Source organism: Rhinoraja longicauda, chromosome 31 (assembly GCF_053455715.1).
Source record: "Rhinoraja longicauda isolate Sanriku21f chromosome 31, sRhiLon1.1, whole genome shotgun sequence".
Lineage (NCBI taxonomy): Eukaryota > Metazoa > Chordata > Chondrichthyes > Rajiformes > Arhynchobatidae > Rhinoraja > Rhinoraja longicauda.
The window spans coordinates 1698880-1843058 of record NC_135983.1 but is presented as its reverse complement, the minus strand read 5'-3'; the positions used below and the strand labels follow the sequence as shown (position 1 = coordinate 1843058).

At 46.9% G+C, this 144179-nt stretch overlaps 1 protein-coding gene across 1 annotated transcript; it reads right to left on the bottom strand.

The window, feature by feature from the left end:
* Positions 1-62805: 62805 nt before the first annotated feature.
* On the bottom strand, positions 62806-128571 carry phf19 (PHD finger protein 19). Its single transcript, XM_078426162.1, has 15 exons — positions 128438-128571; positions 114697-114879; positions 107759-107840; positions 104543-104638; positions 101760-101860; positions 94873-95021; positions 89419-89514; positions 88033-88101; positions 86577-86700; positions 83454-83521; positions 80750-80926; positions 79098-79200; positions 77506-77591; positions 68916-69017; positions 62806-67496 (listed from the first exon to the last, which is right to left on the bottom strand). The coding sequence occupies exons 2-15, from the start codon at positions 114862-114864 to the stop codon at positions 67166-67168; spliced, it is 1752 nt and encodes a 583-aa protein (XP_078282288.1). The 5' UTR covers positions 114865-114879; positions 128438-128571; the 3' UTR covers positions 62806-67165.
* Between the last annotated feature and the right edge of the window lie 15608 nt (positions 128572-144179).

The following is a 144179-nucleotide window of genomic DNA, read 5'->3' as shown; positions in this document are numbered from 1 at the left end:
CACGGGGAGGTCCTGGTCTAAATGGGCCGGCTTGAGACGGGACACTGAAACCAGCTCCTGACGATTTCCTACCTGCAAGGTGAAAGTCACCGTCCCTCTTTTGAGCACCTGGAACGGGCCCTGGTAAACCGGCTGCAGAGGGGGACGGTGGCAATCTTTCCGAAGAAACACGAAATCACAGCTCCGCAATTCCGAAGGAACGTGAACTGCTGTGCTTCCGTGACTAGAGGTGGGGACTGGAGCCAGAGAACCCACCCGTTCCCGGAGGGAGCCCAAGACTGACGTGACGGATGGCGGCAAGGCGGGAATGGAAGGGAGAATATCGCCCGGCACCCGCAGGGGCGAACCGTAGACGAGCTCTGCCGAAGATGTGCCCAGTTCCGCCCGCGGGGCCGTACGGATGCCGAGGAGGACCCAAGGCAGCTGGTCAGCCCAATCGTAGCCAGTCAGGCGAGCACAGAGGGACGCCTTCAGCTGCCGATGGAAACGCTCAACCATCCCGTTGGCTTGGGGATGATAGGCGGTGGTCTGCTGTAATCGAGCACCATACAGCTGCGCCAGCGCGGCCCAGAGACACGAGGTGAACTGGGCTCCCCGATCTGTGGTAATAATAGCCGGGACCCCGAAACGAGCCACCCAATGCAACGCCAGGGCCCGTGCACAGGAGGCCGCCGAGGTGTCCGACAACGGGAGCGCCTCCGGCCAACGAGTGAACCGATCAACCACCGTCAGTAGATGGGTGTAACCCCTAGAATAGGGCAATGGACCCACCAAATCCACATGGATGTGGAAAAAACGGGCGGGGGGAACCTCAAATGTCTGGTGCGGGGGCTGGACATGACGATGGACTTTGGAGGTCTGGCACGGAATGCAGGCGCGTGCCCAGGCTGCCACCTGCTTCCGCAGGCCATGCCAGACAAACCGGTCGGCCACCATGGCTGAAGTCGCCCTGATGGACGGATGTGCCAGGCCATGAATGGCCTCAAAAACCTTACGCCGCAGAGCGGCCGGCACCACCGGGCGAGGACGTGGGAGAGTAACGTCGCACCACAACTTGATACCTGTGGGGCCACACGCCACCTGTTCCAAACGCAGTCCCGAGGTTGTGGAGGCGTACACCGCGGCAGTTCCTTCCAGGCGCTGAGCCTCCGCTAGCTCCTGGAAATCCACATGGTCACCAACCACGGCTACGGAGGGAATGGCCGGCCGGGACAGGGCATCAGCAACGGCATTCAGCCTACCCGCAATATGACGGACATCGGTCGTGAACTCCGAAATGAGGGTTAGGTGCCGCTGCTGGCGAGCCGACCACGGGTCAGAAACCTTAGCAAAAGCGAATGTCAAAGGTTTGTGATCCGTGTAGGCCACGAAGGAACGGCCTTCTAAAAAGTAGCGGAAGTGCCGGACTGCTAAATACAGGGCCAGGAGCTCCCTATCGAACGCACTGTACTTGAGCTCCGCCCGAGAGAGCTGCCTGCTAAAAAACGCAAGAGGCTGCCACTCACCGTCAACCTGCTGCTCCAAAACCCCACCCACTGCCACGTCTGAGGCGTCCACCGTCAGAGCTGTGGGGGCGGAGGAGCGCGGGTGCACCAGCATGGTGGCATTGGCGAGGGCCTGTTTGACCGCAACAAAAGCCGTCTCCGCAGCTACGGACCATACCAACTCCGCGGGGTTGCCTGCGAGACACTGAAAAAGGGGACGCATAACCCGAGCTGCTGCAGGCACGAACCTATGATAAAAATTGACCATGCCCACAAATTCCTGCAAGCCCTTGATGGTAGTCGGGCGGGGAAAAGAGCGGACCGCGTCCACCTTAGCTGGTAAGGGAGTGGCACCGGCCGGAGTAACCCGATGACCCAAAAAATCCACCGCGGACAGGCCGAATTGGCACTTGTCCGGATGGAGAATCAGGCCATGGTCTTGCAGCCTCTGGAACACGGTGCGGAGGTGGACCAAGTGCTCCTGGACCGAACGGCTGGCAATCAATATATCGTCTAGATAAATAAAGACGAACGGCAACCCTCGACCCACCCGGTCCATCAGACGCTGGAATGCCTGAGCTGCATTTTTAAGGCCGAAAGGCATTCGCAACCACTCAAACAGTCCGAACGGGGTGATGGTCGCTGTTTTCGGAATATCCGGCGGGTGGACCGGGATCTGATGGTATCCCCGCACCAAATCAATTTTTGAAAATATTGTAGCCCCCTCCAGGCTAGCTGAAAAGTCCTGAATGTGTGGAATCGGGTAGCGGTCCGGCCGTGTTGCCGCGTTGAGTCGACGGAAGTCACCACATGGTCTCCACCCCCCAGATGCTTTGGAAACCATGTGCAACGGGGATGCCCACGGACTACTTGAAGGCCGAATGATTCCCAACCTCTCCAAGTTTAGAAACTCCTCTCGCGCCCTGGCCAGCTTGTCGGGTGGGAGGCGCCGTGCCCGGGCAAAAACCGGCGGCCCTTCGGTTGGAATGAAATGGACGACCCCGTGCTTCTCCGAAGGTGAATCAAAACGCTGGACGAGGAGCTGCGGGAAGTCGGCCAGGACCGCATCGAACTGACCGGAAGCCGTGTTGATGGACTGGATAACTAAGCTGGGTGGGGCGGCGCTTGTAGAAGCCTCTGGTCCAGTACCCCGAGGCCGTACATCAGCCAAGGGTTGTAGGCCCCTCCCTCGGACGTCTGCGACCAAGGAAAACGCCCATAGGAAATCTGCCCCCAATATGGCCTGGCCCACATCCGCAACGATGAATTCCCAACGGTAAGTCCTGGACTCAAAGGACAAGGACATGGTCCTTTTACCGTACGTACGGATGGAGCTACCATTCACTGCAATTAGGGGCGGGCCCTTTCCCCCCACTCGAACTTCACAGTCATAGGGGGGCACAATACTTACAACCGCTCCCGTATCCACCAGGAAAACGATCCCGGTAGTCTGATCCGTAGCGTAGAGGCGGTGGTTACGGCCAACCGAGACTGCCTCTACAGTCGATCGGCCCCGGCGTTTCCCGGAAACGAACACGGGGATCTACAGCTTCGGGCGTCGCTGCCCCACCGCCGATGGAAAGAGCACCAGCGACGCCTATCCGGCTCTGTTGGTCGAGCCCGCTGCCAATGAACAGGCGCCGCCGCCCTCTCTTGGCGGGCCGGCTGCGCAATAGCGGCCGATGCGTCGCTCTCCCGGCCGCACTCTCGACTGCCGCTGGGCCTCGAGACCCGGTTAACGGAGCCGTCTCGGGCGTTACGTTCCCTCACCAGCGTGTCTGCCTTCTGGGCGAACGCTGCCGGCTCTGCAAAAGGGACGTCCGCCAACACCAACCTGACGTCCCCAGGTAGCTTCTCCCGGAAGGCCGCCTCAAACATCATACATGGTTGATGGTCGCCCGCCAACGCCAGCATCTCGGACATCAGCTCCGACGGCAGCCGCTGCCCCAGGTCTGGCAAATGGAGGAGCTTCAGAGCCTGCTGGCTCTGGGCCCAGCCGAAGGTCCGCAGCAGGAGCTTCTTAAGCCCCACGTACTGCTCCGTTTGGGGTGGACTGGTCAGGTATTGGCTGACCCGCGCCGCCACCTCCGCCTGCAGACAGCTCACCACATGATGGTACTTCTCCTGGTCTTCCTCCACCTTCTTGAGATGGAACTGCGACTCTGCCTGAATGAACCACAGGTGCGGCTGATGGGCCCAGAACGGCGGTAGATGGACTTCGCCCGCGCTCGCTCCTGCCTGCGACATGTTGCTGCTTGCTTCTTACGTTCGGGGTCACCAATGTAGTGAGTCCAGACGAGTGGTTTATTCGGAATCCTTTATTGATAACAAAACCCGTAACAAACGCGACTAACTTCTTCCTGGACAAACACTACTTACTTAATAATCTAATCTCTAATCTAGTTTGGCGCCAAGCATTTAAATACCCCGCGCTTCCTTAACCCATGACCGTAACCCAATCCGAGGGTTCTATTACCTGGCCAATCCCTATGTCCCTACAGGGTGATCAGGGAGAAGGTAGAACCACTCAGAGATAAAGGAAGCTTGGAGTCAGAGGATGTAGGTGACATACTATATGAGTACTTTACATCTGTATTCACCGAGAAGGTCTTGGAGGACAGCAATATCAGTGTGGGGAATACAAATATGCTAGGGCAGTTTGAGATTGAAAAGGAGGTGATGTGGGGGGAAGAGAGAGGGGAAGTTTTGTTGCCTTCCATCACAGTGAGGGGGTGTTTGGACTCACTGTGATGGATGTTTGTGTTGGGGTCGTGTGTCCTGTGTACTTTTTTTCTTTTCTTGTTGTGTTTTGTGACTGCTGTAATTTCGTTCGGTATTTGTACCGAATGACAATAAAGTTATTCAAGATTCAAGATTCAAGATGCTGAGGCTCTTGAAGAACATTAAGGTGTGATATGCATGGATTTTATTAAGGCTTTAGATAAGGTCTCCCATGGAAGGCTGACCCAGAAGAGTAAGATGCATGAGGTTCACCATGACATGGTCATATGGATCCAGAACTGGCTTATTCAGAGAAGACACCAGTTTGTTGTTGTGGTGAAAGGGAGATAGTCCAGCTGCAGGTCTGTCACCAGTGGAGTTCCGCAGGGATCTGTGCTGGGACCTCTGCTATTTATGATATGTATAAATAACCTAGACATTAACGTAGAGGGGTTGGTGAGTAAGTTTGCTGATGGCACAAAAGCTGGAGGAGTTGCAGACAGTGAGGATTGCTGTGCGACTATATAGCGGGGTATAGATCAGCTGCAGAAATAGCCAGAGAAATGACGGATGGAGTTTAACCTGAGCAAGTGTGAGGTGTTGGACTTTGAGAGGTTGAATGTATTCAGTTAATGGCAAGACCCTTAACTATATTGATGTGCAGAGGGACTTTGGAGTCCAAGTTCATAGCTCACTGAAGGTGGCAGCACAGGTAAATAGGGAGGTGAAGAGGGTGTATGGTATACTTTCCTTCATTGTGAGGGGCATTGAAAGTAAGATTCAGGAAGTCATGATGCAGCTCTACAGAACTTTGGTTAGACAGCATTTGGAGTATTGCGTGCAGTTCTGGTTGTTCCATTACAGGAAGGATGTGGAGGCTTTGGAGAGGGTGCAGAGGAGGTTTACCAGGATGCTGCCTGGATTAGAAGGTTTCAGCTGCAGGGAAAGGTTTGATAACCTTGGATTGTTCTCTCTGGAACGGAGGTGGAGGGGAGACTTGATAGAAGTCATGACAGGCATAGATAGGGTAGACAATCATATCCTTTTTCCCAGAGTGGGAATGTCCCACAAGAGAGGGCATAGTTTATGGTGAGAGGGGGAAAGACTAATGGAGATGTGTGGGGCATGTTGTTTTTACATAGAGAGTAGTGGGGGCGTGGAACACATTGCGAGACGTGGCGTGGCAGCCAGATATGATAATGGCATTTAAAAGGCTGTTAGATAGGCACATGGGAGTGCAGGGAATAGAGGGATATGGATCATGTACAGGCAGATGAGTTGTTTAACCAGGCATCATGTTCAGCACAGACAGACATTGTGGGCCGAAGGGCCTGCTCCTGTGCTGTACTGTTCTGTACTCTAATTAACCTGAAGTGTTTGTTCAGGTTACTTCAGTGCTATGTGTGCAAGATACATCTTCTGGATGCACTGGGATGCATCTTCAGTGATGAGACCTGGGGTCATCAGGTGTTTCGGGTCTCACAACATCAGACCCCCTCGCCCAGGTGACCCAGCCGGGGTTGATCAGGCCCCGACTTGCGTCTCCAATTAACTTGAAGTGTTTGTTCAGGTTACTTCAGTGCTACAAATTACCTTGTACGGCATAACCATTTCTACCATACTTAAAGCAATGAACTGATGGATTTGCCTGCTTATTCTACTACATCCATTCACATTATTAAACATTCACTACCCTCCATCGTTCCCATCCTTGGCTATAAAGATGAAGCACAATCATAACGTGACCTGATCACAGACAATCCAAACCTAAATCACTCCCAAAGACTCACTACTCTTTGAAAACCAGCCGAACCCAAAGTCTCCCAGGATCATTGTGCCTCCAGTTTCCTCCAGCAACACTGCCATGCTTACTATTGACTTGACAACGGCTTTGGATGAAACCTCCTAAACTGGGAATCTCTACCTGTAGCGTTGAAAACCCACCGTCTCCGCACTCCTCTCCCAACCACTGTATACACTTCAACTGTTCAAGGGAGCAACTTCCCATGGGCAGTAACTGGTGAGCTCACAGCATGTGGGGATGGGCAATAGTGAAAGGCCTGGATAGAGTGGATGTGGAGAGGAAGTTTCCATTAGTGGGAGAATCTAGGACCAGAGGCCATAGCCTCAGAATTAAAGGATGCTCCTTTAGGAAGGAGATGAGGAGGTATTTCTTTAGTCAGAGGGTGGTGAATCTGTGGAATTCTTTGCCACAGAAAGCTGAGGAGGTCAAGTCAATGGATATTTTTAAGGCAGAGATAGATAGATTCTTGATTAGTACGGGTGTCAGGGGTATGGGGAGAAGGTAGGAGAATGGGGTTGAGAGGGAAAGATAGATGCCATGATTGAATGGTGTAGACTTGATGGGTCGAATGGCCTAATGAACTTATAACTGGTGGACGCAATGAGTGGAGACGGGTCTTTCTATGCAGTGGTCTGCTGGGCCTTTCTTCGTTCTCCTCCACGGAGCCTCCCAGGGATGGACAATAACCAGTGGATCCAATGAGCGGAGTTGGGCAATAACTGCTTCATGGTGCTTTATTGTTGCGTCTGCACTGCACGGTGAAATCCCTTCTTGCATAGATAACACACGATATGATACGATAACATATGATAACATATGATGACATATGATAGATAACATAGCTCAGCATATTCTGATGCCATTTACAATAGGTCCATGATTTGGTGGCCTCTCGGCGAGTGGGGATGGCCAGGAACTGATGGACTTGCAGCAATGCTCACACCCTGTGGATGCTGAAGTAGCATTCTACTGACAGACCTGATCATGAAACAATCAAACTGAGAATTGCACTGAAAAAGCTCCAAGGCAATGCCTGATATTTTGCTCTGATCATTTTTTTAAGGAGATTTTCTGTTCCATTGTCTTTTTAATAACAGGTTAGACATTAGTTTGTGCCGGGGATAGATAGTTATAATGCACAAACAACGACCTTTTGGCCCAACTCATCCATGCTGACCAAGATGTCCCATCTACACTGGTCCCATTTGCCCGCATTCACACATATCCCTCTAAAACCTTCCTCTCCATGCACTTGTCCAAATGTTTAAATGCTGTTGCAATACCTGCCTCAACTACCTCCTCCGGCAGCTTGTTCCATATGCCCACCACCCGCTTTGTGGAAAGGTTGTCCCTCAGGTTCCTATTAAACCTACAGTATAATAATAATAATAATAATACATTTTATTTATATAGCGCTTTTCATATACTCAAAGACGCTTTACAGAGATTTTGAGAACATAGGGAAATTAATAAATAGATAAATAAGTAAATAAATAAATGAACAGAGAAAGGAGACAGTAGGTGAGGTGACCTTCAGTGGTTGAAGGCAGTACTGAACAGGTGAGACTTCAGCGATGTTTTGAATGTGGTGAGTGTGGGGGAGTCTCTAACGGTTTGGGGTAGTGAGTTCCATAGGGTGGGAGCAGCGATGGAGAAAGCCCTGTCCCCCCAGGATCTGAGTTTAGTCCGGATGTGGGGGGATAGGAGATTGGCAGCGGCAGAGCGGAGGGTGCAGGTGGGAGTGTGCCTGTGGAGGAGGTCGGTCAGGTAGGATGGGGCCAGGTTATGGAGGGCTTTGTAGGTTATGAGGAGGATTTTGTACTGGATTCTCTGGGGGATGGGGAGCCAGTGGAGTTTATAAAGGACGGGGGTGATATGGTCACGGATCGAGGTGTGTGTGAGTAGACGGGCAGCGGAGTTTTGAATGTATTGAAGTTTATTGATGATTTTTGAGGGTGCGCCATAGAGGAGGCTGTTGCAGTAGTCCAGACGGGAGGTGATGAAGGCGTGGATGAGGGTTTCTGCAGCTGTGGAGGAGAGGGATGGACGGAGACGGGCAATGTTTTTGAGGTGGAAGAAGGCTGTCTTTGTGATGTGTTTGATGTGTTTGTCGAAGGAGAGGGTTTGATCAAGGATGATTCCAAGATTCCGGATGTGAGGTGAGGTGGATACTGGGAGACCATCAATGTTGAGGATGAAGTTTTGGGTGGATTTGGTGAGCATTTTTGGACCAATGATGATGATTTCAGATTTGTTGCAATTGAGTTTGAGGAAGTTTGATTGAAACCAAGATTTTATTTCAGTAATGCAGTTTGTCAGTGTAGAGTGTGTGGTGGAGGAGATTGACTTGGTGGAGATGAGGAGCTGGATATCATCGGCGAAGCAGTGGAAGTTGAGACCATGACGGCGGATTAATTGACCAAGGGGGAACAGGTAGAGGATGAAGAGGAGGGGGCCAAGGACTGAGCCTTGGGGGACACCTTGGGGGAGGGGAGCGGTGGGGGATTTACAGTTGTTAATGGAGATGAACTGGTGTCTGTCAGAGAGGTAAGATTTAAACCAGGATAGGGCTGTGCCGGTGATGTTAAGGGAGGTTTCAAGTCGGGTGAGGAGAATGGAGTGATTTATGGTGTCAAAGGCGGCGCTGAGGTCAAGTAGGATGAGGATGTTGAGGTTGCCAGCGTCGGAGGAGAGGAGAATGTCGTTTGTGATTTTGAGGAGCGCAGTTTCAGTACAGTGGTTTGAGCGGAATCCAGATTGGAAAGTTTCATACAGGTTATTGGTAGAGAGGTGGTATTTTAGTTGGGAAGCTACAGCACGTTCCAAAACTTTGGACAGAAAGGGTAGGTTGGAGATTGGTCTGAAGTTGTTTGGGGTGTCAGGGTTTAGACCAGGTTTTTTCAGAATGGGGGTGACAGCAGCGATTTTGAGGGATGGCGGGACGATGCCAGTGGACAGGGAGGAGTTTATTGTTGCAGTGATAAGTGGAGAGAGAGCAGGAAGGCAGGCCTTGACAAAGCTGGAGGGGATGGGGTCCAGAGAGCAGGTGGCAGTTTTTATTCCTGTGAAGAGGTCAGAGAGGTCGGTGGTGGAGATTGGGGAGAACTGAGGCAGGGGCTGACAGGATAAGGGGGGGCAGGTGGTTTGAGGGGGAGCAGGTGCGTTGGTGGTTAAGGTGCTGTAGATGTTGTCTATTTTGCTTTGGAAGAATGAAAGGAAAGTGGTGCATTTGTCAACTGTGAATGATTGGGAGATGGTGTCCAGGGGGCTGAGGAGTTTGTTTATTGTAGAGAAGAGTGTTTTGGGGTTTCCGGAGCCAGAGTGAATTATTTGAGAGTAGTAGGTGGAGTGGGCATGGGAGAGGGCATCTTTATAGTGCTGTATGTGGTCTTTGTAGGCTTGGGAGTGAATTGTGAGACCTGTTTTGTTGCGGAGTCTTTCAAGTTGACGGGCATGAGTTTTCATCACGCGGAGTTCAGGGGTAAACCAGGGAGCAGAGTGGGTGAAGGAAACTGTTTTGGTTTTTATAGGTGCAAGCTGGTCGAGGCAGGAGGAGAGAGTGCGGTTGTAGTAGTCAGTGAGGTCAGAGGGGCTGTGGAGGTCAACGAAGGGAGAGGCGGACATTATTTCAGAGAGGGAGGATGAGAGCGAGGTAGGTGAAACAGAGTTCAGCTTGCGGAAGTTTATTTTGCGTTTTTGCTTTGGAGCTGGGGTGGGAATGTTGACGGACATGGTGATGGCTAAGTGATCAGAGAGGGTGGGGTCGGAGCCAGAGAGGTGATGTAGATTTAGTCCAGTGGAGCAGACAAGGTCCAGAATGTGCCCACGGTTATGGGTGGGAAAATTTACGTGTTGAGTGAGGTTAAAGCAGTTGAGTATTTCAGTGAAGTCAGCGGTTATTGTGGAGTCAGTGGAGTCCATGTGGATGTTGAAATCACCGAGGAGGAGGATTGAGGGGGAGAGAGAACAGAACTGGGTCAGAAAGTCAGAGAAGTCAGAAAGGAATGATGGGTGTGGTTTGGGAGGGCGGTAGACAACTGCCATGACTAATTTTGTGTGGCCAGAGAGTTTGAAAGCCAGGTGTTCAAATGACGGAGCAGATGAGATGGAGATGAGGTTGATCTTGAAGTCCTGTCGGTGAATTACGGCAATCCCACCACCTCGGCCTTCCGAGCGTGGTTTATTGATGTAGGAGTATCCGTTGGGTGTAGTGAGGTTGAGTGAGAGGTAATCCAGAGGTTGTTGCCAGGTTTCTGTCAGACAGAGGAAGTCCAGTTTATTTTCCAGGATGAAGTCATTTAGAATGAGGCTTTTATTGTTGAGGGACCGGATGTTGAGCAGAGTGAGCTTCATGTTGCTTTGTGTGGTGTGGATGGACACGGGTGATTTAGCCAGGGCTTGTAGACAGGGGGCACGCTCGTGTGCGTTGTTGTGATGATGTAATGGACGAGTGGAAGTCCGATCAGCTGACCAGAGTGTAGGGATTGAGTGACCGGTCTGGGAGTAGACAAACTTGTGACCGGAGCCTCTGTGGATGTATTTGGGTCGTCGTAGAAGTCTGTGGTTGATGATGACAGAGATGCATGGCGGAGTGGAGTGGTTGTTGAGCTGGAGCAGCCTCGCAGCAAAGTACTCAGTGCCATGCCAGGCAGGAGCGAAGGAGCATAGAGCCCAGAGAGATCAAAAGGTCACAGCAGGCACAACAGGCTGATCCAGAGCAAGGCCTATGAGGATCGAGGAAGCTGAGCAGCCTGAGGGTTAATACTGAGCTGAGGATGTGCAGGCAGAGGAGGTAGCCAGGCAAGCAGGCAAGCAAGCAGGCAGCTAGGCAGCTGTTAGCGTTAGCCTTAGCGTTAGCGTTAGCGATTTGATGACGTCAGCGCTAGCTGTCAGGTAACCCACAGGGGAGCAGTCCAAGCCAGCAGAGACAGGAGCACAGACAGGAGTGAGAGGTCCAAGGGTGCGGAGTCCAAGGGTGCGGAGGCAGCAGTGGAAGAGCTGGGCAGATGATACCAGGTCAAGCAGAAGGATTAGTTTAAGTAGAGGGATGTGCTCTGGTTCTTGATTCCCCTAGTCTAGGTGAACCTGTGCATTCACTCCATCAATTACCCTCTTGATTTCACACACAAGATCAGCCTCAGCCTCAACCTGAGACAATGCTCTGGAGAAAGTAATTAGATGATAAGGAACTGCAGATGCTGATTTTTTTAAAAGACACAAAGTGCTGGAGTAACTCAACAGGATGCTGCCAAATTATAAAGAAACATACCCAGGGGATAAACACCAGGGAGACATTAATTGATCCTTGTACCAATAGTCACAATATAGTTTATTCCACTCATCCAAGTTAGTAATTCTGACGTAGAAACAAAGAATGACGGATGCATGTTTATAGCAAAGGTAGACACAAAGTGCTGGAGTAACTCAATGGGTCAGGCAGGATCTCTGGAGGAAAAGGAATAGGTGACCTTTTGGGCCGGAACCCTTCTTCAGTCTGAAAGAATGGTCCCGACCTGAAATGTTACCTATTTCCTTTCTCCAGAGATGCTGTCTGACCCGTTGAGTTACTCCAACATTTTGTGTCATAAGTGATAGGAGCAGAATTAGGCCATTCGGCTCATCAAGTCCACTCCGCCATTCAATCATGGCTGATCTATCTCTCCCTCCTAACCCCATTCTCCTGCTTTCTCCCCATAACCCTTGACACCTGTACTAATCAAGAATGTATCTATCTCTGCCTTAAAAATATCCACTGACTTGGCCTCCACAGCCTTCTGTGGCAAGGAATTCCAGTCTATCTTCAGTAATGCAGAGAACTGGATGTCACATTGCCTTTTGCATTAAATTCTCACCTTAAGTCCATTTATTTGCTTCATTGCAGCCTCTGCCTCACCAGCATCACCTGCACCAACTTCACCATGAAGGGCCCAGTGCACATTTACTTGTTGGAAAGGAGCTGTGCAAATGAATGAATGATTGAGCACTCTCCCAGTTATTGCAACATGACTGCATTTTATTGCCACTCGATTCCTGGAGATTCCGCGGCATATTTCAGTCTGTAGTTTACCATCAGTGCTCTCCACTCAAGTGCGATTAATGTATTCGCATTAAAGCACGGATCGTCGAGTAATGTTTCCATAGGAAGGTAACATCAGAATGCCCCTTCAAACCAACAGAGAGAAGGTGAGAGTGAAACTGGAGAGTTCTGCACAGGAAATGTATGTAAAGTTTGCTATTATCCAGATTGCGGGGATAAGCACAACAGGGATAAAGACATAGAAACAAGGACCTGCGGATGGTGGTTTACAAACAAACCCACACAAAGTGCAGCAGTAACTCAGCAGGCCAGGCAGCATCTCTGGAGAAATACCCTGACCCGAAAAGTCACCTATCCATGTTCTCCAGAAATGCAGCCTGACCCGCTGAGTTACTCCAGCACTTTGTGTCATTTTTTAGAGATGAAGACATGATGTGAGCAGCTACCAGTGAGTGGGTTTGAGGCATGCAGAGGAGTAAGGAGGGGAGGGGAGGAGAGGAGGGGAGAGGGTCAGAATAAACACAACAGGTATCCAAAAGGCAGGGACTGGTATCTGAAACCTCTCCGTCGGTCACCACGTCCCAGAGGATCTGCTACCGTGGCTGGGAGAAGGGGATCAGACAGCGTTCATCAGACTCTCCGCCCCATCCCACGCTGACCGGGGTGTTATGTGAAGCCTCCATTTGTGAGCACCATCATCGAGGTAAAGAATAGAAGCACCAAAAGATCAAGATAGATTTGAAAGACACACAGCAAGAGAAATGTACTAACACCTTTAAAAGATCCTTCGAACTTTCAGCACATTTATTTAAGCGTTAATGACAAAATAAACGCTTGGGTAGCTCACACCCCAGAGGCATGAATATTGATTTCTCTAACTTGCCGTAACCCTTGCTTTCCCTCTATCTCCATCCCTCCCCATCCTAGTTCTCAGACTAGTTTTGCCTCGTTGCCATCTTCCCCTCAGCTACCAATGATCCATACACTTCCATATCTTTATGTCTCCCTCTCCCCTGACTCTCAGACTGAAGAAGGGTCTCAACCCCAAATGTCACCCATTCCTTCTCTCCAGAGATGCTGCCTGTCCCGCTGAGTTACTCCAGCATTTTGTGTCTACCCTCGGTGTAACCAGCATCTGCAGTTCCTTACTACGCAGCTGACAATAAGACTGGAATGAGAAGGGTTCCTGATGGGATAAAGTAACTGAAGGACCCAATGGTAGAAAAGTGGGAAATTAGAAATAGCTGAACGGGGGATAATGTGACGATCAATGGGAATTTAAACCACATGGGTTGGACAAATTAAATTAGCAGAATATTGGGTGAAATCTAGTAGGATGAATTTGTAATGTGTAGGGGACATTTTTTCTAATCAATGCTCTGGGGGACCAACGAGAAAAAAGATGGTTTTGGACCTAATGCTGTGAAATGCGAAAGTGTTATTAAATAGTGTAGGAAAATAAATGCAGATGCTGGTACAAATCGAATGTATCACAAAATGCTGGAGTAAGTCAGCGGGTCAGGCATCATCTCAGGAGAGAGAGAACGGGTGACGTTTCGGATCGAGACTCTTCTTCAGACTCGCTAAACTCTCGTGGAAGTAGACATACCTTGAGGAGAAATCGCAGTGGAGCGGCAAGTTGTGTAGGAAAATGGCTGTTATTAAATAAAGTGTTATTAAATAATCATTGTAATGAGGACATTAGCAAAGAATTTTACATTGAGTTTGCAAATGATGTAATTCAACCTGAAACTAGAGTGCTAATGGCTCTCTATTTGCAAAGAAATAATTATGGTGCAAAAACCCAATAGGAAAACAATGTTTGTATCTGGCTGACCGGAGAAATGAAGAAGGTGCTTAGATCTGTTCCATAATTGGCAATCGGGTGATAGCAAGATGTTCAACTCAGGAACAAGTTTATAAGACACAGGAGGAGAATTTGGCCATTCGATCCATCCAGTCTACTCCAACATTCAATCATGGCTGATCTATCTTTCCCTCTCAACCTCATTCTCCTGCTTTCTAAAGGTACGCCCTTTTATTCTGAGGCTATGCTCTCTGGTCCTAGACTCCCCCACTAGTGGAAACATCCTTTCCACATCCACTCTATCCAGACCTTTCACTATTCGGTAAGTTTCAATGAGATTCCCGCCTCATCCTTCTAAACTCCAGCGAGTACAGGCCCAGAGCCATCAAATGCTCATCATACGTTAACCCAATCATCCCCATCATCTGGATACCAAGATATAGATCTGTCCAGACATCTCATTTGTCCTTGAATAACGACCAGAAATAGCTAGGCCTGGAGACTGGAACTCACGTTGGAGACCAAGGAAAGTATTTAAAAAGAGGAAGAGAGAATATGAGAGATACATACCTGTAATATTGTTATAATTGAAACGCGGGGATTTTCTTCGCCTGGCGGGGGCTTCAATGTCGGGGGCCCGACCGCAGGAGAAGACGGCAGGAGAAGATAAAAGACATTCTGGCCTTCCATCACAGTGAGGAGGTGACTGGAGGAGACTCACTGTGATGGATGTTTCTTTTTTTTGTTTTGTGTTGGTTTGTGATTGTGTGTGTTATTGCTTATTTTTATTGCTCTTATTGTTAGACTGTGGGTAACGGAATTACGTCCAAAAGACTTGTTTTTTTGGATGACAATAAAGGTTATTCTGATTCTGATTCTGATTCTGATGCAAATTAAGTGCATGACAAAGTTAAGTCATGTGATCTAAATAGTGCGAACAGTTGTAGAATGAGAAGCCTGTAGAACACTGCACTAGTAAAAGAGAACTACGACACAAAGTGCTGTCTCCGTTCTTTATCTTGAAGATAGACCTCAAAGCAACACAAAACATAACAACACCAATGGACTCTGAGAAGTTCTACAGTTCTGCCAAGAAAAGAAAGGAAATAAACACAACGTCTACCTGAAATATTAGGAAACCAGGTGTCAAATGAGAATGAGGAACCAAAGGAAATGACTACATAGAAACAAAGAAACGTAGAAAATAGGTGCAGGATGAGGCCATTCGGCCCTTCGACCCAGCACCGCCATTCATTATGATCATGGCTGATCGTCCCCTATCAATAAACCATGCCTGCCTTCTCCCCATATCCCTTGATTCCACTAGCCCCTAGAGCTCTATCTTACTCTCTCTTAAATCCATCCAGTGTTTTGGCTTCCACTGCCCTCTGTGGCAGAGAATTCCACAAATTCACAACTCTCTGGGTGAAAAAGTTTTTTCTCACCTCAGTTTTAAGAGGGATATGGACCAAACACAGGCAAATGGGACTAGTGTAGATGGGACATGTTGGTCGGTGTGGGCAAATTGGGCCACTGGGCCTGTTTCCACACTGGATGACTATGACTCTCACCCACACATCTTTAGGATGTGGGGGAATCTGGAGCACCCAAGGACATCCATGCAGTCATTGAGAGAACATGCAAACACCACACAGAGAGGATGTGAGGTCAGGAATGAACTCTTATCCTGTGAGACAACAGGTTTACTAGCTACTCCTCTGTGCTGCCCTAAGGCCTGAGTTCAAATTCACTTTGGCTATTGGGACAGCAGCCTACATCCCACCCCAGGCTGATGCTAAGCTTGGTCTTTGTGAACTACACACTCCCACCAAGGGCTACGAAAGTTGCCAACGGTAGGCAAGAGGCAAAAATAAAATTGAGAGGGAAACAGGAGAAACGAAATGACAAAGTGAGTGATGCAAATAGTGAAAGAGGTTGCTGGTTATAGTTATAGCAACCTATCTGATGGTGATAGCAATCTATAACTGATGGTTATAGTAATCTATCTGATGGTTATAGCAATAACTGATGGTTATAGCAATCTATCTGATGGTTATAGCAATCTATCTGATATAGCAATCTATCTGATGGTTATAGCAATAACTGATGGTTATCGCAATCTATCTGATGGTTATAGTAATCTATCTGATGGTTATAGCAATAACTGATGGTTATAGCAATCTTTCTGATGGTTATAGCAATCTATCTGATGGTTATAGCAATAACTGATGGTTATAGCAATAACTGATGGTTATAGCAATCTATCTGATGGTTATAGCAATCTATCTGATGGTTATAGCAATCTATCTGATGGTTATAGCAATCTATCTGATGGTTATAGTAATCTATAACTGATGGTTATAGCAATCAACTTTATTCAGTCACATGAGACACCGGATTACATTTTCAAGACACTAACTCTTCATAGTGTCATAGTAAGAGTTGTTTCCCCTTTAAACGATAACTGGGTAACAGTTGGAGATAAAATATGTGTTACGTTACAAAGGGCAGGCAAGAGGCAAAAATAAAGTGTCTGCAATTGTGAGGAAAACAGGAGAAATTAAATGACAAAGTGAGTGATACAATCAGTGAAAGGGGATGCTAATAAAAAGGGGTACCAAAAGTTCATCTGAAGGAGGTCTAAATGCTGACTAAATATCTGAAATTAGCCAAGGATATCTGAAATCACCCCAAATTATCAAGTACCTGAGGCCTTGAGTCAGGGACCTCAGTCAGGCCAACCTCAAGTGTGCGATCAAAATGTGGAGATGAGGAACGCAGAGCCAGATCTATCTTATTTGTTTGCTTGGGCCACTGGACTTTGCATGAGCTTTGCAACATTGTGTGCTAGGTTAATCACATGCTTGAGGCTACATTCAGCACATGTCCTGGCCCACCAGTGGCCCAAGCACCCTCGGCCACTGCCACACAACAATCACCACACACCATTCCATTGCCAGACCACGCTTTGGTAACTCTGACCACCTGGCGGTGCTTCTACCCCCTGCGTACGAGCAGAGGCTGAAGCAGGAGGATGCGGTACAGAAGGTTGTGCGGTGCTGGAAACAGATGAGGCCCTTCGTGACTGCGTTACGGCTGTGGGCTGGTCCGTATTCAAGGATTCTGCGGCCAACATAAACAATGTGTCATCACTGACCTCATCAGTAAGTGTGTGGAGGACTGCGTGCCATAGATGACACCACAGGTGTTTCCCAACCGTGATGTCCACTCCCAGGTCAAGCGTTCAAGTCAAATGGTTCCGAGCGGTACAAGAAATCCATCTACGACGTTTGCAAACCATCAAGGAAGCCAAGGGGAGATTCCGGACCAAAGATAACTGCATGGACACCCGTAGATTGTGGCAAGACTTGCACATGATAATGGGCTACGAAGCGAAGCCAGGCAGTATCACTGGCAACTACGATGAGCTCAATGCATTTTACACCCGCTTTGAACAGAACGATATAAAATAACATCAGCCGCCCCAGCAGTCTCGGGTGTGACTTGTAACTGTAACACTACTGTGCCGTAAAACTATATTCACCACTTTGACGTTTTCTCTTTGGACTAACTGCGTACGGTTTGATTGTACTGATGCATAACATAATTTGATTTTGATTTGACTGGGTAACGCACAAATGCTTTTCAAGGCACCTCGGTACACAAGACAACTAATACCAATAACTGCACTGAACTCCACTTTGCTGCTGTGTAGTCCGCTTTTGGATACCATGCTGGTCTAGAGATGTTCTCTAGACAACATTCAGGAACACTTGTAATTTTGACAGCTGTCAAATCTAGGGGTAGGGTTTCTCCAGTGTGTCATTGACAGCCTTGCCACCATTTGGGTCATGTCAACAGAGACTAAATGCTTCACTAACCTTCCACGCTTGGCAGAGGGAGGTTTGGGCATGGGCTGCCAAAGGAAATATTTGCTGAATTTCTGCCTGTGCTGGAAACACTTGGCACAGTCAACGTGACCGAAGGTCTGGTCAAAGATGAAACTTTAAATCAAAATCTTACAGGAGGGGGAGGTGGTGGAGCGGCTCAGGTGGGTGGTCCAGAATGTGGGCTTCTGTGGATGGACGAGTGCAGTCAGTGGTGGAGTGATGGATGGTCCAGTGCCCAGGCATATTACTGCTGGGGATCCACACACTCTGAGGATGGGACCGCACACCATCCACACACTGGATGGCACCACACTGCCATCCACACTCTCTGAGGATGGCACAGCTGGTAGAGCCGCTGCCTCATATCACTAGAGACCCCGGTTCGATCCTGATCTCGGGTGCTGTCTGTGTGGAGTTTGCACGTTCTCCCTGTGATGACGTGGGTTCCTCCGGGTGCTCCAGTTTCCTCCCACATCCCAAAAGACGTGCGGGTTTGTAGGTTAATTGGCCCTCTGTAAATTGCCCTCAGTGCGTAGGGAGTGGATGAGAAAATGGGATAACATAGAACGAGTGTGAATGGGTGATCAAGGTCGGCCTGGACTTGGTGGGCTGAAGGGCCTGTTTTCATGCTGTAGCTGTAACCTCTCTAAACACTTCCATTTTCAGGGGTTCGATGCTGATATCTGTTGCTGTCCAAAGTGGAGTTTGCACGTTCTTGCCGTGACCATTTAGATTTTTTCCCGCTTGCCAAAGACGTGCAGGTTTGTGGGATAATTTCCATGAGAAGTTGCCCTGTGGGTAGGGGGGTGAGTGGAGTATCACCTCGCACCTGATCAGCCGGGTAAAGGAAGGCATTCAGTGGGGGAAGGGATCACTCTGAGAGTCGGTGTAGACTTGACGGGCCAAGATGTTGTAAGGAAATATATAAAATGTGTGTCTTGGTGTTGAACAAGTTCAATTGCAATATGGGTTACACATTGTGTATGCGCATTCACCTATTTCTTGAGCAGATCAAACTACAAAACTACTTAAATAAAATGTTTAGTGTGGTGTATGATGTCCTTAGCCTGGCAGCCAGCAGGCTGAATAATTTATTAATCTGCCTCATTTGATCATTTCTCTGTTGTTAATGCTTTAGAAAACAGTGAGAAACTGTTAAAAGCACTTATGCATGATTGATGTTTATGTTAATATTGTTGTGCCTCAGGAGCATGTTCTTACCTGATTTATTCTTCGAAGACTGGTTAAAATACAGGGCTGCTTCATGTAGCATTTGTAAAGTAAAAAACTCACTGCCATTTAATGTTCACTGCTACCTCCGTGTTATCTGTTTAGTCATTTAAACAGCCTGCATACACTGTTATTAATTCAGTCTTGATCATGGGCATAAAATATTTCCGTTGACAAGAGTTTTGCCATGCACATGAGGTTAAAGCTCAAGGAATGTTTTGTTTTTAATTTAGAGATACAGCGTGGAAACAGGCCCTTCAGCCCACCGAGTCTGCACTGACCCTGAATCCATGTGCACTAGCACTATCCTATACACACTAGGGATAATTTACATTTATACCAAGCCTGTACGTCTTTGGAGTGTGGAAGGAAACTGAATATCTCAGGGAAAACCCACGCAGGTCAAGGGGAGAACGTACAAACTCTGTACAGACAGCACCCGTAGTCAGGAGCGAACCTGGGTCTCTGGCGCTGTAAGGCAGTAACTCTACCGCTGTGCCACCGTGTTAATGTAACAAAGCCAAGAACAAGAGTACAATCACAATGCAGCCTCTGCTGTCAGACACAACATTCACTGGCTTCATCATCATCTGTAATCCAGGCAGAGAAATGGAAAGCCATTCTGAGGGTAGCAAGAGGAAATGGATGCAGCAAATAAACGCAGGCATTGTAAGATTCGACTCACACAAACAGATTATTAGTGAGCATCAAAAGGGCGAAGATTAGAAGGAATTTATCTCAGCTAGCTAGTTGCTCCGATAATTTGAATAAAAATCATCAAAAGAGGTTGGTGCAAAGCTAATGAACAGATTTAAACATGAGACATCGGGATGAATCTGTCTTGAACCGATCCCGAGAAATTGGATGCTGCCTTTCGGTAAGTGAAACATATCCTGTGTTAAACATTAATTACCCACAATCAGATCGCCCACAAAACCGCGTGCATCTAGCGATGTTCCAGTAATTTGTGCTCAGATGGCACATCAAGATGAACAGCAAGCAGAGTATATGTGGGGCAGAGATGTCAGGAGTGGCTGCCTGCACTCAGAGTAGGGCAACTAGTCTACATAGGCTCGGGGGTATCGGTTTTGTTCATATGTGATAGGAGCAGAATTAGGCCCATCAAGTCTACTCAACCATTCAATCATGGCTGATCTACCTTCCTGTCTAAACCACATTCTCCTGCCTTCGCCCTATAACCCCTGACACCTGCACTAATCAATGACACCCACACTAATGGCACCTATACTAATCTTTTTACACTCTTATTGCTTGTTTGCTTTTAGGTGTGTGTGTTATGGTTGCCAACTTTCTCACACCCAAATAAGGGACAAAAGGTGACGTCACCGCCCCACGCCCCACGTGACCTCACCCAGCCAGCGGCCACGTGCTCCCGCTCCACCAATGGCGGCCACCCGGGCCGGGAGGCGGGTTGCTACGTCACCTCCGTTAGGCGGCTCCCGGGCCTCCGGGCCTACACTGTCCGGGCCGACAGTGTCCCGGCCTACAGCGTCCGGGCCTACAGCGTCCGGGCCTACAGTGCACCCCGGGCCTAATATGGGACAAGGGCGGTCCTGTATGGGACAAACCAATTTAGCCCAATATACGGGATGAGCAGGGAGGATAAGGAGGGTTGGGGGCGATGGAGGGGAGGGGAAGGGGGGAGGGGATGGTGGGTGGGGAGGGGGGTGGAGGGAAGGGGAGGGGATGGGAAGGGGGGAGGGAGGGGAAGGAGGGAGGGGGGAGGGAGGGGAAGGAGGGAGCGGGTGGGAGGGGGGAGAGGGGAGGGGGAGAGGGGAGGGGGAGGGGGGAGAGGGGAGGGGGGAGAGGGGAGGGGGGAGAGGGGAGGGTGCTGCACCAATGCAGGAGCGGTTTGGTCTAATATGATAATAAAACTCGAAGATAGACACAAAATGCTGGAGTAACTCAACAGGACAGACAGCATCTCTGAAGAGAAGGAATGGGTGACGTTTCAGGTTGAGAAACCTCCTTCAGACTGAGTCAGGGAGATACATAGATAAGGAAGTGTGAGGGCGTGAAAACAGGGCAAAGGGAATGAAGTCCAAGGAAAATGTAAAATAGATCATATTTTCTAAATTTTACATTTATTCTACACTTTCCTGGATCTCTTGTTTTCACACCTTACCCTTCCATATCTCTATGTCTCCCTCATCCCTGACTCTCAGTCTGAAGAAGGGCCTTTACCCGAGACATTACCCATTCCTTCTCTCGAGATGCTGCCTGTCCCGGTGAGTTTTCCCAGCATTTCTGAGTCTATCTTCGGTTTAAACCAGCATCTGCAGTTCCTTCATACACAATAAAACACTCTTGATGGCGGCCAATCCCATTGCCCAAGATGTCACCTGCTCCTCAGTGACATCGAAGGAGCTGAAACCATCTGATATTATCGGAGTCTGGGGTAGAAGTTTGACCCGAAAAGTCATCAATCCATGTTCTGCCCTATAACTCCAGCACTTGGTATCTGTTTTTTAAGCTGATCTCTGTGCAACTGCAGTTCTTCAATTATGACCTCAATAGATCTCGTGGTGAAGGGGCGGCACGGTGGCGCAGCGGTAGAGTTGCTGCCTCACAGCGCCAGAGACTCGGGTTCGATCCTGACTATGGGTGTTGTCTGTACGGAGTTTGTACGTTCTCCCTGTGATGGCGTGGGTTTTCTCTGGGTGCTCCGGTTTCCTCCCACACTCCAAAGATGTGCAGGTTTGTAGGTTAATTAGCTTTGACAAGTTTGACAATTGTTATATGAACCTTTATATATCTCTCATTTTGCTATCCCCTGACTCTCAGTCTGAAGAAGGGTCTCAACCCGAAACATGACCTATTCCTTTTCTCCAGAGATGCCACCTGACCCGTTGAGTTTCTTATTGATTAATTTCTTTAGTAAGAGGGTGGTGAATCTGTGGAATTCTTTGCCACAGAAGGCCTTGGAGGCAAAGTCAGTGGATATATTTAAGGCAGAGGTAGATAGATTCTTGATTAGTACGGGTGTCAGAGGTTATGGGGAGAAGGCAGGAGAATGGGGTTAGGAGGGAGAGATAGATCAGCCATGATTGAATGGCAGAGTAGACTTGATGGGCCGAATGGCCTAATTCTACTCCTATCACTTCTGATCTTCTGATCTTAATGAGTTACTCCAGCTTTTTGTGTCTGACACTTGCTGTTTGTTGTAGCATCCTCTGTTGGTCTTGGGAGACACCAATGTGACCTACAGGTAGATCTGAACGCTTCCAGTCAAGTCTCCCAATGTCAGCAACCTCCCTTGGAACAGTCACAACGTGACAAATACACTAATTGCATTGTGAATGCCCAATGCAGCAGATTGCACCCAAAAGCTCCACCCAAACTTAACGTTGGAACCGAAGAAAAAATTGATATCAGTAAAAGATTCAGTGCTGGAGTAACTCAGTTGGTCAGGCAGCATCTCTGGAGAACCTGAATGGGCACTGTTTCAGGTTGGGACCTTTCTTCAGACCCAGACCTGAAACACCTCTCCATGTTCTCCAGAGATGCTGCCTGACCCGCTGAGTTACTCCAGCACTTTGTGTTTTTTTTGTAAATTAGCACCTGACCTGGGAGAAGGTGATGAGCAGCACTTGGAAATGCCTGTTTCAATAACCCAATGAGTAGCAAAGTCAAATGTGGGTCCCTTGAAGGCAGACACGGGTGAAATTATTATGGGTAAAAAGGAAATGGCAGAAGAGTTGAACAGGTACTTCGGATCTGTCTTCACTAAGGAAGACACAAACAATCTCCCAGATGTACTAGAGGACAGAGGATCTAGGGGGGGTAGAGGAACTGAAATAAATTTTCATTAGGCGAGAAATAGTATTGGGAAGACTAATGGGACTGAAGGTTGTTAAATCCCCTGGGCCTGATGGTCTGCATCCCAGGGTACTCAGGGAGGTGGCTCTAGAAATAGTGGACGCATTGGTGATCATTTTCCAATGTTCAATAGATTCAGGATCAGTTCCTGTGGATTGGAGAATAGCTAATGTTATCCCACTTTTCAAGAAAGGAGTGAGAGAGAAGATGGGGAATTACAGACCAGTTAGAATGACTTCGGTGGTGGGAAAGATGCTGGAGTCAATTATTAAAGAGGTAATAACGGTGCATTTGGATAGCAGTAAAAGGATAAGTCCAAGTCAGCATGGATTTATGAAAGGGAAATCATGCTTGACTAATCTTCTGGAATTTTTTGAGGATGTGACAAGTAAAATGGGTGAAGGGGAGCCAGTGGATGTAGTGTATCTAGACTTTCAGAAAGCCTTTGATAAGGTCCCACACAGGAGATTGGTGAGCAAAATTAAAGTACATGGTATTGGGGGTAGGGTGTTATCATATCATATCATATATATACAGCCGGAAACAGGCCTTTTCGGCCCACCAAGTCCGTGCCGCCAGCGATCCCCGTACATTAACACTATCCTACACCCACTAGGGACAATTTTTACATTTATCCAGCCAATTAACCTACATACCTGTACGTCTTTGGACATGGATAGAAAATTGGTTGGCAGACAGGAAGCAAAGAGTAGAAGTAAACGGGTCCGTTTCAGAATGGCAGGCAGTGGCGAGTGGAGTGCCGCAAGGCTCGGTGTTGGGGCCGCAACTGTTTACTATATATATTAATGATTTGTAAGAGGGAATTAGAAGTAGCACCAGCAGGTTTGTGGATGACACAAAGCTGGGTGGCAGTGTAAACTGTGAAGAGGATGTTAGGGGTTGCAGGGTGACCTGGACAGGTTGAGTGAGTGGGCAAATGCATGGCAGATGCAGTATAATATAGATAAATGTGAGGTTATCCACTTTGGTGGCAAAAACAAGGAGGCAGATTATTATCTCAATGGTGTCAGGTTAGGTAAGACCTGGGTGTCCTTGTACACCAGTTACTGAAAGTTGGCGTGCAGGTACAGCAGGCAGTGAAGAAAGCTAATGGAAGTGTCTTTTAAATATTCTTGATAGAATGAGAGTTCAGATTTGCAAGACTCAGAACCAAAATACTTGTTGATAGTGTGCTGATTTTAAACCAAAACCCAGTCACTGTGTTCACGACACAGTTTAGGCTTCACTTGTCTTTATAGACATAAAGGGCTGATTTAGATTTACACGTTGACAGTGAATTCTATCCAGTGGAGAGGATATAACACCAACTGTTTCATTCTGTTATAACAGACATAAACATAGATGGGTTGGATGGTAAGTTTGCAGATGACACCTAGATTGCTGGGATCGTGGACTGTGTGAAAGGCTGTCAAGGTACACAGCAGAATATAGTTGAGCGACAGAAATGGGCAGAGAAATGGCTAAGGAGTTTAACCTGAATCAAATAAACTGTAGAAGCCATTTATGCTTAAATTACTTAGTTATAATATTCTGGCCATGTTTAATATTGCTAGTTTCTATCTGTCTGTACTTTACGTAGAGGGGTGTGTCTACATCTGAGGAGGCTAGCTTAGCCACAGAGATTGGTGGTCAGTTTAGTCTCGGAGGATGGAGAGAAAACAGTTTATTACCACACGCACACGACCACACCGTAACCACCGCACGCACACGCCCACACAGTAACCACCGCACGCACACGGCCACATCGTAACCACCGCACGGCCACACCGTAACCACCGCACGGCCACACCGTAACCACCGCACGCACACGCCCACACCGTAACCACCGCACGTACACGGCCACACAGTAACCACCGCACGCACACGCCCACACCGTAACCACCGCCCGGACACGACACACCGTAACCACCGCACGCATACGCCCACACGGTAACCACTGCACGCACACGACCACACCGTAACCACCGCTCGTACACGGCCACACCGTAACCACCGCACGCACACGCCCACACCGTAACCACCGCCCGGACACGACACACCGTAACCACCGCACGCATACGCCCACACGGTAACCACTGCACGCACACGACCACACCGTAACCACCGCACGCACACGCCCACACCGTAACCACCGCACGCACACGCCCACACCGTAACCACCACACGCACACGCCCACACCGTAACCACCGCTCGTACACGGCCACACCGTAACCATCACACGCACACGACCACACCGTAACCACCGCCCGGACACGACACACCGTAACCACCGCACGCATACGCCCATACGGTAACCACTGCACGCACACGACCAGACTGTAACCACCGACCGGACACGACACACCGTAACCACCGCACGGCCACACCGTAACCACCGCACGGCCACACCGTAACCACCGCACGGCCACACCGTAACCACCGCACGGCCACACCGTAACCACCGCCCGGACACGACACACCGTAACCACCGCACGGACACGGCCACACCGTAACCACCGCACGCATACGCCCACACGGTAACCACTGCACGCACACGACCACACCGTAACCACCGCCCGGACACGGCCACACCGTAACCACCGCACGCACACGCCCACACCGTAACCACCGCACGCACACGCCCACACCGTAACCACCGCACGCACACGACCACACCGTAACCACTGCCCGGACACCACACACCGTGACCACCACACGGCTGTGTTGTTTGAAGAAGAAACAGTTGATAAGAACGATAAGTTATGAATTATTCATTTGATTTGTGCTACTTTAATAAAGACCAATTAATCAAGAAACAGCGTTTGGAAGATGCGTTGTTGCAATCTCAGAGTGCGGCGTAAGCTATACCTCCACCACATCCTCCAGCAGTGGGTATCAAAGTTGGACTTTGAGAAGTATAGAACCTGCCATTACAACAGCTTTTTGCATATCTTTCATTCAGTTGTTCCATATCTCACTACATTATCGTCTATATCTCTCGTCCCCCGGCCGCAGGGGGGAAATATGACTCGCAGATCAGCTGCGGAAGTCCCGATGAGGTTGAGATCAGCAGCCCGGGCGGGGGGGGGGGAGGATTCCAAGTGTGCTCTCGTAATTTTGTCATAATCAGGAAGCAAAGGTCAAGAGAAGCAGGAAGACACTTTGACTTTACTGGAGAGTAGTCACAGAAATGTTGACGTGGAAATCCGCCAGGTCCAACCACTTCACCTGTCCAGCATCCACCACTCTGCAAGGATCTTGATTAGAAACACAGAAACATAGAAAATAGGTGCAGGAGGAGGCCATTTGGCCCTTCAGCCAGCACCGCCATTCATTGTGATAATGGCTGATCATCCACAATCAGTAACCCGTGCCTGCCTTCTCCCCATATCCCTTGATTCCACTAGCCCCTAGAGCTCTATCTAACTCTCTCTTAAATCCATCCAGTGATTTGGCCTCCACTGCCCTCTGTGGCAGAGAATTCCACAAATTCACAACTCTGGGTGAAAAAGTTCCTTTTCACCTCAGTTTTAAATGGCCTCCCCTTTATTCTAAGACTGTGGCCCCTGGTTCTGGACTCGCCCAACATTGGGGACATTTTTCCTGCATCTAGCTTGTCCAGTCCTTTTATAATTTTATATGTCTCTATAAGATCCCCTCTTATCCTTCTAAACTCCAGTAAATACAAGCCTAGTCTTTTCAATCTTTCCTCATATGACAGTCCCGCCATCCCAGGGATCAATCTCGTGAACCTACGCTGCATTGCCTCAATTCCTCAAATTAGGCGACCAACACTGTACATAATACTCCAGATGTGATCTTACCAGGGCCCTATACAACTGCAGAAGAACCTCTTTACTCCTATACTGAAATCCTCTTGTTATGAAGGCCAACATGCCAATATCTTTCTTCACTGCCTGCTGTACCTGCACGCCAACTTTCAGTAACTGGTGTACAAGGACACCCAGGTCTCGCTGCACTTTCCCCTTACCTAACCTAACTCCATTGAGATAATAATCTGCCTCCCTGTTTTTGCCGCCAAAGTGGATAACCTCATATTTATCTATATTATACTGCATCTGCCCACTCACTCAACATGTCCAGGTCACCCTGCAACCTCCTAACATCCTCTTCACAGTTCACACTGCCACCCAGCTTTGTGTCATCTGCAAACTTACTAGTGTTGCTTCTAATTCCCTCTTCTAATTCATTAATATATATGGTTAATAGTTGCGGCCCCAACACCGAGCCTTGCGGCACTCCACTCGCCACTTCCTGCCATTCTGAAAAGGACCCATTTACTCCTACTCTTTGCTTCCTGTCTACCAACCAATTCTCTATCCATGTCAACACCCTACCCCCAATACCATGTGCTCTAATTTTGCTCACCAATCTCCCGTGTGGGACCTTATCATAGGCTTTCTGAAAGTCTAGATACACTACATCCACTGGCTCCCCTTCATCCATTTTACTTGTCACATCCTCAAAAAATTTAGTAAAGGTGTCAAAGGTTACGGGAAGAAGGCAGGAGAATGGGGTTTAGAGGAAAGATGGATCAGCCATGAATGAATGGCAGAGTAGACGTGATGGGTAAAATGGCCTAATTCTGCTCCTATAAAGGGAACTTCTTCAAAGGAAGGGTCTTGACCTGAAACGTCACCTATCCATGTTCTCCAGGGATGCTGCCTGACCCGCTGAGTTACTCCAGCACTTATCTGCACTCCCATTATTCATTCTTGTATCTTTCCACTTTAACCTGATCCATTGATTCCTTTATCATTTAACATCTCCTGCCTTCCACCCTCTCACAAACCCTCCATTTTCTTTTACTCTGTCCACTCATTCTTTGAATCTTAATTTTTCCCACAGAAAGTGCATCAACCTGAACTGCTGCCTCCATTCCTCTTTGACCTATTGAACATTCTCATCGTGTGGTTTTCTGCTTCAGAGTTCCTGTGTTTTAGTTCAGGATGTACAAATTACCCATTACTTGCATTATCCAATGGCTTCAATTCATTAATTTGAGATCAATAAAGTTATTTTAATTAAATGAAACTACAAGTACTAGATCTAAAATAATAAATGTTCAGAAGGCTTATTAGTTCAGTTTAGTTTAGAGATACAGCGCTGAAACAGGCCCTTTGGCACACTGAGCCTGCAACGACCAGCGATCCCCACACATTAACCCTATCCCACACACACTAGGGACAATTTACATTTATACCATGCCAATGAACAACAAACCCATATGTCTTTGGAGGGTGGGAGGAAACCGAAGATCTCAAAACTTTTTCCCAAAGTAGAAAATACAAAAACTGAAGGGGATAGCTATGAAGTGAGAGAGGCTGAGTTTAAAGGAGATGTGTGAGGCAAGTTGTTTTACACAGAGAGTGGGGAGTGTCTGGAATGTGTGGCCAGGGCTGGTGGTGCAGGCAGATATGAGAGACCTTTGGATAGGCACATGTAGAGGCAGGGGATTTAGGAATATTATCATATCATCATCATATCATATATATACAGCCGGAAACAGGCCTTTTCGGCCCTCCAAGTCCGTGCCGCCCAGCGATCCCCGTACATTAACACTATCCTACACCCACTAGGGACAATTTTTTACATTTACCCAGCCAATTAACCTACATACCTGTACGTCTTTGGAGTGTGGGAGGAAACCGAAGATCTCGGAGAAAACCCACGCAGGTCACGGGGAGAACGTACAAACTCCTTACAGTGCAGCACCCGTAGTCAGGATCGAACCTGAGTCTCCGGCGCTGCATTCGCTGTAAAGCAGCAACTCTACCGCTGCGCTACCGTGCCGCCAATATTGATTATGTGCAGGCAGATAAGAGTTGGTCTTGGTATCTTAATGGGCACAGACATTGTCCATGTACCCAAAAAGTCAAGGATTACGGGTCTTAATGACTACAGGCCTGTCGCACTGACCTCTGTAGTCATGAAGACCTTTGAAAGACTTGTGCTGGCCCAGCTGAAAAACATTACAGACCTCTGGACCTCCTGCAGTTTGCATACAGGACCAATAGATCGGTGGATGACGCAGTCAATCTAGGCCTGCACTTCATCCTCCAGCACCTAGACCGCAAGGGGACCTATGCCAGGATTCTGTTTGTGGACTTTAGCTCTGCATTTAACACCATTGTGCCAGAGCTACTACACTCCAAACTCTCCCAGTTGACTGTGCCTGAACCCCTCTGTCAGTGGATCATCAACTTCCTGACGGACAGGAAGCAGCATGTGAGGCTGGGAAAGCACATCTCGGCCCTGCAGACCCTCAGCATAGGAGCACCGCAAGGCTGCGTACTCTCCCCTCTCCTTTACTCTCTCTACACCAACGACTGCACCTCCACAGACTCCTCTGTCAAGCTCCTCAAGTTTGCGGATGACACTACCCTGATTGGACCGATCCAGGATGGGGAGGAATCTGTCTACAGACAGGAAGTGACACAGCTGGCGTCCTGGTGCCATCGCAACAACCTGGAGCTCAATGTTCTTAAGATGGTGGAACTAATTGTAGACTTTCGAAGAGCTCCCCCTCCCCTCCCCCCACTCACCATCAACAACACCACAGTCACATCTGTGGAGTCATTTAAGTTCCTTGGAACCATCATCTCCAGGGACCTTAAATGGGGGGGGCCACCATCGACTCCACAGTCAAAAAGGCCCAACAGAGGATGTACTTCCTGCGGCAACTGAGGAAACACAATCTGCCACAGGCAATGATGGTCCAATTCTATACTGTTATCATTGAGTCCGTCCTCACCTTCTCCATCATGGTCTGGTTTGGCTCAGCCACCAAGCACGACATCCGGAGGCTGCAACGGATCGTTCGCACAACTGAGAAGGTTGTTGGCTGCAACCTTCCCCCCATTTACGAACTGTACACTGCAAGGGCCAGGAAGCGAGCGGGCAAGATCATCTCTGACCCCTCTCACCCTGGCCACAAACTCTTTGAAGCACTTCCCTCTGGTAGGTGACTCCAGCCTGTCAAAGCAGCCACAGCTAGACATAAAAACAGCTTTTTTCCCACGAGTGATTGTTCTACTCAATAACCAAAGTCTGTAGTCTCTTTTTTTGCTCTGGTTTATTTTCAACCACATGTTTAGATCGTAATGTTGTCTCCTTATTGTTTTGATGTGGTTATGCTTTATTCTTATTTGTTAACTGTATGTTTGTGTTGTCATTTGTGAGCGGAGCACCAAGGCACATTCCTTGTATATGCACATACTTGGCCAATAAACTTATTCATTCATTCATTCATTCATTCATTCATTCATTCATTGTGGGCCGAAGGGCCTGTTCCTATGCTGTATTGTTCCATGTTCTACGTATAAAGAGAAAAGCGTGATTAATGTTTGGGGTGGGGATGGTGATCATCCTGCTTCAATCATCAGTTAAGGAGCGGTTTACTAATCATATGCCAAAGTAATCATACTCTAATTCAAATTATTTCAGAATTATGATTTGAGGAGAGTCTCTTTAGTTGCTACTTTATTTATTTTGTTTTCTTTCAGATTTATTTTTTAAATGAAAGCTGGAACAAGAGCAGCTGATGTTATTTAACATGTATTTCCCCACAGATAAGCAAATTAGGAGCCTGGGCAGTAAAAGATGCTTTCATCTGGGGAAGGATTCCGAGGATCCAGCTGTGTTTGCAAACATCTGGTTTGAGGAAGATTGAAAACAGATTGACATTTCTGATTGTTGATGATCCTTAATAATGTTTTAGTTTTCAGTTTTAGTTTTATTAAAGATACAGCGCGGAAACAGGCCCTTCGGCACACCGAGTCCACACCGACCAGCAATCCCCGCACATTAACATTACACACCTAGGGACAATTTACACATGTGCCAAGCCAATTAACCTACATACCTGTACGTCTTTGGAGTGTGGGAGGAAACTGAAGATCTCGGAGAAAACCCACGCGGTCACGGGGATAACATGCAAACTCCGTACAGCCAGCGCCCGTAGTCGGGATGGAACCCGGGTCTCCGGCGCTGCAATTCTACCACCGCGCCAGCGTGGCTGACCAAATGTCCCAAACGTGTCTCAAATGATTCTTCCAATGGGTCAGAAATATTAAAAAATCATTTGAATCTTCCCTGGCATTTGATGTTTTTCCATTGTGTCCACATAACAGAGACAAAATCAAATGTTCTTCCCTCTGCTTCCCTCTTCTGGAGGTTTAATACCTAGCGAGGTCCTGGAATTCTGCACAACTCTTTCAATCCAGTGGCTGTGGTTTTAAAATAACAAAACGACACAAAGTGCTGGAGTAACTCGGCGGGTCAGGCAGCATCTCTGGAGAACACGGATAGGTGACGTTTCGGCTTGAGACCCTTCTTCAGACTGATTGTAGTGGGGGTGGGGAGGGGGGATTGAAAGGTAGATGAGGGAAGAGGCAGGACAAAGTGTGGCAGCTAATAGGTGAACGCAGGCAAGGGGAGGTTTTTGATAGGCAGATGGTTGGAACCAAGGTCAGAGATAAGAGCAGAAGGTGTGAGACAGGGTTGAAGAGGGAGGTAAGTAGTAGGGGGGGGGGGGGTGGAGGGGGGGGGGGGCGTGGGTGGTGGAAAAGGAATTTGAATGGTTTCAAAGGTGCTTTTATTGTAACATGTGCAAAGTGCAAATGCACAGTGAAATTCTTTCCTTCCAACCTGTCCAGTAGAATATTGCCTAACCCAAGCACATCCCCGATTAGCAGGTGTACAGAAATAGTCCACTGATCCCGCATGCAAGGGATGCCATGCCTTGGCGCCATTTTCAAAGTCAGATTCCACGTCGACCATCGATCACCCATTCACACTACTTCAATGTTATCCCACATCCTCAACTGCTTCCTACATACTTCAGCGAATGCAGCGCCGGAGACCTGGGTTCAATCCCAACTACAGGCACTGTCTGTACGCAGTTTGTACGTTCTCCCCGTGACCTGCGTGGGTTTTCTCCGAGATCCGTTTCCTCCCACACTCCAAAGACGTACAGGTACGTAGGTTAATTGGCTTGGTAAATGTAAAAATTGTCGCTAGTGGGTATAGGATAGTGTTAATGTGCGGGGATCGCTGGTCGGCGCAGACCCGTTGGGCCGAAAGGGCCTGTTTCCGCGCTGTATCTCTAAACACTGAGTCTAGGAGCAATGTACAGAGGCCAATTAACCTACAAACCCGCATGTCTTCGGAGTGTGGAAGGAAACCGGAGCACCCGAAGGAAACCCACGCGGTCACAGGGAGAACGTGCAAACTCCTTACAGACAGCTCCCGAGGTCAGAATTGAACCCGGGCCTCTGGCGCTGTGAGGCAGCAGCTCTACCTGCTGCACCACTGTGCCGTCTCAATTTGTGTTTTGGAAATATCTGCAATTTAGGGGGCAAGAAAGAGCTGAGAATTTAGAAGTTGTGGACAGGTAAGAGTTGGTGTTGTAAAGTGCATGAACGTTCTCTGTCTCTGCTGCAGAGTAATACACTGACGAAGCACGCAGCTGACAAATAATACCCAGTGAAGAAGCTGTTACATTACATACAGATTGGCAACAAAAAGACCTTTGCTGTGAGCCACACAAAGAGTATAACGGTTAATAGAGTCATACAGTGTGGAAACAGGCCCTTCGGTCCAACTTTCCCATACCGACCAACATGTCCATCTACATATGTCCCACCTGCCTGTGTTTGGCCCATATCCCTCTGAACCTGTCCTATCCATGCACCTGTGGAAAAGTTTCTTAAACATTGGGACAGTCCCTGCCTCAACTACGTCCTCTGACAGCTCGTTCCATACACCCACCACCCTTTGTGTGAAAACATTATTCCTCAGGTTCCTAGTAAATTTTCCCCCCTCACATTCAACCTATGTCCTCTGATCCTCGATTCACCTATACTGGGAAAGAGACTCTGTGCGTCTACCCAATCTATTCCTCTAGTGATTTTATACACCTCGATAAGATCACCCTTCATCCTCCTGCGCTCTAAGGAATAGAGTCCCAGCCTACTCAACTTCTCCCGAGAGCTCACAACCTCGAGTCCTGTGAATATACTTGTAAATCTTCTTTGTACCCTTTCCAATTTGACACTATCTATCCTATAACATGGTGCCCAGAACTGAACACAATACTCGAAATGCGGTCCCACCAACGTCTTATGCAGCTGCAACTTTCAATCTTTATCTTAATCATCATATCATATCATATCATCATATCATATCATCATATCATATATATACAGCCGGAAACAGGCCTTTTCGGCCCTCCAAGTCCGTGCCGCCCAGCGATCCCCGTACATTAACACTATCCTACACCCACTAGGGACAATTTTTACATTTACCCAGCCAATTAACCTACATACCTGTACGTCTTTGGAGTGTGGGAGGAAACCGAAGATCTCGGAGAAAACCCACGCAGGTCACGGGGAGAACGTACAAACTCCTTACAGTGCAGCACCCGTAGTCAGGATCGAACCTGAGTCTCCGGCGCTGCATTCGCTGTAAAGCAGCAACTCTACCGCTGCGCTTTAAACATTATTGATTCCACAGTTTACAATGACTGATGGTTGCTGGCAGCTGAATTAAAAAACCCTTTACAGAAAATGATCCAAACCTGCTTTAAATTTATCACATATTTCAGTCTCTTCAGTGTCAAAGCGCTCGGTTACAGGTCCAGCTGTTTGCTAATCTCTATCGGTGCTTTTGAGTGAGCTACTGAAATCCCACCTGCCATCCCATCCACACACCATCCCTCTGGCTCTACGTTTCCCACTCCACCTTCCCTCCTTATCGGATTCCACCATCTGCACTCTGTTGTCTTCCCCACTGATCACCTCCAGCCTTGGTTACTATTTCCACCCACCTCTCCTGACTCTTTGCTAATCAACCTCTCCACCTGGATCCACCTATCACTCATCAGCTCTTGCCCCACCCCCTCGCCTCTCTCTGCCAGCTAGTTCCCCTCTACTTCAATCTGAAGAAGGGTCCTGACCTGAAATGCCGTCCGTCCAATTTCCTCCACGCTTGCTGCCTGACCTGTTGAGTTATTCCAGCAGTCTGCTTTTTGCTCAGGATTCTTAGAGTCAAAGAGTCATACAGTGTGGAAACAGGCCTCTCGGCCCAACTTGCCCGCACTGACCAACATGTCCCAGCTACACTAGTCCCACCTGCGTGTGTTTGGCCCATATCCCTCTAAACCAGTCCTATCCATATGTCCCAAAATTACACCCATCTTGGTATTATGAGTCTTTCGGATAACATCAGCCCAGCATTAACTCTCGATTATCAGTGAGGTTAACAGCAGTGTTATTTACACACAAAATGCACAAATCTAGTTAAAGGCAAAGGTCCAGCAGCTCCTCTCCGAGGTGTTCCACTCCACTCCATAAACTGCACAAAAATTATGTCTTGCTCTCTGATTTGCCCCTGAAATGTATTGAAGGAAGTTCATGTACTTAGTTCAGTTCAGTTCAGGGATACAGTGCGACAACAGGCCCTTCGGCCCGCCCACCAGAGGGGCGACACCGTGGCGCAGCGGTAGAGTTGCTGCCTGACAGTGAATGCAGCCCCGGAGACTCGGGTTTGATCCTGACTACGGGTGCCGTCTGTATGGAGTTTGTACGTTCTCCCCGTGATCTGCGTGGGTTTTCTCCGAGAACTTCGGTTTCCTCCCACACTCCAAAGACGTACAGGTTTATAGGTTAATTGGCTTGGTAAATGTAAACATTGCCCCTAGTGGGTGTAGGATAGTGTTAATATGCGGGGATCGCTGGGCGGCACGGACCCGGTGGGCTGAAAGGGCCTGTTTCCGCGCTGTATCTCTAAACACTGAGTCTGCGTCGCCAAGCAATACCCACACACTAACACTATCCTACACACACACACACTAGGGACAATTTACATTTATACCAAGCCAATTAACCCACACACCTGTACGTCTTTGGAGTATGGGAGGAAACCGGAGATCCTGGAGAAAGTCACGAGGAGAACGTACGATCTCTCTACAGACAGCACCCGCAGTCAGGATGGAACCCGGGTCTCTGGCGCTGTGAGGCAGCAACTCTACCACTGCGCCACCGTGCCAACAGTTAGACTACAGTTATATTGTCACCATGGAGGATAGAAAGCACACATGTAACCTAAAAGAGTCGACGACCTAACGCACTGATTTCAAAACAAATGACATACAAATGTCTAGGATGAAGAAACTCCAAAGTGATAAAATCAGCAAACACCGCCAGAGGTACAAGTCCAGCTGGTAATTTACTCAAAGGAAAACAGTGACGGGCATGACAGAAATAAGATGAGAATACAGCTACACTGGGGAGAGAGGCAAAGCAAAGCTACTCGATAATACCATTTCTCAATATGCTGCGTGCAGCCACCGAGGAAGTAACTGGATTTAGTTCCCACAGTTTATTCCTACTTTGCAAGTCATAAGATTGAGAAAATGCTGCATCTCAAAAATTAATAATGTTGAAACTGAATTTGAAAATAAAATAAAGATTTCATGCTGGGATGATTTAATTCATACACAGAGCAGCGTATCTCAAACAACAGCCGCCAGTGAGACTTTGTGTTTCATGCAGGTGTTTCATTTCGTTTAGAGATGCAGCGTGGAAACAGGCCCTTTGGCACAACGTGTACGCGCCAACCAGCAATCACTCGTACTATCCTACACACATTAGACACAAGTAGACATTGTGGGAAACTAGAGAGCTAAATTGCGGGAGCCCTGGTTGAAATTTACGAGTCGTCCTTAAATACAGGAGAGGTGCTGGAAGACTGGAGGGTGGCAAATGTTGTGTCTCTTTTTAAGTAGGGCTGCAGAAAATTGCTGGGAACTATAGGCCGGTGAGCTTAACATCTGTAGTTGGTAAGTTAATGGAGAGTATTTTGAGGGATAGGTTATACAGGCATTGGGATGAGCAAGGGCTGATTAGGGATAGTCAGCATGGTTTTGTACGTGGGAGGTCGTGTCTCACAAATCTGATTGATTTTTTTGAAGATGTGACCAAAAAGGTTGATGAGGGCAGAGCTGTAGATGTTATGTACATGGACTTCAGTAAGGCGTTCGACAAGGTTCCGCATGGTAAGCTGCTCTGGAAGGTTAGATCGCATGGGATCCAAGGACAGACAGCTGAATGGAGTGCAAATTGGCTCCATGGAAGGAAGCAGAGGGTAGAAACATAGCCCCTAGAGCTCTATCTAACTCTCTTTAAATTTGTCCAGTGAATTGGCCTCCACTGCCTTCAGTGACAGAGAATTCCACAAATTCACAACTCTGGGTGAAAAAGTTACTTCTCACCTCAGTTTTAAATGGCCTCCCCTTTATTCTTAGACTGTGGCCCCTGGTTCTGGACTCCCCCAACATTGGGAACATTTTTCCTGCATCTAGCTTGTCCAGTCCATTTATACGTCTCTAGAAGATCCCCTCTCATGCCAGTGAATACAAGCCCAGTCTTTCCATTCTTTCCTCATATGACAGTCCCGCCATCCCAGGGATTAACGTCGTGAACCTACGCTGCACTGCCTCAATAGCAAGGACGTCCTTCCTCAAATTAGGAGACCAAAACTGCACACAATACTCCGGATGTGGTCTCACCAGGGCCCTATACAACTGCAGAAGGACCTCTTTGCTCCAATACTCAAATCCTCTCGTTATGAAGGCCAACATGCCATTAGCTTTCTTCACTGCCTGCTGTACCTGCACGCTTACTTTCAGTGACTGGTGTACAAGGACATCCAGGTCTCGTTGCACTTCCCCTTTACCTAATCTGACACCATTGAGATAATAATCTGCCTCCCTGTTTTTGCCGCCAAAGTGGATAACCTCACATTTATCTACATTATACTGCATCTGCCCACTCACTCAACCTGTCCAAGTCACCCTGCAACCTCCTAACATCTTCTTGCAGTTCACACTGCCACCCAGCTTTGTGTCATCTGCAAACTTGCTAGTGTTGCTTCTATAATAGCATTTATAGGACATCTAAACAGGTACATGCAAAGGAAAGGTTTAGAGGGATATGGGCCAAACATGGACAAATGGGACTAGCTTAGATGGGGCAACATAGTCAGCATGCTGCGTTGGGCCGAAGGGCCTGTTTCCATGACTTTGTGAATCTATAACTCTCTTTGGATGGGATGTTGCTTGTTACTTCACAGATAACAAACTCAATCACAGTTTTCCAATTTCTTCCCCGTGAACCAGTGATAATATCAAACTATTCAAAATAAACAGTTTCGTTTCGTTTATGATCACATGTACCGAGGTACAATGAAAAGCTTTTGTTGCGTGCTAACCAGTCAGCAGAAAGACAATGCACGATTACAATCGATCCATTCACAGTGTATGGATAAGGGGATAATGTTTAGTGCAAGGTAAAGCCGGCAAAGTCATAAGGTCATAAAGCCATAAGTGACAGCAGTAGAATGAGGCCATTCAGCCCATCAAGTCTACTCCACCATTCAAGCATGGCTGATCTATCTCTCCCTCCTAACCCCATTCTCCTCCCCATAATCCCTGACACCTGTACTAATCCAGGATCTATCTATATCTCCTTAAAAATATCCACTGACTTGGCCTCCACAGCTTTCTGTGCCAAATAATTCCACAGATTCACCACCCTCTGACTAAATGAATTCAATAGACAATAGACAATAGACAATAGGTGCAGGAGTAGGCCATTCAGCCCTTCGAGCAAGCACCGCCATTCAATGCAATCATGGCTGATCACTCTCAATCAGTACCCCGTTCCTGCCTTCTCCCCATACCCCCTCACTCCGCTATCCTTAAGAGCTCTATCCAGCTCTCTCTTGAAAGCATCTTGAATTCCTCCTCATCTCCTTCCTAAAGGAACATCCTTTAATTCTGAGGCTATGACCTCTAGTCCTAGACTCTCCCACTAGTGGAAACACCCTTAGATGATCTGATCTATTTATCTGGGCTACACCTCCTCCTGCCCTGCCTTTTGTAAAGGCATTATCCTTTACCCTCAGTTTCTCCGTCCCTGCAGCATGGTCCAAAGATGAGGCTTTCCAATCTAGGACGTCCCAGATGCCCCTTTTCATTAGTAAAATGTCGATCCCCCCTCCGCTGTCATAACTGGATCCATCACTGCTGTCCCTTTCATATCTCACAGTCTGCTCTCCATTCCGCCTCCTGCCAGACAGAACCAGGACAGAGTTCCCCTGGTCCTCACCTTTCACCCCAGCAGACTCCGCATCCAGCACACCATCCTCCCTCATTTCCGTCACCTCCAACGTGATCCCACCGCCAGTCACATCTTCCCATCAACACCTCCTTTCGCCTTCGACCTCCTTGGTTCACTCATCCTTTCCCCCCCCAAAATTAGCGACCGGGAGATCCAGTCGGCCTTGGTGGACCGAGCGCAAGTGTCAGGGAAACTGAGGCAGAGTCTACGCTTGGCCTCACTGATGTACAGGAGGCCACATCAGCAACACCACGTGCAGTAGATTCCCTCCCCAGGTACTTTCCCCAGCAACCACAGGAGGTGCCACACCTGTCCCTGTACCTCCCCCCTCACCTCCATCCAGGGATCCCAGCAGCCCTTCCTGGTGAGACAGAGGTTCACATGCACCTCATCTAACCTCATCTACTGCACCTGGTGTTTCGCCAAACACTTGCACTCAAACACTGGTTGCCAACCATTTTAACTCCTCTTCCCATTCCCATTCCCATGCTGACCTTTCTGACCTGGGCCTGCTCCATTGCCAGATTGAGGCCGGACATAGACTGGGCAGCACCTCGTATTCTGTTCGGGCAGCTTACAACCCAACAATACAAATGTTGAATTCTCCAATTTTGGGTAACTATCCACCCCCCCTTTATTTCCCACTCCCTCTCTCCCCAGTGCTACACCCCAACTTGCAGCAATATCTTCCCTTTCCTTCATTCCTCTAGCTTCACAATTCGCAACTTTCAATCCTTTTGTCTCACATTTTCCGCCTTTCAACCTTGTGCTTTGTCCAACCATTTGTCTATCAAAACCCTCCTCACTATACCTGTTTCCACCCATTACTTGGCAGACTTGGTCCTGCCTCTCCTCTCATCCAGTTTTCTTCACCCCTCCAGTCCCACCACCACAGTCATTCTGAAGAAGGGTCCCAACCCAAATCGTCACCTATCCTTGTTCTCCAGAGATGCTGTCTGACTTGCTGAGTTACTCCAGCACTTTTTGTCTTTCTGCAGTTTCTTGTTTCTTCTCTAGAGTATTCCGTCCTTTGAATTATATGTTTCCTATTTCCCTTTTTATTACCATCTTAAGACACAGGAAACATTTACATCAACACAGAGGTCAGAGTGGATCACAGTCTCTTGAGCTTGCACCTGTTCCATTTGCCCACCGGTTTCCCCTTGCCTTGACTCAGTGACACGTCATAGTGGCACAGCGGTAGAGTTGCTGCCTCACAGCGGCAGGGACCCGGGTTCCATCCTGACTACGGGTGCTGTCTGTGCGGAGTTTGTATGTTCGCCCCGTAAACTTGTGGATTTTCCCCGGGTGCTCCGGTTTCCTCCAACACTCCAAAGATGCTTAGGTTTGCCTTCGGTAAAAATTGTAAATTGTTCCTAGTGTGTAGGATAGTGCCAGCGTACGGGAATCGCTGGTCGGCGTGGACTCGGTGAGCCGAAGGGCCTGTTTTCGCAGTGTATCTCTAAACTAAATCTAAACTAAACCAACGGAGGAGGGAACTGCAGATGCTGGTTTAAACCGAACGTAGACACAAAGAGCTGGACTAACTCAGCGGGTCAGGCAGCATCTCTGGAGAGAAGGAATAGGTGCCGTTTTGGGTCACCTATTCATAAACTATAGTGAGCACCAGAGCTCTCCACAACCAAGACATCTGAAGATACACAACCCTCTGAACTTCACTGCTCAGTTTGAAATGTTCACCTTCACATCCTGGAGGATGTCCCCAGTTCATGTCAGACATCTTCTGACTAGGAGACGGGACTCTCACCCCTCCTACCCTTGCCCCCTGCTTTAGTCCTCACCAGCTCAGTAATATTAATATTCAGCTAGCGAATAGTTTTGTTGAAATACTGTTCTGCAAAGTGCAGTTTTAATCTGTCTGAAACATCGCTTGTTGAGGGACACCATTTTGCAACAGTGAAACAGGTGATTGTGAACACGTGGCCTCAGGCACTGAGTCAATGCAAGGGGAAACGGGTGGGCAAATGGAACAGGTGCAAGACTCTGGCCTCCTTGTTTATGGAAATATTCACTGTGTCTAGATCGAAATGAAAATAAAACTCAGGAATGTATGTCTCCAAAGACGTACAGGTATGTAGGGATAATTGGCTTGGTAAATGTAAAAAAATTGTCCCTAGTGTGTGTAGGATAGTGTTAATGTGCGGGGATCGCTGGTCGGCGCGGACACGGTGGGCAAATGGGTCTGTTTCTGCGCTGTATCCCTAAACTAAACTAAAATGGAATATGAATATGATTGAAAGCGTGGGTTTTCTCCGGGAGCTCTGGTTTCTTCCCACACTCAATGACATACAGGTTTGTAGATAATCGGCTTCGGTAAATTTGTAAATTGCCCCCAGTGTGTGTAGGATAGTGCTAGTGTACGGGGTGAGCACTGGTAGGCACAGACAGGGTGGGCCGAAGGGCCTGATACCAAGCTGTATCTCTAAACTGAACGAACAAAAAACAAAGGAAATGCACCAAGGAAATGTCTGAAGAAGGGTCTCGACACAAAACATCACCCATTCCCTCTCTCCTGAGATGCTGCCTGACCTGCTGAGTTACTCCAGCATTTTGTGATATCTTCGATTTGTACCAGCATCTGCAGTTATTTTCCTACACAAGGAAATGCAGATGTCGGTTTACAAAGAAAAGACACGTGCTGGAGTAACTCAGCAGATCAGGCAGCATCTCTGGAAAACATGGATAGGTGACGTTTCAGGTTGGAACCATGAACCTTCACCTGTTTGTTTGTCTGGTCTTTGAAGTGCACCAATTAGCTGCTTCATTTCCCCCATCATCTGGCTTACAAGTGAGAGATGTAAACACAAGATTCTCCTCTCAAATGCCGCATTCAGTCAGGTTTAGGTTTCAGCCAGAGGTCAGTGTGTACCTGGAGCTGCCTGTGTATGAGCAAACTTTATCCTGTGCACCAATTCCAGGTAGCAAGGTGGCCAGACATGTCACAGGTGATTCGAGAGAAGGACTCCAATCGTTTGCCACCACCTTTTGATATGCAATAGGCGAAAAGCAGGAGTAACATCAAAACAGCATTTTGAATTTAGCAAAATACATAGAAACATAGAAAATAGGTGCAGGGGGAGGCCATTCGGCCCTTCGAGCCAGCACCGCCATTCCTTGTGATCATGGCGGATCATCCACAATCAGTAACCTGTGCCCAACTTCTCCCCATATCCCTTGATTCTGGATCACTGGAGTTTAGAAGGAATTTACTGGAGTTTAGAAGGATGAAAGGGGATCTTATAAAAACATATAAAATTATAAAAGGACTGGACAAGCTAGATGCAGGAAAAATGTTCCCAATGTTGGGCGAGTCCAGAACCAGGGGCCACAGTCTTAGAATAAAAGGGAGGCCAATTAAAACTGAGGTGAGAAAAAACTTTTTCACCCAGAGAGTTGTGAATTTGTGGAATTCTCTGCCACAGAGGGCAGTGCAAGCCAAATCACTGGATGGATTTAACAGAGAGTTAGATAGAGCTCGAGGGGCTTTGGATCTGTCTTCACTGAGGAAGATACACACAATCTCCCAAATGTTCTAGGGGCCGGAGAACCTAGGGTGATGGAGGAACTGAAGGAAATCCACATTAGGCAGGAAATGGTTTTGGGTAGACTGATGGGACTGAAGGCTGATAAATCCCCAGGGCCTGATGGTCTGCATCCCAGGGTACTTAAGGAGGTGGCTCTAGAAATAGTGGAAGCATTGGAGATCATTTTTCAATGTTCTATAGATTCAGGATCAGTTCCTGTGGATTGGAGGATAGCAAATGTTATCCCACTTTTTAAGAAAGGAGGGAGAGAGAAAACGGGTAATTATAGACCAGTTAGTCTGACATCAGTGGTGGGGAAGATGCTGGAGTCAATTATAAAAGACGAAATTGCTGAGCATTTGGATAGCGGTAACAGGATCGTTCCGAGTCAGCATGGATTTACGATGGGGAAATCATGCTTGACAAATCTACTGGAATTTTTTGAGGATGTAACTAGGAAAATTGACAGGGGAGAGTCAGTGGATGTGGTGTACCTCGACTTTCAGAAAGCCTTCGACAAGGTCCCACATAGGAGATTAGTGGGCAAAATTAGGGCACATGGTATTGGGGGTAGGGTACTGACATGGATAGAAAATTGGTTGACAGACAGAAAGCAAAGAGTGAGGATAAATGGGTCCCTTTCGGAATGGCAGGCAGTGACCAGTGGGGTACCGCAAGGTTCGGTGCTGGGACCCCAGCTATTTACGATATACATTAATGACTTAGACGAAGGGATTAAAAGTACCATTAGCAAATTTGCAGATGATACTAAGCTGGAGGGTGGTGTGAATTGTGAGGAAGATGCCATAAGGCTGCAGGGTGACTTGGACAGGTTGTGTGAGTGGGCGGATACATGGCAGATGCAGTTTAATGTAGATAAGTGTGAGGTTATTCACTTTGGAAGTAAGAATAGAAAGGCAGATTATTATCTGAATGGTGTCAAGTTAGGAGGAGGGGGAGTTCAACGAGATCTGGGTGTCCTAGTGCATCAGTCAATGAAAGGAAGCATGCAGGTACAGCAGGGAGTGAAGAAAGCCAATGGAATGTTGGCCTTCGTAACAAGAGGAGTTGAGTATAGGAGCAAAGAGGTCCTTCTACAGTTATACCGGGCCCTGGTGAGACCGCACCTGGAGTACTGTGTGCAGTTTTGGTCTCCAAATTTGAGGAAGGATATTCTTGCTATGGAGGGCGTGCAGCGTAGGTTCACTAGGTTAATTCCCGGAATGGCGGGACTGTCGTATGTTGAAAGGCTGGAGCGATTGGGCTTGTATACACTGGAATTTAGAAGGATGAGGGGGGATCTTATTGAAACATATAAGATAATTAGGGGATTGGACACATTAGAGGCAGGAAACATGTTCCCAATGTTGGGGGAGTCCAGAACAAGGGGCCACAGTTTAAGAATAAGGGGTAGGCCATTTAGAACGGAGATGAGGAAGAACTTTTTCAGTCAGAGAGTGGTGAAGGTGTGGAATTCTCTGCCTCAGAAGGCAGTGGAGGCCAGTTCGTTTGGATGCTTTCAAGAGAGAGCTGGATAGAGCTCTTAAGGATAGCGGAGTGAGGGGATATGGGGAGAAGGCAGGAACTGGGTACTGATTGAGAGTGATCAGCCATGATCGCATTGAATGGCGGTTCTGGCTCGAAGGGCTGAATGGCCTACTCCTGCACCTATTGTCTATTGTCTATTGTCTATTGAGGGGCTAGTGGAATCAAGGGATATGGGGAGAAGGCAGGCACGGGGTATTGATTAGGGACAATCAACCATGGTCACAATGAATGGCGGTGCTGGTTGGAAGGGCTGAATGGCCTTCTCCTGCACCTATCTCCTAAGTTTATGTTTCTATGTTTCTATGATTCCACTAGCCCCCAGAGCTCTATCTAACTCTCTCTTAAATTCATCCAGTGATTTGGCCTTCACTCCACTCGCCACTGCCCGCCATTCCAAAAAGGACCCGTTTACTCCTACTCTTTGCTTCCTGTCTGTCAACCAATTCTCTATCCATGTCAGCACCCTACCCCCAATACCATGTGCTCTAATTTTGCTCACCAATCTCCCGTGTGGGACCTGATCAAAGGCTTTCTGAAAGTCTAGATACACTACATCCACTGGCTCCCCTTCATCCATTTTACTTGTCACATCCTCAAAGAATTCCAGAGGATTAGTCAAGCATGATTTCCCTTTCATAAATCCATGCTGACTTGGACTTATCCTTTTACTGCTATCCAAATGCACTGTTATTACCTCTTTAATAATTGACTCCAGCATCTTTCCCACCACCGATGTCAGGCTAACTGGTCTGTAATTCCCCGTTTTTCTCTCTCGCTCCTTTCTTGAAAAGTGGGATAACATTAGCTATCCTCCAATCCACAGGAACTGATCTTGAATCTATTGAACATTGGAAAATGATCACCAATGCGTCCACTATTTATACAGCCACCTCCCTGAGTACCCTGGGATGCAGACCACCAGGCCCAGGGGATTTATCAACCTTCAGTCCCATTAGTCTACCCAATACTATTTCTCGCCTAATGCAAATTTCTTTCAGTTCCTCTATCCCCCTAGATCCTCTGTCCTCCAGTACATCTGGGAGATTGTTTGTCTTCCTTGGTGAAGACAGATCCAAAGTACCTGTTCAACTCTTCTGCCATTTCCTTGTTACCCATAATAATTTCACCCGTGTCTGCCTTCAAGGGACCCACATTTGTCTTTGCTAATCTTTTTCTCTTACCATATCTAAAGAAGCTTTTACTGTCCTTCTTTATATTCTTGGCCAGCTTCCCTTCGTACTTCATCTTTTCAGCCGGTATTGCCCGTTTTGTTACCTTCTGTTGTCCATTGAAAGTTTCCCAATCCTCTGGTTTCCCGCTACTCTTTGCTGTGTTATACATCTTTTCTTTTAGTTTTATTCCATCCCTAACTTCCCTTGTCAGCCACGGTTGCCTCCTACTCCCCTTAGAATCTTTCTTTCGCTTTAGAATGAAATGATCCTGCGTCTTCCGGATTATGCCCAGAAATTCCTGCCATTGCTGTTCCACTGTCATTCCTGCTAGGATCCCTTTCCAGTCGACCTTGGCCTGCTCCTCTCTCATGCCTTCATGGTTCCCTTTGTTCAACTGCAACTCTGACATTTCCGATTTAACCTTCTCCCTCTCAAATTGCAGATTACAACTAATCTGATCACTACCTCCAAGCGGTTCCTTTACCTCGAGTTCTCTTATCACATCTGGTTCATTGGACAACACTAATTCCAGAATTGCCTTCTCTCTGGTAGGCTCCATTACAAGCTGCTCTAAGAATCCATCTCGGAGGCACTCTACAATCTCTTTCTTGGGGTCCAGAACCAACCTGATTTTCCCAGTCTACCTGCATATTGAAATCCCCCATCACCACAGTGGCATTACCTTTGTTACATGCCAGTTTTAACTCCTGCTGCAACTCACACCCTACATCCGGGCTACTATTTGGGGGTCTGTAGATAACACCAATTAGTGTCTTCTTACCTTTACAATTCCCCAACTCTATCCACAGTGACTCGACCTTGTCAGTCCCTATGTCACCCCTCGCAAGGGACTGAATTTTGTTCGTCACCACCACCAATACCAAAGACAAATATTGGTTTTGAGCCCAATTAATACCGGGAAATATATAAACAATAACTGTTAGATCAGGAACAGCTTTCTCCCTGGATAATAGAGCATCAATTCAGAAATCATTCACGAGAGAGGACTAAAAGAGATGGATGTAAGTACCTTGAGGTGTGCACTGATGACAGAGGAAGTGGCATCATCTCATCTCTGTCAAGGACGTGTTTTAATTAACGCTGCAGACAGATGCCCTGTCTGAACGGATCTTTACTATTTAATCATTGTAATTACTTCCAATTGTACAACAGACTGCCTCTTGGTTTTCCTGCTATAATTCACCCGATTCCAATAAGTGGAAAAGTGAAGCATCTTGTCTTTGCTTTCTGTAAATCTTATTAGGGCTTCACTAATCTATTCTGCACACTTCCGTGAATTACTGATCGGGTTAAATGACATCCATTTACTAATGAATTCTCCATGGAAACACACCAACACCACAGGGCTTCAGCATTACACTGGCAGCTGTGTTCATGGGACATGGGCAGCACAGTGGCACAGCGGTAGAGTTGCTGCCGTACAGCGCCAGAGAAAATTGTAAATTATCCCCAGTGTGTGTAGGATAGTGTTAGTGTGCGAGGGTCACTGGTTGGCACAGACTTGATGGGCCTGTTTCCCCGCTATATCTCTAAACCAAACCAAAAACATGGCGGCACGGTAGCGCAGCGGTAGAGTTGCTGCCTTACAGCGAATGCAGCGCCGGAGACTCAGGTGTGATCCTGACTACGGGCGCCGTCTGTACGGAGTTTGTACGTTCTCCCCGTGACCTGCGTGGGTTTTCTCCGAGATCTTCGGTTTCCTCCCACACTCCAAAGACGTACAGGTTTGTAGGTTAATTGACTGGGTAAATGTAAAAATTGTCCCTAGTGTGTGTAAGATAGTGTTAATGTGCGGGGATCGCTGGGCGGCGCGGACTCGGTGGGCCGAGGGGCCTGTTTCCACGCTGTATCTCTAAATCTAAATCTAAAAATCAAACTAAACTAAACCAAACCATAGGCTGAGAGTTAGACTGCTCAACAAAGCAGAAGAAGGGTCCTGGGCCGAAACGTCACCTATCCTTGTTCTCCTGAGATGCTGCCTGACCCGCTGAGTTACTCCAGCACTGTGTAAAACGTCACCTATCCTTGTTCTCCTGAGATGCTGCCTGACCCGCTGAGTTACTCCAGCACTGTGTAAAACGTCACCTATCCTTGTTCTCCTGAGATGCTGCCTGACCCGCTGAGTTACTCCAGCACTGTGTAAAACGTCACCTATCCTTGTTCTCCTGAGATGCTGCCTGACCTGCTGAGTTACTCCAGCACTGTGTCTTCTCAAACTGTAAATGGATCACTTTGTCAGTTTGTATATCTAGAAATCACTGCGACATATTGATTGATTGTATCTTTCTAGATACAGCATGTAAACAAGCCCTTTGGCCCAGCGTCCATGCCGACCATCGATCACCCATTCATACTAGTTCTATGTTGTCCACTTTCTTATTCACTCCCTACTTGGGCCTGTGCTGGGTGGCGGAGGTCAGTCGAGGTTGCGCTACCGAGAGAATAATGAGGGACCTGGCGTGGGAGGGGCCACCAACAACATAGAGGGATAATCGGGGACTCCATTGAACACTTTATAACTTTGTTGTCGACTCTTTGCATACTTTGTGTACGGTGTGCAAAACAAAGAATCTTACTGTGACACGTCACGTGCGATAATAAAGTCTCAACAATCAATACAAACCAGGGGCAATTTACAGGGGCCAATTAACCTACAAACCTGTTTCGCTCGCTGTTCACAGACTCGCCAACCACCTGCCACTTTTGCGGGTTGGAAGAGTCTGCGTCAGACTCACACGTGTATATGGAGTGTGTGAGTCTGTGTACCACGTGTACATGGAGTGTGTGAGTCTGTGTACCACGTGTACATGGAGTGTGTGAGTCTGTGTACCACGTGTACATGGAGTGTGTGAGGTTGCAGCCCCTGTTTCAATATCTAAAGGGGCTGCTCCCTTGCCTTCTGGCTGCACTTCTCACCCACCTTCCTCATCTTTGGACACCTAGTGCGTAGGGGAGAGGGTGGGGGCGGGGGGCGCTGAAGATGTCCTGGTTGGGTTGCTCCTGGGCCTGGCCAAGCTGGCCATCCGCGAGTCACGGCGCCAGGCAGAAGAGGGCTCTGCCCGAGCCAGCTGCCTGCCCCTTTTCCGGGGTTACGTCCACACCCGGGTGGTTTTGAGGAGGAACTAAGCGCTGCCCACGGGCTCCATGGGGGATATCTGGGACCACTGGGCACTGCGTGGATTGGAGGGTGTCCTCAGTAGAATCTGTGGAATTCTCTGCCTCAGAAGGCAGTGGAGGCCAATTCTCTGAATGCATTTAAGAGAGAGCTGGATAGAGCTCTTAAGGATAGCGGAGTCAGGGGGTATGGGGAGAAGGCAGGAACGGGGTACTGATTGAGAATGATCAGCCATGATCACATTGAATGGTGGTGCTAGCTCGAAGGGCCGAATGGCCTCCTCCTGCACCTAATGTCTATTGTCTCAGTAAGGATGGGGAATAGTGATATAATATTTAAGAATATTTGTTTATTTTGTATAATCGTGTAATCGTATAATGGATAATTATTTTGTATAATTTGTTTGTATTTCTATGTATATTTTTTTGTAAATAGTTAAATAAAATTATTTTTTGGTTAAAAAAACTGCGCCGCCCAAGAAAGTTTATCATGCATATCAATCCTCAAACAATAGTAACTTAAATTACGTGGAGGAAAGAACTGCAGATAAACCAGGAATTAATTCACCCCACTGCCCTATTGTCCCAGCCAATCTGAATGGATGCAATCAAAATCCACACAGTGGAGCAAACATTTTAAGATAAGATGATTAAAAAATTGTTATATTTTTGGTTTCTGTGACCAAAATGACAATTGGGAATGACATAGCCAAAATCAAAATTTGTGCAAATTCTGAAGTTAATATTGCCAGAAAATATTTAAACATCTGCCCTCTGAAACATCTGATTTTGTGCCCGGGTCAGTTCATCTTTCTGAACTTCCTGAAGTTGTAAGTGTCTCAGTGGACCAGGACATCCCATTGCATTGAAATGGATAAAACCTGTTCCAATCTGAACAAGAATGGGATGATCACCTTGATGGGGGTGTATTACAGACCCCCAAATAGTCAATGGGAATTAGACGAACAAATGTGCCAGCAGATTGCAAACAGCTGCAGGTCAAATAAGGTTGTTATAGTGGGGGATTTTACCTTTCCCAATATTGACTGGGAAAATCATAGTGTGAAAGATTTAGATGCGGTGCAGTTTCTCAAAGGAGTTCAGATGAGTTTTCTCCAACACATGTAGAGGCCCCCACACCTGAGAAGGCAACACTTGATCTAGTCTGGGGAAATTGGGAAGGGCAAGTGAACGGAAGTGTTTGTGGAGGAGCCTTTTTGGGATCAGTGGCCGCTGTTCTATTAGGTATAAGATAGTTATGGATTGGGACAGAAAGGGCTCACATGTTAAAATGCAAAATTGGGGTAAGGCCAACTTTCAGGTATGAGAGAAAGTCTCGCTCAAGTTGATTGGAGCAGCTCGTTTGAGGGGAAAGGAAGTGGGATGTTTTTAAAAGTGTGCTGACAAAAGCTCAATATATGCAAGTCCCTGTTAGAGTGAAGGGCAAGGCAGGCAAGCTTGGCTGACAAGAGAAACAGAGGCATTGGTTAAGAATAAAAAAGATGCATGGGACAGGTATAGGCAGCTGGGATCAAGTGTATCCCTGGAGGAGTTTCAGGAACTAAGGAGCAAAGTAAAAAAGGAAATCAGAAGAGCAAAAAGGGGCCAGGAGATACAGTAGCTCTGGCAGATAGCATTAAGGACAATCGCAAGCGATTTTATAAATACATAAGGGGGAAAAGGGTAACAAGAGAGAGAGTGAGACCTCTCAGGAATCAAAGTGGTCAACTCTGTGTGGAGCCACAGGAGATGGGCAAGGTCCCCAATGAGTATTTCTCCTCTGTATTTACCAAGGGGAAAGACAGGATGGAGGAACTTGGGGCAGTCAATGGAAGTATCTTGAGAGCAGTCAATGTTACGGTCAAAGAAGTGCTGAAGGTAGACAAATCTCCAGGGCCTAATCAGATATATCCAAGGACATTGTGGGAAATCAGAGAGGAAATTGCGGGAGCCCTGGTTAAAATTACAAGTCATCTTTAAATACAGGAGACTGGATGGTGGCAAATGTTGTGCCTCTATTCAAGAAGGGCTGCAGGGAAAATGCTGGGAACTGTAGGCCGGTGAGCTTAACATCTGTAGTTGGTAAGTTACTGCAGAGTATTCTGAGGGATAGGATATACAGGCATTTAGACAGACAAGGGCTGATTCGGGATAGTCAGCATGGTTTTGTACGTGGGAGGTCGTGTCTACAAATCTGATTGAGTTTTTTGAAGACGTGACCAGAAAGGTTGATGAGGGCAGAGCTGTAGATGTTATGTACATGGATTTCAGTAAGGCGTTCGACAAGGTTCCGCATGGTAGGCTGCTCTGGAAGGTTAAATCACATTGGATCCAAGGAGAGATAGCTGAATGAATAGAAAATTGGTTTAATGGAGGGAAGCAGAGGGTGATGTTGGAAGGTTGCTTCTCGGACTGGAGGCCTGTGACTAGTGGTGTGCCTCAGGGTTTGGTGCTGGGTCCGTTACTGTTTGTCATCTACATCAATGATTTGAATGAGAACATACAAGGCAAGATTAGCAAGTTTACAGATGATACAAAAGTGGGCGGTTTTGCAGATAGTGAAGATGGTTGTGAAAAATTGCAGCAGCATCTTGATCAATAATTGGCAAAGTGGGCTGAGGAATGGTTGATGGAATTTAATGCAGAAAAATGTGAGGTGTTGCACTTTGGGACGTCTAACACAATGAATATAACATATAACAACTACAGCATGGAAACAGGCCTGTCCGGCCCTACCAGTCCACGCCGACCATTCTCCCTGACCTAGTCTCATCTACCTGCACTCAGACCATAACCCTCCAATCCCCTCCTATCCATATACCTATCCAATTTACTCTTAAATAATAAAATCGAGCCAGCCTCCACCACTTCCACCGGAAGTCCATTCCATACAGCCACAACCCTCTGAGTAAAGAAGTTCCCCCTCATGTTACCCCTAAACCTTTGTCCCTCAATTCTGAAGCTATGTCCCCTTGTTGGAATCTTCCCCACTCTCAAAGGGAAAAGCCTACCCACGTCAACTCTGTCCGTCCCTCTCAAAATTTTAAAAACCTCTATCAAGTCCCCCCTCAACCTTCTACGCTCCAAAGAATAAAGACCCAACCTGTTCAACCTCTCTCTGTAGCCTAAGTGCTGAAACCCAGGCAACATTCTAGTAAATCTCCTCTGTACCCTCTCCATTTTGTCGACATCCTTCCTATAATTTGGCGACCAGAACTGCACACCATACTCCAGATTCGGCCTCACCAATGCCCTGTACAATTTCAACATTACATCCCAACTTCTATACTCGATGCTCTGATTTATAAAGGCAAGCATACCAAACGCCTTCTTCACCACCCTATCCACATGAGATTCCACCTTCAGGGAACAATGCACAGTTATTCCCAGATCCCTCTGTTCCACTGCATTCCTCAATTCCCTACCATTTACCCTGTACGTCCTATTTTGATTTGTCCTACCAAAATGCAGCACCTCACACTTATCAGCATTAAACTCCATCTGCCATCTTTCAGCCCACCCTTCCAAAAGGCCCAAGTCTCTCTGTAGACTTTGAAAATCTACCTCACTATCAACTACTCCACCTATCTTAGTATCATCTGCATATTTACTAATCCAATTTGCCACACCATCATCCAGATCATTAATGTAAATGACAAACAACAGTGGACCCAACACAGATCCTTGGGGCACTCCACTAGACACTGGCCTCCAACCTGACATACAATTGTCAACCGTTACCCTCTGGTATCTCCCATTCAGCCATTGTTGAATCCATCTTGCAACCTCACTATTAATACCCAACGATTTAACCTTCTTAATCAACCTTCCATGTGGAACCTTGTCAAATGCCTTACTGAAGTCCATATAGACAACATCCACAGCCTTGCCCTTATCAATTTCCCTGGTAACCTCTTCAAAAAATTCAAGAAGATTAGTCAAACATGACCTTCCAGGCACAAATCCATGTTGACTGTTTCTAATCAGGCCTTGATTATCCAAATAATTATATATATTGTCCCTAAGTATCTTTTCCATTAATTTTCCCACCACAGACGTCAAACTAATAGGTCTATAATTGCTAGGTTTACTTTTAGAACCTTTTTTAAACAACGGCACAACATGCGCAATGCGCCAATCTTCCGGCACCATCCCTGTTTCTAATGACGTTTGAAATATTTCCGTCATAGCCCCTGCTATTTCTGCACTAACTTCCCTCAATGTCCTAGGGAATATCCTATCAGGACCTGGAGACTTATCCACTTTTATATTCTTCAAAAGTGTCCGTACCTCCTCTTCTTTAATCCTCCTAATTTCCATCACTACTCTACTTGTTTCGCTTACCTCACATAATTCAATATCCTTCTCCTCGGTAAATACCGAAGAAAAGAAATTGTTTAATATCTCCCCCATTTCTTCCGGCTCAGCACATAGCTGTCCACTCTGACTCTCTAATGGACCAATTTTATCCCTCACTATCCTTTTGCTATTGACATATCTGTAGAACCCCTTGGGGTTTACTTTTACATTACTTGCCAAAGCAGCCTCATATCTTTTTTTCGCTTTTCTAATTTCCTTCTTAAGATTCCTTTTACATTCTTTATATTCCTCAAGAACCTCATTTACTCCCTGCCGCTTATATTTATTGTATATCTCCCTCTTTTTCCGAACCAAGTGTCCAATTTCCCTGGAAAACCACGGCTCTTTCAAATTATTATTCTTTCCTTTCCACCGAACAGGGACATAAAGACTCTGTACTCTCAAAATTTCACCTTTAAATATCCTCCATTTCTCTATTATATCCTTTTCATAAAACAACAATTTCCATTTCACTCCTTTTAAATCCTTTCTCATCTCCTCAAAATTAGCCTTTCTCCAATCCAAAATCTCAACCCTTGGTCCAGATTTGACCTTCTCCATAATGATATTGAAACTAATGGCATTATGATCACTAGACCCAAAGTGCTCCTCAACACATACCTCCGTCACCTGACCCATCTCATTTCCTAACAGGAGGTCCAACACTGCCCCTTCTCTGGTAGGCACCTCTACGTATTGCTGCAAAAAACTATCCTGCCTCTGGGGAGGTTGTAGAGCATAGGGATCTAGGAGTGCCGGTACATGATTCCTTGAAGGTCGAGACACAGGTAGATCGGGAGGTCAAAAATGTTTTTGGCACATTGGGCTCCATCAGCCAGAGTATTGAGCATAGAAGTTGGGAGGTCATGTTGCAGTTGTATAAGACGTTGGTGAGGCCACATTTAGAGTATCAGTTCTGGGCACCGTGTTATAGGAAAGATGTTGTCAAGCTGGAAAGGGCACAGAGAAGATTTACGAGGATGTTGCCAGGACTAGAGGGTGTGAGCTATAAGGAGAGGTTGAACAGGCTGGGACTCTATTCCTTGGAGCACAGGAGGCGGAGGGGTGATCTTATAGAGGTGTATAAAATCATGAGAGGAATAGATCGGGTAGATGCACAGAGTCTCTTGCCCAGAGTAGGTGAATTGAGGAGAGGACATAGGTTTAAGGTAAAGGGGAAAACATTTAACAGGAATCTGAGGGGTAACTTTTTCACACAAATGGTGGTGGGTGTATGGAACGAGCTGCTAGAGGAGGTAGTTGAGGCAGGAACTATCCCAATATTTAAGAATAGGTCTGAAGAAGTGTCTCGACCCGAAACGTCACCCATTCCTTCCCTCTTGGATGCTGCCTGACCGGCTGAGTTACTCCAGCATTTTGTGATACCTTTAAGAACAGGTACATGGGTAGGACAGGTTTGGAGGGAAATAGAGCAGGTGGGACTAGTGTAGCTGGGTCACGTTAGCCCGTGTGGGCAGGTTGAGCCGAGGGGCCTGTTTCCACACTGTATCACTCTATGACATTAGAATGACGTAACCATGGTTTTGTTTCCTTAAGATTGTATCGAGTTTAGTTTTCTTAACCGAGACTGTTAATTAAAAGTTTGCATGAATGACCAACATGATGTTAGGAAAACAACTAGCTGCAGCCATATCTTCAGGAGAATGCGTGGTTCTCCAGGGACTACTGCATCTTTGTGAAATACAGCGCATGTCCCTGCTATTAACTTGAGGAAAACAGAGTCTAAAATTGTGCTTTAAACCCTACCCTTTTACCAATGGTCATAACCAACTGACATTTCTTTTCCTTTCAAAAATCTTTATATCCATCGTAAATTGCAAGATTGGTTCATCTTCAATAGTTATACAAAATAAAAACAGGCCCTTCGGCCCAACAGGTCCATGGTGACCAAGATGCCCCATCTACACCAATGCCATTTGCCCGCATTTGGCCCATATCCCTCTAAAGCGTTCTTGTTAATATTTCTGTCCAAAGGTCATTTAAATGTTGTTATGGTAAGTGCTTCAACTACCTCCTCTGGTGACACGTTCCATATCCCTACCATCCTCTGAGTGAAAAAGTTGCCCCTCAGGTTCCTTTTTAAATCTTTCCCCTCCCACCTTAAACCTATGTCAGGTTCTTGATTCCCCTACCCTGGGGAAAATACTCTGTGCAGTTACCTTATCTATTCCCCTCATTATTTTATACACCTCTATAAGATCAGCCCTCATCCTCCTGCTCTCCAAAGAAGAGAGTCCTAGCCTGCCCAACCTCTCCCTATAACTCAGGCCCTCGAATCCTCATGAATTTTCTCTGCACTCTTTCCAGCTTAACGACATCCTTCTGGATTTTGGGAATAACAAAATCAAAATACTTGGGAATTTTCATTGTCAAGTATTGTGAAGATAAATATGGACAATTTATTTGGTCCCAAAGGAGAGAGGGAAAGTTTGTGAGGTTTTGAAATTGAGAAAATCTATCTTGGTTTTGCATATTTTTTTCAATCCCATTTCATATCAGAGGAAAGTAATGAAATGTTACTTATCTTTGGTTAATCGTAATTGTAAAAATGTTTATGCTCATACATCTTAAAACTAAAATTGCAATGAAATAAAGTTTTGCAACAGATCATTTATCAGAGTTCTCCCAGTGACCTGCGTGGGTTTTCTCCGGTTTCCTCCCACACTCCAAAGACGTACAGGTTTGTAGGCTAATTAGCTTGGTGAAATTGTAAATTGTCCCTAGTGTGTAGTGTTAGTGTGTGGGGATCGCTGGTTGGCGTGGACTTGAAGGGCCTGTATCTCTAAACAAATTAAAAATTAAGTTCAACCAAAATAAGAATATTTCTGCAGTTCTAAATGCAGAAATATTAGGTCTTAAACTGAGAGAAAATGCTGGAATATTTACAACATTTTTCCACAGCAGGATCATTTTAATAACAACCTATTAATCATGAGTTTCTTTAAACTTTTTAGCCAGTGTCCTCTTAAGCAAGGTGATAATCTGATTTACTAGGACAAGCCTTTATATACTACTACTAGACCAAGTGGACCCGTTGGGCCCAAACCTCTCCTGCATTGGTGCAGCACCCTCTCCTCCCCCCCTCCTTCCTCCCTCCCTAGAAGATAGATTTAAATTTTTTAATGTGAATAACTTAAAAAATATAACTCCAATTTCAATGAAACTTCTTCCATTAGCAAGGTGGGCCTAAAATTGAGTAAGGTGGGCCTAAAATTGTCGCACTATCGTGTACCGTTTTGGCTGTAGTTCAGGAACAACCAAACAAGTTTTAGTATATAGATGGATGCTCATCTACTGTTCCCTTTTGTAACTGGTCTGATCTAGAAAATATTCAATTAAATAGAAGTTTTTCTAAGTTTCTTTAAAAGCCACATGAAATAGCTGGTCTTTTCTATATTCTTTTAAAATAATAGTTGTTGAACAATGAATAGAAGATTAGTTTTAGTTTAGAGATGCAGCTTGGTCAGAAATGCTGCCTGACCCGCTGAGTTACTCCAGCATTTTGTGTCCATCTTCAGTGTAAACCAGCATCTGCAGTTCCTGCCAAACATGGGTCCAGTCCCCTTGACCTACCGAGTCCATGAGGGAGGGAGTACAGAGAAGGTTCACCAGATTGATTCCTGGGATGGCAGGACTTTCATATGAAGACTGGATAGACTTGGCTTGTACTCGCTGGAATTTAGAAGATTGAGGGGGGATCTTATAGAAACTTACAAAATTCTTAAGGGGTTGGACAGGCTAGATGCAGGAAGATTGTTCCCGATGTTGGGGAAGTCCAGAACAAGGGGTCACAGTTAAGGATAAGTCTTTTAGGACCGAGATGAGAAAGTTTTTTTTCACACAGAGTAGTTCATTCCACAGTCGTCTGTGGCAATGAATTCCACAGATTCACCACCCTCTGACTAAAGAAATTCCTCCTCATCTCCTTTCTAAAGGTACATCCTTTTATTCTGAGGCTGTGGCCTCTGGTCCTAGGCTCTCCCACCAGTGGAAACCTCCTCCCAACATTCACTGTATGCAGGCCTTTCACTGTTCAGTAAGTTTCAGCGAGTACAGGCCCAGTGCCGGCAAACGCTCATCATATGTTAACCTACTCATTCCTGGGAATCTTGTAAACCTCCTCTGCACCCTCTCCAACACCAGCAGATCCTTCAAATATGGGGCCCAAAATGTATCTTTCCCACCACCATGCTGGGATCTGAACACAGGTATCTGCACCATCAGTGTCGATCTCCAGATCAGTAATCCAGGATCTCAACCAGAATACAAGTACACGTTGAGGCATTTTGTCGCTACTTTCACAACAGCAGAGCCTTGAAGAGTTTGGAGAGCAGTGGCTTCAAGGTGCATTGCAGAAAGAAATTTAGCAACTGGGAAGAAAACAGCAGATGGGAATCCTCAGCAGACAAAATGTGTAGGAAGGAACTGCAGATGTTGGTTTAAACCGAAGATAGACACAAAGTGCTGGAGTAACTCAGCGGGACAGGTAGTTTCTATGGATAGAAGGAATGGGTGACATTTCGGGTTGAGACCCTGAAGACTGACACAAAACGTCACCCATTCCTTCTATCCAGAGTTGCTGCCTGTTGGCTCCTGAGGGAAGTTGGAGTCAGAGGGCAGGTCCAAAGGAGGGCAACCAAAGAACTTGCCAATGCCTCCGAATGGAGCAGTCACTGGCTGTGGCTGAAAAGAGGAGATGCTGTCTGGGCTGCCACGTGACCACCTTGAGGCTAACCATAAGACACACACCCAGGTCTGATCACCCTGCCTCGACTGAGGGTGCCTTGTGATAAAAGGCCGAAACACCCAGTGACGTTGAGGTACACAACCGAAGAGGTGTCTGAATGGTAGCAACATCACCTAGTGGTCACCCCCAAGAACAACACCATGCAAGTCAATTGTAGTGCAAACCTTCAGGGATTGTAAGAGCCAGTCCTACTAATCAAACCGCTGAGTTACTCCAGCATCTGTGAAGGAACATTGATATTTCAGATCAACCTGAGCTCTGATGATAGGTCACACGTTTTCATGGTCATCTCCACTTCCCTCTCCACAGATGCTGCCTGGTTTGCTGAGGATTTCAAGTGTCAACTCTCCTGCTCTCTGGGCACCAGGCAGTTCCAATACTACAGTGACAAACTTTACACGCGCATCCCAGAGAAACACAGGCATTGCTTAAAGTATAGTTCCTGTGAGAAGTAATTTCAGGAGATCATCTATCATCAAATGCCTCAATTTTAACTAAAGACACACAATAAAATATATATATTTATATAAATGGAGAAAAGGAATGGGTGACGTTTCGTTTCGAGATCCTTCTTCAGACTGAGAGTCAGGGGAAAGGGAAACGAGAGATATAGACAGTGATAGAATCTGAAGAAGGGTCTCAACCCGAAACGTCACCTTTGCCCCAGAGATGCTGCCTGACCCGTTGAGTTACTCCAGCTATTTGCGTCTATCTTCGGTTTAAAGCACTGCACTTCCTTCCTATGCAAGAATATATATTGGTTTTAAATTCCAGAATTAATTCTAACTTCTTCCCAATCCATTCTGTGGAAATGGGCCAAAAATTCTAAAGGTGAAAAGAACACAGAAAGCAGCTGAGCCCTAGAATTTATTGCCAATTGCTTTGCATAGCTGAGTGATACAGGAAAGAATACTGCAATGTATAATAAAGAATACAAGTTTTGTTACACGAGTCATTACATAGGGTACTTGCACGTAATTGTACAAAGTTAAAGTAACACTGTTAACCTCTAGTGGTTATGCAGTTCACATTGTGCAGGTAACGTTTGTACAAAGATTGTCTTTGTGGTTTTCTAACTTCAAGGTTGAACACTGAGCGAGGGTGTGAGAGTATCAAACATTGTACGCACCACATTGTTACAGTACACCTCCAGTCAACCTTCACCCAAATCAAGGGCGATCAAGGTGGGTGTGTGTGTGTGTGTGTGTGTGTGTGTGTGGGGGTCCTTCGATAACCTTGAACACAAATCTCAGGCTGACCCTCGGTCCTGAGGTGCCTGTGGTGTCATCTTTTGGATGAGAGAGTAAACTAAAGCCTTCTCCGTTAGGTGTTTGCGAGAAGTCTTTGAAGCAGGGCAGGAGAGACTCCTCAGTGTTTGGGCTACACAACCTTGTGAAAGAGAAGCACTTATTTGGTTATGAACACGTTGCTGTTTGTAGAGTTTGCTGTGTGCAAAGTGGCCGCTGTGTTTCGCACCTTACTACAGGCACCACCCGACAAAGTTACTTCATTGGTTGCAAAGAGCTTTAAAACATACTGAAAGACACGTGAAAGGCTATATATTTAAAATGCAGGTCTTTCTGTCTTGAATAAACAATTTTCAAAATCAGGTTATCGCACTTGTGCAATAATTCAGAATAAAATGTAAAAAGAATCTGTAAATATTCAGTAAACTTAACAAAAGCATGATGTGTCTTTGCACACTGCCACCTCAAGTATGGTTTGTCAGATAATGGTGCTGCCAGCAATTTGGATTATTCTCACTAAAACCCACTTGTGCAGCACAGTGGTGCAGGGGGTAGAGCTGCTGCCACTGTGCCTCCGGCCTGGGTTCGATCCTGACCTTGGGTGCTGTCTGTGTGGAGTTTGCATGTTCTCCCTGTGACCACGTGGGTTTAGTCCGGGTGCTCCGGTTTCCTCTCACATCCCAATGACATGTGGGTTTGTAGGTTAATTGCCATCAGTAAATTGCCCCTAGTGTGTAGGGAGTGGATGAGAAAGTGGATAACATAGAATTAATGTGAACAGGCGATCGGTGGTTGGCATGGAGGGCCGAAGGGCCTGTTTCCATGCTGTATCTCTGAACTATGCTAGCAAGTCAATGGAACTAAGTTTGGGACAGGCGAGTTGGCTGCAAGGTTGGGGTCATTGAGTGTTTAGTGCTTGCCACCAATGGTCACTTTCCAGCTCAATGTATTCATATGGGTTGGCCTGTTCCCCTGTGAATCCAGCAGCAGTGGGCAGGGTAGGTGGTCACCACAACATGGCCCGTTACACATTGGGGCACTGGGCCGGTTTACATAACATGGCAGCACAGTGGCTCAGCGGTAGAGTTGCTGACTTACACCAGATAGCCAGGTTCCATCCTGACGGTGGACCTAAGGGTCTGTTTCTGTGCTGTATCTCTAAACTAAACTAAGGAAATACTATAGCATAGAAACAAGGAAGTGCAGATGTTGGTTTACAACAAAAAAATCACAAAGTGCTGGAGTAACTCAGCAAGTCAGGCAACATTTCTGGATGAACATGGATATATGTTTCAGGTCAGAACCATGAAGATTTATCTTTTTGTTTGTTTTTTCTGCTCTGCTGGCATTCTTCAGCAGACGGATCATTGGTTCTAGACGGATGGAGGGGTTGCTTCCTGGTCAGCTCCTCCCGGGGGTAAGTTGGGGGCAGTGTGGGTGGGGGTTGGCAGAGGAGGAGGGGTGGGTGAGGAGTGATCGGGGAGACCCTGGACTCTCGCCACCCTGGCCATGCCCAGTGACAATGGGGCCAGCTCCAGACAACGAGTTCAATGGGAAAATGGAATAAAATAGAACTAGTGTGAACGGGCAATCGATGGTCAGCATGGACTCAGTGGGCTGAAGGGCCTCATTCCATGTGGTATCTTTAAAGTAAAAGATATTCTGACTGCCGCAGCTATTAGAACAGCCAGAGAGGACAAACGTCCAATTTTAGACACAAAATGCTGGAGTAACTCAGCGGGACAGGCAGCATCTCTGGAGAAAAGGAATGGGTGATGTTTTGGGTCAAGACATTGGACTTTTACAGGAGGGGATAAAAGTTAATGTTCAGAGGTTCTAGGAGCAAGGATAAGCCCATTAGACACAACGTCTGATTTTGGACGGGTGTCATGGAAGAGGCCCACTCAGCAGAGACTGTACGCAGGTCGGGGGTGATCGATAAGCATCCTCACTTTGAACCCAGGGTTCCTGCCCCGTGTGCCTGCAGGATGCTTGGCTACCTATAGGCTGGGTGAAGCAAGATCCAAAAGCAAGGTGTCAGGGCTTATGGGGAGAAGGCAGGAGGATGATGTTGAGAGGGAAAGATAGATCAGCCATGATCAAATGGCGGAGTAGACTTGATGGGCCGAATGGCTTAATTCTGCTCCTGGACCTATGAACGTGAACTTTTACCCCCCTCCTGTGAAAGTCCAATGGTAAACATCATACAACCTTCAGTGTCGAGTAAACACTTTGAGAATGGAATTAGTTCTCGCCTGTAGTGTGACTCAGGCACTGGTCCCTGTTGGAAGCTTCCCTGTACTGGTGGCCTGGCTCAGTGTGTGAGCACTGGGCTCGGAATGGGACCATTCAGCCCCAGAGATGGGCATAGAGCCTGCTGGGGATGGCCAGAGGATCTGTGACTTGGATCCCATGGAGACTTCAGGATGGAGAGCTGGTGGGATGGATGGGACGAGGGGAGGTGGAGGAAAGCAAGTGACTGAAGAGCCTTGCGTGGAGACAAGATTTTAAACGGTTGAGGGCGGCAGACCGAGTGGATTAACAGGAGGCCCACAGGAGATGGGACGATCTCTGATCGGACTTCACTGGCGTTATCTTGCACTAAACATTATTCACGTTATTCCCTTTATCGTGTATCTGTACACTGTGGGTGGTGTGATCGTACGCATGTTTGTCTTTCCACTGATCGAATAGCCCGCAACAAGAAGCCTTACACTGTACCTCGGTACATGTGACAGTAAACCAGTGTGTAAACTCCGCCCTGAGCAGTGACCATGGCAACCTGTACACCATGCTCCAGCAATGGGCGGAGTCACCCCGAGGCCAATTCACCTACAAAGTTATCCCACTCTGTCATCCACTCCCTACACACTAGGGGGCAATTTACAGACCAGTGAACCTGCAAACCCGCACGCCTTTGGGATGTGGGAGGGAAACCGGAGCGCCCGGAGGAAACAGCAGCACGAGGTCAGTATCAAACCTCCTCTCTAGCGCTGTGAGGTAGCAGCTCCACCTGCTGCGCCACCGTGCCGCCCCACTATATTCCGAAGTCTGAGGAAGATAGCCCGTGTTCACCAGAGTTTAGGGGAATAAAGGGGGAGCTTAAAACTCCACACAGACAGCACACTGGACAAGGAGCAGGGTCAGACTGGGCCCGAAACGTCACCCATTCCTTCTCTCCAGAGATGCTGCCTGTCCCGCTGAGTTACTCCAGCTTTTGGTGACTATCTTCGGTTTAAATCAGCATCAGCAGTTCCTTCCTACACAGCCATGGTCCAGTCAGGTTTAACTCCCCATCCAAGCAGATTAACTACACTGATGAATTAGTTGACAGCGTCACACTGCAACCAACTTAAACAGAAGCAAATTAGACAGAGCTGCCCAAAATGGTCTCCTGTTTTATTGCACAAAAGCCCAAGACTAATTTCTCTCCCTTCGTTTCCATTGCAGGAACTGGCACTTTAGTAAAACCCTCCCTGCAGAGAACTGAAACAGTAACCCTTTAGTTTAAAGATTAAAGTCATTGTCATGTAGGGAAATAACTGCAGATGCTGGTACAAATCGAAGGTATCACAAAATGCTGGAGTAACTCAGCAGATCAGGCAGCATCTTGGAGAGAAGGAATGGGTGTCGTTTCGGGTCAAAACCCTTCTTCAGACTGATATCAGGATGTCCCTCCCCCCCTGACATCAGTTCGAAGGAAAGTCATTGTCATGGTAAGATACCTGTGGGTCCACCTTTCCTTGATCATCGTCGCTAGCTTTGTTCTGTTATTTTGCTTATCTTTCATTCATTTGTTCTATGTACCTTTTCATGCATCTATTTTCCCTCTCCCCTGTCTGTCAGACTGAAGAATGGTCTCGACTCGAAACGTCACAATAGACAATAGGTGCAGGAGGAGGCCATTCGGCCCTTCGAGCCAGCACCACCATTCAATGTGATCATGGCTGATCATTCCCAATCAGTACCCCGTTCCTGCCTTCTCCCCATACCCCCTGACTATACTTAAGAACTCTTATCTAGCTCTCTCGAGTGCATTCAGAGAATTGGCCTCCACTGCCTTCTGAGGCAGAGAATTCCACAGATTTACAACTCTCTGACTGAAAAAGTTTTTCCTCATCTCCGTTCTAAATGGCCTACCCATTCTTACACTGTAGCCCCTGGTTCTGGACTCCCCCAACATTGGGAACATGTTTCCTGCCTCTAACGTGTCCAACCCCTTAATAATCTTATATGTTTCGATAAGATCCCCTCTCATCCTTCTAAATTCCAGTGTATACAAGCCTAGTCACTCCAGTCTTTCAACATATGACAGTCCCGCCATTCCGGGAATTAACCTAGTAAACCTACGCTGCACGCCCTCAATAGCAATAATATCCTTCTTCAAATTTGGAGACCAAAACTGCACATAGTACTCCAGGTGTGGTCTCACTAAGGCCCTGTACAACTGCAGAAGGACCTCTTTGCTCCTATACTCAACTCCTCTTGTTATGAAGGCCAACATTCCATTGGCTTTCTTCACTGCCTGCTGTACCTGCATGCTTCCTTTCAGTGGCTGATGCACCAGGACACCCAGATCTCGTTGTACGTCCCCTTTTCCTAACTTGACACCATTCAGATAATAATCTGCCTTCTTATTCTTATCACACACTTATTCACATTAAACTGCATCTGCCATGCATCCGCCCACTCACACAACCTGTCCAAGTCACCCTGCAACCTCATAGCATCTTCCTCACAATTCACACTACCACCCAGCTTTGTATCATCTGCAAATTTGCTAACGTACTTTTAATCCCTTCATCCAAGTCACCTATTCCTTTTCTCCGGAGATGCTGCCTGACTCGCTGAGTTACTCCAGCATTTTGTGTCTATCTTTGGTGTAAACCAGCGCCTGCAGTTTCTTCCTGCACCCCCAAAATACCTTGCAGGGTTGGTCTGAAGCAAACCTCATGGGGGGGGGGGGGGGGGGGCGGTGAAGGTTGAATGCTTGGCTGAAGGGTTTGGCTTTCTGGAGCAATGTGCAGGAGGAGCCAGGGATGAGGCAGGCTATGGAGGGACTTTAAGGATTTGGCACAACTGCCAATGGTACAGCAGTTTAGTTTAGTTTAGTTTAGAGATACAGCGCGGAAACAGGCCCTTCGGCCCACCCAGTCCGCACCGTCCAGCGATCCCCGCACATTAACACTATCCTACACACACTAGGGACAATTTTTACATTTACCCAGTTAATTAACCTACATACCTGTACGTCTTTGGAGTGTGGAAGGAAACCAAAGTTCTCGGATAAAACCCACGTAGGTCACAAGGAGAACATACAAACTCCGTACAGACAAGCACCCATAGCCAGGATCGATCCCGTGTCTCTGGCACTGTAAGCACTATAAGGCAGCAACTCTACCGCTGTGCCACCATGCAACTCTACCACTGTGCCACCGTGCTGCCCAGTTAACACAGAGAGGGTCAAGAGGCAAGGGTTGGAGGGAAGGCTGTACCCCAGAGGGGCGTTGGAGATTGCAGGAAGAGGAAGGCTAACCAGGGCTCAGAGATGACAAACACAGGGTGGCACAGCGGGTTGAGCCACTACCTCACAGCACCAGAGACCCGGGTTTGATTATACACCTCAGATGCTGTCTGTGTGGAGTTTGCATGTTCTTGTCGCCACGTGGGTTTCCTCCAGATGCTCCGGTTTTCCTCCCACATCCTAAACATGCAGGTTTGTAGGTTAATTGGCCCCTGTAAATTGCCCCTGATGTGTAAGGAGTGGATGAGAAAGTGGGATAACATGGAACTAGTGTGAATGGATGATCGATGGTCGGTGTGGACCCGGTGGTGTATCAATCAATCAATCAAAACAAAATCAAGGCATTGCTTAAATCAATTACTGGGAGGGCTACAGGTGATGGTGAAACTGGACACATCTGGCACTAGGTTTATGGGTGGGGCTTTAAAGGGTGTGTTGTGGAGATGACAGAAGCACTGGTTAGTAGTTCAGGAGCAGCTGAGTTGAGGGGGGTGTAATAAAAGACAACAATCTTTGGCCAAGTGGGCTTGAAGGGCCAACATTCACAATCATCTCTGTACGCCACACGTGAAAATGCCACTTGCAATATTGAGCCACTTTTTTGTTCACCAAGAAAGGTGATCTTTCTCCATTAAATATTTAATATAGGGCATCTTCAAGAACAGCTGGATCTGATACGATATAAAATATGTATACAATCATGAGAGGAACAGATCGGGTAGACCAGAATAGGGGAATCAAGAAACAGAGGACATAGGTTTAAGGTGAGGGGGTAGGAATCTGAGGGGGGAACGTTTCCGTACAAAGGGTGGTGGGTGAATGGAACGAGCTGCCGGAGGAGGTAGTTGAGGCTGGGACTATTGTAATGTTTATAAAACAATTAGACAGATGCATGGATAGGACAGGTTTGGAGGGATATGGGCCAAACGCAGGCAGGTGGGGCTAGTGTAGATGGAGCATGTTGGTCTGTGAGGGCAAGTTGGGCTGAAGGGCCTGTTTTAAACACTGTATCACTCTATAACTCTCTATGATCTGATCAGCTAAAGTCTCCAGTATTTTTGGAAACAAGGTCCTTGCACAAGGGACACATCAGAGAATGACACATCCCTCCGGAACAATAACAAACAATTTGGTACATTGACAGCTATCTGCTGTTATCATTGAAAGGGCTGAGTGGCATCTCGAAGAATTTGTAGAACTACCTTCACTTTTGCATTAAAAACATTTAACTGTGTCAATATAAATCATACATTTTGATTATCAATAAGTACTAAAGCAGCCGATGTCCCTTCGCATCTCATTGGTGACACCAGGTAGGCACATACAAATATATTAAAGCTTAACCCTTTGAGAACAAACGGCATTTCTGCAGCTTTGCTGCAAAAGTGAACCAGTGACGTTTCAGGTCCTTTAGTGCGTAACTCGTGAGCCTGGCTCTGGACTCTCCAGACTGAACCTCTGCTCCACCTCAGTCTCACACACCCAGTGGAATCACAGTTGGTGCTTGAAGTCAGCTCGGCGAGCAACACGACAGCAGTGGCCAGAGGAGATGGCTGTTCCAGGACTGCCAGCCTCTGCCCTGGTACCAACACTGGCACAGTGACCCGTCATGCCGCCCACAGGACAAGTGCCCGGCAACACTCAGTCACTCATGTGACTCTTCAGTGTAGCAAGGAACTGCAGGTGCTGGTTTGTACCGAAGATAGACACAGAGTGCTGGAGTAATTCAGCAGGTTAGGCTGCATCTCTGGAGAAGTCTGACAAGGGTCTTGACCCAAAACGTCATCCGTCCGTTTTCTCCTGAGGTTGACTCTCCTGCTCACTCCCCAAGGGTAGGATTGGTGAAGACTCTGGCCAGATTCATGCTATATTTAAAAAGACACAAAGTGCTGCAGTAGCTCAGCGGGTCAGGCGGCATCTCTGGATGGGTGATGTTTCGGGTCGGGACCCTTCTTCATAAGTGATAGGAGCAGAATTAGACCATTCGGCCCATCAAATCTACTCTGCCATTCTATCACGGCTGATCCATCTCTCTCTCCAAACCCCAATCTCCTGCCTTCTCCCCATAACCTCTGACACCTGTACTAATCAAGAATTTACCTATCTCTGCCTTGAAAATATTCACTGACTTGACCTCCACAGCCTTCGGTGGCAAAGAATTACACAGATTCACCACCTCTGACTAAATAAATTCCTCCTCATCTCCTTCCTAATGAAACGTCCTGTAATTCTGAGGCTGTGACCTCTGGTCCTAGACTCTCCCACTAGTGGAAGCATCCTCTCCACATCCACTCTGTCCAGGCCTTCAAGTGTCCTGCCCATGAAACGTCAGCCATCCACGAGCAGCAGAGATGCTGCCCGGTCTGCTGAGTTACTCCAGCGCCTGGTGTCCATTGTGTATTAACCAGCATCTGTAGTTCCTTGTTTCTACACGTCATACTTCATTTAGATTGGGGTGCTCTCTTTTCAGTTGAAGGATTCTTTCCAGCATCCCATGCTCTTCTCTTCCCCTGGGTTACCAAGAGGCAAAGGTGCAAATCACCAGGTGAAAGGCAGGATAGTGCAAATCTGCCAGAGCTCCCCAGAATGAATGGGAGCAGCATAAAATCATTCAAGCAGCAAACAGACAGGTGAGAGGACAGGCCTGGCAACAACCGTGTGACCAGCACATGGGGCCGGTGCCGCGGAAAGAGACGGGCACAGCGGTGTTACAGCGGCCATCAGCGCAGGTGGGCCCAGCCGGTTCTCAAAGGGTATAAATTGCAAGGTGTGAAATCGGCCTGGTCAGATCCACACAGGGAGAGCAGCACTGTGAAAACATGTCCATTCACATTGTGTCAGAGCATTGTGTGCGTAGCCTGGCTTCACGCACGGCACGGGTCACGCTGGAGCCCCTGGGGAGAGGCGTTCAGGAGCAGCAACCGGGAAACCACAACTCTCACCTTCCCGACACACATCAACGAACAAGGCCAGTGACTTTAGCCACAGTCTAAATCTTTCCATAAAGCCGGCAAGTAGTAGATTCAAGCAGCTGAGACCGGTCTCTCCAAAGTTAGGTGCACTTTGATCAGTCACAAGTGGCCACATGACATCTGGTGTGATTGTACATCTAAAGCAGAGCTGTGGGTGGAAATAGATTAAATAAAAGCAGTGTTAAACGTGCAGCAGATACAGTAGCGGCTCCAAGATCAACTTTGTGAGGCCTGTTCCCACTCTACAGAGAAACATTCTCCCTATACAACATCCATTTCCAATCACCGCTCTCTGGGCTGCACTGCTCAAATCTGCAACTACAACAAAAATCACATTCCATTTACATCCACAACTTTCACGTGTCCACTTGGTCAATAAAACCAATAAAACCTTGGTCTTCCTTCCCTAAAGCACCAGACCATCTTTGTATAGGGGTTGCAAATCAACTGGAGCCAGTGACTGGCTTCAATCAGACAGGACCAGGAGGTGTGAGCAGAGGCTGGTGAATGGTGGGGTCAGTGGAGACAGACACTGCCTACTCTCCACATCAGTTCCCCCTCCACTGCCCTCGTGACTGGGTAAAGCCAGTCCAGTATTCATTCAGGATAAATACATCTCAGGATTGCACTGTAAATGCTCCTCGGTCGAGTATTAACTAACACTAGCGACTACTAGCAGCAGAAAGCCTATGCTGTACCCACGCTGTCTTAAACAAGTTAGCACAGCGAGTGCCTAAGATCTCAAGTCTTCAATTAAAAGTCTCTTTCTGATTGGTATCCACGAGGCTGCGCAGTGGGTGGCTGTCCTTACACCTTACACCAGGCACGGGCGATGGTTTCAGGCCCTGCAGCTGCCGAGTGGGGGTCCCAGCTGTGGCTCAGTACGGAGTGGAGCCTTCCCACTGAACGAGGTACTGGACGCTACCGTCCAGCGTCATCCTGCGGGCCAGGACGTGGAGCCTCTCTCCGCAGGCCAGCCTGCCTGCCGCGCCAAAGTAGCTGCTGATGGACGACTTGAGGTTGGAGATGGAGGTCTCATCATCACTCATGCTGTCAAAGGTGGGCACACTGTGGTAGTTATTATCCATCACTTGCTCCGCCCGGCCCACTCCGTTGGCTGTGCGTGTGTAGACGGCTTCCTTACGACTGTCTTTGGCGTTCAACAAGTATTCCATCGGCGCCTTTCTCTTTTGGCTCCCTGCCATCCTTCTGTGGGGCAGGAACACAGACCATCAGCGGAGTCAAAGTAACGCAGTGCAGGAACACACAGAGAGTTCCCAGGCTCCTCGATAATTGCCCAACACAGTGGAACCAGTGTAGGAAGGGACTGCAGATGCTGGACTACACCGAAGATAGACATAAAATGCTGGAGTAACTCAGCAGGACAGGTAGCATCTCTAGGGAAAACGAATAGGTGACGTTTCGGTAAGAAGAGTTTCGACCTATTCCTCCAGCATTTTGTGTCTATCTGCAGTGAGAACCTGCTTTCTGTGGGTTTCAACAACCTGAGACAAAAACAACAAACATTGGCAATGGGACATGGACAAATATGGATGATAAATTGGCTTCATGGAAGGAAGCAGAGGGTGATGGTGGAAGGTTGCTTCTCAGACGACAGTGACTACAGTGGTGTGCCTCAGGGTTCGGTGCTGGGCCCATTACTGTTTGTCACCTATATCGATGAGTTGGATGAGAATGTACAAGACATGGTTGGTCAATTTGCAGATGACACAAAAGTGGGTGGGATTGTAGATAGTGAAGATTGTTGTCAAAAAATGCAGCAGGATCTTGATCAGTTGGGGAGGTGGGCTGAGCAACAGCTGATGGAATTTAACACAGAGAAATGTGAGGTGTTGCATTTTGGGATCACTAACATGGGCAGAACTACACAGTGAATGGTAGGGCAATGGGGAGTGTTGTAGAGCAGGGGGGTCTAGGAGTGCAGGTGCATGGTTCCTTGAAGGTGGAGATAGTGTGGTCAAAAAAGCTTTTGGCACATTGGCCTTCATCAGTCACAGAAGTTGGGAGGTCATGTTGCAGTTGTATAAGACTTTGGTGAGGCCGCATTCAGAGTATTGTGTTCAGTTTTGGGCAAATACGTTATAGGAAAGATCTTGTGAAGCTAGAAAGGGTACAGAGAAGATTTACGAGGATGTTGCCAGGACTCGAACGTCTGAGCTACAGGGAGAGGTTGAGCAGGCTCGGGCTCTATACGTTGGAGCACAGGAGGATGAGGGGTGATCTTATGGAGGTGTATAAAATCATGAGAGGAATAGATCGGGTAAATGCACAGTCTCTTGCCCAGAGTGGGGGAATCAAGAACCAGAGGTTTAGGGTGAGGGGGGAAAGATGTAATATGTCTGAGGGGTAACGTTTTCACATAGAGGGTGGTGGATGTATGGAACGAGCTGCCAGGGAGATAATTGACACATACTATTGCAACGTTTAAGAAACAGTTAGACAGGTACATGGAAAGGACAGGTTTAGAGGGGAATGGGGCAAACGCAAGCAGGTGGGACTAGTGAAGATGGGACATGTTGTTCGGTGTGGGCAAGTTGGGTTGAAGAGCCTGTTTCCACGCTGTATCACTCTATGACTCTAAGTTAGCAGAAACGCTTTAGCTCTCACCGGGAGTCTCCAGGGGAACTTGTTGAGGCAGATCCAGATGTGCTTGCGGCATCTGTCGAATCCAGGTCCACACTGAAGCTCTCCTCCGAGTGATCGCTGAAACTGGGACGGAAAGTAGTCTTTAGCTTTAGAAAGTAGCCCGGATGTAGGGTATAAGTTGCAGCAGGAGTTAAAACTGGCATGTAACAAAGGTAATGCCACTGTGGTGATGGGGATTTCAATATGCAGGTAGACTGGGAAAATCATGTTGGTTCTGGACCCCAAGAAAGAGAGTTTGTAGAGTGCCTCCGAGATAGATTCTTAGAGCAGCTTGTAATGGAGCCTACCAGAGAAAAGGCAATTCTGGATTTAGTGTTGTCCAATGAACCAGATTTGATAAGAGAACTTGAGGTAAAGGAACAGCTTGGAGGTAGTGATCATAATATGATTAGTTTTAATCTGCAATTTGAGAAGGAGAAGGTTAAATCGTCAGTGTTGCAGTTGAACAAAGGGGACCATGAAGACATGAGAGAGGAGCTGGCCAAGGTCGACTGGAAGGGGATCTTAGCAGGAATGATGGTGAAACAGCAATGGCAGGAATTTCTGGGCATAATCCGGAAGACGCAGGATCATTTCATTCCAAAGCGGAAGAAAGATTGTAAGGGGAGTAGGAGGCAACTGTGGCTGACAAGGGAAGTTAGGGATAGAATAAAACTAAAAGAAAAGATGTATAACACAGCAAAGAGCATCAGGAAGCCAGAAGATTTGGAAAATTTCAAAGGACAACTGAAGGTAACAAAACGGGCAATACGGGCTGAAATGACGAAGTACGAGGGGAAGCTGGCCAAGAATATAAAGAAGGACAGTAAAAGCTTCTTTAGATATGTTGAGAAAAAAGAGTAGCAAAGACAAATGTGAGTCCCTTGAAGGCAGACACGGGTGAAATTATTATGGGTAACAAGGAAATGGCAGAAGAGTTGAACAGGTACTTCGGATCTGTCTTAACTAAGGAAGACACAAACAATCTCCCAGATGTACTGGAGGACAGAGGATCTAGGAGGATAGGGGAACTGAAAGAAATTTTCATTAGGCGAGAAATAGTATTGCGTAGACTAATGGGACTGAAGGTTGATAAATCCCCAGGGCCTGATGGTCTGCATCCCAGGGTACTCAGAGAGGTGGCTCTAGAAACAGTGGATGCATTGGTGATAATTTTCCAATGTTCAATAGATTCAGGATCAGTTCCTGTGGATTGGAGGATAACTAATAGACAATAGACAATAGATAATAGATGCAGGAGTAGGCCATTCGGCCCTTCGAGCCAGCACCACCATTCAATGTGATCATGGCTGATCATTCTCAATCAGTTCCTGCCTTCTCCCCATACCCCTGACTCCGCTATCCTTAAGAGCTCTATCTAGCTCTCTCTTGAATGCATTCCGAGAACTAGCCTCCACTGCCTTCTGAGGCAGTGAATTCCACAGATTTACAACTCTCTGACTGAAAATGTTTTTCCTCATCTCCGTTCTAAATGGCCTACCCCTTATTCTTAAACTGTGGCCCCTGGTTCTGGACTCCCCCAACATTGGGAACATGTTTCCTGCCTCTAACGTGTCCAACCCCTTAATAATCTTGCATGTTTCGATAAGATCCCCTCTCATCCTTCTAAATTCCAGTGTATACAAGTCTAGTCGCTCCAGTCTTTCAACATATGACAGTCCCGCCATTCCGGGAATTAACCTAGTAAACCTACGCTGCATGCCCTCAATAGCAAGAATATCCTTCCTCAAATTTGGAGACCAAAACTGCACACAGTACTCCAGGTGCGGTCTCACTAGGGCCCTGTACAACTGCAGAAGGACCTCTTTGCTCCTATACTCAACTCCTCGTTATGAAAGCCAACATTCCATTGGCTTTCTTCACTGCCTGCTGTACCTGCATGCTTCCTTTCAGTGACTGATGCACTAGGTCACACAGATCTCGTTGTACGTCCCCTTTTCCTAACTTGACACCATTCAGATAATAATCTGCCTTCCTATTCTTACCACCAAAGTGGATAACCTCCCACTTACCCACATTAAACTGCATCTGCCATGCATCTGCCCACTCAATCAACCTGTCCAGGTCACCCTGCAACCTCCTAGCATCCTATTCGCAGTTCACACTGCCACCCAGCTTTGTGTCATCTGCAAACTTGCTAGTGTTACTTCTAATTCCTTCATCCAAATCATGAATATAAATGGCAAATAGTTGCGGCCCCAACACCAAGCCTTGCGGCACTCCACTCGCCACTGCCTGCCATTCTGAAAAGGACCCGTTTACTCCTACTCTCTGCTTCCTGTCTGCCAACCAATTCTCTATCCATGTCAACACCCTACCCCCTATACCACATGCTCTAATTTTTCACCCAGAGAGTTGTGAATTTGTGGAATTCTCTGCCACAGAGAGCAGTGGAGGCCAAATCACTGGATGAATTTAAGAGTTATATAGAGCGCTTAGATTGAGTAGGATCGAGAGATTTAGGGAGAAATTGGGCACAGGTTACTGATTGTGGATGATCAGCCATGATCACAATGAATGGCTGTGCTGACTCGAAGGGCTGAATGGCCTCTTCCTGCACCTATTTTCTATGTTTAGTCAGAGGGTGGTGAATATGCAGAATTCATTGCCACAGAAGGCTGTGGAGGCCATCAATGGATATTTTTAGAGCAGAGATAGATAGATTCTTGATTAGTACAGATGTCAACGGATATGGGGAGAAGGCAGGAGAATGGGGTTAGGAGGGAGAGATAGATCAGCCATGATTGAATGGTGAAGTACTCTTGATGGGCTGAATGGCCTAATTCTGCTCCTAAATCTCATGAACTGATGATGGTCTTTGTTTCAAGGGATGTAAGTGATATCCAACCAGTGTGGTATACCATAACAACTGCACCTTTTGGATTTGATTGCTGGCCCTCCTGCTCTGGAATGTTTCTGGGACATGTTACGACCTCTGGGATTCTGCTCATATCACTTATGAACTTTTGACAAGAAGGAGCTGAAGTCTGGGAGGGGAGGTAGCCAATGGGCTTTGTGGTCGGCAGTGGTGACAGTGGGCGTCAGGACCCAGTGTCACTGGATGCTTTGCAGCACTGGCAATGCCAATGTCTATTGCCCACCCCTGTTACACCAAGCGGCCTAATCAACGGGTGGCACAGAGGGTGGGCCTGGCCTCAACTACACACTGGACCCACACTGCTAACGGTGGCAGAAATGGGCGAGAAATGGGTGGTAGAGTTGCTGCCTTACAGCGCCAAAGACCCGGGTTCAATCCTGACTACGAGTGCTGTTTGTACGGAGTTTGTACGTTCTCCCTGTACGACATAAATTAATGTACAGGGATCACTGGTCGGCATAGACTTGGTGGGCCGAAGGGCCTGTTCTCCTGCTGTATCTCTAAACCAAACAATGTTTTCCTGCATGGCGAGTGAGCCAGCACAGGTTTTCTTTGTGCTCATCCTCACTCCCCTGACTGGTCGCATCATGTCCTGACACGGCAACTCTCCAACACACACAAAGGCAAGAGGCTGCAGACAGTAGTGGACTCGGCCCGGTCCATCAAGGCCACAGCCCCTCCCCACCATTGACAGCGTCTACACCAGGTGCTGCCTCAAGGGGGCGGCATCTGTCATCAATGATCCCCACCATCCAGGCCGTGCCCTCTTCTCACTGCCACCCTCCCTCGGGCAGGAGGTACACAAGCCTGAAGTGCCACGCCACCAGGCTCAGGAACAGACACTTGCAGAGGTCCTTGACCTGCACAACCCGAACCCTGCCTCAGCAACAGAAAATCACAGCTCTCCTCTTGCACTACCCGAGACTTCTTATCTAATCATGCTTTTCCAATGAAGATAGACACAAAGTGCTGGAATAACTCAGCAGGTCAGGCAGCATCTCTGGAGAAAAAGGATGGGTAACGTTTTGGGTCGGAACCCTTCTTCTGAAAATCTTCGACCAGTCCTTTTTCTCCAGAGATACTGCCTGTCCCGCTGAGTTACTCCAGCACTTTGTGTCCATCTTCGGTATAAACCAGCAGCTGCAGTTTCTTCGTATACGTGCCTTTCCACTAATGTCTTGTGTCTTCTTTTAGAGCTTTATGTGTAATTTATAAATAATTTGTTTATGTGTGTGTTTGGAAGTCATTGAATGGAGCTAAAGAGACAGACAGCACGGAAACAGGCCCTTCGGCCCAACTCGCCCATGTTGACCAGGATACCCCATCTAAGCAAGTTCTGTTTGCTTGTGTTAGGCCCACATCCCTTTGTGCGTGTTGTCCGAGTGTATGTGCCTATGGTGCTGCTGCCAGCAGGATTTTTCATTGTACCTGCACCTTACTGTACTTGTGCTTATGACAATAAACCTGAGCTTGAAACTTAAGACGAGCAATCCTTATTTCAAATTACTAAGGGAATTTAAATTCCACTCCTGCCCTGCTGGGATTTGAACTCAGGTCTCTAGACTGTTGGTCCATTCCTCTGCTGTACTCTACAGGGAGGTGAAGCCCTGTGTCGCCACCATGGCAGTGGCCATCAATAGACAATAGACAATAGGTGCAGGAGTAGGCCATTCAGCCCTTCGAGGCCAGCACCGCCATTCAATGCGATCATGGCTGATCACTCTCAATCAGTACCCCGTTCCTGCCTTCTCCCCATACCCCCTCACTCCGCTATCCTTAAGAGCTCTATCCAGCTCTCTCTTGAAAGCATCCAACGAACTGGCCTCCACTGCCTTCTGAGGCAGAGAATTCCACACCTTCACCACTCTCTGACTGAAAAAGTTCTTCCTCATCTCCATTCTAAATGGCCTACCCCTTATTCTTAAACTGTGGCCTCTTGTTCTGGACTCCCCCAACATTGGGAACATGTTTCCTGCCTCTAATGTGTCCAATCCCCTAATTATCTTATATGTTTCAATAAGATCCCCCCTCATCCTTCTAAATTCCAGTGTATACAAGCCCAATCGCTCCAGCCTTTCAATAGACAATAGACAATAGACAATAGGTGCAGGAGTAGGCCATTCAGCCCTTCGAGCCAGCACCGCCATTCAATGCGATCATGGCTGATCACTCTCAATCAGTACCCCGTTCCTGCCTTCTCCCCATACCCCCTCACTCCGCTATCCTTAAGAGCTCTATCCAGCTCTCTCTTGAAAGCATCCAACGAACTGGCCTCCACTGCCCTCTGAGGCAGAGAATTCCACACCTTCACCACTCTCTGACTGAAAAAGTTCTTCCTCATCTCCGTTCTAAATGGCCTACCCCTTATTCTCAAACTGTGGCCCCTTGTTCTGGACTCCCCCAACATGGCTGATCACTCTCAATCAGTACCCCGTTCCTGCCTTCTCCCCATACCCCCTCACTCCGCTATCCTTAAGAGCTCTATCCAGCTCTCTCTTGAAAGCATCCAACGAACTGGCCTCCACTGCCCTCTGAGGCAGAGAATTCCACACCTTCACCACTCTCTGACTGAAAAAGTTCTTCCTCATCTCCGTTCTAAATGGCCTACCCCTTATTCTCAAACTGTGGCCCCTTGTTCTGGACTCCCCCAACATTGGGAACATGTTATCTGCCTCTAATGTGTCCAATCCCCTAATTATCTTATATGTTTCAATAAGATCCCCCCTCATCCTTCTAAATTCCAGTGTATACAAGCCCAATCGCTCCAGCCTTTCAACATACGACAGTCCCGCCATTCCGGGAATTAACCTAGTGAACCTACGCTGCACGCCCTCCATAGCAAGAACATCCTTCCTCAAATTTGGAGACCAAAACTGCACACAGTACTCCAGGTGCGGTCTCACCAGGGCCCGGTACAACTGTAGAAGGACCTCTTTGCTCCTATACTCAACCCCTCTTGTTACGAAGGCCAACATTCCATTGGCTTTCTTCACTGCCTGCTGAACCTGCATGCTTCCTTTCATTGACTGATGCACTAGGACACCCAGATCTCGTTGAACTCCCCCTCCTCCTAACTTGACACCATTCAGATAATAATCTGCCTTTCTATTCTTACTTCCAAAGTGAATAACCTCACACTTATCTACATTAAACTGCATCTGCCATGTATCCGCCCACTCACACAACCTGTCCAAGTCACCCTGCAGCCTTATTGCATCTTCCTCACAATTCACACTACCCCCCAACTTAGTATCATCTGCAAATTTGCTAATGGTACTTTTAATCCCTTCGTCTAAGTCATTAATGTATATCGTAAATAGCTGGGGTCCCAGCACCGAACCTTGCGGTACCCCACTGGTCACTGCCTGCCATTCCGAAAGGGACCCATTTATCCCCACTCTTTGCTTTCTGTCTGTCAACCAATTTTCTATCCATGTCAGTACCCTACCCCCAATACCATGTGCCCTAATTTTGCCCACTAATCTCCTATGTGGGACCTTGTCGAAGGCTTTCTGAAAGTCGAGGTACACCACATCCACTGACTCTCCCTTGTCAATTTTCCTAGTTACATCCTCAAAAAATTCCAGTAGATTTGTCAAGCATGATTTCCCCTTCGTAAATCCATGCTGACTCGGAATGATCCCGTTACTGCTATCCAAATGCTCAGCAATTTCGTCTTTTATAATTGACTCCAGCATCTTCCCCACCACTGATGTCAGACTAACTGGTCTATAATTACCCGTTTTCTCTCTCCCTCCTTTCTTAAAAAGTGGGATAACATTTGCTATCCTCCAATCCACAGGAACTGATCCTGAATCTATAGAACATTGAAAAATGATCTCCAATGCTTCCACTATTTCTAGAGCCACCTCCTTAAGTACTCTGGGATGCAGACCATCAGGCCCTGGGGATTTATCAGCCTTCAGTCCCATCAGTCTACCCAAAACCATTTCCTGCCTAATGTGGATTTCCTTCAGTTCCTCCATCACCCTAGGTTCTCCGGCCCCTAGAACATTTGGGAGATTGTGTGTATCTTCCTCAGTGAAGACAGATCCAAAGTAACGGTTTAACTCGTCTGCCATTTCTTTGTTCCCCATAATAAATTCCCCTGCTTCAACTTACGACAGTCCCGCCATTCCGGGAATTAACCTAGTGAACCTACGCTGCACGCCCTCCATAGCAAGAATATCCTTCCTCAAATTTGGAGACCAAAACTGCACACAGTACTCCAGGTGCGGTCTCACCAGGGCCCGGTACAACTGTAGAAGGACCTCTTTGCTCCTATACTCAACTCCTCTTGTTACGAAGGCCAACATTCCATTGGCATTCTTCACTGCCTGCTGTACCTGCATGCTTCCTTTCATTGACTGATGCACTAGGACACCCAGATCTCGTTGAACTCCCCCTCTTCCTAACTTGACACCATTCAGATAATAATCTGCCTTTCTATTCTTACTTCCAAAGTGAATAACCTCACACTTATCTACATTAAACTGCATCTGCCATGTATCCGCCCACTCACACAACCTGTCCAAGTCACCCTGCAGCCTTATTGCATCTTCCTCACAATTCACACTACCCCCCAGCTTAGTATCATCTGCAAATTTGCTAATGGTACTTTTAATCCCTTCGTCTAAGTCATTAATGTATATCGTAAATAGCTGGGGTCCCAGCACCGAACCTTGTGGTACCCCACTGGTCACTGCCTGCCATTCCGAAAGGGACCCATTTATCCCCACTCTTTGCTTTCTGTCTGTCAACCAATTTTCTATCCATGTCAGTACCCTACCCCCAATACCATGTGCCCTAATTTTGCCCACTAATCTCCTATGTGGGACCTTGTCGAAGGCTTTCTGAAAGTCGAGGTACACCACATCCACTGACTCTCCCCTGTCAATTTTCCTAGTTACATCCTCAAAAAATTCCAGTAGATTTGTCAAGCATGATTTCCCCTTCGTAAATCCATGCTGACTCGGAATGATCCCGTTACTGCTATCCAAATGCTCAGCAATTTCGTCTTTTATAATTGATTCCAGCATCTTCCCCACCACTGATGTCAGACTAACTGGTCGATAATTACCCGTTTTCTCTCTCCCTCCTTTCACCGCCCTCCCTGTGAGGTACTGCAAGGATGAAGCCGCAGGGTTTGTGTGTGTACCTGCTGCCGTGGCATCAATCACTTGTCCTCGGCCTCAATGCGGACCCGTGCCATCAATGGGCTCCGGGAAGTCCTGGTCCAAGGTGGTACGGTGGCGCAGCGGTAGAGTTGCTGCCTTCCAGCGCCAGAGACCCCGGTTCAATCCTGACTACGGGTGCTGTCTGTAGGGAGTTTGTACGTTCTCCCCGTAACCGCGTGGGATTTCTCTGGGAGCTCCGGTTTCCTCCCATACTCCAAAGACCGAGAGCTTTGTAGGTTAATTGGCTTCTGTAAATAGTCCCTCGTGTGGAGGATAGTGCTAGTGCACAGAGTGGTCGCTGGTAACGTAAAATATAAATTGTCCCGAGTGTATATCATAGTGCTAGTGTACGGGGTGATCGCTAGTCAGCATGGACCTACTGGGCTGAAGGGCCTGTTCCCGCGCTGTATCTCTGCAGTCTAATGACAGAGCAGTCAGTAGCAGGAGATGCCTGTACCTGCTTAGGGTGGCAACTCTACAGTTGGAACTTACTCACCTTTTCAAACTCTGGATGTCGTCCATTGTAAAGTCAAATATGTTGGCCAAGTGGTAGCTCGTGCTCTCAGCTGTTGAGAAATCGCTCTGCGATGGAACAAATGAACCATAAGCAACAATTAATGTGTTACTTGCAAATTAACATTATAACACTCAGAATTCTAAAACGCGTCACCAATGTGCAATCTCAGCTTCCTTCAATGCACAGTGACCATCACTTTTTGTTAACAACATCATGCAAGCACAGTGGTGCAGTGGTAAAGCTTCTGCCTCAGCGGTTTGATCCTGACCTCGGGTGCTGTCTGTGTGGAGTTTGCGCGTTCTCCCTGTGACCGCGTGGGTTTCCCCAGTGCTCCGATTTCCTCCCACATTCCAAAGTCGTGTGGATTTGTAGGTTAATTGGCCCTCGGAAAAATTGCGCCCAAGTGTGTAGGGAGTGGATGAGAAAATGGGATAATATAGAACGAGTGGGAATGGGTAATGGATGGATAGCAAGGGCCCAAGAGCCTGTTTCCATGCTGTATCTCTAAACTCAACTAAATCTGGCAATGGGACTAAAGTCTTTACTTTTGGGATACATCGCAGAAACAGTCCCTTCAGCCCACCGAGTCCACGCCAACCAGTGATCGCCTCGTACACTAACACTATCCTACACTGGAGACTATTTACAATGTTATCAAAGCCAATTAACCCACAAACCTGTCATTTTTTGGAGTGTGGGAGGGAACTGGAGCCACAGGGAGAACGTACAAACTTCGTACAGACAACCATGGTGAGGATTGAACCTGGGTCTCTGGCGCTGTGAGGCAGCAACTCTACTGCTGCACCACCGTGCCACCCGTTGTCCCTGGAATAACTCTGGGTAATCACTGCATCTGAGGGATTGTTGATAGAAATGACAGAGATTGTCACCAGTTCCTGTCACCTCTGGAGTCTGTGATTCAGGAGGGGAGCACTCGCGCGCACGCACGCACACACCTGGAGTAACTCAATGGGTCAGGCAGCATCTCTAGAGAACAAGGACAGGTGACATTTCGGGTCAAGCCCCATCTTCAGGATTGTCCCAGGAAGCAGGACCGGCTCGGCAACACAGACCAACGACGGAGGACCAGGCCGGTGGGCCCGGCACACCTGCCATGGGCTCAAACTCAGCCCTGAGCCACCTGAGGGCGAGGAGGGGCCATTGACAGCGAGGAGGGGCCGAAGGGACCCAAGGGCGAGGAGGGACCTGAGAGGGGGTGGACCGTCAAGAACGAGGAGGAACCCACAAGCTTTGGGGACCATCGAGAACAAGGTGGACCCTGGAGAACAATGGGGGGACTGGGTGGAGGGGCCGGTGAGAATGAAGGGAGACCCCCCCGGCTGGGGGGGTTGCAGGTACAGGCAGAGGATGGGACTGTTCGGGGAACTTTTGTAACTCTGTCTGTGCCAGAAGCGTGGCAACATGTGTGTACTGCTCGTCGAGGTCTGCTGCATGATTTCACCGGGTTGTGTGCAAACCAAACCCAGGTACATGAGACAATACGGTATCATCGAGGCATCGATCGTCAGTGCACAGTGCCTAGGGTTCATGACCCCAGGTGAGTGACTGACCTTTGGCACAGCATCCTGCAGAAACCAGCTCGACTTCCTGTTCCTCCGGCCCCACTTCAGCGGCAGCTGTGGCCGGCGAGGCTGCGGGACATCTGGCAGCGGCCTGTGGAACAACGCACAGAGCATCGGCATGTACACACGCAACACTACAACACAAAGCATGCGCCAAATGCACAGCAGGTCAGTCAGCATCTGTGGAGGGAGGAATGGAGTCAATGCTTTAGGACAACAACCCCGGCAGAACTAGAAACGCGATTTAATCAGGGAGTGAGATTTGGTCAATGCTCGAACTGACTAAAGAAGGGAATCAGAAAACATTAAGGGTAAGCAAAGTGGAAGAGACAAACTCACATTGGAGACTGGAACACAGCTTCAAGGTGCTCTTTGCTTGAGACAAGTGACAGGCAGGTAAAAGCAGAAAACAAGTTCAGAAGAGCAGAATTAGGCCATTCAGTCCATCAAGTCTACAACACCATTCAATCATAGCTGATCTATCTTTCCTTCTCAACCCCATTCTCCTGCCTTTGCCCCATCACCCCCGACACCCTTATTAATCAGGAATCTGTCAATCTGCGCCTTAAAAATACCCAATGACTGTGGCAATTAATTCCACAGATTCATCACCCTCTGACTAAAGAAATTCCTCATCATCTCCTTTCTAAAGATACATCCGTTCATTCTGTGGCCTCTGGTCCTAGACTCTCCCACTAGTGGAAACATCCTCGCCACATCCACTCTATCCAGGCCTTTCACTATTTGGTAATTTTCAATGAGGTTCTCCCAGTTGCAATGAGGTCCTCCTCATTTTTGTGTGTGAGAACAGTTTAGCAAAACTCTCTGAATCTCGTCAGATGTTATAAGGACATGTGGCAGGAGTAGAATTAGGCCATTCGGCCCATCAAGTCTACTCCACCATTCAATCATGGCTGATCTATCTCTCCCTCCTAACCCTATTCTCCTGCCTTCTCCCCATAACCTCTGACACCTGTACTAATTCAGAATCTATCTATCTCTGCCTTAAAAATACCCACTGACAGCCTCCACTGCCTACTGTGGCAATGAATTCCACAGATTCACCCCCCTCTGACTAAAGACATTTCCCATCATCCTAAAAGAACGTCCTGTAATTCTGAGGCTATCTCTAGTCCGGGACTCTCCCACTAGTGGAAACATCCTCTCCACATCCACTCTATCCAGGCCTTTCACTATTCTATACATTTCAATGAGGTCCCACCCTCATCCTTCTAAACTCCAGCGAGTACAGGCCCAGTGCTGACAAACGCTGATCATATGTTAATCCACTCATTCCTGGGGTCATTCTTGTAAACCTCCTCTGGATCCTCTCCAGAGCCAGCACATCCTTCCTCAGACATGGTGCCCAAAATTGCGCAATATTCCAAATGCGTCCTTACTTGCACCTTAGAGCCTCAACATTACACCTGTTACACCTCCCAAGCTGTGAGATGGCTGGATGGAACGCCAAGATTTCCACCGTTAACGGTACACGAGCTGAAACAGTTCTTGATGCAATAACAACAAACGATGAATGGTTTCACCATCAATGCAGCTGCCAAACGCAGCCTGGGTTTTCCCTGATCAGACGTGTTCCCTGGATTAGCAGTTCATGCAGCATAAACGTACACAGTACTCACCCATATTTCGGTGCGAACACCAAGACGTTTTTTCCTCGTCTCTTGATCTCGTTGGAAGTGTGATGGGTCAGCTGGCCGATGTTGTCGGGCAGAATCACATTGGGCGGGACTGGCGGCACTCGAGTACGGAGACGGAAAATACATTTCTTCTTCTTAATTTCTTTACCACAGATAAATCTGCAACACGACAGATAAGGACGTTGAACACATCTTTATCAGCATTATCTGGTTCCCTATCATTGGGTTCAAGTCTACAGCACTAATTAAATCGCAGTCTTTGAAAGCAAAACCCTCGAGTCTTTGGATCCTACAAAATCCCATCAAAAACCATCCCTGACACAGGGGAAACATGCCCACATACATCACAGCGTGCTCGACATTCTTCTCACATAATCATGTAGACAGGGGTTTCAAGAAGGCTTTCTGTACATTGTCCTTCATCACTCAGGTACCGAGTACAGAATGTGCAGAAAGGAACTGCAGATGCTGGTTTCTACTGATGATGGACAAAAAGTGCTGCAGTAACTCAGCGGGTCAGGCAGCATCTCAGGAGAGAAGGAATGGGTGACACTTTCAATCCTTCGTCAGATTGAAAGATAGGGGTGAGTGAGGTGGGCAGGCAAGGAAAGGTCAGAACAATAGATGACCTCAGGAAGGGTGGAGCCCAGACTGATAAATGTCACCTATTCCTTTTCTCCAGAGATGCTGCCTGACGCGCAGGGTTATTCCAGCACTTTGTGTCTTTCTTAGGTATAAACCGGCATCTGCAGTTCCTTCCTACTCATGTAGATTACAGCTGCTACAGACAGGTGCCACAGGAGATTTAGTTTAGTTTAGAGAGACAGGGCCAAAACAGGCCTTTCGATCAACCGAGTTTGTGCCAACCAGCGACCCGTGCGCACTAACACTATCCTATACACACTAGGGACAATGTGCTTTTCCCAAGGTAGACACAAAATGCTGGAGTAACTCAGCAGGTCAGGCAGCATCTCAGGAGAGAAGGAATGTGTGACGTTTCGGGTCGAGACCCTTCTTCAGACTGATGTCAGGGGAGGGGGCGGGACAAAGATAGGATGTCGTTGGAGACAGGAAGACAGTGGGAGAACTGGGAAGGGGGAGGGGAAAGAGAGGGACATTTTCCTACTCCAGAGACCCTGACCTCGGGTGCTGTCTGTGTGGCATTTGCATGTTCTCCCTGTAACCACGTGGGTTTCCTCTGGATGCTCTCATCCTAAAGACATGTGGATATGTACGTTAATTGGCCTCTGTAAAATTGCCCCGAATGTGTAGGGACTGGATGGAAAAGTAGATGAGACAGTATATTGGATGAGAAAGTGGAATAACATGGAACTAGTGTGAATGTGTTGGCATGGTTGGCAAATCAAAATAAAAGGACACAAACACTCCATTCTCAATTTTGCATTTAACCCTTGGCTTGGGACCAAACAATAATCCCTGGTCTCCACCACAGTCCAGAGTAACAGTTCCAATTCCACAACACCCATCCTTATGACTTCTGCAAAAACAGCTGCAGATTGAATCTAGCGTTGATCACAGGAGACATTGCATAGTGCCAATGCAGATAGATTCAGAACCAGCTAGCTGCTGCTGACAGGACAGATGCTGGCAACTTTTACAGGAGGAATTCCTGCTGGATTGATGTTATTGAATTGTCTAATGTCACTGTAAAAAGCAGATCCTAAAGGGAGAGGTGCTCCTTGAGTGGGCGGCAGGGTGGTGCAGTGGGTAGAGCTGCTGCCTTACAGCACCAGAGACGCGGGTTCCATCCTGACTACGGGTGCAGTCTGCACGGAGTTTGTACATTCTCTCCGTGACCGTGTGGGTTTTCTCCGGGTGCTCCAGTTTCCTCCCAAGATGTACAAGTTTGAAGGTTTATTGGCTTTGGTGAAAATTGTAAATTGTCCCTAGTGTGCAGGATAGTGTTAGTGTATGGGGTGATTGCTGCTCGGTGTGGACTCGGTGGTCTGAAGGATCCGTTTCCACACTGCATCTCTAAACTAAACTGATCTATGCTACACACTTGGAGTACAGTTTCCCCATGGGTTTTACACGCTGAATTCAAGCCCCTTAAGAAACATCCAAACTCAATTTTATTGACAACGTTTTCATGTGCAATGGGGTGGCATGTAAGAAACTTTTGGATAGTAACATGGATTTGCAGGGAATGGAGGAATATGGATTTTGTGGTTAAGAATAAGGGGTAGGCCATTTAGAGCGGAGATGAGGAATAACTTTTTCAGTCAGAGTTGTAAATCTGTGGAATTCTCTGCTTCAGAAGGCAGTGGAGGCCAATTCTCTGAATGCTTTCAAGAGAGAGCTAAGTAGAGCTCTTAAAGATAGCAGAGTTAGGGGGTATGGGGAGAAGGCAGGAACGGGGTACTGATTGTGAATGATCAGCCATGATCACATTGAATGGCGGTGCTGGCTCGAAGGGCCGAATGGCCTACTCCTGCACCCCTATTGTCTATTGTGTAGAGAGATAAGAGTTGGTCTTGACATTGTGGGCTGAAGGGCCTGTTCCTGTGTTGTTGCTGCTCACAGCAACAGTGAGAAGACAAAACACCAGGATGTAATAGATGCTGCACTTGGGCTACGTTCATCAGAATGTTCTCACAAAACCAGCGTCATGAAATGCAGGTTTTTCCCACTTGACTGAATTGTAAAACACAAGACAGGATCTCACCGGCTTTTATAGCTGTTTAACGCATTCAGGAGATGCTGCTTCCGTTCTAGCATGGCGGTCTCAGTCAGCTGGAGAGAAATAAGACCAATTATTCATTCCAGAACACTGGACATCTCTGTAACAGTATCTCCTCTGCCTAAATTGGAAAAAGGGTTGAGCTCTACTTTAACATCTGCCGATCAACCACTCACCACTAAATATCAATTATAACTCTGGTATGGTAGAGTCAGAGTCATACAGCACAGAAACAGGCCCAACTCGACCATGCCGACCAAGATCACCCATCTAAGCTAGTTCCAGTTGCCCACATTTGGCTCATATCCAACTGAAACATCCTACCACCAACTAGGGAGCAGTCCTGAGCTAGCATCTACCTTATTGGAGACCCTTGGACTATCTTTGATCGGACTTTACTGGACTTTTATCTTGCACTAAACGTTATTCACATTATTGTCTTTACTGTGTATCTGGATGGCCTGATTGCAATCATGTATTGTCTTTCTGCTGACTGGTTCGCATGCACCTAAAACTTGTAATCAATTTTCTTTTGAGCCTGAAAGTAAAAAGAAAGGTTCCTGATAGAGACAGACAGTGTGGGCTATTCTTACTGTTCTATGTTCTGTGATCATGAACAGAGGCTGTTCCTCAAACATTTGTTGGAGTTGTCACACAGTGAAGATCCATTGTCTTCCTTGATGGATGGGAATTGATACACTGTAAACGGCTCGATTGTAATCATGTATTGTCTTTCTGCTGACTGGTTAGCACGCAATAAAAGCTTTTCACTGTACCTCGGCACACGTATTATAATCTAAACTCATATCCCTCTAAACCTTTCCTATTCATGGTCTTCCTATTTTCTCCACTCGGTTAAGGAAGTGAATACTTTACTGCCACCCAATGTGTTGACTTTGCAAACTTGAAACCAAATGGGGAAAATTTGTCTCAGTAGTTGACTTTAAAATCTGATTATAGCTGGGAATTTGTGCTGTGAAAACCTCTACAAAAGGTCCATGGGGCCAGACATTCTCAATGGCCATTCCTTTTACATTTAAGATCATTGCTGTGGCATTTCCCGGTGTGCAAGAGACCCGGGTTTGATCTTGAATACGATGTAGTCCGTACGGAGTTTGTAGATTCTCCTGTGACTACATGGGTTTTCACCGGGTGCTCCCACACTCCAGAGGTTTGTAGGTTAATTGGCTTCAAACCAATTAAAAACCAAAAACTATATATAAATTGTCCCTGGTGCGTAGGGTAGTGTTCGTGTAAGGGGTGGTCGCTGGTTGGTGCAGACTGGATAAGCCAAAGGGCCCATTTCTGTACTGTATCTCTGAAGTCTATCCAAGATTACCACAATAACCTAAGCAAAGATTGTTCCAAAACGTTGACTCTATTTCCCTCTCTTCAAGCATTTTGTTTTCATTTCAGATCTCCAGCATGTGACATTCTGAAGGCTGCACTCCATGATAAATGGGATTAATATGTACAGGTACTAGATGACTGGCATGGACATGATGAGCCAAACGACTTATTTCTCTGCTGTATGACTCTGCGACTTTATTCAGTACCCAAGTCTTTTCTGCAGTGCACTCAGCTTGGTTCTGAACCTATCTGCAGTAGATATCTGGTATACAGCGGATGTACATCTCCCTCTCCCACTAATTGTGTCTGCAGGGAAAGAAGTTAAAATCTGACTTATCTCTTGCGTCTCAATCATGGTTATCATGTGCAGTGGTTCCAAATGCGAAAGGTAGAACAAGGAACTGCAGATGCTGGTTTACAAAAGAAGGCACAAAGTGCTGGAGTAACTCAGTGGGTCAGGCAGCAGCTCTTGGAGAACATGAATTTTGCATTTGGGACCTTCTTCAGACTGATTGTGATTGTGGTGGAGAGGAGTAAGACAGAAGATGCGAGACAGCAGGGAAACAGGCCCTTCTGCCCCGAGTCCACGGCAATTATCAATCGCCCGTTCACACTAGTTCCATGTATCTACCCCCTACACACTAGGGCCAATTAACCTACAAACTTGCACGTCTTTGGGATGTGGGAGGAAACCGGAGGACCCGGAGGAAACCCACACAGTCACAGGGAGAACGGGCAAATTCCACACAGACAGTACCCGAGGTCAGGATGGAATCCGAGTCTGTGGTGCTGTGAGGCAGCAGCTCGACCCGCCCATGCCTAATGGCATCTTTAAACTCTCGGCATCACAAGTGAGGAAGTTAAATTAAATTAGAATAAAAAGTTGTTTCATGGGACACCATGAAACCACTAAAATGTAAACAAACATCTGGTTTACGCATAGCTTTCATGTACACCCTTCAGAAGACTCCAAGCCCAAAGTGTCTGAGCAACCCTCTGTCCTGAACTTGCAAGTTTAGGATTAATCACAAATGTAAGTCTCCCAAAAAAACAACATCTTGTGATCCATAAAAAAACAATTGATTGTGCTTAAACTAAGAGGGCAAGCAGATTTGCTTTTCCAGGCTGCTACTGAGTCGTCTCGAGCATAGTGCCACTAAGTTAACCCAGTCATTCATAGTGGTGCAGTTTGTAGAGATTGGACTGCACATACCACAGACTGAAGTCCGATTAAAGCTGGTGGGTACACAAAAAGCAGCTGCCCTTTTATACTACACATCTATCTCCCTTCTCCAGAGACCCGGGTTCAATCCTGGACTCAGCCGCTATCTGTGTGGAGTTTGCACGTTCTCCCTGCGACCTCGTGGGTTTCCTCCGGGTGTTCCAGCTTCCTCCCACATCCCAAAGATGTGCAGATTTATAGGTTAATTGGCCTCTATAAATCTCCCCTAGTGTGCAGGGAACGCATGAAACAGTAGGATAACACAGAGCTAGTGTGAACGGGTGATCGATGGTTGGCGTGGACTCGGTGGGTCGAAGGGCCTGTTTCCATGCTGTGTCTCTAAACTACTGTTAGTTTTAAATGAGAGAATCAGGCATGAGGGAACTGTCCTGAACAATGATCAAACTAGCCTCATCTCAACCTCTGCCCTAAATAATGCTTTCAATGTTACACAAGGTCTCTGATGTAGAATTCTAGTTGCATTTCATTCAGAATGGGAGAGCATTCACTAAACAACTCCACAGTAAAGCACCTACCTTTCCAATTTGGAGACTCAACCAGTTTTGATTAATAAATATTAATATTTCCTCTTCAAAGTCAAAGTATTTCTTTTTACCACGGACTCCTAAATTGTACAGGACGAGGTGCACAACGTCTACCCTGGAAGCAAATGGACAAGTTGTTCATTAAAGGCTCAACGAGCTTCCACCAATCCTGCAACACTGAGGCAGAAATAAAGAACTGCAGGTGCCGATTATGCCAAAGATAGACACAAAGTGCTGGAGTTACTCAGCACATCAGGCAGCATCTCTGGAGAAGGAGGATGAGTGACGTTTCTAAACTAAAATTAAACAAAGTAAGCTGGTTTTAAGCCAGCACCCGAGGTCAGGATCAAACTGGGTTTCTGGAGAAGGAGGTAAGTTGATTTTAAATGAGAGAATCAGGCACCATCACTCACCCTTTTTCTCCAGCAGGTACAATTGCAATGTCTAAGAAACATGTAGGCAGGTAGAGTGGAAAGGAACTGCAGAGGCTGGTTTAAAATGAAGATAGACACAAAAAGCTGGAGCAACTCAGCGGGTCAGAAAGCAAGTCTAGAAAAAAGGAACAGGTACATATCGGCCCGAGACCCTTCTTCAGACAGGTACATGGATAGGAAAGAACTGCAGATGCTGGTATAAATCGAAGGTAGACACAAAATGCTGGAGTAACTCAAGAGGGTCAGGCAGCATCCGAGATGCTGACTTACTCCAGCATTTTGTGTCTACCTTCGGTACATGGATAGGAGGGTTTAGAAGGATATGGGCCAAATGCAGGCAGGTATGACTGGTATAGATGTTGGTTGGTGTGGGCGGTTGGGCCGAAGTGCCTGTTTCCATGCTGTGTGACTCTCTGACTCTAAATGCTGTCTGAGCCGCTCGTTGGCAGGGCTGGAGTTCCACAACCCCGACGGCCGGGGGCAAACGCGACTCGCCCACGAGGTCGATATCAGCCGCCTCACCCGGCCTAGGCACCACATTTGTTTTGGGGGGGGGGGTGGGGTTACTTCAGCTGGGGGGATTTCAAATGCTCGCTCGTAATTTTGTCCAGATTAAAGGAGGTGCCGGAATAATCGGTGCAGATTATAGTTCTCAGCATTGCAGCGCATCAGTTCCATAGATAAAGTCCAATGTCCACAATGGGGAGAGGGAAACTTGCTTTGCCTTCACTTCCAATCACACAATGTAGACATTGCCCGGAGCTTTGCTGCCAGTTCCAACCCAGCGATAACTCCTTGCTCATACCGTCTGCCAAAGGGTGGCTCACCTACAACTTCCACTGCCACTAAACTATGTGAGGATCATTTTTCATATATTGACTGGGTTTTTGAGCGCCGTGTTCAGAGCAAGAGTAAAGAGCACAGCGTGATATATTGGCTGTAAATTTACAAAGGGTGAATATGTGCTGCAAACACATGAAGCTATGCTTTTACACATTCTTTGCATTTCTTACCATCTGAGGGGCAGGCGTTTGATATATTCCGGTCCTTTATTGCACACTGAACAAACAAACAAATAGAACCTGAAACAAAAGCAGAACAGAGAATGGAGTCATGGCAGGTTCTGTTCTGAATGAATATCTTATTTATGGGAGATTCTGGCTGAAGGAAATTTTGGAGAATAACTGACGGCGTGTGAAGACCTTACACAGATGGGTCGTGCGAGCTGGGAGGATTGAGCAGAATTAGGGGATTATAGGAAGATTGACCTCCATTCAGTTGAGTGCAATGTAGTTCTGGTTGCCCATTGCAGGAAGATGTGCAGGCTCCAGAGGAGGTTGACCAGCATGTTGCCTGGATTAGAGGTTTCAGCTACAGGGTGAGGTTGGACAGACTTGGATGGTGTTCTCAGGAACATTGGTAGCTAAGGGGAGACCTGATAGAAGTATATAAGTTCATTAGTTATAGGGGCAGAATTAGGCCATTCGGCCCATCAAGTCTACTCCGCCATTCAATCATGGCTGATCTATCTTTCCCTCTCAACCCCATTCTCCTGCCTTCTCCCCATAACCCCTAACACCCGTACTAATCAAGAATCTGTCAATCTCCGACAAAAATATCCAGACGGCCTCCACAGCCTTCTGTGGCAATGAATTCCACAGATTCACCACCCTCTGACTAAAGAAATTCTTCCTCATCTCCTTTCTAAAGGAACGTCCTTTTATTCTGAGGCTGTGGCCTCTGGTCCTAGACTCTCCCACTAGTAGAAACATCCTCTCCACATCCACTCTATCCAGGCCTTTCACTATTCTGTACGTTTCAATGAGGTCCCCCTATGCTATCGCGGAGTGGTCCCATCCTTCCACTTATATTTTCCTGTAACCATTTCCTCCCACATTACCATCCCATATTTTACCACTAACCTACATATTAGGGCCAATTTACTGACTAACTTGCATGCTTTTGGCATGTGGGAGAACATGCAGGCAGTCAGGGGGAGAAACATGCAAATTCCACGCAGAGGGCAGCCAAGGTCAGGACTGAACCCTGGACACAGGAGCTGTGAGCTGCACCACTGGTCACTGGTTACAGTCCATCGAGCAGCCAGTGAAGGCAGAGCACTCCTTCCACACCCCCCCCGCACGAGCCTGTGTATGTGTGAGTGTGAGAGTGTGTGTGAGTGTGTGTGAGAGTGAGTGTGAGTGAGTGTGCGAGCGAGAGTGAGTGAGTGTGCGAGCTAGAGTGAGCTAGAGCGAGTGAGTGTGCGAGCGAGAGCGAGAGCAAGTGAGCGAGCGAGCGAGTGTGAGTGAGAGAGCGAGCGTGTGTGAAAGAGTGAGAGAGTGTGTGTGTGAGTGAGCGTGTGAGTCTTTACTCCACGACCGTGCTGAGTGTGACCAGACCTGTCTCCAAACAGCATGGCTTCATTCAGGCATTGAGTGCAGGCTTCATGAAACCACTGCCTACATCGGCAGCACTGCAGCATCTTCAGATACCACCTGGTGTTGGAAGAGAAGAGAGATGATGGTCAGCTTTGGGAGGCAGCGTCACCTTTACTATTACAGCAGCAGATTCCAACCTGCCCAGCCTGACACGACGTGTGCTAGAGTCACAGGGTCATGCAGTGTGGAAACAGGCCCTTTGGCCACACCGACCAATGTCCCATCTACACAAGGCCCACATCTCTCTAAACCTGTCCTATTCATGTACCTGTCCAAATGTTTCTTAAACGTTGTAATAGTACCTGCCTCAACGATCTCCTCCAGCAGCTCGTTCCATACACCCACCACCGCTTGGATGAAAAAGTTACCCCTCAGGTTTAAGGTGAGGGGAGAAAGATTTAAGAAGAACCTATGTCCTCTGGTGCTCGATTCCCCTACTCTGGGCAAGAGACTTTGTGCGTTGACCCTATCTTTTCCTCCCATGATTTTGTACACCTCCATAAGATCACCCCTCATCCTCCTGCTCAACCTCTCCCTATATCTCAGGCCCTCAGGTCCTGCCAACATCCTCATTAATCGTCTCTGCACCCTTTCCCGCTTGACAACATCTTTCCTATAATATGATGTCCAGAACTAAACACAATACTCTAAATGTGGTCTCACCAATGTTTTATGCAACTGCAACATGACTTCCCAACTTCCATACTCAAGAGTACTGGTGAAGACCAATGTACCAAAAGCCTTTTTGACCATCCTATCTACCTGTGGTGCCACTTCCAAGTAACTATGTACCTGCACTCCTAGATCTCTCTGCACGACAACACTTCCCAGAGCCCTACCTCTAAATGTGGCCTCACCAACGTCTTATATAAGTGTGATCTGCGGTCAACAACCCCAACAAAAAATCTCCTCCGGGCAAGACAATAAGAGCTCGTGATTTAAAAGATTCATCGTGCAGAAAAAATTGCTCGGCAATTCTGTGCATTTAAAATTTAATTACAATGCAATTTTCAGGAATATATCACCTGATAGTTTGGAAACCTGGATGGTTTTCTCTGGAGCATCAGAGGTAGTGGGGAGACTTGATAGAACTATATAAAATTATAAGTGGCATTGATAGGGTAGACAGTCAGAGTCTTTTCCCCAGGTGGAAAGGAAGCTTTAACGCCTCAGAATTAAAGGACGTACCTTTTGGAAGGAGATGAGGAGAAATTTCTTTAGTGAGAGGGTGGTGAATCTGTGGAATTCATTGCCACAGAAGGCAGTGGAGGCCAAGTCAGTGGATATTTTTTAAAGCAGAGATAGATTCTTGATTAGTACAGGTGTCCGAGGTTATGGGGAGAAGGCTGGAGAATGGGGTTGAGAGGAAAAGATAGATCAGCCACGATTGAATGGTGGAGTAGACTTGTTGGGCCGAATGGCCTAATTCTACTCCTATCACTTATGACCGTAAAGTTAGCGGGAGAAATTTGAAGGGAGAAGTTTTCTTCGGTCTGAAGGGCTCCGATCTAAAACATTGCCCATTCCCTCCAGCGAAGCCGAGATCCACCAGCAACCTGCCACCTGCCCTTTATTTCCATGGGCATTGCCAACTGCCTGGTACCAACTAGTTATGCATTGCACTTGAATCCAGATTAGTGCAGGCAGAGTAATTTATTAACTATTCAAAATTAATAAATGTAATTTAAATTTAATTTACAGGCCCTTTGGCCCAACTTCCCCATGCCAACCAAGATGCCCCATCTAAGCAAGTCATGTGTTTCCACATATCATTCTCACCCCCCCCCAAATATCCTTCACAACCTTTCTTATCCATGTACTTATCCAAGTGTCAAAGGTGTTATAGTACCTGCTTCAACTGCCTCCTCTGGCAGCTCGTACCATATACCCACCACCCTCTGAGTGAAAAAAGTTCCCTCAATGTCCTTTTGTCCGCAATTGCTCTCTCACTTTAAACATGTGTACTCTGGGTCTTGAATCCCCTACCCTGGGTAGAAGACAGTGCATTACTCCTGTCTATTCCCCTCATGATCTTATACACCTTTATAAGATCACCACTCAACCTCCTGCGCTCTATGGAATAAAGTCCTAGCTTGCTCAACCTCTCCCCAAAGCTCAGGCTTGCATGTACTGGCAACATTTTTCAATGTTCAATAGATTCAGGATCAGTTCCTGTGGATTGGAGGATAGCTAATGTTATCCCACTTTTCAAGAAAGGAGTGAGAGAGAAAAGGGGGAATTACAGACCAGTTAGCCTGACATCGGTGGTGGGGAAGATGCTGGAGTCAATTATTAAAGAGGTAATAACAGTGCACTTGGATAGCAGTAAAAGGATAAGTCCAAGTCAGCATGGATTTATGAAAGGGAAATATCATGCTTGACTAATCCTCTGGAATTTTGAGGATGTGACAAGTAAAATGGATGAAGGGGAGCCAGTGGATGTAGTGTATCTAGACTTTCAGAAAGCCATTGATAAGGTCCCACACGGGAGATTGGTGAGCAAAATTAGAGCACATGGTATTGGGGGTAGGGTGTTGACATGGATAGAAAATTGGTTGGCAGACAGGAAGCAAAGAGTAGGAATAAACAGGTCCTTTTCAGAATGGCAGGCAGTGGTGAGTGGAGTGCCGCAAGGCTCGGTGTTGGGGCCGCAACTATTTACCATATATATTAATGATTTGGATAAGAAATTAGAAGTAACACCAGCAAGTTTGCAGATGACACAAAGCTGGGTGGCAGTGTGAACTGCCAATAGGATGTTAGGAAGTTGCAGGGTGACCTGGACAGGTTGAGTGAGTGGACAGATGCAGTATAATGTAGATAAATGTGAGGTTATCCACTTTGGTGGCAAAAACAAGGAGGCAGATTATTATCTCAATGGTGTTAGGTTAGGCAAGGGGGAGGTGCAGAGAGACAAGGGTGTCCTTGTACACCAGTCACTGAAAGTTGGCGTGCAGGTACAGCAGGCAGTGAAGAAAGCTAATGGCATGTTGGCCTTCATAACAAGAGGATTTCAGTATAGGAGTAAAGAGCTTCTTCTGCAGTTGTATAGGGCCCTGGTAAGACCACATCTGGAGTATTGTGTACAGTTTTGGTCTCCTAATTTGAGGAAGGACATCCTTGTAATTGAGGCAGTGCAGCGTAGGTTCACGAGATTAATCCCTGGGATGGCGGGAGTGTCATATGAGGAAAGATTGAAAAGACTAGGCTTGTATTCACTGGAGTTTAGAAGGATGAGAGGGGATCTTATCGGGACACATAAAATTATAAAAGGACTGGACAAGTTAGATGCAGGAAAAAATTTCCCATGCTTGTGGGAGTCCAGAACCAGGGGCCACAGTCTTAGAATAAAGGGGAGGCCATTTAAAACTGAGGCGAGAAGGAAGTTTTTCACCCAGAGAGTAGTGAATTTGTGGAATTCTCTGCCACAGAGGGCAGTGGAGGCCAAATAACTGGATGAATTTAAGAGAGAGTTAGATAGAGCTCTGGGGGCTAGTGGAATCAAGGAATATGGGGAGAAGTTGGGCACAGGTTACTGATTGTGGATGATCAGCTATGATCACAATGAATGGTGGTGCTGGCTCGAAGGGCCAAATGGCCTCCTCCTGCACCTATTTTCTATGTAACATCCTCATAGGTCTGCTCTGCACTCTTTCCAGCTTAACAACATCCTTCCTATAGCAGGGTGATGAAAACTGGACACAATGCTCCAAATGTGGCCTCACCAAACTCTTGCAAAACTGTAACATAGCATCCCATCTTCTATACACAACACCCTGACTGATGAAGGCCAATGTACCGAAAGTCTTCTCTACCACCCTATGTAGCTGTGATGCTTTACCACTTGTGACTGGATGGGATTTATTGTATGCTATCATCCACCATGACAGACATCAAAGGTGGGACAACCATGCTCTCTCCCCCAGCAGGTCTCTGCACCACAGGCGGGAATGTGGCTCCAACTTGGAAGTTCTCCCTCTCTAGGGCAGTAGAGTTGCTGCCTTTCAGCACCAGAGACCCGGGTTCGATCCTGACTACGGGTGCTATCTGTGCGGAGTTTGTACGTTCTCCACGTGACCACGTGGGTTTTCTCCGAGATCTTTGATTTTCTCCCACTCCAATGACGCACAGATTTGTAGTTTAGAATTGTCCTTAGTGTGTGTGTAGGGTAGTGTTAATGTGCAGAGATCGCTGGTCGGCATGGGCTCGGTGGGCCGAAGGGCCTGTTTCTGTGCTGTCTCTCTAAAGCCACAGTCACCAGCAGAAATCTGGCATCTCTGCCAATACACATTATTAACCAAAAGCCCAGTCGCCATTCAAGTGAGAGGGTGGGAGACGGAGCATGGCTAACACTGTGGGTCTACACTCACTGCATCTGACTGGTCTGGTGGGTTGCCACTGTAGGGCAGCAGCCTACAACTCAATGAGAGCACCTTTGACATTCCTCCCACCCAATCATGTAGGTAGGGTTTTCAAGGAGGCTTTCGGTACATTGTCCTTCATCAGTCAGGGTACTGAGTATAGAATGTTTTGAATGCCACTGCAGATGCTTGTTTATACTGAAGATAGACACAAAGTGCTGGAGTAACTCAGTAGGTCAGGCAGCATCTCTGGAGAAAAAGGATGGGTGCCGGTGGAGACGGGGTCAACACTGGGTGGTGAGGTCTCTCTCCTTCCTGCCTGAAGGGTTCCGACCCAAAATGTCACCCATTTTGAGGCTTGTGAGGCCACATTTGGAGCATTGTGTTCAGTTTTGGTCACCCTGTTATTAAGTTTGGAATGCCGAGAAGATTTCCAAGGATGCAGCCTGCACTTGAGGGTCTGAGCTATAGGGAGAGGTTGGGCAGACTAGGACGTTGGAACGCAGGGGGATGAGGGGTGATTGGATACAGGTGTATAAAATCATGAGGGGGAGAGCTAGGGTGAATGCACAGTCTTTTACCCAGTGTAGGGGAATCAAGAACTAGAGGACACAGGTTTAAGGTGAGAGTGGAAAGAGTGGAAACCTGAGAGGAAACCTTTTCCTCACAGAGGGTGGTGGGTACAAGGAACGAGCTGCCAGAGGAGGTAGTTGAGCAGGTACCGTAACATTGAAAAGGCATTTGGACAGGTACACAGATTGGAAAGGTTGAGAGGGAAATGGGCCAAACACGGGCTGGTGGGACTAGAGTAGAAGGGGCAGTTGGACTGACAGACCTGTTGCCATGTGGAATGACTCTGTAATCATCTGGGGAACAGTCTGAGTTTTGCAAATTAGTGCGGCAGGCATAGAAACTGTTGCAACATTCCACGTGCTGTTCTGAATAAAGCTGAAAGGTAATCAAACGATGGCTGGCAAAGCCCACCTCTGTCACGTCAGCAGAGACCTCCCTCAATAACCAACAAGGGAAGAGTAAATGAAGCTGCAAATCTTACTCTCCAGGTCCGCCACAGTAGCAGTAACACTGCTGTAGGTTAGTCCTGTGCAGAGAATCCCAGTTCAGCTGTTGCATGTGGTAGGGCAAAGCCTGTTTAACGCTCTGCAAGGCTTTCGCGAGGGGTCCCTTTTTCAAAGCACCTCCTTTCTGTTAAAAAGACACAGAAAACAAATACAGCTCATCAACATCTCATTACACAAAGAAATCACTAAATCTCCAGTAAAAGCCTCGCACAATGACTTTGTGATCAGGACATTGTTCAGTTTAGTTTACAGACACAGCATGGAAACAGGCCCTTCGGCCCACCAAGTCCACACCGACCATCGATCACCCATTCACACTAGTTCTATGTTACCTCAGTTTCTCATCCAGTCCCTACACATTAGGAGCAACTTACAGAGGCCAATTAACTCACAAACCTGCACGTCCATGTGTGGCAGGGCTCTGGGGATTGTTGTAAAGCAGAGGGATCTAGGAGTGCTGGTACTTAGCTCCTTACAAGTGGCATCACCGGTAGATAGAGTGGTCATGAAGGCTTTCGGCACATTGACCTTCATCAGTCGGGGTGCTTAGTATCGAGGTTGGAATGTTATGTTACAGTTGTACAAGACGTTGGTGAGGCCACATTTGGAGTATTGTGTTCAATTTTAATCACCCTGCCATCAGAAGTATATCATTAAGCTGGAAAGAGTGCTGAGAAGATTCACAAGTATGTTGCCAGTATTTGAGGGCCTGAGCTGTAGGGAGAGACTGAGCAGGCTTTACTCCTTGGAACACAGGAGGATGAGGGATGATCTTACAGAGGTCTCTGGGGCTGTGAGGCTACCTGTCGCGCCACCGTGTGTCCCAATGTGGATTTTTAATTTAGTTTAGTTTTAGAGATACAGCACGGAAACAGGCCCCCATTGACCAGTGATCCCTGCACACAAAGCTATCCTACACACACTAGGGACAATTAACATTTTATACCAAGCCAATTAACTTACACACCTGTACGTCTTTGGAGTGTGGAGAAAACCCAAAGATCTTGGAGAAAACTCACGCAGGTCACGGGGAGAACGTACAAACTCCTTACAGACAGCACCCGTAGTCAATGTTGAACCCGGGTCTCTGGCGCTGTAAGGCAGCAACTCTACCGCTGCGCCATCGTGGTTTGCTCAAAGCCAAAATACAGACCAGCACTTGTAGAGTCAAATCCAAGTAGAGACTTATCCTCTGTCCTTGAAAGCAGCTCTTCAATCTCATAACTGGCGCTACACGCCACCTCCCCATCGGGCACGCGTGGCACACTAGGGTTCCTAGTCAATAATCTCTCTCAGAAGGCTTGAGGTCTGAGACGAAGATAAACACAAAATGCTGGAGTAACTCTGCGGGACAGGCAGCATCTCTGGAGAGAAGGAATGGGTGAAGTTTCAGGTCGAGACCCTTCTTCAGACAGACTCAGGCCAGTCTGAAGAAGCGTTTCAACCCAAAACGTCACCTATTCCTTCTCTCCACAGATGCTGCCTGTCCCGCTGAGTTACTCCAGCTTTTTGTGTCGATCTTCGATTTAAACCACATCTGCAGTTCCTTCGTACACGTTGAGGTCTGTGTCTTTGGTTATGTTCTGGATCGTATTTTAGTTATTTTTTGTGTGCAAACTCAGGTACTTAAAATAAACCAGTCAATTTCTGGTTTATTTGATCATTGACAATGCCAGTAAATAATATTTGTACTTTCAAAGTTGTTGTTGGCCACCTGCGCCCTGCCACACGTGGTCTCCCTCCACCCCATGTTCCCCACCACATCTCCACCCATTGCAGGGGTGTCATGCAGGGACTCTGAGGCGCAGGTCAGGCCACATATGGAATACTGTGAGCAGTTTTGGGCCCCATATCTGAGGAAGGATGTGCTGGCATTGGAGAGGGTCCTGAGGAGGTTTACGAGAATGATCCCAAGAACGATTGTGTTAACATATGATGAGAGTTGGCTGGAGTTTAGAAGGATGAGGGAGGACCTCACTGAAATATACCGAAGAGTGAAAGGCCTGGATAGAGTGGATTGGAGAGGACGTTTCACTGGTGGGAGAGTCTGGAACGAGAGGGCATAGTCTTAGAATTGAAGGACCTTCTTTTAGGAAGGAGAGGAGGAGAAACTTATTTAGTCAGAGGGTGGTGACTCTGTGCAATTCTTTGCTACAGAAGGCTGTAGAGGCCGTCAGTGAAAATTTATAAGGCAGAGAATGACAGATTGGTAAGGGTGTCAAGGGTTATGGGGAGAAGGCATGAGAATGGGGTAGAGAGGGAGAGATGGATCAGCTATGAATGAATGGCTGAGTAGACTCGATGGGTCGAATGACCTACTTCTCCTTTGACTTATGAACTTAGGAAGTTTCTACGTGTCCACCATAGCATACTGTTTATTAACAGCTCATGCATGATCCCCCTACTTTTCAAAATCATTCGTAACAGTATGACACTGTAAAATTGGCTAGGTTCATCAGTGCTCAAAAGATAAACAATTTTTTTTTTTTAAACCACAAAATGCAGGAGTAACTCAGCGGGTCAGGCAGCATGCCTGGAGAACATGGATAGGTGACGTTTTGGGTTGTGACTGTTTAGTTTTTACTTTTAGTTTTAGAGATACAGCGTGGAAACAGGCCCTTCAGCCCACCGAGTCCACACCGACCAGTGATCCACGCACACTAAGGATATACTACACATACTAGGGACAATTTACATTTATACCAAGCCAATTAACCTGCAAACCTGCATGTCTTTGGAGTGTGGGAGGAAACTAAAGATCCCGGAGAAAACCCACGCAGTCATGGGGAGAACGTACAAACTCCGTACTGACAGCACCCGTAGTCGGGATTGAACCCGGATCTCTGGTGTTGTGGAGAGGAGGGGCAGAACAAAGCCTGGCACATGATAGGTTGATACGGGTTTTTGATAGGCAGATGGTTGGACAAAGGCCAGAGATGAAAAGAGAAGGTGTGAAACAAAAGGATTGAAGAGTTGTGAATTGTGAAGCTAGAGGAAGGAATGTAGGTGGAAGTGGAGGGGAGAAATAGGTGCGAGTCCAGGTGGGGCACAGGGGAGAGAGGGGGAGAAAAGAACGGGGAGGGTCCGGGGGAAGAACGCGGAGGCTTAGGTTATCCAAAACCATTGGGTTCCTCCAGTTTGCATGTGGCCACACTCAGGCCCAGCTCAGTAAGGCCAGTATGGGAATGGGAAGAGGAGTTAAAATGGTTAGCAACCAAGCGATCCAAGAGGCTTTGGCGGACTGAGTGCAAGTGTTTGGTGAAACAGTCGCAGAGTCTACGCTTGGTCTCGCCGATTTACAGGAGGCCACATCGGGAACACCAGGTGCAGGTTAGAAGAGGTGCATGTGAACCTCTGTCTCACCAGGAAGGGCTACTGGGATCCCTGGATGGAGGTGAGGGGGTAGGTATAGGGACAGGTGTTGCATCTCCTGTGGTTGCAGGGGAAAGTACCTGGGGAGGGGGGAGTTTGGGTGGGAAGGGAGAGTGAATCAAGGAGTTACTGAGGGAATCAAGGAGTTACTGGTGGGCCGAAGGGCCTATTCCTGTGCTGTACTCTTTTATGTTCTATGTAATGGAAATATCGGAGAATCGTGTTGGATGCGGAAGCTGGTGGGATGAAAGGTGAAAGGTGAGCACCAGGGGAACTCTATTCTTGTTCCTTCTGGGGGAAGGGCGAGCAAGAGCAAAAGATCTTCTGATCAGAAGTAGCAATAGAGATTAATAGTAACAGAAGCACAGGACAGAGGAAGCATGGGTGAACGACCCATCTGTGACAGAGGTGGGGAAGAACAAGGTCATCCCAGATGTCCTAGAATGGAAAGTCTCATCTTGGGAGCAGATGTGGCAGAGACGGAGAGATTGAGAATAAGGGATAGCAACTTTGGAAGAGGCAGGGCGGGAGGAAGTGTAGTCTAGATAACTGTGAGAGTCCCAGGGTTTGTAGTTGACGTCAGTCGATAGTCTGTCCTCTGTGATGGAGGCAGGTAGATCAAGAAAGGGGAAAGAGGTGTCAGGAATAGTCCAGGTGTATTTGAGGGCAGGGTAGAAGTTAGTGGTGAAGTTAATGCAATCAACGTGCTCTGCATGGAGGCATCACGATGCAGTTGTCAACGTAGTGGAGGAAGAGTTGTGGGATGGGGCCAGTGTACGCCTGGAACAAGGACGGTTCAATGTAACACACATCGGCACGGGTGGGGCCCCGGGCCGGGCAGGCACTGGTGGGGCCCCGGGCAGGCACGGGTGGGGCCCCGGGCAGGCACGGGTGGGGCCCCGGGCAGGCACGGGTGGGGCCCCGGGCAGGCACGGGTGGGGCCCCGGGCAGGCACGGGTGGGGTCCCAGGCAGGCACAGGTGGGGCCCCAGGCAGGCACAGGTGGGGCCCCAGGCAGGCACAGGTGGGGCCCCAGGCAGGCACAGGTGGGCCCCAGGCAGGCACCGGTAGGGCCCCAGGCAGGCACAGGTAGGGCCCAGGCGGGGCACAGGTAGGGCCCAGGCAGGCACAGGTAGGGCCCAGGCAGGCACAGGTGGGGCCCCAGGCAGGCACAGGTGGGGCCCCAGGCAGGCACAGGTAGGGCCCAGGCAGGCACAGGTAGGGCCCAGGCAGGCACAGGTAGGGCCCAGGCAGGCATAGGTGGGGCCCATGCGAGAGTCTATGGCTACACCTTTAACAAAGAAGTGAGAGGAGTCAAAAGAGAAGTTGTTGGAGATGAGGACACGTTCTGCTACGCGGAGCGGTTCAGTTCAGTTTCGTTTATCCGCATCGCATGTACCGTTACCAGGGAACGAGGAGGAGATCACACGACTTTCCTGGAACAAGATTTCAAAGTATGTTTTGGGTGTGTGTTTTTGGTTGTTATCATTAAAACCAAGATCTGAGCATGAGCAGGTTTCCAGTAGTTGCCGATACTTTGACAGGGCTTGTAGAGGAGAGGAGTGTAGGAAAATAACTGCAGATGCTGGTACAAATCAAAGGTATCACAAAATGCTGGAGTAACGCAGCAAGTCAGGTAGCATCTCTGGAGAGATGGAATGGGAGAGGTGTGTTGATGTTGAGCTTCCTTTCAACAATTTGCACCATGTTCTGGGAATTATCAAATGTTTCCTTTTCTTTCACCAATTGAGTGGCAGTAAAAAATAAAGTCCACACACATTCCACAAGTTACAAACATACATTTGAAAATGTAGACCGCAAATGCTGGTTTACAAACTAAAAATGCCTTGTCAGGCAGCGTCTCTGGAGGACATGGATAGGCAACATTGAGTCTGGACTCTTCTTCAGTACGGGAGGGAAAGTTGGAAAAGAGGTGGGGGCGGGACAAAGCCTGGTAAGTGATAGGTAGATAGACACAAAGTGCTGGAGTAACTTAGCGGGTCAGGCAGCATCTCTGGAGAAAAAAGAATATGTGACGTTTCAGGTCAAGACTCTTCTTTAAACCATGAAGAAGGGTCCCGACCCAAAACGTCACCTATCCTTTTACTCTATAAGTGCTGCCTGTCCCGCTGAGTTACTCCTGCACTTGGTGTCTATATACAGTAAAAACCAGCATCCATAGTTCCTTTCTACACAAGTGATAGGTGGATACAGGTGAGAGGGGTTTTGATTGGGAGATGTTTAGACAAAGGCCAGAGATGAAAAGGCAGAAGATCGTGAGATAAGGGGAAAGGAGAGAAGATGCATGAAATGTGAAGCCAGAGGAAGGGATATAGGTGGAATGGGTCAGGGGGTGAAGGGAAAAGTGGGGTGGGATTTTGGGAGAAATGGGTTCACATCCAGGCAGGGCACAGGGAGAGGGGGGGAAGAAAAAGAGGGTGGTTAGTAATCCAGAGATGTTCCTGACGCACTGAGTTATTCCAGCACTTTGTGGCCTAACAGGAAAAATGGTAAACACTGCTGGATGGCATCCCTGCAGCCGGCAGTTAACAAACTAGAAATCAGATATTGCTTGTGTAGAAAGGAACTGCAGATGCTGGTATATACCGAAGACAGACACAAAGTGCTGGAGTAACTCCGAATTTTTCTCCAGAGATGCTGCCTGACCCGCTGAGTTACTCCAGCGCTTTGTGTCTATCTGCTGCCTGACCCGCTGAGTTACTCCAGCACTTTGTGTCTACCTGCTGCCTGACCCGCTGAGTTACTCCAGCGCTTTGTGTCTATCTGCTGCCTGACCCGCTGAGTTACTCCAGCACTTTGTGTCTATCTGCTGCCTGACCCGCTGAGTTACTCCAGCACTTTGTGTCTATCTGCAGACATTGCTTGACTCTTATTAAGCCCAGATGGCGCCCAGCCCAGGCGACTCTCCGCGTGCTGGTCGCAGAAGTGGATCTGCAATAACTCATTACTATCACCCCACACTTTTAAACCTCTACTCCAACAACATCATTCCCTTTATTCTGTACCTGTACACTGTGGATGGCTCAATTGTCAACATGTATAGTCTTTTCGCTGATCGGTTAGCACGCAACAAAAAGCTCTTTACTGTACCACCCTACATATGACAATAAACTGAAATGAAAAAAACCGATTGAGTGGAGTTTAGTTTATTGTCATGTGTACTGAGGTGCAGTGAAAAGCTTTTACTGCGTGGTATCCAGTCAGTGGAAAGATTATACATGATTACAATTGATCTATCCACAGTGTACACGTACATGATAATGGGAATAATGTGAATGTGAATAATGTTTAGTGCAAGATCAACAAGTAAAATCCAATCAAAGATTGTCCAAGAGTCTCCAATGAGGAACATTTTATCTTTGCACAGATGGCAGTTGAATTCTATGTTCCTTTATATTCCAAACCAAACACGATAGTTAAGATAGTAAAAAGGTGAAGATAATGGGCACTTCAACAAGTGCAGTCCTTACCCTGACAGCCAATGCAAATATACACTGTCGACAGAACCAGGGCCCGGTGGATACATGGGTTGGCCGATCTACATTGGGATTGTGGCACAACTGATGATAACCTGGAGAGAAACATTGTTTAAACATTCAAATTGTGATCACATTTCTTTTGGCAGCATTGTTTTGATTGTGCACACATTATTTTCATTCTGCCATTGCCAATGAGTATGAAGTTAACAATCTCTGTGAGAATACAAGGGGACAAGTGAACCAGTTACTGTCAATGTTCTGCTGATCAAACACCACTGCTGGAACTGGAATACTTCCCATTACAGGAATCAGTCACCCCTGGAACACAGGGATCTAACTGGGCATGCCAGTGTTTATTACACACCCATAAATGCCCCAGAATGGTCAACCTCATGACTGACACAGCATGGAAGCAAGACCTTCAGCCCACCGAGTCCACGCTGACCATCGATCACCCGTACGCACTAGTTCTATGTTCATCCATTCCCTGCACTAGGGGCAATTTACAGAGGGCCAATTAAGCTACAGATCCGCATGTCCTTGGGATGTGGGAGGAAACCGGAGCACCCGGAGGAAACCCATGTGGTCACAGGGAGAACGTGCAAACTCCACAGAGACAACTGGTGAGGTCAGGATCGAACCAGGGTCTCTGGCGCTGTGAGGCAGCGGCTCTACCAGCTGTGCCACCCTATCACAATGGCAGCTCTGGACTCAAAGTAATGACCTGAAGGACATGAATACAACAAAGATGATGTCATGACAATTCCATAGATTTTTTAGATTTAGATTTAGAGATACAGCGCGGAAACAGGCCCTTCGGCCCACCGGGTCCGCTCCGCCCAGCGATCCCCGCACATTAACACTATCCTACACACACTAGGGACAATTTTTACATTTGCCCAGCCAATTAACCTACAAACCTGTACGTCTTTGGAGTGTGGGAGGAAACCGAAGATCTCGGAGAAAACCCACGCAGGTCACTGGGAGAACGTACAATCTCCGTACAGACGGCGCCCGTAGTCGGGATCGAACCCGAGTCTCCGGCGCTGCATTCGCTGTAAGGCAGCAACTCTACCACTGCGCCACCGTGCTGCCCATAGTTTTATCACCATATTTATCGCCATATCGACGATTGTTAACACCATAGTTTTATCGATAGGCAGATTGGCATTTTAAAACTAATTACAAATGTATCTATTTACTTCAGTTTTATTTCCTTGACTGCCAGGATGGATTTGAACTTATGATTGTGGATGAATAGTCCAAAGTTCTAGGTGTGACCCCAGCAACAACTAAGCCATCATATTCTATTACCATAGTCTAGGTGAGACTGCTGTATGATTTTACTGGGTTGGACGCATAACAAAGCATTTCACTGTACTTAATTCATTAGAATTTAGAAGGATGAGAGGGGATCTTAGAGAAAAGTATAAAATTAGAAAAAGGACTGGACAAGCTAGATGTTCCTTATGTTGGGGGAGTCCAGAACCAGGGGCCACAGTCTTAGAATAAAGAGGAGGCCATTTAAATCTGAGGTAAGAAGCTTTTTTCACCTAGAGTTGTGAATTTGTGGAATTCTCTGCCACTGAAGGCAGTGGAGGACAATTCACTGGATGAAGCACCAATTGCCACGTTTGATTGGTGTAGTTGACATACGAAAGAAGAAGAATTGGCCAGCAATGACATTCAAGGATGACAATTGTTTCATTCTACCAGGTTTGGGGGGGCTGGGCATTATGAAGCACTGGGTGCAGTCAAACGGCAAATTTCAAGCCTTCCGATAATATGGTAAAATCATCACAACCGTTTCTATGTCAAAATGCATGCATGGAAACTTGTTGTTAAACAAGCAATGGCCTCTGTCAAACAGCAGTGATCACGTTACATTTCCACTCGGTCCCAAGACCGACCAGAATCTTACACCAACAACCAGCCTCCTCAACAAGGCAACGACAACCATACATCCTCCATAGTGTTAGGTGGGGAGGAATTTCATGTATCGAATATCATGTATCGAATAACAGCTGGTTCAAACATTAACAAATGTTGTTTTCTCTGGGTCCGTTTAGATGATTTTCAAAAATAGAATCATGAGCTAACCTGACAGATTCAGTTTCATTCCACTAATTACACTGTGTCCCTTCACCTAAGTCAGCTACATTCTTGGGACTTGTTGAGAATGAGACTACTGCTGTTTGACTGAGGCCTGTGCTTGTTTAACAATAGTTTTTCATGCGTGCATTTTGATACAGGCAGGGCAGCTCTGTACACGTAGCCATCCATGCAGTGCACCTCACATCTGCCTCGCACTGAAACCTGCCCACAGTTCCTCTGATACAGGACCTGGAGAGTTGTGTTGGAGTTCCAGACCAGGTGTGCTCCCAGCGAGAGACTCGACAGCCCATGGGAGAGAGTGGATGCGGAGAGGATGTTTCCACTAGTGGGAGAGTCTAGGTCCAGTGGTCATACCTCCAGAATTAAAGGATGTTCCTTTAGGAAGGAGATCAGAAAGAATTTCTTTAGTCAGAGGGTAGTGAATCTAGAATTCATAGCCACAGAAGGCTGTGGAGGCCAAGGCAGTGGATATTTTTAAAGCAGAGGTAGATAGATTCTTGATCAGTACGGGTGCCAGGGGTTATGGGGAGAAGTCAGGAGAATGGGGTTAGGAGGGAGAGATAGATCAGCCATGATTGAATGGCGTAGGCTTGATGGGCTGAATGGCCTAATTCTGCTCCAATCACTTATGAATTTATGATTCCAACAGCATCTCTTACCCAGGCCACACTTGCCACAAATCAAGATTTCGTTGGGCAGAGCAGAGTTTTTCTCCAAGCAGATTTCACATTTCGGCTCTTCGCCCGGAACTCCAGCTGTTAGGGATTAAAATATACGGTAAATCACGGAAATCTTAGACGGAGAGTCAAACGGTCAAGAAAAGAGAATCACGGGCAAGAACAAATTGCTAATATTTTAACGAGGGAGTTTTGAATCAGCAAATACCCATATAGCCACAAAATGCTGGAGTAATTCAGCGGGACAGGCAGCATCTCTGGATAGGTAGAGTGAGAGGTAGTCTGAAGAAGGGTCTCCACCTGAAAAGTCACCCATTTCTTACATCCAGAGATGCTGCCTGTCCCGCTGAGTTACTCGAGCATTTCTGTGCACTTCATAGTATCGAGGCTATCCTGTGAGCATTTCTGGATAGAAGGAATGGGTGGTGTTTCGGGTCGAGACCCTTCTTCAGATTACCTCTCAGAAATACCTGAAACATCATCCATTCATTCTATTCAGAGATGCTGCCTGTCCCACCGAGTTACTCCAGCATTCTGTATGTATCTTCAGTCTAAACCAGCATCTGCAGTTCCTTCCTACACATAACCCATGATGACAGTAGGGAAGAAACAGATCTAGACTGCAATATCATTTACATCACTTCAGAAGTTCATTTATACTCAATGGAAATGGAAATGAGAAAAGTTCACGAATGAACTGGTAAAAATGTGGTAAAGAAGACATATGTAAACTTGCCTTCATAAGTCGGGGCATTGAGTGCAAGAGTCCAAAATTCATGGTGCAGCTCTCTAAGATTTTGGTTTGGCCACGTTTAGAGTTGTGTGCGCAGTTCTGGTTGCCCCATTACAGGAAGGATGTGGAGGCTTTGGAAAAGGTGCAGAGGAATTTACCAGAATGATGCCTGGATTAGCTACAGGGAGAGGTTGGGTATCACAAAGGGTGGTGGGTATATGGAATGAACTAGAGGGCAGGTAGTTGAGGAAGTACTATAACAGTTTAAAGACACTTGGACAGGTACATGGATAGGACACGCTTAGAGGGACATGGGCCAAACACTGGCAAATGGAACATGCGTAGACACTGCATCTTGGTCAGTATGGGATGAGTTGGGCCGAAGGGCCTATTTCTTTGCTTACTGACTCTACACTTTACTGGAGAATTAGGCTCCTGTATCTCAGCAACTGCATCACTGCAACACCCTGGGTGAGAATACATGACACAAATTCATGAATTCATGCAGCTCTTGCCGTTGTGATGTTGTTCTATATTAAGGCTGTGGGATATTCTAATACCGTACTATCACTGAAGTGTTGGCTGTGGCCGAGACAGCTGTAACATTGTCTTTACGTTAGAAGGTTGCTTAATCAACACCAATCCCATAGAGTTTAGCACAGAAATGAAGATTGATACAGGTAGTTCTGCTATAATGTGATAGTCACGTCCCTAAGAAACTTTATGTTCTAGAAAACCCTGTTGTTAAAATAGAGGGAAGTGGATCATGTACAGGCAGATGAGATCAGTTTAGAATGGTATCTGAAGCAGGGTCCCGACACAAAACATCACCCATCCTTTTTCTCCAGAGATGCTGGCTGACCCACTGAGTTATTCCAGCACTTTACGTCTAACTTGGCATCATGTTCAGCACAAACATTGTGGGCCGAAGGGCCTGTTCCTGTGCTGTACTGTTCTATGTTCCATGTTCTAATGAGGAAAAGCTTCAGACTTGCAATAACAAGGTTATTTTTCCTGCAGGATTTTCAAAATAAAGAAATAAAGACCTCTTCAATAGTTTAGTTTAGTGATACAGCATGCAAACAGGCCCATCAGCCCACCGAGTCCGCACCGACCAGCGATCCCCGCACATTAACACTACCCAACACACACACTAGGGACAATTTTACATTTATACCAAGCCAATTAACCTACAAACCTGTATGCGTTTGGAGTGTGGGAGGAAACCGAAGATCTCAGAGAAAACCCACGCGGTCACGGGGAGAACGTACAAACTCCGTACAGACAGCGCCCGTAGTCAGGATCGAACACGGGTCTCTGGCGCTGTAAGGCAGTAGCTCTACTGCTGCGCCACCGTGAGTTAATTTTTTTAAACTGCAAAGGCTGTTTGTTGCACTGTTTAGCAGAGTATCATTGCACAAGTGTCAATAGCAGTGATTGCCTGCCAATTTCACTGGTATCCACAGTGAAGAGCCAACACTATCACCACTGTGGGGAGGGAACTTGCAAACAGGACAGATGTTTTTCCTAATTGGCAATTTCCAAAGTAGCTTTTAAGGGATTCTTTAGCTCCCAATAAAAATCAGGTCATAGCCAGTTTAGCCCATGTAATATCAATAGTGTTGGCTAATTTATGGAGCACATTATATGTATGTGATGGAGAGGGGCGTCACAGTGGAACTCCCTGTATGTGTGCAGAGTGGAGGCAATGTAGCACCATGGGAGGTGCTGCCTCTCACGTCAGACCTTCGAGGGAAGTCAGACTGAAGCTTTCGGAAGGACTTAGTGCCAATATTTAACCAGCCCTCAGACTACATCACAGAGCCAGGTTATCTCAGCGTGATCACAACACCTGTTAGTGGGACACGAAGAACTGCAGATGCCGGTTTACAAAATAAAAAGACACAAAGTGCTGGAGTAACTCTTGTCAGACTGATTGGAGTACGAGGGAGAAAACTGGAAGAGAGCTGGGGGTAGGACAAAGTCTGGCAAGTGATAGGTGGATACGGATGAGGGGGGTTTTGATTCGGAGATGGGTGGACAAAGACCAGAGTTGGAAGACAAAAGTGGGTGAGATAAGGAGAGAAGAGGCATGATATGTGAAGCCAGAGGAAGGGATAGAGATGGAAGGGGACGAGGGAAAATGAATAGGGAGAGCAGGATTGAGAGAGAAATGGGTGCAAGTAGTTATCGTGGGGTCTTGCTGTGTAGATAACTGGCTCGTTTCCCACATCTCCAAAGGCCACATCTCAAGAGTTTTTTTTTACCATAATGAGCTTGGCAACGACCTCAGGATCAGAAAAACACATAAATACATGCTTTATATCAGTGAAAGAAAAGCCCATCAATGATCAATCCGACAGCATTTTAAACATTTAAGCTGTGGATAGATCCTGTAATGATGGTGAAAATGATTATGTTGCATCAAGGTAGAACGTTCACTTGGGACTGAACAATATACTCACCGTGCTGAATATCTTTCCAAAGAATCCAAAACTCAGAGTTATCTTCAAACACCAAAAGACAATTTTGCTTATGTTTGTTCACCTGAAGAATGGAAACAAAATTAGTCCAGTAACTGGAGCAGCAAAGATGAGATTAATATTTGAATAATAAAAGGTGCATATTCTGAATATTTTATCCAAATCGCATTAGTGCAATCTATTACAAGCTGCAACATTATGTAGGAGGCATAGCCTCACAGATGTAACAGTAGAATAATGCTAACAGTTTGAGTTTAGTTTTAGACATGCAGTGCGGAAACAGGCCCTTCGGCCCACCTAGTCCGCACTGACCAGCGATTCCCGCACACAGACCCTACACACACTAGGGACAATTTGAAAGTATCACAAAATGCTGGAGTAACTCAGTGGGTCAGGCAGCATCTCAGGAGAGAAGGAATGGGTGATGTTTCGGGTCGAGACCCTTCTTCAGACTGATGTCAGGGGCGGGGGCGGGACAAAGATAGGATGTAGTTGGAGACAGGAAGACAGTGGGAGAACTGGGAAGAGGGAGGGGAAAGAGGGACAGAGGAACTATCTGAAGTTGGAGAAATCAATGTTCATACCGCTGGGGTGTAAGCTGCTCAAGCAAAAAATAGGTTTACATTTATACCAAACCAATTAACCTACTAACTTGCATGTCTTCAGAGCGTGGGAGGAAAGCAAAGATCTCGGAGAAAACCCATGCAGGTGATGGGGTGAAGGAACAAACACCGTACAGACAAGCACCCATACTCGGGATCGAACCACCATCTCTAGCACTGAAAGGCAGTAGCTCTACCGCTGCACCACCATGCTGCCCCAAAGAATCTCAGTTCCCATGGCATTATTAAAACATGGAACAATACAGCACAAGAACAGGCCCTTCGGCCCGCAATGTCTGTTCTGAACATGATGCCAAGCCCAACACTTATCTGCACCACGTAACCCACACCCCATCATTCCTTTGCAAAAAGGGATCGGAGAGGAAATAACATATAACAATATAACATATAACAACTACAGCATGGAAACAGGCCTGTCCGGCCCTACCAGTCCACGCCGACCATTCTCCCTGACCTAGTCTCATCTACCTGCACTCAGACCATAACCCTCCAATCCCCTCCTATCCATATACCTATCCAATTTACTCTTAAATAATAAAATCGAGCCAGCCTCCACCACTTCCACCGGAAGCCCATTCCATACAGCCACAACCCTCTGAGTAAAGAAGTTCCCCCTCATGTTACCCCTAAACCTTTGTCCCTCAATTCTGAAGCTATGTCCCCTTGTTGGAATCTTCCCCACTCTCAAAGGGAAAAGCCTACCCACGTCAACTCTGTCCGTCCCTCTCAAAATTTTAAAAACCTCTATCAAGTCCCCCCTCAACCTTCTACGCTCCAAAGAATAAAGACCCAACCTGTTCAACCTCTCTCTGTAGCCTAAGTGCTGAAACCCAGGCAACATTCTAGTAAATCTCCTCTGTACCCTCTCCATTTTGTCGACATCCTTCCTATAATTTGGCGACCAGAACTGCACACCATACTCCAGATTTGGCCTCACCAATGCCCTGTACAATTTCAACATTACATCCCAACTTCTATACTCGATGCCCTGATCTATAAAGGCAAGCATACCAAACGCCTTCTTCACCACCCTATCCACATGAGATTCCACCTTCAGGGAACAATGCACAGTTATTCCCAGATCCCTCTGTTCCACTGCATTCCTCAATTCCCTACCATTTACCCTGAACGTCCTATTTTGATTTGTCCTACCAAAATGCAGCACCTCACACTTATCAGCATTAAACTCCATCTGCCATCTTTCAGCCCACCCTTCCAAAAGGCCCAAGTCTCTCCGTAGACTTTGAAAATCTACCTCACTATCAACTACTCCACCTATCTTAGTATCATCTGCATATTTACTAATCCAATTTGCCACACCATCATCCAGATCATTAATGTAAATGACAAACAACAGTGGACCCAACACAGATCCTTGGGGCACTCCACTAGACACTGGCCTCCAACCTGACATACAATTGTCAACCGTTACCCTCTGGTATCTCCCATTCAGCCATTGTTGAATCCATCTTGCAACCTCACTATTAATACCCAACGATTTAACCTTCTTAATCAACCTTCCATGTGGAACCTTGTCAAATGCCTTACTGAAGTCCATATAGACAACATCCACAGCCTTGCCCTTATCAATTTCCCTGGTAACCTCTTCAAAAAATTCAAGAAGATTAGTCAAACATGACCTTCCAGGCACAAATCCATGTTGACTGTTTCTAATCAGGCCTTGATTATCCAAATAATTATATATATTGTCCCTAAGTATCTTTTCCATTAATTTTCCCACCACAGACGTCAAACTAATAGGTCTATAATTGCTAGGTTTACTTTTAGAACCTTTTTTAAACAAAGGCACAACATGCGCAATGCGCCAATCTTCCGGCACCATCCCTATTTCTAATGACGTTTGAAATATTTCCGTCATAGCCCCTGCTATTTCTGCACTAACTTCCCTCAATGTCCTAGGGAATATCCTATCAGGACCCGGAGACTTATCCACTTTTATATTCTTCAAAAGTGTCCGTACCTCCTCTTCTTTAATCCTCCTAATTTCCATCACTACTCTACTTGTTTCGCTTACCTCACATAATTCAATATCCTTCTCCTCGGTAAATACCGAAGAAAAGAAATTGTTTAATATCTCCCCCATTTCTTCCGGCTCAGCACATAGCTGTCCACTCTGACTCTCTAATGGACCAATTTTATCCCTCACTATCCCTTTGCTATTGACATATCTGTAGAACCCCTTGGGGTTTACTTTTACATTGATGAAATGGTTCTAAAAAGCAGGAACACAGGGTCGTAAGATTCATGTACATGCATCTGATAAAGATGACAGGGCAGTTAGCTAAACATGACATCTCAGACCATAAACAGGTAACTTCAATGGTGCAACAGTTATAGAGTCATAGAGCTCTAAAGCATGGAAACAGGCCCTTTGATCCACCTTGTCCATACCAAGTTCCCATATTGGGTTAGACCCATTTGCCTATTTTTGGCCAATGAACCCTTCATATCATTCAAATGTCTTTTACAAGTTGTGTTTATATTCGTTTCTACAACTTCCTCTGGCATTTCATTCCAAATGCGGACTACCCTGAGTGAAAAAGTTGCCTCTGAGGTCCCCCTTAATTCTCTCCCCTCTCACCTTAAGCCTATGTCCTCTAGCTTTAGAATCCTCTACCCTGGGAAAAGGGCTGTGAGCAATCACTTGACCTATGCCAGCAGATATGTTCCGGTGAGCCCACAACTGGAGGGCCGTTGCTTTGTTAACCCAGGGGAGAGGACAGCGTGGGATGCTGGAATTGTTTCATTGAAAAGTGAGCACCCCAATCTAAATAAAGTATGACGTGTAGAAACAAGGAACTACAGATGCTTGTTTACAAAAACTGACACAAAGTGTTGGAGTAAATCATCGGGTCAGGCAGCATCTCTGGAGAACATAGATAGGTGATGTTTCAGGTTGGGACTCTTATTCAGATGGTTACCCTACCTCAAAAGGACACTACTAGAGGACAGTGTCCATTTCTGGTCACTACACTGCAGGAAGGATGTGCCAGGTACAGAGAAGATTTAGCAGAATAGTTCCAGGGATGGGGAACTTTAGCTCCAAGGTTAAATTGGAAGTTTTGTTGATGGAGGAGAGGTTTATAAAGATGAACAAGGTCCTGACCCAAAAGGACACCCATGCTTTTTCTCCAGAGATGCTGTCTGACCCGATGAGTTACTCCAGCACTTTGTGTCTAACTTTGGTACAAACCAGCAACATTTGCAGTACTTTGTTTCTGCATAAAATTATGCCAGGTAGTCAAGGGCAAGCTGCTCTCATTAGCTGGTGGGGATAAGTCAAGGGAGCACAGATTTAAAGTACTGACCACTATCCTAGAAATCAGAGCACATCACTTCCATGCCAACCTTTCAACCTCTCCACCTCATCAGTCAGAGTATTGAGTATAGATGTTGGGAGGTTATGTTGCAGTTGTACAACACATTGGAGGCGCCACATTTAGAGTATTGTGGTCACCATCTTATGGGAATGATGTTGTCAAGCTGGAAAGGGTGCAGAGGCAATTTACAAGGATGTTGCCAGGACTTGAGGGCCTGAGCTATAGGGAGAGGTTGAGCAGGCTCGGATTGTATTCCTTGGAGCACAGGCGGTGATGGGTGATCTTACGGAGTACAAAATCACAGCCTTTTGCCCAGAGTAAGTGAATCGAGAACCAGAGGACTTGGTTTAAGGTGAGGGGGGAAAGATTTAATAGGAACCCGAGGAGGTTTTTTTGTTGTTTTTTTACACAAAATGTGGTGAGTGTATGGAACGAGCTGCTGGCGGAGGTAGCTGAGGCAGGGACTATCGCAACATTTAAGAAACATTTAGACAGGGACATGGATAGGACAGGTTTAGAGGGATATCGGCCAGACCAAGCAGGTGGGACTAGCGTAGATGGGGCATGTTGGTCGGTGTGGGCAAGTGCACGCTGCAGCACTCTATCACTAACCATATTTGCCTCTTTTAAGTCCCTAACCCTCCAAGGCTTCCTTATTTAAGTGACTTCTAACTGTCTCTGAAAATTATATTATTTCTCAAATCCCCTTTAAAACTCTTTCCTCTTATCTTAAACCTATGCCCTCTTCTTTTTGATAATCCTACAATGGGAAAATGATACTGATTATCTAACATACATATGCATAGTCATAGAGTACAGCAGGGAACAGCACTTTGGCCCATTTCGTCCATGCTGCCCAGATGCCCCATCTAAGCTAGACCCACGTGCCCGTGTTTGGCCCATAGCTCTCTAAACCATCCTTATCTATGTCCCCGTCCAAGTGTCCTTTAAATGGTGCTGTAGTTCCTGCCTCAACTACCTCCTCTGGCAGCTCGTTCCAGATGCCCACCACCCTCTGCGTGAAAAGGTTGCCCCTCAGGTTCCTATTAAATCTTTGTCCTCTCACATGGGCAAGTGCCACTGTGAAATCAAGTAACTCAACGATGACCCTGGAGCTCAGCCCCTTTGTCCATGTTTGGACCACGGCTGAAATGAGACTTGGGTTCAATGATCATGGTGGAACCTCACCTGATGACCGGTGCTAAGGTCATCTGCCAGGTGATGGCACTTCCCACATTACATGCCATTACTTCCCTAATGGTTGAGAGCATTGATCAGAAAGTAGCGAATTGTGAACACAGGTCAGACCATCACACCAACCCACTTCCCTTCCATTGACTCCATCTAGACGAAGGGATTAAAAGTACCATTAGCAAATTTGCAGATGATACTAAGCTGGGGGGTAGTGTGAATTGTGAGGAAGATGCAATAAGGCTGCAGGGTGACTTGGACAGGTTGTGTGAGTGGGCGGATACATGGCAGATGCAGTTTAATGTAGATAAGTGTGAGGTTATTCACTTTGGAAGTAAGAATAGAAAGGCAGATTATTATCTGAATGGTGTCAAGTTAGGAGGAGGGGGAGTTCAACGAGATCTGGGTGTCCTAGTGCATCAGTCAATGAAAGGAAGCATGCAGGTACAGCCGGCAGTGAAGAAAGCCAATGGAATGTTGGCCTTCGTAACAAGAGGAGTTGAGTATAGGAGCAAAGAGGTCCTTCTACAGTTGTACCGGGCCCTGGTGAGACCGCACCTGGAGTACTGTGTGCAGTTTTGGTCTCCAAATTTGAGGAAGGATATTCTTGCTATGGAGGGCGTGCAGCGTAGGTTCACTAGGTTCATTCCCGGAATGGCGGGACTGTCGTATGTTGAAAGGCTGGAGCGATTGGGCTTGTATACACAGGAATTTAGAAGGATGAGGGGGGATCTTATTGAAACATATAAGATAATTAGGGGATTGGACACATTAGAGGCAGGAAACATGTTCCCAATGTTGGGGGAGTCCAGAACAAGGGGCCACAGTTTAAGAATAAGGGGTAGGCCATTTAGAACGGAGATGAGGAAGAACTTTTTCAGTCAGAGAGTGGTGAAGGTGTGGAATTCTCTGCCTCAGAAAGCAGTGGAGGCCAGTTCGTTGGATGCTTTCAAGAGAGAGCTGGATAGAGCTCTTAAGGATAGCGGAGTGAGGGGGTATGGGGAGAAGGCAGGAACGGGGTACTGATTGAGAGTGATCAGCCATGATCGCATTGAATGGCGGTGCTGGCTCGAAGGGCTGAATGGCCTACTCCTGCACCTATTGTCTATTATTGTCTATACTTCACGCTGCTTCGGCAAGGCCAGCAGCATAATCCAGGACGTATCACACCGTGGCCACTCCCCCTTCTCCCCTCTCCCATCGGGCAAACGGTACAGAAGTGTGAAAACGCACACCTCCAGATTCAGGGACAGTTTCTTCCCGGCTGTTACTGAACCATCCTACCACAACCAGAGAGCAGTCCTGACCTACTATCTACCTCATCAGGGACCCTCGAGCTATCTTTGACCGGACTTTCCTGGCTTTATCTTGCACTAAAAACTGTACCTGTACACTATGGATAGCATGATTGTAATCATGTATTGTCTTTCTGCTGACTGGTTAGCATGCAGCAAAAGCTTTTCACTGTACCTCAGTGCACGTGACAATAAACTAAAGTGTACTGAAGTAGTTAGCATCAGATGTCTCCTCCCTCTGGGGGCAGAGGATAAGGGGCAATGTTACATCCTGCTGGCTAAGCGTGAGTGAAGGGACGCACTGGAATAACTTGACTTGACGGCACGGCTAGTTTGGAGCATAAACCCTCAGTGCTGCAGCCAGTTTATTGTCTAGGCCCAGGCATTTAGAAACAGGAAATGCTAATTTAGAGGCATTTTATAAAAACCAACATTTGCTATTTTACTGTTTTAGTCAGGAATATTCATGCCTTCTTGATTTTTCCAAGGTAGACCAACCCATCTGTCCATCGTGACAAGACATACTGCCCCTCTGTGAATGCACATTCCTGTTGCACATGCACCGATCCGTTTTGCAGAGGTTTGACGGCGATTGCCTCGATCCCAACATCACACAGTTCCAATGTGCCGTTCTCCATCAGCTCCTCCTCTCACTGCGGATAAAAATCACACATTGATAACATTATTAGTGTTAGCTAAACAGCAGTTCGACACACTCGATGTACTGAAAACCTTATGGTAGCGGCACGGTGGCGCAGCGGTAGAGTTGCTGCCTTACAGCGTCAGAGACCTGGGTTCCATCCAGACTACGGGTGCTGTCTGTACGGAGTTTGCACGTTCTCCCTTTGACCGCGTGGGTTTCTCCGGGTGCTCCGGTTTCCTCCCCTATTCCAGGCGTACAGGATTGTAGGTTAACTGGCCTGGTAAAACCGCAACTTATCCCCAGTGTGTGTAGGATAGTGTTAGTGTGTGGAGATGGCTGGTCAGAGGCGCAGTGGTAGTGTTGCTGCCTTACAGCGCCAGGGACCAGAGTTCCATCTCGCTTATGGGTGCTGTCTCTAGAGTTTGCACATTCTCCCTGTGACCACGTGGGTTTCCCCCGGGTGCTCAGGTCTCCTTCCACACTCCTGGCTTCAGTAAAGATTGTAAATTGTCCCTCGTGTGTAGGATAGTGCTGGTGTATGGGGATCGCTGGTCAGCATGGACTCAATGGGCCGAATGGCCTGTTTTTTGCACTGTATCTCCACACTAAAACATTTCCAAAGAATAAGTGGTCTCTTTATTCCAAATAAACTCTTTACTCAAATAAACCATCTGATAAATGGATAACCTGGAATCCATGATCCTTAGGGAACTGCCGTTGCACAATCCCCTTCCCAATCTAGACAATAGACAATACGTGCAGGAGTAGGCCATTCGGCCCTTCGAACCAGCACCGCCATTCAATGTGATCATGGCTGATCATTTTCAATCAGTACCCCGTTCCTGCCTTCTCCCCATACCCCCTGACTCCGCTATCCTTAAGAGCCGTATCTAGTTCTCTGTTGAATGCATTCAGAGAATTGGCCTCCACTGCCTTCTGAGGCAGTGAATTCCACAGATTTACAACTCTCGGACTGAAAAAGATTTTCCTCATCTCCGTTCTAAATGGCCCACCCCTTATTCTTAAACTGTGGCCCCTGGTTCTGGACTCCCCCAACATTGGGAACATGTTTCCTGCCTCTAACGTGTCCTAGTATCTAGTTATCTCATATAGAGACAACTAGATATGGGGTGGTGGAGGACAGTCGTGCCGCCAAGAACAAAGGGCGGCACGGTAGCACAGCAGTAGAGTTGCTGCTTTACAGCGAATGCAACGCCGGAGACTCAGGTTCGATCCTGACTACGGGTGCTGCACTGTAAGGAGTTTGTACGTTCTCCCCGTGACCTGCGTGGGTTTTCTCCGAGATCTTCGGTTTCCTCCCACACTCCAAAGACGTACAGGTATGTAGGTTAATTGACTGGGTAAATGTAAAAATTGTCCCTAGTGGGTGTAGGATAGTGTTAATGTACGGGGATCGCTGGGCGGCACGGACTTGGTGGGCCGAAAAGGCCTGTTTCCGTGCTGTATATATATGATATGATATGATATGAAAGGTGGACCCCGCGTGGGGGAACTGCCATGAAGGAATGGGGGGGGGGGGTGGGGGAGAACAAAGGTGGACCCGGCGGGGGTTACTTTGTCGGCGCCCTTTGGCTGGTGACTCTTTGTATATCTTGGGTATGCAAAACAAAGAATATCATTATGGCCTGTCACATGTGACAATAAAGTATCATTCATTCATTCATTCATTCACACTTGCTCAGATTAAACATCATCCATTTCTTCATCCATTTCTGTAGACTGATTTATATCCCGCTGGAAATTTTGACGGGTTTCTTTACAGTTCACAACACCCAGCAGACTTGGAGCCATCTGCAAATTTATTAACCAACCCATCTACATTTATGCCCAAGTCATGTTTATATATCACACAAAAAAACAGAGGTCACAGCACAGACCCTACAGAGCTCCACAGATCTCCAGCCTTGCACCACAACCCTCTGTCTTCCATCAGTAAGCCAGTTATGAATCCAAACGACCAAATTACTGTTAATCCAGTGTACTTTTATTCAATTTATTATGGGGAATTTTATGAAAAGGCCTTAATAAAATCCATGTAGACAACACCCACCCTACCCTCACCAATCACCTTTGACACCTCCCCAAAAAACCCAAACAAGTCAAACTAGACCATGACCTGCCATGCTGACTGGCCCGAATTAACCCATTCTCTTCCAAATAGCAGTAATTCCAATCCCAAAACATTCTCTCAAAGGCTTCCCAATATAATGTCACGTCGTAACCTCCATGTGGCAACAAGTTCCACATTTCCAACCACAGTCCAGATAAAAAGGCTTATCCTGAATTCCGCCTTGGTTAAAAAAAGACTATCTTCTCACAGTTTTAGATGGTTCTAAAATGAAAAGCTTTTCCCTACCTCGACCTATTAAGAACATTCATAATTTCATAGAATGCTAATTGAATCATTCGGTGTTTCATTTTCTAGCCTTTTGAATCTTGCATGAACCTAGTGCTATTGCTTATATTATTCATATATATCGCTGTGCATCTTCCACAGTTTTGAATACAGCCTCAGACTATTACAATATGGTTCTATATACAGTGCCCTCCATAATTTTGGGGACAAAGACCCATCATTTATTTATTTGCCTCTGTACTCCACAATTTGAGATTTGTAATAGAAACAATCACATGTGGTTAAAGTGCACATTGTCAGATTTTATTAAAGGGTATTCTTATACATTTTAGTATCACCATGTAGAAATTACAGCCGTGTTCATACATAGTCCCCCCATTTCAGGGCACCATAATGTTTGGGAAACATGGCTTCACAGGTGTTTGTAATTGCTCAGGTGTGTTTAATTGCCTCCTTGATGCAGGTATAAGAGAGCTCTCAGCACCTAGTCTCTCCTCCAGTCTTTCCATCACCTTTGCAAACTTGTATTGCTGTTTATCAACACGAGGACCAAAGTTGTGCCAATGAAGGTCAAAGAAGCCATTATGAGGCTGAGAAACACGAATAAAACTGTTAGAGACATCAGCCAAACTTTAGGCTTACCAAAATCAACTGTTTGGAACATCATTAAGAAGAAAGAGAGCACTGGTGAGCTTACTAATCGCAAAGGGACTGGCAGGCCAAGGAAAACCTCCACAGCTGATGACTGAAGAATTCTCTATATAATAAAGAAAAATCCCCAAACACCTGTCCGACAGATCAGATACACTCTTCAGGAATCAGGTGAGGATTTGTCAATGACCACTGTCTGCAGAAGACTTCATGAACAGAAATATAGAGGCTACACTGCAAGATGCAAACCACTGGTTAGCCGCAAAAATAGGATGGCCAGGTTACAGTTTGTCAAGAAGTACTTAAAAGGGCAACCACAGTTCTGGAAAAAGGTCTTGTGGACAGATGAGACAAAGATTAACTTATATCAGAGTGATGGCAAGAGCAAAGTATGAAGGAAAAAAGGAACTGCCCAAGATCCAAAGCATACCACCTCATCTGTGAAACACGGTGGTGGGGGTGTTATGGCCTGGGCATGTATGGCTGCTGAAAGTACTGGCTCACTTATCTTCATTGATGATACAACTGCTGATGATAGTAGCATAATGAATTCTGAAGTGTATAGACGCATCCTATCTGCTCAAGTTCAAACAAATGCCTCAAAACTCATTGGCCGGTGGTTTATTCTACAGCAAGACAATGATCCCAAACATACTGCTAAGGCAACAAAGGAGTCTTTCAAAGCTAAAAAATGGTCAATTCTTGGGTGGCCAAGTCAATCACCCGATCTGAACCCAATTGAGCATGCCTTTTATATGCTGAAGAGAAAACTGAAGGGGACTATCCCCCAAAACAAGCATAAGCTAAAGATGGCTGTAATACAGGCATCATCAGGGAAGACACCCAGCAACTGGTGATGTCCATGAATCGCAGACTTCAAGCAGTCATTGCAAGCAAAGGATGCAACAAAATACTAAACATGACTACTTTCATTTACATGACATTGCTGTGTCCCAAACATTATGGTGCCCTGAAACATGGTGAAACCAAAATGTATAAAAATGGCCTTTATTAAAATCTGTCAATGTGCAGTTTAACCACATGTGATTTTTTCTGTTACAAATCTCAAATTGTGGAGTATAGAGGCAAATAAATAAATGATGGGTCTTTGTCCCAAACATTATGGAGGGCACTGTATCAACACGGATTTCTGAATTTTTTTCATTTAGAAATTAAGTCAATGCTGAGTTTTCCATTGTTATTCTGCATTATTTTAAAAAATGATTTGTGAACGTCCATCTTATTTACTAGTGAATTTAATTTGTAATTTATATCTCCAATTTGAACGTTTGTTAATATGTTGTATTTTGGCTACCATAATCGTCCCACTACTTAGAGACACAAGAAAACACAAGAAAATAGGAGCAGGAGTAGGCCAACCGGCCCCTCGAGCCCGCTCCGCCATTCATTACGATCATGGCTGATCCTACCCCAACCCCCTTTCCACTATCGCCCTTCTTCCCACCCAAAAGAACCGTGTGATCTCCTGGGAGAGGCGAAAAACCGGATAAAAACCCAGGCCAATTTGGGGGAAAAATCCGGGAAATTCCTCTCCGACCCCAAGCTAGGCGATCGAAACTTGTCCAGGAGATTACTCAGGTCTTACTATACTAACCATAGCTCATGTCCACTTCCCTGCCCGCTCCCCGTAACCCCTAATTCCCTTGTCTATTAAAAAACAATCTATTTCTGTTTTAAATTTATTTAACGTTCCTGCATCCACAGCTCCCTGAGGCAGCGAATTCCACAGACTAACCACCCTCTGAGTGAAGAAGTTTCTCCTCATCTCAGTATTAAAAGAGCTCCCTCTTATTCTAAGACTATGCCCCCTAGTTCTGGTCTCCCCGATCATCGGAAACATCTTTAGCGCATCCACCCGATCAAGGCCCCTCACCATCTTATATGTTTCAATAAGATCGCCTCTCATTCTTCTGAAACACAAAAATGCTCCATTCCCCTCAAATAACCTGTTCCTGTCAACTTGAGCGAGACCTTCTCTCATACCCTCAAAGTTAGGTGATGATCGGACATTTTATATTCACTCATTAAATTCACGTCCAAATTTTGGTGGTCATTTTGAACACCCAGAGAGTTGTGATTTTAATATCAATCACAAAGGCCAAAGTGCAAAAATAATACTGTTCAATAGCAAGTTCTTTATGCATCACATATTGAAACGGCATCTCTCTAATTATCAGTGGAGTCTTTTTGGTTCTAGATAAAGACTTTATGAAAAGCATTAAGAACTATCAGAACTATTTATTAAGGTGATTCGATATTATCTTGATCACCTTAGTCTTATAGGGACACATTTATATCTGTAAAATTACATAAGAATCATTATTATTTCCCAAAAATATATAGTTACATTTTATGGTTAATAAGTGTATCATGTTAGGTACGATGCTGCTACCTTTTATACTTGAATAACAATGTTTCAGCGTTGTAGATGTAACCCCGATCAGTTCCTCAGATTACTTTTCTGCTAAGGTTTAACGCAATACAGTTTAATTCATTCTACTCCACCTCACATGTGCAGTTCAGCCTTAAACTGTCAGCTTGTTGCCTCAGAGTCAAAAGATCCTGGGTTCAAACTGCACTCGAATCAAGAGCACAAAATTCTGATGAGCACCAGTCATCTGAGTCTGAGACTCTGCTTTCAGACCCTAGGTTATCAGTCGGGCTGCCGAGAACAAAGAGGGACCCAGCAGAGTGGGGGGGGGGGGGGGGAGATTAAAGAGGGACCACCGGGACTATAATGAGTAACGTAGAAACATCGAAAATAGGTGCAGGAGGAGGCCATTTGGCCCTTCGAGCCAGCACCGCCATTCATTGTGATCATGGCTGATCATCCACAATCAGTAACCTGAATTGAATAAAATTGTGAGAAATTTTCTTTGGAAAGGTAAAATGCCAAGAGTGTCTATGGAAAAATTAACATGGAAATTTGAATTAGGTGGACTGCAATTACCAAATTTTAAAAATTACTATCTGGCAGCACAAATGAGTTTTATTTCATCCTTTTATCAAGAGGGTGGAAAAACAGCATGGGTTAAAATTGAAATGGATAAAATAAAAGAACTATGCCCAGAAGAATTTATCTATAAATGGGAAGCGAAGCTATTAGTTAAGGATCAAGAGTCACCTTTGCTAAAACATTTAATTAATATATTGTTGAAAACAGTTAAAGCTAATGATAAAAGATTTTTCTAACAGCTAAAACTCCATTAGTAAAAAATAGATTACTGCCGTTTGCTTGGAATAATCAAATATTACAAGTCTGGGAACAGAAGGGTATTAAACATATGGGAGATTGCTACGAAGGAAATAATTTTTTGACATTTTCTCAATTGAGAAACAAATATCAAATTCCAGGGAATAGTATTTTTTTCTATTATCAATTACAATCTTATTTAAGGGAAAAGTTAGGTAATTCAATGTTTTTATTTCAAATTAAAGGAATTGAATCCCTGATTCAGGGCAAGGGAACTAAAAAAATTATATCTTCAATGTATAAATCGTTACAAAAGTCTAGTCCAAAGACAGGAATTCAAAAATCAAGACAAAGATGGGAAACAGATCTGAATATTAGCATTGATGAACCAAGTTGGGAAAGATTGTATGAAAAATACTATTAATGTGAGATATAGTTTAGTACAATACAATTTTTTACATCAACTATATTACGGAACAATACAGGTATAATCGAATTTAAATGTATAATCGAATTTATAATGTAGGTACCATCGCGTACTATGAGTTCATACATGTATTTGTTTTGTTAAAATTTAAATTAAATAAAAAAAATTAAAAAATCAGTAACCTGTGCATGCCTTCTCCCCATATCCTTTGATAAATAACTAGCCCCAAGAGCTCTATCTAACTCTCTTTTAAATTCATCCAGTGAATTAGCCTCCACTGTCCTCTGTGGCAGAGAATTCCACAAATTCACAACTCTGCGTGAATTCTTTTTTTCTCATCTCAGTTTTAAATGGCCTCCCCTTTATTCTTAGACTGTGGCCCCTGGTTCTGGACTCCCCCCAACATTGGGAACATTTTTCCTGCATCTAGCTTGTCCAGTCCTTTTATAATTTTACTAGACGAAAGCATTCTATCAGGATGTATCACAGCTTAGTTTGGGAACAACTCCATCCAAGACCGCAAATTGTGGACACAACCCAGACCATCACACAAACCAACCTTTCTATTGACTCCATTTATATATCACACTGCCTCGGCAAGGCCAGCAACATAATCAAGGAGGAGTCGCACCCTGGCCACTCCCCTCCCCCATCAGGCAAAAGGTAAAGAAATGTGAAAACGCTCACCTCCAGATTCAGGGACAGTTTCTTCCCAGCTGTTCTCAGTCAACTGAACTGTCCCACCACAACTAGGGAGGAGTCCTGAACTATTATCTACCTCATTGGTGACCATCGGACTATGTTTGATCGGATTTTACTGACTTTACTTTACACTAAACGTTATTCCCTTCTCCTGTATCTATACACTGTAAATGGATCGATTGTAATCATGCATTGTCTTTCTGCTGTCCGGCTAGCACGTGACAAAAACAAGAGCTTTTCACTGCACTTCGGCGCACGTGACAATAAACAAAACTAAACGAGTCAGCGGGAGATGGAGGATCAGATATGTAGACAGATTACGGGAGGATGCAAGTTGTTGTAGTGGCGACTTTAACTTCCTCAATATGACGGGGACTTTCTCAGGGAAAGAGGACTAGTCAGGGCAGAATTTGCTAGGTGGATCCATGAAGGATTCCTTAAGCAGTGTGTGGCTAATCCAACTCAAGGAGGGGTCACACTGGACCTTATATTGGTAACGAGCCTAGCCAAGTGACTGGTATTATGGTGTTAAGGGACAAAAGGGGCCATGAAATGGAATTAGCAAGTCGGATTAAGGAAAATCCCAAGGCTTTTTATACGTACATTAAAAATACCAGGGTGACTTTGTAGACTTTCGAAGAGATCCCCCTCCCCTCCCCCCACTCACCATCAACAACACCATAGTCACATCTGTGGAGTCATTTAAGTTCCTTGGAACCATCATCTCCAGGGACCTTAAATGGGGGGCCACCATCGACTCCACAGTCAAAAAGGCCAACAGAGGATGTACTTCGTGCGGCAACTGAGGAAACACAATCTGCCACAGGCAATGATGGTCCAATTCTATACTGCCATCGTTAAGAGTGTCCTCACCTTCTCCATCATGGTCTGGTTTGGTTCAGCCACCATGCACGACATCCGGAGACTGCAACGGATCGTTCGCACAGCTGAGAAGGTTGTTGGCTGCAACCTTCCCCCCATTGACAAACTGTACACTGCAAGGGCCAGGAAGCGAGCAGGCAAGATCATCTCTGACCCCTCTCACCCTGGCCACAAACTCTTTGAAGCACTTCCCTCTGGAAGGCGACTCCAGCCTGTCAAAGCAGCCACAGCTAGACATAAAAACAGCTTTTTTTCCCACGAGTGATAGTTCTATTCAATAACCAAAGTCTGTATTCTCTTTTTTGCTCTGGTTTATTTTCACCCACGTGTTTAGACCGTAATGGTGTATCCTTATTGTTTTGATGTGTTTATTGTTTTGATGCGTTTATTGTTTTGATGTGGTTATGCTTTATTCTTAATTGTTAACTGTATGTTTGTGTTGTCATTTGTGAGCGGAGCACCAAGGCACATTCCTTGTATATGCATACTTGGCCAATAAACTTATTCATTCATTCATTCAGTGAGCAGGGAGAAGGTAAGAGTGCTCAGAGATAAAGGAGGGAATTAATGTTTGGATTTAGAGGATGTAAGCGAGGTATTAAACATATACATTGGATCTGTAAGAAAATAACTGCAGATGCTGGTACAAATCGAAGGTATTTATTCACAAAACGCTGGAGTAACTCAGAACTTTGGATCTGTATTCACCGAGAAGGATTTGGAAGAGAGTGAGATCAGTGTAGGGAATACAAATAGGCTAGGATGGTTTGAGATTGAAAAAGAGCAGGTGCTGAGGCTCTTAAAGAATATTAAGGTGGATGTCCCCAGGGCCTGATGGGATCTATCCCAGGTTATTGAGGGAGACAAGAGAGGAGTTTGTGGGGACTTGACGAGGATCTTGGTTTATTCTCTAGCCACAGGTGAGGTCCCGGAGGACTGAAGAGTGGCCAATGTTGTTCCTTTGTTTAAGAAGGGAAATGGTGAGAATCCAGGGAACTATAGGCTGGTGAGCATCACGTCTGTGGTAGGGGAACTATTGGAGAGAATTCGTTAATATTGGATTTACTCCCATTTGGAAGTGAAAGGGCTAATTAGGGACAGTCAGCATGGTTTTGTATGGTCTGAAGAAGGGTCTCAACCCAAAACGTTACCCATTCCTTCACTCCCGAGATGCTGCCTGACCTGCTGAGTTACTCCAGCATTTTGTGTCTACCTACGGCTTTGTATGTGGCAGGTCGTGGCTTACTAACTTGATTTGAGTTTTTTTGAAGGAGGTGACAAAGGAGATTGATGATGTAGTAAATATTGTATACATGGATTTTAGTAAGGCTTTTGATAAGATCCCTCTTGGTCGGCTGGTCCAGAAGATCAAGATGTATGGGATCTGCGATAATTGGTGGAGTAACTCAGCTGAATTACTCACAAAAAGCTGGAGTAACTCAGCGGGTCAGGCAACATCTCTGGAGAGAAGGGATAGGTGATGTTTCGGGTCGAGACCCTTCTTCAGACTGAGAATCTGGGGAAAGGGAAACGAGAGATGCAGACGGTGATGCAGAGATATATAGAACAAATGACTGAAGCTATGCAAAAACGTAATGATGATAAAGGAAACAGGCCATTGTTAGCTGTTTGTTAGGCAAGAACGAGTCACAGTCATGAGACTCAACCAGATGACTTTAAAGCTGGTACGACATGGGTGGGGGAGGGATGGAGAGAGGGAATGCAGGGATTACTTGAAGTTAGAGAAATCAATATTAATACCCCTGCCAAGCGAAATACGAGATGCTGTTCCTCCAATTTCCGTTTGGCCTCACTCGGACAATGGAGGAGGCCTAGGACAGAAAGGTCAGTGTGGGAATGGGAAGGGGAATTAAAGTGTTGGCAAGCTGGCAACAGCCAATTTCGCTGCACTGACACTCTCCTCCGCCTAGTGGAGCTAGCCTTCACTCTTAACAACTTCTCCTTCGACTCCTCCCATTTCCACCAAATCAAAGGGGTAGCCATGGCACTTGCATGGGCCCCAGCTATGCCTGCCTCTTTATAGGGTACGTCAAACAATCCTTGCGTACAATGGCCCTACCCCTGAACTCTCCGTTACATTGATGACTGCATTGGTGCTACCTCCTGCAATCATGCAGAACTCAGCGGGTCAGGCAGCATTTCTGGAGAGAAGGAATGGGTGACGTTTTGGGTCGAGACCCTTCTCCAGACGCCACCCATTCCTTCTCTCCAGAGATGCTGCCTGACCCGCTGAGTTACTCCAGAAATTTGTGTCTACCTTCATCTGCATCTGCAGTTCTTTCCTACCCATGCAGAATTCATGGACTTCATTAACTTCACCACCAATTTTCATCCTGCACTCAAATTCATTTGGACCATCTCCAACACCGCCCTCCCCCTTCTTGATCTCACCATCTCCATCACAGGAGATAGACTATTGCCTGGTGTCTATTATAAACCGTATAAGAAAATAACTGCAGATGCTGGTACAAATCGATTTATTCACAAAATGCTGGAGTAACTCAGCAGGTCAGGCAGCATCTCGGGAGAGAAGGAATGGGTGACGTTTCGGGTCGAGACCCTTCTTCAGTCTATTATAAACCTACTGACTCCCACAACTATCTCAACAACACTTCTTCCCACCCTGTTTCTGGTAAAGGCTCTATCTCCTATTCCCAATTCCTCCATCTAAGCCGCATCTGTGCCCAAGATGAGGTGTTCCATACCAGGACATCTGAGATACAAAACATAGAAACAGAAAATAGGTGCAGGAGGAGGCCATTTGGCCCTTTGAGCCAGCACCGCCATTCATTGTGATCATGGCTGATCATCCACAATCAGTAACCTGTGCCCAACTTCTCCCCATATCCCTTGATTCCACTAGCCCCCAGAGCTCTACCTAACATTCTTATTCTTTAGAGAACAGGGGTTCCCCTCTTCCATCATAGATGGATCCAGGAGACAAGGGGTGAATTGGCAAATGAGTTAGATGGGTTGGAGAATGGCAGAGATAGCAACTGGAGGTAATCAGTGGTGAAGTCAAAAGGATGCAAATGGCGAGGAAGAAAAATGTAAAACCGGAGGGAGGGAGGATGGGTCGAAAGGAAGGGGGTGGGGGGGAAGAGAGATGGTGGATCTGAGTGGGAAGGGGTTGATGAGCAAATGGAGGAAGAGACAGGAACTGGATAAGTGGGGAGTGCAAGGAAGGGTGTGCATGGGGAGAGGGGAAAGAAGCTGGATAGATGCAAAGAACAGTTAACTGATCTTGGAGAATTTAATATTCATCCTCAAGACACAAAGTGCTGGAGGAACTCACTGGGTCAGGCAGCATCTGTGGAGGACATGGATAGGTGGTTTCGGGTCCAGACCCTTCTTCAGACTGACCTAACCCGAAACATTGTTCATGTATGCCGTCTGACCTGCTGAGTATCCTCCAGCACTTTGTGTTTTGCCGAAGATTTCAGCAACTGCAGTTTCTTTTGATTCGTCTTAATGTTGATGCAAGAAAAGGTACAACGATACAGAGATATAGCATCTCTACAGGACAGGACAGGACAGGACAGGACCCTTCTTAATGCCATGTCCATGCAATTGTGTTGTAGGATAACCCCAAAAAATATGAGATGCTGTTTCTTCCAGCTTCCTCGTGGCCTCTCTGGCAATTATTTTATTTTAGACTTTAGAGAAACAACACGGAAACAGACCCTTTGGCCCACTGAGTCCGTGCTGACCAGTGATCCCTCCCAGTACATTAGCACTATCCTACACACACTAGGGACATTTTACAAAAAAAATTAACATACAAACCTGTATGTCTTTGGAGTGTGGGAAGAAACCTGAGCACCCGGGGAAACCCCACATGGTGAGGGGGCAAGGGTACAAACTCTCTACAGACAGCACCCGAGGTCAGGATCGAACCCGGGTCTGGTCGCTGGCGCTGGAAGCGCTGCAAGGCAGCAACTCTACCGCTGCACCACCGTGGTCAGGGGTGGAGCAGTTAGTGTCCGGGAGCTGCAGTGGTCCAGGCGGGCAGAGCCGAGCAGGCACCCACCCACACACCCACCCAGACAGACACCCACCCAGACCGACACCCAGACACCTACCCAGACAGACACCCACCCAGACAGACACCCACCCAGACAGACACCCACCCAGACAGACACCCACCCACCCACCCAGACAGACAACCACCCACCCAGACAGACACCCACCCACCCAGACAGACACCCACCCAGACAGACAGACACCCACCCACCCAGACAGACACCCAGACAGACAGACACCCACCCAGACAGACACCCACCCAGACAGACAGCCAGCCACCCACCCAGACAGACAGACACCCACCCAGACAGACAGCCACCCACCCAGACAGACAGCCAGCCACCCAGACAGACAGCCACCCACCCAGCCAGCCTGCCTGCGCTCAGTCTCGGCGGGAGCGAGCAGGCGCTCACACGGAGAGGGTGTGCAGTTTGTGAGTGGCCTGATCCTCCGTCAATCAGCCAGGCAGCTCCTCCACCAGCCCCAGCCCCAGCCCCAGCCCCTGTGTCGGTGTGGGCTGCTGCTACTCGCACTAACTCGCCGCGCCGGCTCCTCTCTGCTCTGCTCTGTCACTGAACTTGGTTACACTCCCCGCAACGTTACTACTGGAAGAGCGACCCAGTTTATTCATAACATGAACTTTGTACCAAAACGAGGGATGACACCGGATGAAATAATAAACCCCCGAACTGGGTGAGAGTCACCGTCAGGAATAACTGCAGAACTAACTCGTGCACAGAATACCAGGCAACTTCGACCAACTTTAACACACGGGCTTTATATTAGACACGACTAGATAGAAACACATAACTTCATACGTATTTTAACCTTTTTTTCCTTAGATTTGTTCCATTTACTTAGGAACATTATTACACATTATTTATTTTTTAAATTAAAAACTAACTGAGCAGGTAGCAGTCAGTCAGTCAGTCAGTCAGGGCCCAGAACTGAAGGGAACGCAGCTGGTCAGAGTCACAGATGCCGGCAATATCCATATTGTTAATCCTGGACAATTATACCGTTTAAAATTCAGATGGCATTGCATAAACTCAGAATAATCTGCAACTTCATAAATGGCAAAGTGGCATTAACAAATTCTGAAGCAAATTGCATGAGTTTGTTACAGGGGAAAAAATAACGATTAGCAACTTAATGCACATTTAATACAGAAGTATTTCAGAACATGGTTAATCTTATAATCGACATTAAGAGCACATCTTTGGGAGCTGGCAGACTCCCACAGCCGCCCTCCACTGTGTCACTGCACTAACCTGCTCCAGTTCCTGTATCTCCCGCTGTGTGTGAGTGAGTGTGTGAGTGAGTGTGTGAGTGTGAGTGTGTGAGTGTGTGTCCGCCGCTGCCAGCGCTGTCTCTGCTGTCACAGCCTCTCCGCCCGGCTCGGCTCGGCTCGGTCCCCGGCGGGGCAATGCAATGCAGGGCAGGGCTGGGCAGTGCTGGGAGTGTCAGTCCGCCCACTTGCTCCTCACAGCTCCTTGCCCCCACAAGTCGCCATTTTTTTCCTCTTTCCCGCGATTTATTTGCGTGTGCTTATGCAATTAACACATCATCAAGGAAGTTAGCGGCGTGTGTGTGTGAGTGTGAGTGTGCGGGCAATCACATGGTGAAATGTCACAGCGCTACATGAGATACTCTCTCTCTCACTCTCTCCTACACCCAGACCCGAGCCTGCACCGGGTCGCACACCCTTCACAAGACATATTTGTTAAGGAAACAGTTTTATCCGTGCAAGATAATTGCAATTCCTGGGGCAACAGCAAAGTTAAAAAAAGCGTATTTAAAGTTTGCTCGTGAGTTTGTGTGTTTGTGATCAGTGTTTGCAAGTGTAAGAAAATAACTGCAGATGCTGGTACAAATGGAAGGTATTTATTTCACAAAATGCTGGAGTAACTCAGCAGGTCAGGCAGCATCTCAGGAGAGAAGGAATGGGTGATGTTTCGGGTCGAGACCCTTCTACAGACTGGACGCGAGGTGTCTGTCATTCGCTTCTTTGCACGGTTGAGATGTACCGCAGATTTGAGCTCAGCCCAAACTCACACATAGTCTAACGACTACACCGATTTCACAAATAAACCCTGTAAAAGATGATCTCATTATGAGTCAACGTTCTTGCTGCATTTTTGGCAGGAAACTCGCGGAGAGGAGAGTTTCATACAAACGGTTACAACAAAAACCAACTCCTCCAGAAGCCGGTGATTTGATTCCCCATAGAATACACTGCATTTCCACAGAGGGGAACGAGGTTAGCAGTTGGTCTGAAAGATGAGCTGAATGAAGGAAGGGAGGGATGGATGGATGGATGGGTGGATGGATGGATGCTCTCTCCACAGATGCTGACCGACCAGCCTTTCTAATTTAATGCCATTTCTATGCTGCCGCGGGGGGCAGGAGAATCTGCCAGGGGCCATGAAGGTATTTATTCACAAAATGCTGGAGTAACTCAGCAGGTCAGGCAGCATCTTAGGAGAGAAGGAATGGGGACGTTTCGGGTCGAGACTCCTTTTTGAAGTGAGGTGGTTTAGATTAGAGACACAGCACGGAAACAGGCAATTCGGCCCATCGACCTGAGACCCACGTACACTAACACTGTCCTACAAACTACGTACAATTTTACCCAAACCACTTCACCTACAAACCTGTCAGTGTTTGGAGTGCGGGGTGAAACTGGAGCACCCGGAGAACACCCCCCCCCCCCCCCCCCCCCCGCGGAGAGCGTACAAACTCCGTACAGGCAGCAGCCGTAGTCAGGGTGGAACCCAGGTCGCTGGAGATGGAAGGCAGTAACTCCACCGCTGCGCCTCCCTGCTTGACTTGCTTGTTTGTGAAACTTTGCAATCACCTGACCTAGAGATCCTTCAGGCAGCAGGGGGAGCTCAGGTGACACACAGGTGAGGTGCATGTGAGGATTACCAGGTGACATGAGAACATCAGGCGCACATGCAGTACCCATGTGAGAAGATCGAGGGCACACACATGACATATGAGGACAACAGGTTCATGACACACATGCAGACATTAAGTGCATGTACATGCAGGAAAACATTTGAGTCAGAGGGTGGTGAATCTGTGGAATGTGGAGGCCAAGTCAATGGATATCTTTAAGGCAGGGATAGATAGATTCTTAATTAGTACAGGCGTCAGGGGTTACGGGGAGAAGGCAGGAGAATGGGGTTGAGAGGGAAATGATAGATCAGCTATGATTGATTGGTGGAATTCTGCTCCTATAACTTATGAACACGAGGTACACAAATGTCAGCCATGACAAAGGCTGAGAATATCAGATGTGCACACCAATGTAGAAATAAAGAACTGCAGATGCTGGTTAATACACAAAAGGACACAAACTGCTGGAGTAACTCAGCAGGTCAGGCAGCATCTCTGGAAAATGTGGATAAGTGACATTTTGGGTTGAGACCCTTCATAGTTTCATTTAGTTCAGTTTATTGTCACATGTACCGAGGTACAGTGAAAAGCTTTTGTTGCATGCTAAGCAGTCAGCGGAAAGTACAATCGATCCATTTACACATATAGATACACGATAAGGGAATAACGCACAGTGCAAGGTAAAACCAGCAAAGTCCAATCAGGTATAGTCTGAGGGACATCAATAAGGTAGATGGTAGTTCAGCACTGCTCTCTGGTTGTAGTAGGATGATTCAGTTGCCGGATAACAGCTGGGAAGACACTGTCCCTGAATCTGGAGGTGTGCGTTTTCACATTTCTATAACTTTTGCCTGATGGGAGAGGGGAGCAGAGGGAGTGGCCAGGTTGCGACTGGTCCTTGATTGTGCTGCTGGCCTTGCCGAGGCAGCGTGAGGTATAAAAGGAGTCAATGGAAAGGAGGTTGGTTTGTGCGATGGTCTGGGCAGCGTTCACAATTTGCTGTGGAATTCAGAATGAGGTGACCATGGCTGAAAAAGGAAGTCAAAGACAGCATAAAAGACGTCAAAGAGAAGGCCTATATCTAAAGAGTAAAGGAAAGGTAAGAGTGGACATTGGACATCTGAAAAATGACATTGGAGAAGTAGTGATGGGGAATAAAGAAGTGGCAGATGAATTGAATACGTTTTTTTGCATCAATCTTCATAGTGAATGACACCAGCAATGTGCCAGAAATTCAAGAGAGTCAGGGGGTGGAAGTTAGTGGAGTGGCTGTGAATAAGGAAAAGGTGCTTGGGAAGCTGATTGGGCTGACGGTGGATAAGTCACCTGGACTAGGGTTCTGAAAGAAGTGGCTTTAGACATTGTGGATTAGTCAGTTGTCCCAGAGGGCTGGAAAATTGCAAATATTACTCTGCTGTTTTAGTTTAGAGATACAGCGCGGAAACAGGCCCTTCGGCCCACCGGGTCCGCGCCGACCAGCGATCCCTGCACAGTAACACTATCCTATACCCACTAGGGACAATTTTTACATTTACCAAGCCAATTAACCTACAAACCTGTACGTCTTTGAAGTGTGGGAGGAAACCGAAGATCTCGGAGAAAAACCCACGCAGGTCACGGGGAGAACGTACAAACTCCATACTGACAGCACCTGTGGTTGGGATCGAACCTGAGTCTCCGGTGCTGCATTCGCTGTAAGGCAGCAACTTTACCGCTGCGCCACCGTTCAAGAAGGGAGAGAGGCAAAAGAAGGGAAACTATAACCTGGTTATTCTGACTTCAGCGGTTGGTAAGATTTTAGAGTCCATTGTGAAGGATGAGGTTTCTTAGAAGTTCTAAGTATGAGGAATACTTAGAAGTTCACAATAAAATAGGTCGAAGTCAGCATGGTTTTGTCAAGGAGAGAATTTGTTGACAAATTTGCTGGAATTCTTTGAAGAAGTAAAGAGTAGGACAGACAAAGGAAAGTCAGTGGGTGTTGCTTACATAGCAGGTTAGCTGGATGGTAGAAAGCAAAGAATGGGGATAAAGAGGGTTTTTTGCTGTTTGGTTGCCAGTGACTAGTGGTGTTCCGCAGGGGTTGGTGTTGAGTCCACTACTATTCACATTGTATATTAATGATTTGGATGATAGAATTGATGACTTTATGGCTAAGTTTGCAGATGATACGCAGATAGGTGGAGGAGCGGGCTAGTGTCGAGGAAGCAGGGACTGCAGAAGGACCTGGATAGGTTGGGAGAGTGGCCAAAAGAAGTGGGAGATGGAATATAGTGTAGCAAAGTGTGGAGTCATGCATTTTGGTAGTGGGAATAAAGGCATAGACTATTTTCTAATTGTGGAGAGGATTCAGAAATCGGTGTAAATCAGAGGACTCCCAGAAGGTTAATTGGTAGTAAGGAAGACAAATGCAATGTTAGCATTTATTTTAAGACTAGAATAGAGAAACAAATGTAATGTATTTGCTGGAGTTTAGAAAGATGAGGGGGGGCCTCATTGAAACTTACCAAATAGTGAAAGGCCTGAATAGAGTGGATGTGGAGAGGATGTTTCCACTAGCAGGAGAGTCTAGGATCAGAGGGCACAGTCTTAGAATAAAAAGATGTACCTTTAGAAAGGAGTTGAGGAGGAATTTCTTTAGCCAGAGGGTGTGGAATTCATTGCTATAGACGGCTGTGGAGGCCAATTCATTGAGTATTTTTAAAGCAGAGATTGTCAGGTTCTTGATTAGTAGGATGTCAAAGGTTATGGGGAGAAGGCAGGAGAATGGGTCTGAGGGAAAGATAGAACAGCCATGATTGAATGGCGGAATAGACTTGATGGGCCGAATGGCCTAATTCTGCTCCTAATTTAATTTATTTTTCATATTTCAGATACAGCGCGGAAACAGGCCTTTTCGACGCGCATATGAGGTGACATATGACAACATTAGGTGTACACACATGCACATCAGTATGTTCGATACACACATAATACATGTGAGAATACCAGCTGCAAGTGCACAACACTTGCAAAAACAAGAGGTGCACATGCATAACACATACAGCAACATCAGGTGCACATACATGCCAAATGCGGAAACAACAAGTGCACACATATGACACATGTTCAGATTCCCCACAATGTTCCGGTTCCCCACAAACATATATTTGCTCACATCTTTCTATTCCCAGATGCAATCGCAGCACTGAATGAATGAATGATACTTTATTGTCACATGTGGCAAGTCACAGTGACATTCTTTGTCTTGCATACCCAAGGTATGCAAATTGTCGCCACATAAAGGGTGTTTATTGTCACGTGTACCGAGGTACAGTGAAAAGCCTTTGTTGCGTGTTAACCAGTAAGCGGAAAGACAATACATGATTACAATTGAACACTGGCTGCTCAACAGCATATCTACGCAGTAGATCTTGATATATTTGAAGAGAAACCCATTTGCTGATTCCACAGGAATCTCATGATCGTACAACCGTGACAGTACAGTTGACCCCCTCAGTCTGTGGCTGCTTCTGACATCGCAGTCCTCAGCCCCTCTCCCTCATTCTTCCCCCTGAGCTGTAAATTATTCCATCTCACTGCTTGTCCCATCTTTTGATGGCATTGGTGGACTACCTAACAGGTAGCAAACTCCACCCAAGACCCCCAGCGTGTGAAGACCAGGAGTGCAAGGGGAAGGAGCAAGACATCACCCTCCCAGAGGTACAGGATATTGTGTCACTTTATTAATTATCGTTATTCCATCTTTTATTGTAGGCAGACAGAGAGAGGCTCCTGAATGAGTGGCACAGTGTTGCAGCAAGAGCTGTTGCACATCGCCAGCGACACAGGTTCAAACCTAACCTTTGGTGCTGTCTGTGTGGAGTTTGCACGTTCTCCCTGTGACTGCATGAGTTTCCTCTGGGTTCCTCTCGGTCTCCTCCCACATCTCAAAAAATATGCAGATTCTTTAAAGAAGGGTCCCGATCCAAAACGTCACCTATTCCTTTTCTCCAGAGATGCCTCCTGACCCGCTGAGTTACTCCAGCTTTTTGTGTCTAACTTCGGTATAAACAGCACCTGCAGTTCCTTTCTACACAGATTCTTTGGTTGATTGGTCTCTGTAAATTCCTTCCCCCACCCCATCACCAACATTGGTTTAGGTTTATTGTTGTCATATGTACCGAGGTACAGTGAAAAGCTTTGTTTTGCATGCTATCCTAAAGATATCAGATAATACTACACTTAAATACAATTTAACCAAACTCAGGTGCAATAGGTAGAGCAAATGGGAAGATACAGAGTGCAGAATATAGTTGTCAGCAGGTCAGTTCCTTAGACTGTGTCCAATGTCCGCAATGGGGTAGAGGTGAATCGGACAGTACCCATGGATAGGCCCTTCAGAAGCCTGATAACAGAGGGGAGGAAGCTGTTCCTGAGTCTGGTGGTGCGCACTTTCAAGCTTCTGTACCTTCTGCCCAATGGGATGGAGGAGAAGAAGGAATGACCACGGTGGGACAAGTCTTTGATGATGCTGGCTGCTTTTCTGAGGCAGTGTTCAGTGTAGATGGAGTCGGTGGTGGGGAGTCTGGTCTGTGTGATGGACTGGGCTACATCTACAACTCTCTGAAATCTCTTGTGGTCTTGGGCAGAGCTGTTCCCAAACCAAGCTGTGATGCAGCCCGCCAGCGTGCTTTCTATGGTGCATCTGTAGAAGTTTGTAAGAGTCCCTGGAGATGTGCCAACCTTCCTCAGTCTCCTCAGGAAGTAGAGATACTGGTGAGTGGTGGACATGTTGAGCGTGCATGGACAATAGGTAAGAGAAAAATTAATGACGGAATGGGATTGCTCCAGAAACCAGTGCAGACTTGGTGGACAAGAGTCCCTCCTTCTATGTCATACAGAAATGTGACAGGAGAATCCAACAGTCTGGACATTGTGGACTCAGGAGTCTGCAGAGGCTGGAATCTGGAGCAGAAAACAAGCTGCTGGTGGATATCCGCTGGACAGGCAGCATCCGTGGAGGCAAAGAGATGGTTGGCATTTCTAGTTGACACCCTGCATCGGGACTGAGACTGTAGAGGGGAGATCGGCGCATAAAGAGGTGATGGGGAGAAGGTGGGATTTGGGAAGATGCAGGTAGATGCAGGTGAGCAAGGGTTGTTGGGCAGATGGAGGCTGGAAGATGACATCTGGAGACAACAAAGGGCAGATGTTGGAGATGTGGGCATTGTCTCCAGTTGGGAAAGTTATTGTGACATCCTGATTGGAAATGGGAACTGGCCTATCAAGTATTCCATTTGAATTAGTGTATCTAAACACCCGACCGATTGAAAATAACATTCTATTGCCAATGTGTTCTGAATATCACAGGTGTCCGTTGTTTACATATTTATTGCACTGCTAAATTTGTGAGTTTGCTTCACCGTGGGTATTCAAGTCATGATCCAAACCATCAGCTTTGTAATGGAGAAAGTCACATGCAGACTGGTCATAGAGTGATACAGTGTGGAAATAGGCTCTTTGGCCCAACATGCCCACACCAACCAATATGTCTGGTTTACACTACGCTTGGGTGCGTTTGGCCATATCCCTCTACATCTGCCCTATCCACGTACGTCTAATTGCTTCTCAAACGTTGTGATAGTCCCTGCCTCAACGACCAAGCAATCACCACCCTGACATGTATTCGATCTCTCTTCTAATAGGCTGCCCACTAGAGTGGAACTAATTTACAGGTACACAGGGAAGCTGATCGACTTATATCGCCTCAAATCAGAACCAAGGTCTCCTCAACAGTCATAGCCAAGCTGCAGATTGGCTATGACTGCAGGCCTCCATGTGATCGATGACTCATTCAAGGAAGCATAGAAGAAGACACACAAGATGTACCAAACTGCTCTCTCTGTATAATGCCATTCTGACCCCAAGATCTACAATATCACCTTGCAAATGACAAAGAGGAAATGACCCACGATACACCCAACCCAGAGGCCTCTTTGTGTGCTGGTCACTGAAGTGGATCTGCAATCACACATTACCATCGCTCACTCTATTAAATCTCTATCTGTGCACAGTGGATGCCTTGATTGCTGCCACGTATTGTCTTTCCACTGACTGGTTGGCACGCAACAAAAGCTTTTCACTGTTCTTCAGAACACGTGACAATAAACTAAACCCAAACTCAAAATATGAACCAATCCCAACATCTTTGAAGCCACTGCTTAATGAAGGAAAATATTGATGATGATTAACAAAGATATTTCCGTTAAGCCCGCCCTCGACCACGTGATCTCCCGATTTCCAAACATTTTAACTCCCTTTCCCATTTCCAAACTGACCTTTCTGTCCTGGGCCTCCTCCACTGTCAGAGTGAGGCCAGACGTAAATTGGAGGAACAGCACCTCAAATTTCACTTGGGCAGCTTACACCCCAGCGGTATGAGTTTGATTTCTTTAATGTCAAGTAGCACCTGCATTCCCTCTCTCTCTCTCTCTCCACCACCACCACCACCCCCCAATCCCCCATCCTAGTCATCCTACTAGTTCCACTGTTCGCATCCTTGTATCCTTTCAGTATCACCTCTTCCCCACCAACAATGGGCCATTGTGGGCTCCACCCTTCCCTGGCCATCTGTTGCCAGCCCTGCTTTGTTCTGGGCTTTTCTTACCATCAATTCCCTCCCCTCTACTTTCTACCTCTGAAAATGGATCCCATCCCAAAATGTCACCCATCCTTTGTCTCCAGAGATGCTGCCTGACTCGTTGAGTTACTTGTGTCTATATTGGTGGTGAGGTGCAGCAATGGCTGTGTGCAGGAGTGCAGGAGCACAGGCCTTGGCCATCTGAGGAGAAAGCTGTTTACAAATCAGGTGACAGGCCTGGATAGAGATGATGTGGAGAGGATGTTCCCACTGGTGGGAGAGTCCAGGACCAGAGGCCATAGCCTCAGAATAAAAGGATGTACCTTTAGAAAGTAGAAGAGGAGGAATTTCTTTAGTCAGAGGGTTGAGAGGGAAAGATAGCTCAGCCATGATTGAATGGCAGAGTAGACTTGGTTAGAAAACTTGCTTTAAAAAAGGCGGTGACAGTAGTGGAGCAGTCATGCCGACTTTGAAGTAGTTCTGCTCCTCTCTCTGAGGAGAGTTCTGCACCACCCTCCCTCACTGTCCCCCTCTGTGCTTCCTCCTGCTCTCTGCCTCTATGCTGGCTTTGATCTGTCTATTTGCATATCTTTCATTTATTTTTTCTATGTACCTTTTCATATCTCTCGTTTCCCTCTCCCTGAATCTCAGCCTGAAGAAGGGTCTTGACCCGAAATGTCACCTATTCCTTTTCTCCAGAGATGCTGCCTGTCCCGCTGGGTTATTCCAGCTTCTTGTGTCTGTCTTTGGTGTAAACCAGCATCTGCAGTTCCATCCTACAGCACTTCTGCTTCACAGCTTTGGGGAGAAAGGTTGGAACCCGACCTTGGGTGCTGTGTGGAATTTGCATGTGGTTCTGACTGCCTGGGTTTCCCCCAGGAGTTCTGGTTTTCACCTACATACAAAGATATGTTAATTAGTTACTGTAAATTAACCCTTACTGAAGTAAGGGACAACGGAATCAATGAGGAGCTGATGGGTACATGAGAGAATGCGAGAGGAATAATGAGAGGTGAATGGGACTGGTGGGATCGCTCTCCTGGCTGCTGGCATGGTCCCAATGGGTTGAATGGCCTCTTTCTGTGCTGTCATGAGTCACCCCATTGTCACATCATTTGCATGCTTCTAATGAGAGGCAGAAATAGTGTATTCCAAGCTACGTCACCAGCTGGAATGGGCGCAGAAAACGTTGACAAAGGTGTTGCCAGGACTTGAGGGAAGAGAGAGAGAGAAATTGGTCAGGCTAGGAACACAGGAGGCTGAGGAATAATCTTATAGAGGTGTATAAAATCATGAGGGGTGAATGCACAGAGTCTTTTACCCAGGGTAGGGGAATCAAGAACCAGAGGTCGGAAGTTTAAGGTGAGGGTGGAAAGATTTGATCAGAACCTGAGGAGCAACATTTTCACACAGGAGGTGCTGGGGGCATACAGAACGAGCTGCTAAAAGAGGTGCTTGAGGCACGCACCATAAAAGCATTGAAAAGACACATGGACAGGTATGTGGACAGGAAAGGTTTAGAGGGATAGGCAGCAAACACAGGCAAATGGGACGAGCTTGGATGGGGGCATCTTGTCAGAATGGATGATTTTGGCCAATGGCCTGTTTCGGCACTGTATGTCTCCATGAAAGAGATTAGCAGTTGGACAGTAGAGAAGATTCAAGGATTTCCACCACTCCTTTCAAAAAATTCAATTCCTCAGTTCAGTGTTAGATGGTTCTGGGAATTCAGGAGTGCAGGCACCAGGCACCAGTTATGACCACATCAGTGGATGTAGTGAGGCAAATCATCATCTACAATGGTTGTCCTCACCACCACATTTATAGCTGCAAGTTCAATGGAAGGCCAGTACAATTGGCAACAAATACATTTGCACTCAGTGCTGGCAATTATAGCTCATTTAATGCTTTTAGTACTTTAATTGCTGGTTTGCAAATTAGATTCCTGAAGTAACACTGGGAAGATATGGCGGAAATGGAGAGTGGCTTTAAGGATGAACATAATTTAATTAACAGTTCAATAGTGCACGGAATTGAGTTCACAGTAAGGTTGAGAAAGGAGAAATGCAAAGCAGTTACTAATGTGTAGGAAAAAAACTGCAGATGCTGGTTAAAATCGATGGTAGACTACAAAATGCTGGAGTAACTCAGCGGGTCAGGCAGCATCTCAGGAGAGAAGGAATGGGTGACGTTTCGGGTCAACGTGACCCATTCCTTCTCTCACGTGATGCTGCCTGACACACTGAGTTACTCCAGCATGTTGTGTCTAACCAAGCAGTTACTAATGTTCCAAATGTATGTAAACCTATAACCAAGTGACGAGAATCAGAATGCCAAGGGTAGGCGGGGCAAAGTTGCTGAAGTGTAAAACCAAACTCATGGTGTTCAAACAAATGTGATTCAGAACCTGTTTGAGAACATAGAATTAGACCAGTACAGCACAAGAACAGGTCCTTCAGCCCACAATGTCTGTGCTAACCATGATGCCAAGACCATGACTTACCTGCAGATAACCCACATCCCTCCATTCTCCGCATATCCACACAGCTATCCTAAATGCCACTAACATAGAAACATAGAGACATAGAAAATAGCTGCAGGAGGAGGTCATTTGGCCCTTCGAGCCAGCACTGTCATTCATTGTGATCATGGCTGATCATCCACAATCAGTAACCTGTGCTGCCTTCTCCCCATATCCCGTGATTCCGCTAGCCCCTAGAGCTCTATCTAACTCTCTTTTAAATTCATCCAGTGAATTGGACTCCACTGCCCTCTGTGGCAGAGAATTCCACAAATTGACAATCTGCTTCAACCTCCATCCCCAGCAGTGTGTTCCAGCCACTCACCACCCCCTGTGTAAACAATTGTCCCTGCTCATCTCCCTTAAACTTTGCCTGCCTTACCTTATACGTCAACGGTCAAGTGCTCCAGAGTTGCTGTAGAAGAAACAATGGAATACTTAGGGGAAGGGGAATAGAAATGTTAAAAAACCCACACAAATGGTCAAAAACAAACAGCAGTCTGAAGAAGGTTCCCGAACCAAAATGTCACCTGTCCATGTTCTCCAGAGATACTGCCTGACCGCTGAATTACTCCAGCACTTTGTGTCCTTTTCTTGTAAACCAGCATCTGCCATTCCTTATGTCTATATAGATCCAGCTTTCTGGCTGAAATACACAATGCAAGGTGACAAAGCGTCTCCCTGTGACAGAAAGTAAGTGTGAGGAGAAGCTTGCAAAGGGATACCACAATCAAAACGTCATGGTCAGGAGCTACGTGGGCTTGCCAAACAGAGAATGGTGATATCGAAAGTGAGGAAAGTGCAAGTGCGTTAAATGAACACTTTGCATCAGTAGAGATGAGTGGTGCACAATATACCAGGAACACCAGTTACCAGGCCCTGACCCATGACAAAACTAGTGCACTTAATAAGGAAAGAAAACAAAGAAAACCCTCATTTTAATTCACCATGTGTGTGTGGGAGGGGGGGTGGGGTGGAGGATGATGTCCGCTATTACAGATTGTCCGTTATAACAGAGGAAGGGGTGTAAATATGTCTCATCCATCGTCCCCATTGACATTGCCGGGTCAGCATCCTGGATCACTGGATCCTGGATCCCCGTCACTGAGAGCCCTGTGGGACCTCCCTCACCACACGGAGCGCATCGGCACAAAGAGGCCGCCCGCCCAGCCCCACCGTGTCCAGCGCAGCCGGGGGACGGCCAGAACCGCTGCCCATGCTGCTGATCCCCACGTTCAGAGATTGAGAACAAAACAGGAGCGCCGGAGCGTTGGGGTGGCGGGTTGAGAACACCTTGTCCCGCTCTAAGTGAGATTCGCCCGGAGTTCAGGATGAAAGAACGGTCGGCACAGTGGCGCAGTGGTAAAGTTGCTGCCTCACAGCACCAGAGACCCGGGTTCAATCTCAACTACAGGTTCTGTCTGTACGGAGTTTGTACGTTCTCCCCGTGACCTACGTGGGTTTTCTCCAGGTGCTCTGGTTTCCTTCCACATTCTAAAGATGTGCAGGTTTGGAAGTTAATTGGCTTGGTAAAATTGTAAAATTGTTCCAAGTGTGTGTGGGGTGGTATTAGTGTGCGGGGATCGCTGGTCAGCGCCGACTAAGTGGGTCGAAGGGCCGGTTTCCATGCTGTATCTCGAAAATCTCTAAAAGGACATTGATCTTAAACATTAACTCCATTTCTACTTCCAACGATGCTGCCTAACCTGCTGAGTGTTTCCAGATGTTCCTAGTTTTACTTCAGGATCAGTTCTGTTTCTCTGACTCCAGGATCATGTTGGTCCTGGGAAGCAATGATCACATTCCATGGAAAGAGCCCTTCTTCAAGTCCAATGTTGCAAGCGAGATTACAACAGATTTCATCCGCCATAACTGAAATCCATTATAAAGAGGTTCATAACAATGAGGTAGACTGCGAGCATCAAAGAATAATGAATAGGCAGGACTGGAGACTTTCCTTCCCTGGGTTGTAAAGAGGTACATAACAGCGTAACGATAATTATCCAAGCTTCTCAGGCCAAGAACCATTCTTTTAGCTTGGATGACGGTCATTTTTCTATATAAGAAAAGTGACGGAGGGAACAGGGAATTACGGGCTGGTTACGTGAACATTAGTTGTTACAAGACTTTGAGTGTTCACATTTAAGGATCGAGTGACTGAATATAGACGGAAAATGCTGGAGTAACTCAACGGGTCAGGCAGCATCTTGGGAGAAAAGGAACAGGAGACAGTTCAAGCTCTCATGGGAAGTGCGTTACAGCCATTACTAAAGTCTGTGGAAGATTCGATTGGAGCCATTATTATCACTATGCACCAAGAAGATTTTGCAGGGTCTTTGTCTGGGAAAGCCAGAAGTACCATTGCACTCTTTACATGAAAGGTATGAAATGGTACAGAAGAAATCAAAGCTGATGATAGAGGTGTGCAACCAGGAACCAGGGAAAGGTGGATATACCAGGGTATATCCCTGGTTATACCCTGGCCGCCTACACCCAGGAGCGACACCCACGGATTGCCACTTTCGTAAGGAACACTGCAAATGGAAAGCGATTGCAACGTCCCTCCTGACTCCGACGTGGAGTGTGTGGCAACGCAAGTGGAAGGTGTCACTGTCATCAATGTGTACAAGCCACCTTCTACCAGGCTTCACAAAGACTCCATCCCGCCTTTGGTTGGCCCTGCATGTATGCTGGACCCTTTAATTGCCACAGCACCACCTGGGGGTTACCGTTTCAACTAACCCAGATGGTGCTGCACTAGAAGACTGGGCCTCAGCTACTGGCGTTCAACTCCTGTACGACCCAAACAACCGGACAGCTTCCGCTCTGGCAGGTGAAACACCACTACCAACCTGACTTGCTTTTGCAAACCTGAATGGACCATCCCCACACTGTACCACCCTGGATCACTTCCCGAAATCACAACATCGTCCATCTCTGATTATCCCGGACAACCCCATCGAGCCGGTCCCACCCACCAAACCTGCGCAAAGGTTGAATTTACGCAAGGCCAGGTGGGACCAGTTCACAAGTCTGGTGGACCTCTGGATTGACAGCCTTTCCACCCCTACCAACCTGGACAATGCCTACTCAGCCCTCTGCAAACTCCTCATCCCCACCCCCACCCCCACCCCCCTGGCCTGGCTCCGTGAGTTTTACTCCTCTTGCCTCATTGGTCAGTCCATTCCGAAGATCTGGCGGAAAGCCACCGTCATTGCGCTACCAAAACCAAACAAGCCTGCGGACGACCAAGGAACTATCGGCCTATTTCACTCCTCTGTGTCCCGTACAAAACTCCTCAAACGGCTTCTCCTGGCCCGGCTCGATCCAATCGTTGACCCTCAACTACCCGCTGAACAAAGCCGGATTTCGGCGTGGACGCTGCACCACCCACCAAATAGTCAAGCTGACCATGACATCGAAGACAGTTTCAAAAAGGGTGACAAGGCGGGCATCACCCTGGTGGACCTCACCGCCACCTATGATACTGTGTGGCACCAGGGCCTGATCTAGTGGGCCCCACCGCCACCTATGATACTGTGTGGCACCAGGGCCTGATCTAGTGGGCCTCACCGCCACCTATGATACTGTGTGGCACCAGGACCTGATCTAGTGGGCCCCACCGCCACCTATGATACTGTGTGGCACCAGGGCCTGATCTAGTGGGCCCCACCGCCACCTATGATACTGTGTGGTACCAGGGCCTGATCTAGTGGGCCTCACCGCCACCTATGATAATGTGTGGCACCAGGGCCTGATCTTGAAGCTCCTCCGCACCATCCCTGACCGTCATTCAGTGCGGTTCCTTGCCAACATCCTTGCCAACCGCAGATTTGTACTCAAGATCAGCGACGGACAATCTAGGCCGACTGCGACGCCTAAGAAACGGAGTCCCCAAGGCTCGGTACTGGCCCCCAATGCTCTTCAATCTCTATATCAGCGATCTGCCACGCACGACCTCGTGCCAGTATGGATACGCAGATAACTTGGCCCTACTGCACTCGGACAGGAGCTGGTCAAATGTGGAGGATGTGCTCTCGGTGGATATGGAACTTGTCGCCGGGCTACCTTAAGACTGGAGACTAAAACTGAGAGTGGAAAAAACCACCATCACGGCCTTTCACCTGAACAACAAGGAAGCTCAACGCCAGCTAACCGTCACCCTCAATGGGTCACCCTACCCTACAACCCATTTCCTACATACCTCGGGGTGAAACTAGATTGGCAGCTGACCTACAAGCAACACCTTGAAGCTCTCTGTACTAAAGTCTCGGCACGGAACAACCTCCTGCGTTGCTTGGCCGGATCGTCATGGGGCGCCAGGACAACTACTCTTCGAACCAGTGCTCTTGCACTCGTGTACAGCGCCGCTGAGTACGCCACCCCAGCATGGTGCCGCAGCGCTCATACAGCAAGCTAGACGCCACCCTCAACAACACCATGCGGATCATCACTGGCTGCCTACGCCCTACTCCAACGGATCTCCTGCCGGTGCTCGCAGGTATCGCACCCGCCAAGCTTCGCAGAGAGTTCTTCACTCATAGGCTGGTGTGCAAGGCCCCATCAGATGCGAAACATCCTTTGCACCACCTCGCTCAGGATCCACAGCAACTGGGACCTCAATGCCTGTCATCTCGTCGCCCTTTCTCCCGTCATGCAGCGACCGTCTGTGGCTCCGGTTTCAACATACCAGGAGCATGGAGAACCAGCTGGGAACAGACATCGCCACCTCCTCAATTCACCATCGCACCGAACACCACAGCCCCAACCCGGCTCGGACATGCCCCGTAAAGAGTGGGTCGCCCTGAACCGGCTCCACACAGGGGTCGGCCGGTTCAACACCAACATGCATCGTTGGGGGTTGCGTTCCATCAGCAGCCTGCGTGTGTGGAGCAGACCAGCAAACAGCGCAGCACGGCATGTCCGACTGCACTGTCCTCCGTCCCCCTGGTGGAGGGGTAGACCTCACGGC

Bases quoted from the DNA above. Each gene is read 5' to 3' on its own strand.
- phf19 (XM_078426162.1), bottom strand. From the start codon at position 114,864: ATGGAGAACGGCACATTGGAACTGTGTGATGTTGGGATCGAGGCAATC. The intron at 104,639-107,758 runs GTGAGTATATTG...AATCCCTAACAG, and splicing joins TTGGAAAGATATTCAGCACG to CTGGAGTTCCGGGCGAAGAG. The intron at 101,861-104,542 runs GTAAGAGATGCT...GTTTCTCTCCAG, and splicing joins TTGTGGCAAGTGTGGCCTGG to GTTATCATCAGTTGTGCCAC.